Here is a 111,821-nt window from a genome sequence, read left to right on the forward strand (position 1 = left end):
CCTTCTGCCCCATAAGCATTCATTTGATCCCTGATTTGAATTATCCCAGGTGGGAGACTGAGCCCATCTCTTCCTAATTCCTGGTTCTCTCAGCCTGAGGTGGGTCCCTTTCCCCATTCTCTACACATTTGGGTGCCAGGGACCGGATTCCTTCCTGCTTGGTGCCCTGCTCTTCCCCTTCCCTCTCTGAGCCTCCTGCAGGGACTCAGGATGGCAGCTGGCAGATACCGAAGGCAGAGCTAAGATGTCCTTGCCTTATACAGGGCCAGGCTGGGAGGTAGGCTGTTGGAGGGGAGAAGCAAGGAAGGCCAGAAGAGGCAGGGCAGATGTAGGCACATTAGCTCCCTCACAGCCATCAACCCTACTCCTCACAGCCCCATGATTTTTCTCTCTTTGCAACTTCAGGGCAAGCTTAGGGTGTGGACCCCATGAGCCCACCTCCCCTAGGAGCCTCAGTGGGGCAGAGGCTGGTGAAGACTCTGGTCGAGGCCTCAGTAGCTTCCCCCAGCACATGGGGTATTATGTCCACAGTTTGGGTCTTCCTTTAGTGGATTCCTGGCAGTAGGCTGTGCCCTTCACCTTCCTTCCCTTTCCCTTGCCTTCCCCTTTCTGCTGTCCTTCTGGAACTCTGAAGGTGTATATTCCTGTTGCAACGGATGGGGGATCATGGCACTGGACTCTGAGGGCCTCCTGCCCTCCCCCACTCCAGTCTTTCCTGACTGGGACCTGCTCTCAGACTTAGCTCAGGCATCTTGGCCTAACACCAGGGCTGGAGATGTCTGACCTTCTGTCTCTGACCCTATGCCTTTCTGCCTCCCTTTGTTTTAGTCATTTATAGCTTTGTCCATCTGTCTCCTTGTGGCCTTCTGGCTCACCCTTTCTGCCTTCCCTTCTCCCTTCTATGACTCTCTCTGTGCCCTGGCTATCTGACTGTCTCTTTCTCTCTGAGTTTCTGTGTGTGTCTCCCCCTCTAGGACTCTCAGCCCAGGCCTGAGAACCCTGGGCTGGGGGCTTCCCTGGGGGCCTGACCTGTGTCTGAGCCTGAGGAGCAGGAAAAGGGAAGGCAGCTGATATGTCCCAGCTTGGTGCTCTCTGAGGGCAGGGGATCTGTCCTATCCCAGTTTGTGTACTCAGCATCCAATACAGACAGAGCAAAGATGTTGGTTTGAATGGATGGAAGAAGGGGAGGGAGGAACAAATCCAATGAAAGGGGAACAAGTTTATGAGAATAAGGTTGTTTCCTGACTATGACCTGGGAAAGCCTTAAGGCTGGCTGCATGGTGGGGTGGGGAAATGTCGTTTCCCTGCTGAGCTGGCTTTCCAGAAGCAAGGGGAAGGGAAGACCTGAACTGAGTTCAGTACTCCCACCCTCTGTGTCAACAGGGTGGAGCTGCCTCCTCCATCTGGCTTGGTTAATGAATAAACCCAGCCCAGTCTAGGATTGGAGTTGGTGGGTCTGGGGGCTAGACTGCCACAACAGACCCCTTGTTGCCAGATCAGACTTATCTTGTGGACTTCCTTGGGAATGGAGGGGACTTGAAAAAACTAGGGTGTTGTGGGCTTGTGGTTAGGGTATATAGACTCCCCAGCAGCCAGGACCTGGCCCTCCTTCCCTCTCAGACTGAGCAGAGATGGGAGGTGCCAAGGGCCCTTTGCAATCCCTGTTTCTTACTCTTCCCTCTCTGGGGTGCACGTGAGGACACTGAAGCCCAAAGAGGAACTGGGACTAGCCCAAGGTCACTCAGACATGGCCCAACAGAACTGGGCTTGGAACTCACATCTCCAGCCTCCTAGCCCTCTCTATTTTATTTTTCTCCCTATTGCTGCTCTCTAATTCTCTCCCCAGTGGAGTGAGGATTGGCGATAGTATGTGAATGGAGCTGGGGCCCAGGGAGGGGGCTGGGGCCATGACTGTGGGCGTCCTAAGGGGCCAGTACCCCACTCCTGATTCCCTTAGCACAGTCAGGTGGAGCTCTGGGAAATGGGCAGAAGTCTCTCAGCTCCCCACTCCAAGATTCTAAGAACACCATTTCTAAGAGCCCATGTTTTGAGCCAAGCATTTTTCTCTCTCATCTAATTTATCCTCAGGTTAGTCTTGGGAAGTAGTAGGCTTGTCTCCATGCTACAAACAAGAAACTGAGGCTCAGAGAAGTGATGTCACTGGCCTAAGGTCACAGAGCAGCTGAGGCAGAGTGGAACCCAGGCCAGCCTGGCTCCAGAGCCCCTACTCCACTCTGCTTGGGCTCACCTCTTAGTCAACAATATGGCGTTTGACCCCATCAATAACTCTTTGAAAGATGCAGTGTTCTCATCATCCCATTCTCCTTTGATAAATGAGAAAGCTGAGGCCCAGAAAGGGGCATGGCTTGCCAAGGTCACACCAGAGTCCCAGAGATGATTGGGTCACTCCTGTAGGCTGGACTCAATCATAGGTGTTTGTTGAGCTTCTACCCCCACCTCACTCCTGCCCCATACTGTTCTGGACCTATGCCCCTGACGTGAGAAAGCCAGCTGCCCCCTGTACATGCCCTGTGCTTGTGATCCCAGAGGGGGTGTGTAGATCCCCCTATCTGTCTACCCAATTGATTTCCTCTGCCTTATCTCCCTTCCCCCAGACTTATCTTCTTGTGCCCCATGTCCATAGGTCCCTGGAAGCCACTATGGCTCTGGGCCCAGCATTTGGCGCCAGAACAAAGGGAAGGGGCTGCTGGAGGCCACCTCTACCCTTTCCCTCCCTCCTGGCCACCAGCCTGGCCTGGCTCCAGGCCTGCACTATGCACTGTGCCCTAGGCACTGGAGAGGAGGCAGACAGACTCCTGAGTGGTCAGACCCTGTCCCAGAGGCAAATGCTGAACATGTGTCCTGAGTCCAAGGCCGAGGGCAGCTTGAAACCTAAACCCAGTTCTCTCAGTGCCCAGGCTAGGCTCCTGTAGTGGTATGAGAAATGGGAATCTAGGGGGTCTGTCAGTCATTCAAGCTGGGCCAAATGGGCAAGAGGCTGGGTGGGGTCTTCTTGGCTGGGGTTTCCTCTTGTGTGTGTGTGACTATGGGCACATGACTGCCCCCTCTGAGCTGTTTCTCCATCTGTCCCATGGAGTTCTCTTGGTTCCAAGAGCCTCTGAACTCAATGCCTGTGCCGGGCCCCATGGGAGCAGGATGAGGAAAAGGGGACAGAAAACAAGAGATGACATGGCCTGCCCAGCCCTGCCCTGGATGCCCATATGCTCAGGTTTTCCAATGTTGCTGCATGCCTAGCCTGGTGCTTGGCTAGCCATGTGAAAGGCAGAGGAGGAGACCTGGCCCTTGTCTTCAGAGATTTCCAGACCCTGCTGGAGAGAGGACTGACAATTCCAGGTGACCCTACTGCATGGGGCAGATGTTCACAGGCAGGAGTGGGCCCAGTGAGAAGGGTTTTGAGGGGCCTGGAGGCTGGAGCAGGGGTGGAAGCTCTTGGGAGAATATGGCTGAGAACCTGGGGTTTCTCTTGCCACAGGAAGCTGAGCAGTGAGGACCTGTCTTCTCTGACTTCCTGTCCTATGGCTCTTCCTCTTCCCCTTTGCAGAAAGCTCCGGCGGCCCCTCCCTGCTCTGTTTTACTATCCACCTGCTCCCACACCACTGTCCTCCCCACCCCACCAGGTTCCAAGCTCTCAAGCCAGTGCTTGGGCCTGCCCCCTCTCAGCACCTCATTACCCCGTTGAAATAAGGGATCATCTTAGGGATCTCCAATGGCCCTTCTCACTCTTAATAGTTCCAGAAGGTCATGGGGAAGGTGGGGGAAGAAGCAGGATTTACTTTCTTTATGTCTTTTCACTGACTCTTCACAACTGTCCTGTGGCGTGGGTCTCATTAACTCTTTTGAATAGATGTGAAAACAGATTCAGTGCAGGAATTCAGTTGTGCAGGGCCAAACAGAACGTGGCTGAAGCAGGATCACAGCTCAGGTCCTTGGGTTCAAGGCTGGGCCCTTATGTCTCCAGAACCCCGTGGCTTACCTCTCTCTCCTGACTTGGGTCTTCCTGTGCTGTGTCATTGTGGGAGGGCACCCTGGAGGGGACTCCGCTGGGCAAGAGCCCATTCCTTGCTGTGTGACCTCAGGGTTCATTCACTTCAGCTTTTAGAGTCAGTCTTCTTATCTGCGGTGACAGGGGCAGGAGTTAATCTGGTTTTAGGGCTTTGGACTGGGTGAGTTCAAATACAAGGTAGGCCGCTATCCCCTCTGGGGGTCAGTTTCCCCATCTCTACAGAAGTTGCTGGGCAGGTGGTTTGTAGAGGCCGTCCTGGCCTTAGGCCATGGTAGGGGGGGCATCTAGACACAGAATAAGGGCAGATTGAGAAGGCCTTGCCAGTCTGTGCCATCAGAGAGGTCCCTATATAGGACACCTGAATCCAGGGTTAGGCCCTGAGGACCCCTGTCCTGGCTGGCTCTAGCTCTGACTTGTGGCAACCGAAGGAAGTAACTCCAGAGCTATCCTCCAGGAACAGGCTCCCAGAGAACATGACTCCAGGTAGTCAGAGTCCCACAACTTCAGGTGGAGGAGCTCTGAGAAGGAAAAGTTCAGAAGTGGCTGGAAGCTTTAGGCACACTTCCTGGAGGAGGTGCCTGGGTTGGCCTGAGGCCATAGGGAAGAGAATACAGGGTCCAGAGTCCTGGCCATGTGTCTGTGGTCAGGTTGCTGCCCCTGCTCAGGCTTTAGCTTCTTCATCTGTTAAATGTGAATGGTAGTGCTGCCTTGCCTGTTTCAGGAACTTCATTCATTCATTCATTCATTCATTCATTCATTTGGCAAATGTTCACTGATAGTCTCTCTGCCTGGCCCTGTGCTGGAGGTTGGGGACAGAGAGGGGAATCAAACCCAAGCCCTGTATTCAAGGAGTTCTCAGTTGAATGCTGGAACAGACACTTGTCCCAGGAGCTGTGAAGACCCAGAGGGCACCCCTGCAGCAGACTTGGGGACCAGGGAAGGTTTCACAGAGGAGAAATCCTCGGTGATCTTTTTGGAACTGGATGGAGAATGAGTTCGATAGCATGGGAGCTGTCAATGCAGAGGACCAGCTGTGCATTGACAGCTGTGCATTGACAGCAGGTCCTTCCAGAGGAAGGAAGTGGAGTGCATTAGGAGAACTGCAGGTGTTCAGTGTGGGGCTTGAAACTCAAGGGGCTGGAAGTATTTAGAGAACTAGACCAATGCCCTAGGATTTGGGTCCTGGAGGTGCTGGGGTACCACGAAAGGGTTTTAAATAAGGCAAGTGGTAAGAGGAGGATGCTGCTCTATTGTCTGGACAGAGATACTGAGGCTTGTGCTAAAGGAGGAGCTGTGAGGAATTGAGCAAGGGATGGCATCCACAGAGAGTTAGGAGGAATAATGAACACAACATGGTGGGGATAGCATAACCCTTTGCAATGTACAAATTGTGGAGTGTCGTGCAGGTCGAGATATAAGCTGGTGTGGATGTGCAGCCCCCTTGGTGCCTGCCCTGAAAATGAGGAACCTTGTGAGTGGGAGTGGGATGGGGCTGGGATGGGTGCTCACAGTCAGTGTACTCCTGGGGCTAGAATAGCCCCCAGCTCCCAGGCTGGCTCTGTGCCTTCTCTGCCCAGCTCCCTGGGCTCTGGCCTTTAAACTTTAACGAGCCCCAGCTCAGTTTCCAGCAGAGAGTCTTTAAAGTTTCAGGAGATGAGAAAAAGGAGGGAGTCCTGGAGACAGATGGGTTTTCTTTCTGCCTCTGCATCTCCACACCTGGCTGAGCTACCTGGAGCCAGGGCCATGGTGCCATGACCCTATGCACTTGGCACTCTTAGGAGACCTCGGACCTCACTGGGCTGCTGTAGCCTGTTCCTGAGGGACCAGTGGCCACATGCCTGGGCACCACATTGCCACTGAGATAGATAGGGATAGGAACCCTATTCTAGCCACGACCCCTTACCTTTGCCCCTGACCTGGCCAGATGAGCATGCTCCAGCAACAAGTGGTAGGAAAGCTGCTCAGACCTGGTGTCAGGCTTAAAGTGCCTCCCTTTATCCCTTCTGGCATGCTTGGGCTGGCCTCGGTGCTCCAGGGCCCCTGGAGCTTCAGAAACACAGGCAGTGGAAGAAAGTTGCAGGTCCAGAACTTGGTGGTAGGTCCCATGCCAAATACAAGCTCCTTTCATCTGACACTAAAGAGAGTCTGGGGCAAGTGGCACAGGGCAGCTGGAGCAGTTCTCTGGGGCTTTAGCTTAACAATTGCCTCCCTGTCTTTCGGCCTGGGCTCCCTGAAGGCAGGTACTTGCTACCTCTGATGTGTCTAGAATCCTTATGTCCTGCAGGAGGTGAATAATGCCTCCTGGAACAGGTACACCCATCCCGTTCCACATACACCCACAGGGGAAATGGAGGACGGAGTAGGACGTAGTAGGACTTTGGTCTCCCATGCAGTGCCTGGGCCATTTAATCTCATCCTTTGGGTTTCATGGCACAACTTGCATCTGCCCCTCCGAGATCCCCTCTACTATCTCCTGGACCCCTCTCTCTGTCTTTGGACACTTCTAGATTGCCTGGGGCCTGGTATTGCACCAGGGATGTAGGTGATGACTCTTAAGGCAAAGGCCTGACAACCAGAGGGGATGGCATTCCCTTGTGTGTCTCTAACATTCAGTCATTTGACACATATTTGTTGAGCACATACTATATGCCAAATATTGTATTATATCCAGGAACTTAGTGGCAAACCAAAGGGATTAGGCCCTGCTGTCATGGGTTTACATCCTGAGAAGGAGATAAGCAAAATAGAAGCAAATAAATAACTAAATGAGATACCAGATGGTGGTTTGTGTTATGAGGACAGGATAATGTGATGGGAGTTCTCTGGCCTTCTATGTGTGGGCCTTTAGCATGGAGCTGGATTATGGGTGACTGTGTGTGTCCCTACGGAATGTGTGTGTGTGTGTGTGTGTGCGTGCGTGTGTGTGCACATGCTCCTAAGGTTGTGTGTCTGCCTCTGAGTGTGAGACTCTGTTTTTGTGTCTGGCGTTACTGTGTGTGTGTGAGTCACACCCCCTCACTGCAGCAGAGTTGTCTCTGATCCAATTATGTCTTCTCAGCTGTCTCTTGGCGGCTCCTGCCCGCCTGCTCAGCTCAGTTCTGCCTCTGCCACGGTTCCCTGTCTCCATCTAGCCTCCTGGCCTGGCCTCTTGGCCTATGTCTGGGTCTCAGAGTCTCCCCTTAGAATGTGTTTTCTATTCCTGTCTCTGATGGTTACTGCCTCTGCCTTTATGTTGCTACTTGCCCCTTTTCCTCCATTTTTTTCCTGTCCCAGTTGTTTATTAATTCAACAAACTTCTTATGCTTCCCACCCACTCTGCCAGTCACCGTGCTGCTGCTGGAGACCTGGAGATGGATAAGACACAGGCCCTACTTTCAAGGTCTAGTGGGGAGACTGGTTGAGATGGTGACGGCCCTCCGTGAGAACCCAGGCTGAGGCAGGCCAGGGGCTGACAGAATGGTGGGGGGTGGCAGGAGTCAGGCAGCAAGCTGAGAAGGCAGCAAGGTGAGTCCTTTAGGGAGATAGCCTCCCAGGAGCAGGGGCTTGGGCTAAGGGTGAGGAAGGAGTAGAGGCAGAGCCAGATAGAATGAGGAAGATGTTTTTGAGTTAGGATTTGACTAAAGGCGGAGAATGATGCAGCAGAGGCTTTCAAGCTGGGCAGTACCATCATCACCTCCAGGTTTCAGAAAGCTACCTGGCTGCAGGAGCCAGGAAACCAGAAATGAGGATGTGGCTGCAGTGGTCCAAGCAAGGATGGTGAGACCTGCCTGGAGTTGGTGAAGAGGAGCTGTTGGGAAGGTCCTGGAATGTGGGCCAGGGTCCAGGCCCAGGAGGGGAGCAGAGGGGACTGGGCACTGGGGGTAGACAATACGACAGTAGTGGACAGGGTGAGTATGAGAGGCCTGTGAGCTGTCCAGGGGGTGATGCCCAGGAGGCTGTTGAAGATGCAATCTGGAGAGCTTTGGGGGCATCAGGCCACTGGTAGTCTCTGAAGCCCTAGGGGGAGTTTATCTAATTTGTCTTTGTCTTGATGTCTATGTGTCAGTTCTGGTCCTGCCTTGTCTCACTGGTCTCTTGCCACCTCCTTCCAGGCCTACCACTCTCTGCCTTTCCTTCTCAGCTCTCCCTCCTCTGTCTGGCTCCCCCTCCCCGCCCAATGCCTCCCCCAAGGCTAAAGCAGAGTTGCTGGAGTTCCAGACTAGGAGGTCAGCTTCTGAGATGTCAGCAGGATGTACCTAACTGCTGCAGAGCTAGGCCCTGCTGCTCTGGGCCTGGCAGTGGGGGTGGGGATGAATCATTTAGCTCTAGATGGAGAGGTCAAGGGCCCAGCTTGGTCTGCCTGGGTAGACTCAGGGAGCCTCTGAGAAGTCTAGAGAAGTCTAGAGTCTAGAGAAGATGTGACAGCAACTCCACTCTCCATCACATCTAAGGGGATCCCCACTTTTGGGGAGAAGACGGGCTAGGAGTATCTGATTTTAGATCCCCTTCCTTCCAGAAGAGAAGGCCACAGGGCTTGTCTGGTCATTTTGCAAATGGGAATATTAAGCCCGAAGGTGGGGGAAGGAGACCCTGCATTGGACCCACCGTACTACACATGCTCTCTGTGTCCTTCCTGCTCCCCTCACTGCAGGCAGAGCCAGCCTCAGCAGCCATAGCCCCTAGAGTGGAACCTCCAGGGACAGCCCTCTGGCTAAGTGCTGGCCCACCTGGGATTCCTTGGGTCCTCCACAGAGTAGAGCCTGGTTCTTGGGAAACACACTTGGGGGTGGACTTTGGGTCACAGTGGGATCCAGGGTGGTTCGTTCATCTACTTCGCTTTTTTGAGCCACCATTTACAAATGGGCATAATCTTCCCTCCCGGGTAACTGAAAGGATGGGATTAGGTGAATTTGCAAAGCCCGTAACACAGAGCCTGGCACAGAGCTGGCACAGAGCTGGCACACCATTCACATTCACATTTGCTGAATAGATGAATGGATGAACAGTCTGAGATACCCAAGGGACAGCTCCATTTCCTTCACCTCCATCCTTGTTCACTCAGGTTACCTTATGGAACTGCATGAGCCCTCTCATTCCTCAAGCCCATCCAGATCATTTCCAGTCTTTAGGCTCATGCCAACACCTCCGCTAGGAGCCTCTTCCACTCTTCTATTTATCCTTTAGGACTCTGCTTAGGTATCTGTCCCTGTACCTTCATCCCTGGCTTCCCTCTGTCCCTGCCCTGACTGCCCAAGGTCGTCATGCCTGTGCCCCAGCCCGAGCAGTAAAGGGGCCCTGAGTCCCCTCTGGCTTCACTCCCAGCATGGCAACATGATGTGAGCATTTTCAAGATAACTCAGTGCCAGCATGGGCAACCTCAGGCCCCATCTCAGCTGAGTCCAGGCTTCTGTGTCCAGGGAACAAGGTTCTTGGGATTCTGGACAACACTCTTAACTTAGAAAAAAATATATAATTTCTATATCTTATACAACCTATATCGTACCAACAGTAACAAGAATCCAAAAATGAAAAATAAATCACCCAGAGCCTTAATTCCTGAGTAAAACTTTTCCTTGATTCCTTCCAGCTCTTATTCAAAGGTGTAGATCAGGAGTCCCCAACCCTCGGGCCAGGGACTGGTATCAGTCTGTGGCCCATTAGGAACTGGGCTGCACAGCAAGAGGTGAGCAGCAGGCAAGCAAGCGAAGCTTTATCTGTATTTGGAGCCTCTCCCCAGCGCTAGCATCACCACCTCAGCTCCACCTCAGATCATCAGGCATTAGATTCTCACAGGAGCAGCGGTCCCTGGTGTCAAAAAGGTTGGAGACTACTGATGTAGATAATTTATACATAGTTTAGACCATAGCAGAAGTACAAGTTGTATCCTCTTTTGTTCATTTAATATTGCATGTGTGGAAGTTTCTCATATTACTACAGAATTATTAATTCACAAACATTTGGGTAGCTGCTCCCGGCCCTGCCCCTGCCCCTTCCCTGGCAGAGCCCACAGTCCTCCATAGCTGGCAGTAATCATCAAGGTGATGTGTCATTCTTAACCCAACTGGGCCTTGCTGTTGGTGGTAGTCCAGATTGTTCTGCAATATATTTTGCTAATTACAAATGCAATAATATAGTCATGCATATTGTAACGAATCTTTTTCTTTTTTTCCTGAGTATAAATTTCTGGTCCTGAAATTCCAGGAACTAAGTTGAAAGATACATTTTTATTATTATTACTATTTATGCTTATAGCACCTGGTCTTCCTAGGTGGTCTCCCATCCAAGTACTAACCAGGTCCGACCCTGCTTAGCTTCCGAGATCAGACATCGGGCTCATTCGGGGTGGCATGGCCATAGATCATGGACCATGCCTCTACTAGGGCACAAACCCAGGACTTTCTGCATGTAAAGCAGACGTGCTAACTGCTACACTATGGAACCACGTCCTACTTTTTTTTTTTTATTTAAAAAATATTTGCCAAACTGCTTTTCAGAATAGTGGAACAAATTTTTGCTGTTACTCACTGCATACCAATTTTAACATATCCTAACAAGCAGTGGGTATTTTATATATTTTTGCTAATTTACTAAGTATAAATTGGTACCTCAGTGCAATTTTAATTTACTTTAACTATCAGAACTTACAGCAAAATCCCAGAATCTCTCCTGAACCTGACTCTGATACCTCCTATCCCTACATCCCATTTTATGAGGATGATAGCAGAAGTAGTAATCAGCCTCAAATGCCATAGAGATTTTTACATGTCCAGGAATTTTTCATGAGGGCTCTTCCTTCTGAGTTCCACAGAAGCACCGAGGGCCACAGGCCACTGCCCTAGCATTTTGAAAGTCAGATAAACTCCCACAGGCACAGCCTCTTCGTTGGCTCACCTGTCCATCCTGATGTTCAGTCACCAGTCCTTTATTAAGCTATGCCAGGCCCAGGGGACACCAAGCTGAACAAGGGGCCACAGTATTGTGGGCAAATCAATGCACTGCACTGTGGACTGATGGAAAGAGGCATTGGTGGTGCAGGGGTATGCCCCCAGCCCAACCTGAAGAATTTAGGGACAGCATGGTCTGCCTGGACAGGGGAAAACCAGGCTGAAGTTTGAAGACAAAATAGGGAAGGAGCCGGAGAAGGGAGGTCCTGGGAAAGCAGGACCAATCAGACCTCTCTTCTCCAGCACCACTCTCTCCCTGCTTTCCCTGACCCCTGTGTCAGTGCCCTCGAACTGCTCTTGAGATTTTGAGGAGCATGGGGCAAGGTCATAGGGGCTTCCATTCTGGGGGCCCCAGAAACCCAGAGGCAAGGGCAGAGTTTCTATCAGCTTGTCTCAATGCTGGCCCTGGGGGCTTTGGGAAGGAGCAGAGTGGGGGGCCTGGAAGCCCCAAGCAGGTAGTTAGTGGGCCCCGGGAAGAGAATCTGGAGCAGGCAGGGCAGAGGGGGCACTGGAGCCGGTTTCTGCATCTCTCAGTGCCTGGCCTGATGTGGCAGTGTCTGGCTATGGTTGTGAGGGTGGAGTGTGTATATTGTGGGGATCTGTGTAGGACTGTGGTGTAAGTAAGCTGCTTGCCCGCTCCCTGCCCATCTACCTTGTGGAAAGAGATGAGGCATTTCTATTGTTCTAAACATTGTTCCTTGTTCCTGTACACCCTGCCCTTTGGGGCTAGCAGGAAGGTGCTCCCCTCAGCAGAGCCTGAGAAGTCTGGGAAAGCTGCTGGGGCCTGGGGGTGGAGGAAGGGCAGCTGCTGCTGGGGCTTTATGTACAAGTCTCATTTAATCCTCACAGCTCCACTTGGAGGGGAGGATTATCCCTGTTTGACAGATGAAGATACTGGAACTCAGAGCTGAAGTCCTTTGCCCAAGCCAAGGCCACATAGTCAGAATGTGGCCTGAGCAGAGGCCTGTCTGACCCAGACAGCCCCTGGAACTACTGAGTAAACTGTGAGCCTTTGAGTCCCTGCTGGGTCTGGTGGCACAAAGCCATGGCTGAAAGCTTCGCAGAGGGGCTTCCATGTGCAGAGCTCCAGTGCTGGGTTTTGGGAAAGCTTAGTCCTGCCTTTGAGTCCAGTGGGGTCTGAGGATCGAGTCAGTAACCTTGTTCAGAGGAAGAATCTCTGAGCTTCGCCTCCCTGGTCAGCAAGCCCTCTGAATACAATGAGCATTGCATAATAACCATCAATAACTAAGATAGTCTCCATTTTCAAGTGTACATTCCTGCGTCGTGATAAAAGCATCAGAAAGTCCTGACACTTTGCTGTCAGGTACAATTAGGCTCTGGTTCTCCACCTCACCACTGTTAGCCATGTGGCCTTGGTCAATCATTGTAACTCTCTGGGCCCCACTTCCTGCATATGTAAAATGGGGATGCCTCTGACCATCAGAGTGTTGGGAGGGTAAGAGATGATTTCTGCATAAGATACAACTTGGTGCCCCTGACAATTGGCAGAGGGAGTATGACCTAAATTTCAGCTCCTGTAGAGTCCATGGCCCTGTCTCCTTAATGATTTGAGCACATGTTAATGGTTATTGAGGTTGTGGCTATTGTTTGACACTTTGATTTGATAGTTCTTAGGAGTGCTTTGTATGATTTGAATATGGTTCTGTTGGGAAAGGGTGATTTGCTTAACAGTTTATTCCTTTTACAAAAATGTTAAAATGCAACATAGAAGTTAGCACAACCTGAGGGAATGAACCCAACAGGCCCCCTTACCCTTCCTGGGGCCTCAGTTGACCTAGTGGTAACCTGAAGAGTAGTGGTAGAAGAAATCATCTCCTAGGCCCCTAGGACTTTGGGATAGTCACGTGTCCCACATATCCCATGAGCAGGGATATTGGAGACCTGCTGTGTGAGGTCTTAGAGTGAGGGCCAGACTTGGGTTGACATGTCTCAGTTTGCCTGTTCTTGCCCTGGCCTTTGGCCCTCATGGCTGTACCACAGCCCCATGGAGGTGACCTGACTTCTTTTCCCCTATCTCAGGTCTGCCATCTCCCTGGGTCCTGGAAGATACTGCTGCCACTCCCCACCTACTGCTTCCCTCCTCCCGTGGAGATCCCTCCTCCTCTAACCCTGAGCACAGGGAAGCCTCTAGAAGCACTGGCAAGGGGTAGGAGAGAGGAGAGGGCTAGAATGAGACACAGTTTGGACACTGGGCCCTGCTCTGTAGTATTTATTTAAGCCTCCAGGCTTTTGAACCCAAGAGTCCCTCTGCCTGAAATGCTGTCTCTCTCCTTGTAGCAGTTTTGCTCCTTCTCCTTTTAGGCTCCATCACCCTCTGCTCCCAGAGTTCCGTTGCCTCCACTCCCCCACCCCCAACTCTGCTCATTCTCTGCTGGGGTTTTGTGTCCTTGTCTGTCCTATCACACACTTGACAGGGCCTCTTTGGGGTAGTGCCCAGGTCTGGTTAGCCTCTGGATCCCTGGTGCGCACTTGCAGGTCTGGCACACAGCAGATTCCAGAAAGAAGTAAATGGATGGACGGAAGGGCAGGGCCAGGGGTGAGGCAAGAGAGGTGCCTTGGGCACAAAATACAAGGAAGCATATGCAAATGTGACCTAGTCCTGGCCTGTGGAAGGGTGAATGGCTGCTCGAGGAAGCCTGCTGGAGTAATAACAGCTACCGTTTTCTGGGGTAATAACAGGTACCGTTTTTTGAGTATTTGCTGTGTACCAGGCATATTATATACATTATCTCATTTAATGTAATCACAATATCGCCATGTGATAGGTACTATTGGTATCCCCATTTTTCATGTAAGAAAACAGACTCAGGAGAGTTAAATCCTGTGTCCTAGGGGAAGAACTTGGAATCTTAGACTGGCAGACTCAAAGCCTGTAGGAGTCTCCTCTGATGGCCTTCCTTGATTGTCCAGTCCCTTCTAACCATGGCTCTATGGGACTTGGGGTGCTGGGGAGCTGGTGCTGGGCTTAGTGGTTCTGGGAAATCTCAGTTCTTCATCTCTTGGAGTCTGGAGAGAGTGAAGTGCAGGGGTCACAGTCTGTAGTTTCTCTAGTAGCACTTGCTCCCTCTGGGCCTTAGTTTTCTCAGCTGTGAAATGACTGCATGTCAGGCTCTCTGCTACAACCAGGGTTTAAGGGCTTTGCAGCCTAGCATGGCTCCTTGGCTGAAGCAATCCTGGCACTGCCTCCCATTTAGTTCTAGTTTCCAGGGGGAGCTCCCAGGTATGCAGCCCAAGTGACTGACTTGCCCAGAGCCCAATAGATGTGGGTTCTGGTGATAGCACCGCCCACTAGATGCTCTCCAGTGACTCACCCCTACCCCCACTCGAGCCTCCCAAAGCCTCTTAGAATTACACCCTGATGATGTGGCGATGTGGCGGCTACCGCTTGGGACAAGAACAATACTGGGTGTAGTTTACCAGTCTTGGCGCAGCCGCACTGCCTCCTGGGGACTATGGAATTAGCCAGGCCGGGAGCCAGGTCCACTGCCATGGGGGACTGAGGACGCTCTTAGGATCGGCCACCCAGACTGCAGTTTTCTCACCTGCTGCGCCATAGCCAAGGTTCTTACCTTCCCAGCAATCTCCTCCTCACAGGGCTTCCTCCCCAAGAGTCTGCCATGAGCTGGGAAACCTTTGAAGTTTCTCTTTATCTTAAAGATAAAATGTTATGCATTTTATGCTGTGGTCTGTCTAGGGGCTCTGCGTGTTCCACCCACTGCCTGCTGTCTCAGAGGGAGGCCTTTGGTTCTTGGGCCAATGACCCTGATCCAGGAGGCCTGAGGGAGATTGAGCAGTGTCTGGGTACTGTGGGCCCCTTCTCAGTGTGCACCCAGCGGTGAGTGCAGCTGAGCCCTGGAGGCACTGAGGCTGGCTGAAGGGAAGAGGCATTCTCGGTTTGGACTCTACAGAACATAATCCTGTTGTCATTGCCTCTCCATACACTGCCAAGATAACACATTTGAGGACTTGCAAAGCCAAACCGGCTTCCCAGCTTGGATTTAGAGACATTCTGGATTCCTCGGTAGCCACATTTGAGTGACTACTTGATGGTTAGGAGTACAGGGAGATCTGGTTTTGAATCCCTGCTTGGCTCCTTTCTGGCTGACTGATTTGGCTGGTTCCTTACTCTCTTGAGCCTGTTTTCTATTTTGTAGCACAAGTGTGACACCAGCTCATAAGTTTGTGGTAAAGAGTATGTGTTGAATGTCTGGTGTAACACCCAGACTTCCATGTGGCTGCTGAATAGGTTGTCTGGATGCTCCTGACGATGCCAGATCTGGCCTCTGCCATCTTCTCCCATGCCTTTTCTCACCACCATGTTCCTACCACCACTTTGTTTAATCGTTCATTCACTCATGTTTTATTAGTCTCCTTCAATCTGATATAGTGAGTCTTTCCTTGACATTTACGACCTTGACACCTAGAGGCCAGTTATTTTGTATAAGTTCCTTATTTGGGGTTTGTCTGATTTTTCTTATGATTGGATTTAGATTATGCATCTTTCGTAGAAATATCACATAAGTGGTGCCTGTATTCTTTTCATTGCATTCTATCATGCAGCACCTAGTTGTTATTTGTCCCTTTACTAATGATGTTCACTTTGATCATTTGCTTAAGGTGGTACCTGCCAGGTTTTTCTACTATGAAGTTATGAATTTTCCCTTTGTAATTAATAAGTATTTGATGGGAACTTACTTTGAAATCATGTAAATACCCTATTCCCTATTAAACATTCAATTTATTTATTCATACCTGTATATACCTTGGTTTCCTATTTTATTCAGTGAATATAATCTGTTACTATCATTATTTCTTTTAAAACATGGGTTGTCCCAGCTATAGCCTGTAGTAGGTGGCCAACTGTCCTAGTTTGCTCAGGTTTGAGGAGTTTCTCAAGATGTGGACTTTCATTGCTAAAACTGGGAAAGCCTTGGGCAAACACTGATGAGTTGGTCACCAAACCACTGGGAGCCCTTCACGCTGGTTCCTGTGTCTGCTGGGCAAGGTCTCTAGCATTCTGTGGGTATGGCTTTAGTTTCTAGCACAGTAAGATATTCCAGGCTCATCATATACTTACTCTGTCCCAGCCTCAGAATCATGTGTTTTCTCCAAGAAGACCTGGAACCAGGACCTTTGAATATTAGGCTACACCACACCATGGGAAACTGGAGCAGATGGAACTGATTCGGCGCTGTACAGGCCACACTCTCGTCTGCCTCTGTGCCTATTCCCTGGCTGTTCTTTCTGACAGGGCCACTTGGCAGATACCTCCCTCCCAGACTGAGCTTCTCCATGAAGCCTGACTCCCCACCTACTCCATAGAGCTGACCTCCTCCTCTGTGCCCTCACTGGGCAGTTTAGAGTGGCTCCCCATTTTTAAGTAGGTCATCTCTCTTGACTGGAAGCCTCTCAAGATGAATCCAGGCCCTGGATTCATCTGTGACTCTTCTGTGCTTCACACAGGGCTGGAACTGGGGGCTGCTAAATGATTGGATCTAGTCATACCCCCTCATGGAACAGGAAAGCAAACAGAGAAGGAGGGTGACTTGTTCAGAGTCACACAAATCTTTGTAGGCTGGAGTTTATCCTTGAAATTTGGTATTCTTAATTCTAAAATGGGACTAATACTTCAGTGTTGTTGTAAGAATAAAATGCTGTAATGTGTATAAAGCACTTAGGATATTACTTGGCATGTGGTCATGAGTGCACCTCTTAGTATCTCTGGGGGACCTTTTTATTTAATTTTTTTCATTATTGCAGAAGCAGTACTATACATTTTAGAAAATTTGAACTACAGACAGCAAAAAGAAAACAAAAACATCATATTCTCATCATTTAGAGATCACCCCTGTTAGCACCTTAGTGATTGTATTTCCTGAGCTTTTTCTGTGCATATATTCCCCTCCACTGCAAATAAGACTATACCATGCCTTCCATTTTGTAATCTGCTTTTTTTTTCCCCCAGGCAGCAATCCCAACCATTTTATTTCAGTAAATTTTCAGCACATATAATACTCAGATCATATTCACATTTCTCCAGTTGTCCTAAATATGTCCTTTATAGCTGTTGTGTTCAAGCCAGTATGCAATCAAGGACTTCACTTTCTATCTAGTTGTTGTGTCCTATAAGTCTCTCAGTCTAGCCTAGTTCCTCATGACACTGATCTGTAGAAAAGATTGGATGAGTAACCCCTGCAGAATGTTTCACTATCTGGTTCTGTCTGGTTGAATTCTCATGATAATACTTAGCTTGTTCCTCTGTCCTCTGTATTTTCTGTAGAGTGAAGTATATACAGGGCTCTATGAGTTCACTGGTGCCTAGAAAATCCAATAGGTAGTGATGTGTCCTTCCTGTGGCCTCTCATTATGGTTAGTGATGCCAAAGCCTAACTGAAGATTAGGGGGAAGGCAATATGACCCCTCCCTCATATACTTGCATGTATCCTCTCTTTAGTAGAAAGTAATATGTGTGCTTCTCTTGGCACCATCTGAACATCCTGTTCTGGGAGACCTTTTTAAACTATGCAAGAAAATTTGTCCATTTGCTGAAGGGAAATTGATCCTGGGGTTTGGGCTCTCGGGTAAAAAAAAAATCACAGAACAAGGCTATGGACTGAATTTTATCTTACTGAGTGCAAATATAGCAAAACTTGGTTATGTTTTTACTCTCTTTCCAGACATGTGATCTGTGTTAAATCTCATCTCTGCTACTTACCAGCTGGGTGACCTTGAGCAAGTTACTTTACTTAACATCTCTGAGCCTCAAGTTCCTCCTTGGATTTCTTGTCTGGCAGAGTTGTTGTGAGAGTTAAAATTAAAGAAAGGTATCCTCGGCTCTTTTCTCCCCTAGATGGAAAGCTCTTTGAGGACAAGGCTAATAAATAGTAAGAAATCCAAAGATGTTTGTTGAATAAATAAAAGGCGGGGGGAGGACAAATGGTATGGCCAGGTGATAAGAACCATAGAGGAAAAAATCATCCGTTTAGACATTTGTTTGTTCATTCATGCTTTCATTTCATTTAACATGTACCGAATATAGGCTCTGTGTGAATCAACTGTGAGCATCTGACCATGAAGTTCAGGGGTCTGAGAGGGCACAGATATAGAGACTCAGTGTATGGGAGCTCAGAAGGGCTGGCCGGGTAATTCAGGAAGGCTTCCTGGAGGAGAAGACTGGGACGAATGGGGAGGTTTGGTAGGGGCTAAGATGAGGGAGCTAGTCTCTGGATACAGGGCTGCTGTCTCCCGGCACAGGTGGATTCTGGGAGGGCTAGACAGGGCATATGGCAAGCGATGAGCCCATGCTGGCTCTAAAGGTCACAGTTCCTCTCTGTACTTCTTCTACCCCCTTTGCCTGTCTGCCCTCCAGTCCCCTGGCCAGGGCTTCGAGCCCTGTGCGACCCTGACAACCCATGTGTCTGTCTGCAGTGCCGGATGGAGTGCCGCGATGTGCCAGCCGAGACACTCTACGATGTCCTACACGACATTGAATACCGAAAGAAGTGGGACAGCAACGTCATTGAGACTTTCGACATCGCCCGCTTAACAGTGAATGCTGACGTGGGCTATTACTCTTGTGAGCAGGCCCAAGCACACTATCCCAGCCTCCTCCAGGCCTGCACCAGGCCTCCAGCTGAGCCTCCTCCTTCCACCTTCCTTCCTTTTTGTTGTTCCCATGGCCATGCTGCTCAGATTCCTGAGTGCTGAGATATAGGGCCACCCTCCCTGACATCCCTATGTCTATTTTCAGTCCCTTGGGCAAATACACATATACTCAGAAACACATTTGCACTCTCATGTTCATGTATACACACTCCACACAAACACATGTGTACAACTCACAGCCATATGCCACATGCTCACAGTCATACATTTTCATGTACACACATCATAATAATACTGTTGTTTTCCCTTACACTTATATATGCAAACAGGCCAGGCCAGCAAGGTAAGGGCTGTGTGAGGTTGTGAGGAGCAGGGATGGCCAGAGACAGGAGGGGAGAGGGTTCTGCTCTGTCTCTTTCCTGGTTCCAGTTCTGGAACCATGTTCTGGTGTGGGGGTACCTGTTTGGATCAGGGAGAGCTGGCAGTTAACTAGGCATCTCTATGTTTCTGGCCTGTGCCACGCCCTCCCTTGCAGGATGGCAGGTCAGCAGTCTGGCTGAACTGTCCCTTGCCCTCTACAGGGAGGTGTCCAAAGCCCTTGAAGAACCGTGATGTCATCACCCTCCGCTCCTGGCTCCCCATGGGCACTGATTACATCATTATGAACTACTCAGTCAAACATCCTGTGAGTGAACCTGCCTTACCTGCTGGGTGGGCAGGAGAAGGTGGCAGGTAGGGCTGGGCCAATGGGCCCAGACCCCAGGGAGAGTCTCCTGGTTGCTATCATGACTTCCCTGTTACTTCAGGCCAGGCGTAAAATCCTCTAGCCCTCAGTTTCCTTCCTATATAGTGAGAATAAGGGCTCCTGTCTGTCTGCTGGTGCTCTCAAGCAGTTGAGAAGAAGGCAGTGTGGGCCGTCACTATGGGTGAGTGGGGGTGGGATGGGCTAATATTGGTTGGGCTCTGGCCTCCCTGAGGCTGGGCTGCCTTGATCTCCATGACAGGCAAGACAGGCAGGTATAGTTGGCCTGGGCAAGGATGAGAGGCGCGCGTGTGTGTGTGTGTGTGTGTGTGTGTGTGTGTGTACTCACAAAGACACCTCCTCTTGCATCCACCCTGAGTCTCACCTCCCTGTGCCTTCCATTCCCAGAAATACCCACCTCGGAAAGACTTGGTCCGAGCTGTGTCCATCCAGACGGGCTACCTCATCCAGAGCACGGGGCCCAAGAGCTGCGTCATCACTTACCTGGCCCAGGTGGACCCCAAAGGTGAGGGCTTGGCCCTGGCAGCCTATCATGGGATCCCTCCCTATACCACAGAGGGTGGGGCTTGATCTGCTTGGGATCCAGAAGGGCCTCTATTAGAAGGTGTTTTGTATTTTGGGGCATAGTCATCAAAAACATCATTTGAACCAAGGTTTATAATGATTTGAAAAGCAAAGGCCAAGGTGGTGCCACTGCTCCATGATGAAGCTTGGAGCTCTCTCTTTGGGTGCCCACACCCCTGTGCTCTGACTTGCTCCCAACTCACTGGCTGCTCCCATCCTTTCTTGCTGGCCATCCTGGAAACCTGAGTTTCCCAGGCCTCAGTCCCCTTTCTCTTGGGAGGGCTCAGCCACTCCCAAGGCTTCTATAGCTAACTGACCACATGTCTCTCTCTTTGCTGAGATCCAGATCCTCGTGACCACTGGCCTCCTGGACATGTCCCTCAGGTCTTTTAGGGCCTGAGACTTAGTGTGTTCAATGCTGAAGTTACCATCTCTCTTCCTAAGTTGCCCCTTCTCCTAAGTTTCCCCTCCAGTCATCCATGCCAAGAACCTGGGGGTCATCTGAGGCTCCCCCTCTTCTCAGCTTCCAAATCTAGTCACCAGTTCTTATTGATTCTACTTCCTAAATAGCTCCTGAATCTGTCATTTCTCTCCATACTCAGCCACCTTGTCTGTTCATACAGTTACCAGGAGGATTTTTCCAAAACACTTATTTCCTCATAACTCTTTTCTGCTTAGAATTCTTCCATGACTTTCTATTGCCCTCAAAGTGTAGTTTAAGCTGCCTCCTCAGGTTTCCCAGTCCTTCCTCACACCTTTTACATGTTCCCACCTCCCTGTCTAGGCATCTCTATCCCTCAGCCTTGAAACACCTCTCCTCCCTTACTCATTCCTCCAGGGCTGCATAAGATGTCACCTCCTCTATCCCTGATACCTAGAGGAGTTGCTGGCTCCCTGCTGTGTGCCCATCCCCCTCTAGCTGAGCACTTGGCACACTGTTGGGCCCCCCAGACAGTGAGTTCCTCTCTGGGTCCCCAGGGCTGGCCCAGGGTGGGTATCACTGAATGAATGTAGAGTGAGTGAATGAATGAATGAATGAATGAATGGAGGATGGGTAAACCCTGAACACCTTTGCCTGGGTATATTCTAAGCCCCACTGAGGGCCCTGGTCCAGGTTCAGGGCTCCCCAGCATCTCATTGAATGAATGTGTTGGGTGTTAGAGGAAGAGCAGACACTTTAGAATGAGACAGGATGGAGAACTAGTCTGTGGGTTCCAGATCAGGCCAGGCTAGGGTGCTCAGCCAAGAGGTCTATGTAGCAGCTAGGCTTCCTGGGACAGGGGCTTGGAAGGACAGGTAGAGGAGGGACTGAGCATTAGGGTCATTCACCATTGAGGGATTGGGTATGAGAAGGGATGTCAGTATGAATGAAAGGGAGGCAGTTGGTCAGGATTTCGACTCATATGTAGCCTGTGGTCACCTAGGATCCTGTGGTTTTCTTCCATGCAGCTCTCTGGGGCTCAGCGTGGGGGAGGGGCACAGACTTGAGCCTTAGGACCTTGGTCTGAAGTGGAAAGAGGGAGTGAGGATGATGCAGTCTTATAAGATTTGTCTCACGCCCTCCCCCTTGGAGAAGAGGGTGGCCTCCCTAGAAACCCCAGGCTGGAGGAAAGTGACTGGGTCCCTGAGGCAGCTTCTTCCCTTCTCTCCTCAATACCCTTCCCTACCCTCATAGGCTCCTTACCCAAGTGGGTGGTGAATAAATCTTCTCAGTTCCTGGCTCCCAAGGTGAGTGGCTTTGGGACTCTGGAGGTGTGGAGGCTGGCGAAGAGGGTTCTGGGTTGAGGGGGTGGAGTCGGGAGGCGGAGTTAGGGCCGAGGGGTGGAGTTATAAAACTGCTGCAAGGGTCAGGATGCTGGGAGCTGGGGGCAGAGTTGGTGGAGGGCGTGGGAGGGGAAAGAGACGAAGCAGTGAAGACTGTCTTGCGCCGATTCACCCCTGACTCGTCCGTACGGTGGGTCTACAGGCCATGAAGAAGATGTACAAGGCGTGCGTTAAGTACCCTGAATGGAAGCAGAAGCATCAGCCACACTTCAAGCCCTGGCTACACCCGGAGCAGAGCCCGTTGCCAAGCTTGGCGCTGTCAGAGCTGTCGGTGCAGCATGCGGACTCGCTGGAGAACATCGATGAGAGCTCGGTGGCAGAGAGCCGGGAGGAGCGCTTGGGAGGCGCGGGTGGCGAGGGCAGCGACGATGACACCTCGCTCACCTGAGCGCAAAATCACTACAGGGACCCAGACAAGACAGGGCGGAGCCCGGAGGTGGCGGGTCCTCCTGCGCTTTCTCCCCTCCCCCACCCCCGGAGCCTCGTGGAGACACTGGGCTTGAGCCCAGGTTGGCGCTGCAGCCTGGCTGGACACAGCCCTAATAAACAATCCCACAGCCTCAGCTGGTTAGTCGTTGTGCGTGCTTTCCACTTGCCCACAGCACAACCCTTGGTTACTTTGTTCTATGGTTCATTTTGTTAATTTTATCATTGATCGCCTGACCTTTGCTCCTTTAGGCATCCCCTCATCTCCCCATGTGTAGCTGCGAGGTGGGTTGTTACCCCTTTCTCTGTCTATGGTGTGTTCTGTTCCCTTTGTGTCTGTTCATTAGTTCACTCTTCATCCAACCACCTGTCCTTGTTGCTTGTTCATTCTGCCATTCTCTCCAGGCTATTAGGCTACATTTCACTTCTCTAAGAGAAGGAGCAGGTCTGGCCAGAGGTGCTAGATCAGGGGTCAGAGGGTTCTACTATGCGATCTTCAGTCTCATAGGGACTGGGGATCCGAAACGGGTGGAGAGGTCCCTGGGTCTCAGGCCACAGGGCTGTGGGCCTCAGAGCTGTGTTGAGGCAGCATGTTCTGGAGGAGGGAGGCTGGGGGTTGAGGTGTGGATCATTAGATTCTAGTGCAGTGGAGGGACCAGGCCCTGTAATTTTAGCCCTTTCCAAGTCATTTCAAAGACCTCAGGCCTGGGTTAATGGAAAGGGTGGGGCCCCTAGTCCCTTGTCCAGTGGTCAGATGCCAGTCCCCTTGTCCTGTGTTCCACCTAGCTGCTTTAAGGTCTAGAAGGATGCCTGGACCTCCCCTTTTCTCTGTGGCCCTCTGCTGTCTGAGAGACACCCCTGCTGTCAAGTTGAGAAGAGAGCCCTATACTCTGTCCTCTCCAGTGTTTTTATACTCCATATGAATTGGGGGCCAAGAAGTTCTGCCCAAGGTTTGGCCCTGTCCTCCCCTCCCAGAAAGCAACTTGCCTTAGCCTTGTCAGGAAGACACAGTAGTAGAGTCTTTCCTAGAGAAGCAGAGTAAAGGTCCAGTATGGGAGTGGGCTGGAGATTCTATAACTTGCCAAGATTTGGGTTCCAATCCCAAGTTTGCCCAATACTGGCTTTGTAATTTTGGGCAAGTCCCAGAACTTCTTAGATCTTCATTTCCTAATCCATAACCTGGGGGGATGATTTTTGCCTCAGTCAGTGGTATGAGAATTGAGGTAAAATGAGTATATTGCCTAGCACTGGGCCTGGCATATAGTAGGCGCTCAAATTAATGACTCCCAATCTCAGAGTAACCCTTCATGCCCCACCTTGGTGAGAGCTGTTCTTCCAGATATCTCCACAAGGTATTTAGAGAAATAGAAGCATAGAGAAATTGCCTGGGTGTCAGATCTCAAGCTACAGCCTCCAGTCAAGGGATCCTTTGGCGCCGTGACTGGGCAGGACTCTTCCCCACAACCCTGCCTCTAGGGAACGTGGCCCAAGGAGAGAAGTGGATTATCCTCGGACAATGGGGTGGAGGAGGACTTCCTGGAAGAGGAAGTCAGAGACCTTGGTCGTCCAGCTGCCCATGGCCTCTTAACCGCCCGCGGAGGGGGGCGGGGTCTGGGTCCCTGAAGGTGTATGGCTCATCCCTCTGGGGGCGGAGTCACCAGGAGAGGGGTGGCAAGAGGCAGGGAGACTCAGGAAGAGATGGAGACTCAGTGGCGGGGGTGGTGGGGGTAGACCCTGAGCCTCAGGAAACAGAGACGAACCTTCGAGCAGCGAGAGAGACAGGGTAGACACACAGATGGACCCGCCTGCAAGACGAGCGGGACCAGCGGACTCCAAGACCGCGACTGGGCGGGGCCAGGGAGGGGGCGGGGCCCTGCCCTTACCCCTGTCCCGCCCTGCCCTGCTTGGGGCGTCACGTGAGGCGGGCGGAAGCGCCCGGCGGGGTGGGCGCGCCGGACTCGAGGCTGCGACTTAGCTGCGGCGTTGTGAGTCTGAGAGTGTGCAGCGCCGGAACTCCGGCTCCCCGCGTGGAGTCTTCGCTCAGAACAGGTCAGTGCGGCCGCGGAGGCCTCCCAGGCAGGCGCCCCTTCGCCGCGCGTGGCCCGGGGTTTCCCCATTTCACAGAAGGGAACACTGAGGCCGCGCGGCGACTCTGCACCCGGCGCCTACTTCCGCGGGCGTTTCTTCTGGGTTGTGTTGTTTCTCCTACCGGTGGTGGGGATGCGAGTCGCCCCTTGAGGATGCGAGGTCGGGCTAGAGACGGTAGGGAGGAGGGCGAACCGGCGGGACAGAGTGCTTCTAGCCCTCAGCCCTTAGGCATGAAGGCTCTCGGAATCCAGAGCTAGCCCGCCTTCGGGCGCCTTTGCTCGGCTGTGAAAAGAAGGCTCCCACCTCCTTGACTGTGGTGACCCTTAGAGCTCTGCACATTGCTACGACCCTACGCCCTGGACCTGGGGCTCCAGTGACCTTGGGCAGACTACTTCCGGTCTCTGCACCTCAATTCTCCACCAGTAAATGGGAGCATGGCCTCCCAAGAGCCCCTACCTGGCCCATTTGCTGGAAAAAGAAGATGTGTCTTCATTGAATGGGGTCAAGCCGGGAGTAGATTGTTGGAATTGGAGAGAGCAGACTTGGAGTGCAGCCCGTGTGGTGCGGGGTGGCTGTTTGGTCCCCGATGGCCAGGACTGGTTTTTGGTTCTGAGAAACTCTTCTCAGTAGCCATCACATTATAGCTTCTGGCATATGCACCCCGCCTCCCCTAAAGCGCCTATCCTGGGAGCCTTATCTGATCCTCAGGCCTAGGGGGCGGGGCAGAGAGGTCTGCAGAGTCTGACAGGTATGTGGAAGTACTTAAGGAAGGATTGGAGTATGTACGAGCTAGGCACGGAGGTCCAGACAGAGGCACCCAAGATGCCTTTCCTCAGAGAGCAGAGAGTGCCCAGGCTAGAAGAGACCTCCCAGCAAGTTCATTACAGGGTAGAAGGAGCCCGGCAGAGTCAGGAATACAGGTGCAGACAGGCACTGAGATGGAATCAGGGACTGGGACTCTCGGAGGCCTAGGGAGGAAATGACTGGACTGGTCCTCAGCAGCTGTATGGCAATTCACAAGGATAAGAACACTCCAGAGAAGGGCATAGCTTGTGCAAAGGCAGGAACTTGCATGGCATATTTGAGGAATGTTGAAGAGATGGGTATGGCAAGAAGGGTCAGCAGGGGCACAGTGTAGAGAGATCTCATTCCTGTGTCTCATGGCTGGTTTGGGATTGTCCAGACCCTGGCCTGGGAACCCTGCCTCCCCATTCTAAGCTTGTTCTCTGGAGTAGAGCAAGAGAGGGTTGACCCAGGTAGAGTCTTGACAACTGGGGAAGTCGAAGTTGGCAGAGGCCACCAGGGGTCCAGATTGTCCCCAGGCTTCATTGGGGCATTCCCCACTCAGCCCCAGCCTCACCCCCGCCCTTCTTGAGTTCCAGCCATCCTTTCCCACACATCAAGCCTCAGTCCTTTGTACAGGATGCTTGTCTCTCCTGCTCCCAGAAGTTTTCTCCCATCCAGATCTCCTTGGTCCTTTGGAACTTCAGAGGTGGGCTGCTTATTGCTGCCTCCTGCTTAGCCTTTCAGCCCTGTGTAGTGGTACACCTTAGGAAAGACCTCCTTGGAGCTCTGTAGGGAAGGGGCCTGAAGAGCCGTGGGGATGGCTGGGACCTGGGGCAGTCCCTATGCTGCCACCAAACTGTATGTGACTCTGCAAGTCCCCGAACTTCTCAGTTCCTGACTCAGTTCCTCAGAGCCTCCATTTCTCCATCTGTAGGATGGGATGATAAGGCCCAGTCTCATGCTCCAAAAAGAGTCTGGTGTGGGGCAAGTACTGAGCCTGCCTAAGTCTAAATCCTTCCCCCACCAGTGAGTGTTTAAATGAAGAAAAAGGAGAACCTGGGGACAGGAGTCAATTCAGGGGGATGAGAGGCCTCTTAGAGGCCTAGGGCCTAGTGGTAGACTAGCCTAGTTCTAAGCCTAGGGCATTGGCTAGAAGAATGGAGTCCCTCCACTCTCTGGGGCCCTCTCCCCTCCCTACCCCACTCTCCCTTTGGCCAAGCTCAAAGCCAGCCGGCTGATGCCCAAACAAGCAGCCTCTGTTCCCAGGGTGGGGGAAGGGGAAGCAGGCCCTGGGCTCCAGGCCCTTCTGTTTAGCTTGTCCAGTACTGACCCTGGCCCCCCGCCCTTCTCTCTGGATCTTAACCCTTGGGAGCCTGGAGCTACTTGAGTGTTGGTACCCCTTGCCCACCAGCTGTCTGCTCCAGCCCACTTTAGGCTCCCAAAGGTTCTATTGCAGCAGGAGGGGATGCAGTAGGACATGAGTTAGAAATGGAAAAGGAAGGAGGGAAGGGAGGTAGGAGGGAGGTTGGAGCAGATAGTCAGAGATCACTTGGTATAGAACCTTTTTTTCACAGATGGGGAGACTGAGGCCAAGGGCCAAAGATTGGACCAGGATCACTCAGCGAGCCCTAGTGGGGGTAGGAATTACCCTGACTCTTATTAGTCTAGTCCATCTCAGGGAAAAGAGAGGGAAAGGAAGGGGGCACTTTGCTTGATTTGAGTACCTACAGTGTGACTGACACTAGACATTTTTTACTTTATTAATTTTACATCATTCCATAGACAAGGATCGCCCTCCAGTAACAGAAGAAACTCAGAAAGAGCTGGGTAATGACATCAGCCAGAACAATGTCAGCAAACATGCACATAGCACTGTTGCAGGCACTTTTATGTATGTTAACTGGTTTTGTCCTCCAAACAACCCTAGAAGTTAAGTACCATTCTGTAGCTAAGGATATTGAGGCACAGAAAGGTGAAGTCACTTGCCCAAGTTTACAGCAAATAAGCCGTAGAGGCAGGATCAGGACCCAGGCTTTTGTTTGCCTCTTTGGCCTGGTTTCCCCTCCCCCAGCCTGACCTCACCCTTGAGCTCAGTCCCCAGACTCACTCAGTGAGGGGCTTTCTCCTGGGTGGTAGCCAAGGCAGTCTCAAGCAGGGCGTGACCCCAGCCAAGTAGACCCATCCCTCCCTCAGGAGCAGAGTCTAGTCCCTTGGGTGGCCCCTCTTACTCCCTCCTCTGGTCTCAGTCAGGCTGTATGTATTCAACTTCTTCCATAGCCCTGAACAGAGGGGCGTTTCATGTTTCAGAAGGGGTTCTGCTGTAAGGGTTGCTTCCCCAAGGGTCTGAACAGCAGGAGGATATAGGCAGCCCTCAGAGATCACCTACAAGTACACTCCCCATAAAGCTCAGGGCTTGTCACTGACTCCTGAGTGCCCCTAGCCCTGATCAGAGAGGACGTCTTGTCTTCTTAACCCCATCCCATCAGACCCCCAGACAGGTACATTCCAACCAGGGCTCTGGGGAGGACAGTCCCATCCCAAAGAGACAGATGACCCCAGGTGTCAGGAATGGCCTGGGGGTGGGGAGCAGTGTATGATTGGTCTTTTGCATGGCCTTCCTGTGGAATTTCTCTGGCTTATCCTTTGGAACATAGTTCAGAAGGTAAAAGTCTGTCCCATAATCAGGATATCTGTTTCAGATTATTGGGACAATCAGAGCGGCTGGGAGGGAATGTAGAGTTAAGTGACCAATTTAATGACCAAATTATTATTTAATAGTAGTAATGCTAGTAGTGGTAGCTACTGTTTCTTGGAAGCTTACTCTGTGCTAGGCATTTAGCTAAGTATTTTATGTAAGATTTTATTTAATCCTCAAGAGTAGTCTTTTGGGGTAGGCACCATTCCTGTTTTAAAGATGAGAGAACTGAGGCCCAGAGAGATTGAGTGATTTGCTCAGGATCATCCATTCCTTAGAATAGCCAGGAGTCTGAATTTCTATTGCTTCACAGTGAGAACCTTGAATACTGGGAGACACTGTAGCCAGAGGCAATCCAAACCCTGTCCTACCCTGGAAACTCCCAGTTAGAGTGGCAGGCAGGGACTGGAGGGCCATCAGGTCAGATGGTATTGCTGGTGACCAGCTGTGAGGATGGGATGCCTGCAAGGGCATCCCGCTCCCAGACTGGACTGACTGCTGTCAAGTCTTGAGCTTGCTAGCATAAGCCATGCCTTAGGATGAGTACCTCCTGAGGTCCACTTACTGATCTTGTCCTGTCCTATCTGCTGTGGACTTTGGTGAGTAGAGCAGCTCTCCTAGACTCCATTTTGCTGATGAGGAAACAGGTCAGTAGAGAAGTTAAGTGACTTGAGGTCAGGGAAGGGAAGAGCTGAGACTGGCACCCAGGCAGGGGGCTCTGAAGCCTGTCCTCTCTGCTTGAGGCCTGGTCAGGGCCTCCTGGGCCTCTGACACCCTGAGGTTTCTTCAGACCCTGCCCACCTGCCTTGTCATAGGGCCTAAGTCTTTTTCCCTGACCAGACCAGAAACCTGATTCCTCTCAAGGTGCTTGAAATCAGGTACAGCTAGGTGTCAGTGATTAAATGAACAAACCTGGAAAACATGCATCTAGAGCTAAGAGGCCAAGAAGCAGAGACCAGCTGTGGTCAAGAGTGTGGTGCCCAGGACTGGAGGGGTCCAGAGGAGAATTCAGGAGTCAGAGAGCACTGCCTCCCATTTCCCGAGAGGGAAGGATGTGGCAAAATTTTCTACTCCTTATTATCTTTTTTGTTATGAAGGCAAAGATTGTGAGGTAAGGGGGAGGGGGAGGAGGATTGGGACCTCTCACAGCTACTCCTCTGTCCCCATTCTCAGGGCAGGAAGCCAGAGGCCATACCTGAAATCTCAGCTGCCCAGAGCCCTTGGGGGAGCCTAGCCTGGCCTCACCTTTTACTAGCTACGTCAGTGCGGGGGTGGGTCTTCCTCTAAAATAGGGGAGCAGTAGCAGGGCTGAGCTACCACTGTATATCGTCCCCCCAAATGCCTGAATATCCTCTGCCACCTTCCCTACCACTCCAGAGAGCACTGCCCTGCCACTGGGCATCCCTTTCTGTCCTCCTCTCCTTTCCACCAAAATGTGAGGGCCAGGGCTCTGCTTATAGTCAGGTACCTGTGGTCTGTCCCTGACCTCTGGCTCAGTGAGAGGCCTTGGGCTGGTCACTTATCTTCAGTGGACTCAGCTTCTTTGGAGCTTCAGAGAGGGAGCAGGAAGCAGCAATTCCTGGAACCTCCCAGGCCCACCAGCCCCAGCTATGGACAGGAACCAACCAAATAGTCCAGGTGAGGTGTGAGGCAGTTGGAGGTGGGAAGCTTCTTTGTCCCTGTCCACTCTCGCCCTCCCTCTTCCTGCATTGGGCAGCTGCAATTTCAGGATTCTGAGTCTGAGAGTCTAGGCATCGGAGATTCAAGGGTTCCAGGGTTTTATGTGCCTGCAATTCCCAGCTTCCAAATTTCTAAAATTCTAGGTTTCAAGAGCCTGCAAAGCCTCAAATTGGGCTGGGTGGACCCCGAGTTGAGAGCTAGGTAGACTATGCCACACTTTGGCTGGCTGGTGCCAGACAGATAAGGCCAGGCCTAGAGAGTTTCTCAGGGCTGCTTCAGGGTCCCTGGCCCAGCTGGCCTCCAGGCTCTTTGTGTGCTCTGCAACCATCACTCCAAGCATACATACCCAGCTGCTCTCTTTCAAGAAATCTGAGAACCAGACCTGCAAGGGACTAGGTGGTAGCAGAAGAGTTAGCCATCTTGATGGGGTGTAGGGAGGGGACAGACAGAGGCCAGGCCTCCTTCATTTGCTGGTAGTGGAGCTGTCCTCCTGGATACCAGAATGGGTTGAGGGGAACCCTTGGATGGCTGGTGGTTGGCTAGGTCACAGAGCAAGGTTTGGGCCACATTGCTGGGCAAAACAGATCCTCCTGGAGACAGCATGGGATGTGGTCTAGCAGGCTCAGGTCCAGACTTGGAGGGTCAGAGTGGTGAATGGAGAGACCTGGGACCCCGAGGGGAGGCACTGCCCCTCCTCGGAGGCAGGGAAGCTGGGCCTTGGTGCAAGCCTTCGAATATTCACAAGGCCTCCCCCAGCTCCTTCTGGTGCCTGCCTGGGCCTGTGGGCACAGCAGCTGCCCTCAAAGGGCCCTGGGCATAGAGTGGGAGCTGCCCCTGGGGAGGAGGCCTGTTTCCTCCCATGAAGGAAACTCTACCTTCTGGAAGACTTCCTGGCCGAGTGAGCCCCTTCCTGTTCCACATTCTCTGGGGGCACTGTGCATGTGCCTGTGTACGCACACGTGTGCTCTTGGGCCTAGACACGTCCTTGGAGGTCCTGTGCTTTTCCCTGTGTGTGGGTGTGATGAGCATTCAGTGTCTCAGTGGGTTGGGAATAGGAGGTGCCCAACTCTACACTCCTTGATGTGTGAACTGGGTGAGGCTTTCACTCACTTGAATGGGACTCTTCATCCATGGGGGCTTCTCTGTGGGTCTGCAGCTAAAGTGTGACAGTTTGTTCCCTAAGGCTGCCCTAGTTTGGTGGGGAGAAAGGGGCCTCCCTGAGGTCAGGGTTAGGGACTGAGCTTTGCCAGATGACACCAGGACAGCTTTGGGGTGGTGTCTCTCTTGCTTAGTGAAGGGGTGCCAGAGCTTCAGCTAATGGCCTACCTTTCCCCTTAGGTGGGCTGTTATTCCTCCTCTGCTTTAAAGATGGGTGTGCTAAGCCTAGGGAGGCTGAAGATCCAGGGATCTTGTGGTTCTAGTGGTTCTTTTCCAGAACATGAACCAGGAAACTCATTTGCCTTTATTGCCTGTGGCCTGAAAACCCACATTTGTCAGTGTAGGGGCCAGTGTAGGTCACTTGGAGTTGGGGTATTGCTTCGGTATCTCTGAGGTCATCTGAGGGGAACTCCCCCTCCTAGTTCTTTCAAGAAACAGGCAAGTAGAAGCGGGTGAGGGGCTCAGGCTGGGGGCGCTTGGGCCCTGGTTTTGTTGTATATCCCTGGTTAGGTTCTTGCCCCACTCTGGGGCTCACTTTCCCCTTCTGGAAGTGGGGAACATTGGAATAGGTGGTTCCTAAATGTGGAAGGAGCAGGTGGTTCTGGTGTTGCAGCAGAGGGAACAACATGAGCAAAGTCCTGGAGGTAAAGTGTCAGGTAGTGGGGGTAGAGGGAGTGAGACCATAGAGGAAGAGTAAGTGGCAGGAAGCAGAGGGTAGAGATCTTTGAACCCCAGTGGTTAATGGGGAGCCATGGAAGGGGTAGGCAAGCAGGAGACAGAGGCAGTACCTGCCTCTCGTGGGGTACGTGGGTGGTTGGTCTCAGACTCCTGGAAGTCTGAGTGCTTCTGACCTGCTCTGGGTAACAGTTAAGGGATGGGCAGCATGAGGGGTTCTGAGAATCAGCACTTTCTTGTATGGGTAAGGGCCTGCTCCCAGCCATGTTTATTGGCTGGCACAGCAGCAAGTGGCTGGGGCAGCCTCTGAGGTGGAAAGAAGGGTTAGACTTGGTGACAGAGGATGCCAAGGAGTCTCAGAGTTGAATTTTCTACTCCTAGGCCTCTGGTCTGAACCTTGACACCTGCCTTATCCAACCATCCCTCTCCTTGCCCTTGTGATAGACCCCTGTCCCAAATTTCCAACTCGAGTGAGCCAGGCTTTTGTAGATTTCCATTCATCCATTCCCCCCAGTGGCCAGACTATTCTAGCCACTGGGGAATAGTGCTGTGAATGAGACAATATTCTGGTCCTCTAGTTGAGACTAACAATAAATATATAATACATTGTCTAATAGTGATAAGTAGGATGGTGAAAAATAACACAAGGTAAGGAGGTAGAGACTATGGGGGCCCTTTTTTAGGTAGAGTGGTCGGGGAAGGAAGGCCTCGAGTTTGAGCAGATGCTGGGAAAGTATGGGAGTGAGGCATGCCAATGTCTGGAATAGCCTTCCAGGCAGAGGGAGCTCCAGAACCCAGCCCTGAGTGGAGCACGTGGAATGGATTGGAGTAACAGAAAGGAGGTGGGAGGTGGCGGGGACTGATCATGCAGGCCTGACGGGCCATGTGCTGGCTTTGGCTTTTTCTCTGAGGAAGGTGAGAAGTCCCTGGGGAGTGAGAACTGGTCAGATTGGGGATCTGTTTCGAAGGCATACATTTCTTCCACACAAGCCTGAAAAGTCATAATCCCCATTGTACAGATTATGAAACTGCCCTGAATCCCAGACTCAGAGAAGTTATGTGAATTCCCAAGTCTCACAGCAGTACGAACCCCAGTCTGCCTGCCTGCCTGCTGTCTGTGCTCGGTCCCCAAATCACCTTGCTGCCCTTCATGGCTTTCTGTTGGCTGGACAATAAGGGCAAGTGTCTTACCATGGCCTTCAAGGCCCTTCTCAGCCTGCACTTATCCTCTCTCTCCTACCTGACCTTCCTGCTCCCTGCCTGTCTTTGCGCTATCCCCTCTGAGGAGATGGAGTGAAAGGAGGGGTCCAGGCAGCCCTTAGTTCAGATTTTGGCTCCTGCGTGACCTTGGGCAAGTTACTTAGCCTATCTGAGACACAGTTTCTTCCTCATCTCTAAAGTGAGCTAAAGCCATCCTGTTGCTTTTAGCAAGGATGGTTGGATCAGATATGTGGGTAAAAATGTGCCCTGTGAGTTGGAGAGGAGAGGCTGAGTCAGAAATCTTTCTTGTCTGTCGTCTGATTATATAGTGGAGGAGGCTGAGGTCACACACCAAATTGGAGGCCAGAGCCTGTGGGGCTGGTCCCCCATCTCTTTCTCTCCCTTCCGGCCCCTACCCCGCCCATCTGGTCACCTCCACCACATCTGCACTGGCAGCTTCCCCTTTCAGGTGCCAGCAGCATGTGGCTGCTTATCTTCTGGCTTCTCTATTCCTGGGGCCACCTAGGGAGAGGGCAGATTCAGGTCCCTGTTCTACTGCACTGCTAGTTCTGGGGCACAGAGGAGCCCACCAAATCTCTCCTCCTGGGTGGGCAGGTACGTCAGGTTCCCTATCAACTCAGAGGAGATGGAATCCAGCATCCTTCTCGTCCCCTCCCTAGTCAGCACCAGGGCCGGCCCTCAACACCTCTGGTGTGTAGTGAGCGTCCCGGCATATGACTCTGGTTCTGTCCACTCCTGCTGCCTGGATGTCTGTTGTCAGCCCTGTGTATTCCCACCCCACTTGTGGTTAGCTCTGTTCCTTCCTGTTTCTGCCTCACATATAGTGTTAAGGGTCCCCCCCTTCATCCCCAAGGCGGGCAGTGGTCACAGAGGAGGATCTTCCTGGAGTCACCCTGTAGCACCTCATGCCTTCCCCTTGGCTAGCACCTTTGGTCTGGGGAGGTACTACCCTTACCTGGTTGGGAAGTCCCCAGCCCAGTAGGGTGTGTCTTTGACTGAGGGGCAGGGGGCCAGGCAGAGCCTGGGGTGCCCACAGGTACTGTGGGGCTGGCTGGGTCATCCTTTATGGTAGAGGGCCTGAGTGAGGCCTGAAGAGTGAAGGGTTGGGGGAGTAGAGAAGGTGGATGTGGGTCAGGGCTGTGGGGTTAGGGTTTGGGTTAGGAGCTCTGCCTAGTGGTGGGTTAGGGGTATAGGCCAGAGGATGCTCTGGCTGCACATGGGGGAAGGGCAAGAGGCAGGGAAGAGGGCCCAGGGGTCCAGGCTGGCTGGGAAGGCCTGAGGTGGATGGAGGCAGTGGGGATGCAGAGGAAGGAGGATGTCAAAAACATGTTAATGAGGAGGCAGTTAGGGGGAAAGGGGAGAGAGTAGTGGTCCAGAGTGATCCCTTCGGAGTTAGGGGCACATGATAAGGCTGAGTGGTGATTAGTATGTTGTAGATGTTTTAAAGGCCTAAAAACTAAACCATTTAACTTTTAGCTTCATTTATTTGCCAGTGGGATATGCGGGCATTCACACTGCATCTCCACACCTTACTCCCTATCTGACCCTCTCCAGGGTGGTGCTTAGGCAAGAGGGGACCTTGGGTGAAGTTCGGGAGAATATGGGTGAGGGTCAGGGCTGGAGTGGGGTCCGACAGACACTGTAGAGGAGAACCACAGGAACTCAGGAGTTTCATGTTTACTAATGGACCTCAATCCATTTCTCATTTGAACTCTGTGGGCTGCACTCTGCTACTGGCCTCCTGGTCCCTGGTGAGGGGATCTTATTTGATAAGCCGTGTCTTAGATTTTGGAGGGATAAGCCAGTAGGGGGAGGGAGCTAGCTTTGGGTCTCAGTTTCTCATTCTCTAGTCCAGATGGCCCAGGAAATCATCAGTTTCATTTCTAGTAATTCTCTTAGTAGTCTATCCATGTTATATTTAAAATCATAAAGCTACTTTATAATGATGGTTTAGGGGAACAAGCTGAAACAAACTCAATTCTAATAGACTTAAAATACTTTATCATTTTTTCTTCTAATTATAAAAGTGATACACAACTGTAAAAACTTTTAACAGTACATACATGAAGGTTATAGAAAGTAATAGTCTTTCAAGATTGGAGTGGGAGTTAAGGCTAGGCCTGAAATTGAGGTCAGGGATATCCATGGTCACTTAGGCCATTAATGTCCCTTGGCCATTAATAAAATTGGTTTTATTGCCCCAATGAAGTTGTTAAAAGATCCTACCTGTCAGTAGGTCCGCCGGGTGTGGATGTGCTTATGGAGCGCTGCCTAAATGTACCTGGAAGGTGGGGGGAGGGGGAGAATGAGAGAAGGAGGATTGAAACCCAGTCCTCTTTGCTGAGCTACAAGCCCTGCTGTGGGGCTACTCAGGGAAGAGGCATTTTTCTGATTTGTTCAAAGGCTCTGCCTAGGTTGGAGGCAGTCCTGCTTTCCCCAAAGAGGGAGCTGGTGAGTTCATTGTGGGATAGAGAATGTGTGGTACCTAGGGTGATCTAGGAAGAGGTCTAGGGGGCAGCGGGGTGTTCAGTCTGGAACTTTGAAGGGTCATGTGGCTGGAGGTAGAGAGTGGTAGTCCTTGGTATCTAGGGTTACTAAGAACCCCAGGGTGCTGAGGGGGTCCAGACTAGAATCTGGCTATAAGACCAGCACCAAAGGCCCCTCTTGTTAGGACTGGCCATGGGCTAGGAACAGGAAGTACTTGTTTTAGCAGAGGGGTGAGCAGATGACTACTGTGGCCTCTAGTACACACATGGTCATATGTCAGTCATCTGGATGATAGCTCTGCTTTGTGGAGGGGGAAACTGAGGCTCAGATTGTGACATGACTTGCCCAGGATTTCAGGCAAGAAGTGATGGAGCCAGTACTGGAACCCGGACTTGCCTTCTGTCCTGTGGGGAGGGGGCTCTGGCCTGGAGCTTGGGGACTTGCCAGTGGCCCCCAGCTCCCCACCAGGTGATTCTTTATGTACCTTGGCTCTGGGGCCCTGACTCAGTCCTCACTGGCCTGAGCGCTGCTCCTTGACAGCTCCCACCACTCCTGGAACGCCAGAGGACAGGCCATACCACAGATGGGATGGAGCAGAAATTTGGTACTAGAGTGAATGACAAGGTAGAGATTCAGGGATGGGGTAGATCAGGAGACCCTAATGTGCCTCCTTGGGACCAGTATGCAGTGGTCACTAGTCCTCGAGAGACAGAAAATAGGTTTCTTGGTCCAGGGTGAGTCAGTTGCCACCCAAGGGCCTAATCTGCTGCCTTGCCTGAGAGAGCTGGAGGGAGCTGGCTTCTGCAGAGGAGTGAGGGCCACTTCTGCACCCTCTGGACCGGGAACCCAGCCCCCACCTAGTTCCTCATATCTAAAGGAAGTGTCTCCAAAGCCTCTTGCCTGCATTAGCAGAGTCCTGAACACCCTGAAGACCGAGGGTGGCCCTGCTCACAGGTATCCTTTGGTGACCTGGGAGGTGGGGATGGGATGAGGGTTAGGAAGGTGGGGATGGGATGGGGGTTAGGGAGGTATTGGCCATCGTGGGGCTGTGGGGCAGTTGTACACAGTTCAGTTTTTGGTAGGGGATATGGAGACTGACAGCTGTGTATGTGGTAGGGCAGATTGGCTATGTGGCTGCTGGGTTGGGTGGGAAGTGTGTGTCCCTGGAGGTGGTGTGCGTTTGTGGTATGGGTGGGGTAGGGTTTGTAGACCAGGTCTGGCCAAAGCTGGAGGTGTGGGGCTCTTGGTTCCTGTGTGGGGAGCTCTGAGGATTTTCCTGAGGTCTGGACACTGGGGTCCCTGCCCAGCCTGCCTGGAGTGGGGAGCTACACAAGGGAAGAGGAGGAGGGTGTAGACAATCTCAGACCCCTGGGCCTTCCGCTCCCCAAGCCACTAGGCCTTCCCTTAAACCCAAAGCACAGCCCTATGTAGAGGGGGTCCGAGGATGCAATTGGGAAGGATCTTGGCTGAGGGGCCTCCAGCGCTGAGTATAGAAGGAATTAGGACCTTTGAGGCTGCCCTGCCCCAGGCCTGACTCACTTATGCAAATCAGAATGCACTGGATGCTTATACCCACATGGTCAGCAGGCTCTGTGGAGACCTGAGGAAGGATCCCCAAACCTCTCTGGTATCACTACTGTTCTTTCACATTTCCTGTTCCTGCCCCACCAAATTATCCCATCACTGCATCTGCAAGTTCTGATCCCATTCCTGGGCCTTGCACACTCAGTTCCTTTTGCCTGGAAGGGCAACAAGGCCCAGTCAGGAGTGCCTTCTGGAAGCCTTGCTAACTCTACTAGACAGAAGCAGTCACACCCTCTGAAGGCCCTGTTGGCTCTAGCAAGTGACCTGGGAAATTTTCTATCTCATACAGCCTTCATGAAATGGGGTAAAAATACCTGGCCTTAGGATTGTTATGAGGACAACTGAGATGAAGGTAGAAATCTGTCAGGGGATGGGCACGTTGTGGTAGGCTCTTAGACAATGAAGGAAACAGTAGTGTTCCTGTCCTTGAGGAAGACTGTGGGCCACCTTCCTGCTGGACTGTCAGAATGGTATCCCTAGTCAGTAGGAGGCAGGGACGGCATGAGGGAGATGCTGGGTTGAGACAAAGAAGGGGCCATGAGTTTTAAACTCTGCTCTTGGGTATTGATATTTTAGTTAGAAGAGAGAAGGGTGAAAGATTTGACTCCAGCAAGAGAGACTCAAGCTAAACCTGAAAAAGGACTGGCTGGCAAGGATTAGAGAGTCCAGATGACCCTTATTCACCTGTGTACTGAGTGCCCTTATGAGCCCAGTCAGGTCTTGAGCTCTGCTGTGGGGAGCAAGGAGGACAAAAAGGGATACAGACTCACAGGATACTCCAGGCTAGGCTGGAGGTTGAGTGAAGATGGACCCCCTACAAATGGAACAACCAGAGACAGAGCAGAAGCAATGCTGAGCTGCATAGCTCAGCCTCTGAGGTCTAAGAGCCTGAGGGGGCGGGCAGTCAGGGAGGACTTTCTGGAGGAGGCAGCCTGGAATCAGTACCTGAAGGTGAGAGGCTATGGTTCATTTACTCATTGTCAGTGGACAATTTCAGGGGCTCCAAGGTGCCAAGCTGGTGCTTGGTGTAAAAAAGTGAGGGAGGGAGTCGTGGGCCAACCCAGCCTGACTGGGGCTTGGGCTGTGTCACTGGCAACTTGGGCAAGTCACTTCCTCTCTGTGGGTGTTTGTTTCTTCATCTGTAAACGTCAGGGCTGGAGCAGGTTAATGACAGGCCAAGCAGCTGGACTTGAGGGCAATGGGAACAAAGAAAGGGCATTGAGCAGGGGTGGGACTGGGTTTGGCATAGCAGAGAGATACTGGAAGGAGACAGGGGAGAAGCAGGGGCAGGGTAGGATAGTGGGATCTTGAAGCCTAAGCTGGGTCCTTGGGGTGCTGGAGAACGAGAGCCCCTCAACTTGTGGCCATGCTGTCGCAATAGGGTGATACTCCCCTCTGCCTAGTCTCTGCTTCCCCGGGGTTGGAGACTCAGTGATGTGTCATAGCAGCTGAAGCGCTTAAACCTCCACACTAAGCGTGAGGATCAGGGTGGTGCAAATGAGGCACTTGCCTCAGGCCCAAAATATAACTGTGGAGGAGGGCAGGGCGCAAAAAACTCAGCAATCAAGATAAATAATATTTTTTAAAAATCAATATTAATTTAAAAAAATCTAAGTTAAAATATCCACATTTTAAATTAAGAGGTTTAGTATTGCTGATTCTTTCTTTGCCTTGGGCTCTAGCATGGCTCAGCAGGGCACTGCTCCAAACTTCTTTTTTCAAGGAGCTGCCTCCTCCAGGAAGCCTTGTTTGACCCTTGCCCTGGTAAGGGCCATGTGGGCCCTTTTCGCTGGCTGGGTGGTGTCTGACCCCCTCCAGTCTGAGTTTCCTAGAAGGCAGGTCCAGATCTGAGGTCTGGCTCATGCTTTTAGTGCCTTGAATGGGGCCGTCCTAGAGGGTTGTGAGTGTGGAGTCCCCACATTTGACCTTAGCCTGAAGCCTTTAGTGCAGGAATAGGAACTTAGGAGAGGCCCAGGATGGGGCTGGGCCTTCTGCAGGGACAGAAGTGTGTTCCTGTTTTCCAGCCCTGGTCATTCCCATAGGGTAATTGGGGTCATCATCAATCCATGCATGTTAAACTCTTAAAACAGGGCCTGTCCTATAGGAGGGGCTCAGTTAGTGTTCATTATCACTTTTGAGAGTCAGTCAGCATAGTGGTTAAGAGTCTAGGGCTGCACTGTCCAATAGAAATGTAATGCATGCACCACAAGTGCAATTAAAAATTTTAACATTAAAAAGAAACATGAAATTAATTTGAGTAGTACATTTTGTTCAAATATCCAAACTATTATTATTCCATTATGTAATAGAGAAAAGTTATTGAGATATTTTATTTTCTTGTGTACTAAGTCTTCAAAATACAGCGTGTATTTTATATAGCACACTTCATTTTATGGCCACATCTTGAGTGTTCAATAGCTTCATGTGGCTACTACTGGTTACTAAATTAGACAAAGTGGGTCTCTACTATATTCATGCTGTCCCTTTTTAACTGTATGACTTTGGGCAACTTTTTTTGTGCCTCAGTTTCTTCATCTTAAAGTATGATGTGTGTACCTCATAAAGTTGCTGTGAGGATTAAGTATATTAATAAAAAGTGCTCAAGTACCTGGCATATAGTAAGGACTATTTATGTTGTCTATTTTTTTTAATTTTCATTTTTCAGTTAGAGTTGGCATTCAGTATTTTTTATATTAGTTTCAGGTGTACAGCACAGTAGTTAGACATTTATATACTGTACAAAGTGATATTCTTTTTGAAAATCATCATTCGCTTGGCACTGCCATTTTTTGCCAACTCTTTCTAAAATACTAATTACTTAAAATTTATTTCTAAAATACTTTTAAAACATTTTAGCCCTATACTGAGAAATAATTGTGGCATCTACTTGAAATAGATACCTAACTAGTAAATTAAAAACATTCACAATAACCTCCTAAAGCTGTCACGCAGAGCCCAGCAGTTTGGTGTTGACTCTGCCCTACTGGCAAAAAAGGTGGCTCTGCCCCAGGACCTGCCCATTCCGGCACTGCCCCAAACAGAGCCTGAGCCATCTGAGCCTGCTGGTGCCCTGCCCGCAGGGTAGGCTGGTTCTTTCTCATCCTGGCTGGAAACACCTCTTCGGGCCCCACCCATATTCAGGAGCAGGTCCCTGGGATCTCATGCTTCTGCCTCAGTTGCCCTCCACTCTGCCCTCACCTCCACCCTACATCTCCCAGACTTAATGGAGAGGGTCCTGTTTCCCTGGGTCTCCCCACGGTCCCGCTCCTCTCTCTGACAGGCTCTGTGTTGTGGGGGGCACTTCCTCAGTCATGGAGCCAAATCTACCCCTTCCCTGTGTCTTCCCTGGGGACAGTCCAACTTCCTGGCCAGGCCAATAGTTTCTGCCACAGCCTGCCCCCTACACATTCCAGCCATTGGTCCTGGGGAAGGGCCAGAGAATGAAGAGTCCCAACTCTCCTTTACCACCTGTGTCACCTCTACCTCTGGGCAGGCAGGACTGTGTCTGCCTCCTCGCCCCCAGTAGATGGCTCTGGCTTCTATTAGGCTCCCTGAACCCTTCCTCTTCTTTCTCTTCCTCTACCCTTTCCCTCATCTCTCTCTTTCCTCTCTTTCCTTTTCCCCATCCCTCCTCCCCTTTCTCCTCCTTCCTCCCTTCATCTTCCTTTCCCTCCTCTTTCCTCCCTCCCTCTCCTCTTGGCATCCTTCCGCTCCAAGTGTCCTTGTCTCATAGACCTTCTCCACTCTTATCCTTGCAGCTTCCACCTCAGGCCAAGATGAGGAGCTGTTCAAAGTAGTTGCTGCCTCTGGGAGGACCAGCTTCCTGGGCAGCCCAGCAGGTAAGTCAGGAGATAGGAAGGGGTTGGGGCTGGGTATGGCAAGCTAAGCTCCAACATTGAGGTGGGGGAGGAGGCTTCATGGAGGAGAGACCTGAGGTCCCATTTTCCATTTTGAAATCTGAGATTGAAAGGAAGAGAGAGAATGAGGCCCAGAGAACTTGCAAAGAACCTCCTGGGAGGGCTTTGAAGGGTGGGACCAGGCTAGAGACCAGTGGGTTGGGGTGGGGGTGGGGGTTGTGCCTAGTGAGTTATCTTCTCTTTCATATTCTCAGATGATCATGTTATCTTTTAAACTGTATTTATTTTTTTTGAAAATGGTACAAAATTAAAAAGATACAGAGGGTATAGTGAAAGGTAACCCTCCCTTTCTTGCCTTCTAGCTGCCAGTTGTTCTTTTCAAAGGCAGTTTCTTGTAAACCCATCTGGAGATATTCTGTGTATATGTGTATGCTATATGTATATGTATATGTTTTTCTTTTTAAATTAAATTTATTGAGGTAATATTGGTTAATAATATTGTATAAATTTCAGGTGTAAAACATTATATTTCGATATCTGTATACTCTCTACTGTGCTTACCACCTAAAGTCTAGTTTCTTTCTGTTACCATATATTTGACCCCCTTTACCCTCCTCCTCCCCGACCCTCCTTCTCCTCTGGTAACCACCATTCTGTTGTCTGTATTTATGAGTTTGTTTTTGTTTGTTTTGTTAGTTCATTTGTTACTTTTTTTATATTCCACACGAGTGAATTCATACAATTTTTGTCCTTTTTTGTCTGACTTATTGCACCTAGCATAATATTTTTAAGGTCTATCTTTGTTGTCACAAATGGCAATGTTTCATGTTTTTTTAATGGCTAAGTAGTATTTGTGTGTGTGTGTGTGTGTGTGTGTGTGTGTGTGTGTGTGTGTGTGTACATCTTTATCCATTCATCTGTTGATGGATATTTAGGTTATTTCCATGTTTTGGCTATTGTAAATAATGCTGCAATGAACATAGAGGTACATATATCTTTACAAATAAGTGTTTTTGTATTTTTAGGGTAAATATCGAGAAGAGGAATTGCTGGATCTTATGGTAATTCTATTCTTAATTTTTTGAGGAACCGCCATACCGTTTTCCATAGTGGCTGCACTCATCATTCCAACCAACAGTGCACAAGGGTTCTCTTTTCTCTACATCCTCTCCAACACTTGTTATTTCTTGTCTTTTTGATAATAGCCATTCTAACTGGTTTGAGGTGATATCTTGTTACAGTTTCGACTTTCATTTCCCTGATTACTAGGACATTGAACATCTTTTCATATACATTTTTTTTGTTTAACCCAGATGTTTACCTCATAAAACACTATTCCGCACCTTGCTTTTCCAATTAATAAAGCTTTAATATCATTTAATATGAATTATAGACTCTTTCACTGGATAATTTTAGTTGGGGTTGTGCTAGGTATAGCTTAACACTGGAAGAACTGATGTCTTTATAATGTTGAGAGTTGGCTTTTCCAAGACATCAAATGTATTTGTTTGTTTGTGTCTTCCTTTGGGTCTTTCAGGAGCCTTTAAAATATATTCCCATATCATGGGAGGTGAACACAGTGTAAATATGTGTGTGTGTGTGTGTGTGTGTGTATGTATGTATATATACACATATATATATACATACATACATATACACACACACACACACACACACACACACACACACACACACACACACATATATACACATATATATATGCCTTATTGTTAAAGTGTATAGCTGAAACTTACTGGATTTTGTTAACTAAAGTCACCATAAAAAAAATTTTAAAAAAAACTTCACATATCACATAGTTCAAAATTTAGGTGATAGAAAAAGATATGGAGTGAAAAGTCTCCCCACCAGCCAGAGGTGGGTTTACAGGGAGCCGATGGAACTTGATCTTCAGGCTTCTTTCAGGGTGTAGGGACAGGCCCAGGCAGTGTGTTCCTATGGTCATGTGTTTTGTGTAAAATTTTATAAAAGTAAGATAATTCCTTTTTAATTAAGAAAAATTTTAACTGAGAAGTAATTGACATATTACGTATTTGTTTCAGGTATATAATCTAATGATTCAATATTTGTGTTTATTGTGAAATTAAGATATTCTTGTATTCTTTTTCTTTTTTATAGCTTTATTGAAATATAATAGGCAATTAGTTGCTCATATTTACATTGTACAGTTCAGTGAGATTTTTAAAAAAATTATAGTTGGCAAACTTTGTATTCTTTTTCTTAAAGGCATCCGAATTGTGTAAACTTCAGGCCCTGGCTTTGCATCTGCTCTCTCCTGTCCTCTTGGCCCTCATTTTTCTTTTTTTAGCAAGAGAAAATAACCAAATTTAATACATGTGTATATATGGGAGCCCTGCATACATGATCAGCCCTAATTTTTCCTCCTCAGAGGCAACCAGCGTTACCTTGTCTCCTATGTATCTTTTTCAGAGATATTTTATGCGTTTACCAGTAGTTGCATGAAGATCTGTTTTCTTCCTTTGTTCCCCCCCCCCACATAAAAGGCAGAATGTTATGTATAAAGTTCTGTACCTTTCTTTAGTTATTTAACAGTATCTTAGAGGTCTCTTATCAATGTTACGAGTTTCCTCATTTTATATAGCTGTTCAGTATTCTACTGTATGACTACACTATAATTTAGCTAACTATTCTCAGGTTTATGGATGTTTTAGTATTTTCTGACCTTTTGTTCTTATACACAGTGCTATAGCCATAACCGTCTATATCTGTCATTTTTAACATGTACCAATAAGACTGCAGGGTAAGTATCTGAGGGTGGCTGGATCAAAGGGCAGCCTGACTTAGAGTTTTCACAGCTATTGTGGCCTTGCCCTTCCCAGAGCCACTCTCATCTGCTAGGGAGGGGAATGCCTTACCATATCACCAGTTAGTGTGGGGAGGTTTAGTTCCTTTTCATCTGTTTAAGAACCATTTATTTTTCCTTTCTGTGAATTTCTTTGTTCATATCCTTTGCCTATTTTTCTGTTAGGTTATTCATCTGTTTCTTATTTTTAGGTGCTTTTCAATTTTTAAGAAAATTAGCTCTGTGTTTGGGATATGAGTTGCAGATATCCCCTACTTTGTCATTTATCTCTTGGCTTTTGCTTATGGTGTTTTTTATCATGCAGGAATGTTTGATTTTTATATAGTTGAATATTTTACTTCTTTATTCTTCTAGGTCTGTATCATTTCTAAAAGGCTTTTGCTCTCTGAGATAATTTTAAAAATCCTTTTGTGGTTCTATTTTTTTATAATGAAATCATTGCTTTATCTGTAATTTAGCCTGTCGTAAGGTGTGAGGTAGAGGTCCAACTGAGTTTGTTTCTAGATTGCTCCACAGATGTCTCAGAAACTTAATAATCCATCTAGTTTGAGTTCCTTTGATTGTATACTAAATTCTTATATGTATTTGGGTCTATTTTTGTATTTTCTGTTCTATTTAATGGATCTGTTTGTTCAGATTCTAGTAACATGTACAGTCATGGGGTATGGGTTCTAGAACCTCCCTCGGACGTCAAAATCTGTGGATGCTCAAGTATCTTATTTAAAATGGTGTAGATCAATGCATACAGTTGACTGTCTGCATCTGTGGACTCCCAGCTTGATCAGAAATACAGAAGGCTGACTGTACTGTTTTAATTACCATGGCTTTATATGTTTTAATATGTAGTGAGACTGATTCTCACTCTTTACCCTTCCTTTCCCTCACCCCCTGCTTCCAGAATTTTCCTGGATCTTCCTACTTGTTTATTTTTCCACATGAACTTTAAACATGAGCTTGTCTAGCTCAAAAAAATTTTCGTATGTGTACTTAAGAGGATTGTGCATATTTATAAATTAGAGAGAATTAATATCTTTATACTGTCTTCTATCCAGGAGTATACTGTGTCTTTCAGTTTGTCCAAGTCTTCTTTTTGTCCCTCAGTAACACTCCAAACTTTTCGTCTTATAGATCTTATACATTTTTTATTAAGTTTATTCTTGGTGTTTTATATTTTGTGATGCTATTGTAAATGGGGTCTTTCATCTTGGTTTCTACCTGGTTATTGCTTATAAGTATTGATTTCTGTTATATTAATTTTGAACCCAACTATCTTACTAAAATCTTTTATTGTTTGTAATAGTTTCCCAGTTGAGCGTCTTAGATTTTCCAACTCAAAATTCGTTTTATTGGTGACTAATAGATTATCTCTTCCTTCCTAATTTTTACACTTCTTGTTTATTTTTGCTCTCTAGAACTTTCAGAGCACTGTGAATAATGATGATGATGATGATGATGATGATGATGAAGATAATGAAATGAATATCCTTGTCTCATTCCTGACTTTAGTGGAAGTTTTTCTGTTGTTTTCCCATTAAACAAGTTTTTAGCTTTTGGTTTAAGGAAGGCTCAATATATTTCTATTTTAGTAAGATTTTTATTTGTTTAAGTATACTGGATATTGAGTTTTATCGTATGCCTCTTTAGTATTTGTGGAGATGGTCATATGACTTTTTCCTTTTGATCTATTTATCACCTTTTCTTTGCGTCCTTTATTTCTGGATTCTTGTCAGACCAGGAGCTCTTGAGTGTAGGGATGGGACCTGAGTCCCCACTGCCTAGTGCAAGGCTATTTTGATGAACAAATGAATGAATGGCCTTTCCTATATATTACTCCCTTTCCCTCTTGGTGGTGGGAGGGGTTATGCACAGGACCAGAACCCCAGAGGCTGTGTGATGCTTAGTTGACTCACCTCCTGGAGCATTCCACTTCCTCCAGGGGCATGGAGATGGGGTGAGGCTCAGTCCCTATACTGGGCCTGCTGGGGGACCAGCAGTGGTATCAGTACCCTCAATTGCACTCATGTTCGCTAAGACCCTGGGCCTGGCCCTCAGCTGGGAACTGGTGACTCAGAAGAAATTGGGGCCTTGCCTGGGTCTTACAGAAGGCAGTAGGGTGTGTGCCAGACACAGCTAATGGCCAGCCTTGCAGCAGTGGCCAGGACTGTGGATGAGGGCGGGTGGTGGTACCAACTCTGGAGGTCCTAGAGGGCCTCTTAGAGGAAACATGAGCTGGATGCTAAGTGGCCACAGGGATTAGGGTGGGGGAAGGAATGAGGGAAAAGGATGTGTGTTCAGAGACCTGGCAGTACTTGCACATGCGGCACAGGGGAAAAAGCTCAAGGACAGAGCTTGACCCCATGGTATAGGAGAGCCACATAAGAATGCCGATCAGGGAACTAAATCTGGGCAGCTATTCCTCTGACCTGTGCCCATCTGTCTATTCCAGATCTGGACAGAGCCCTGCTGGCTGGCCTCTGCTGTCAGGAACCATGGCAGAGGCCGGGGATATAGCACTGTCGGTGGCCGAGTGGCTTCAGGCATTGCACCTGGAGCAGTACACCGGGCTCTTTGAGCAGCATGGACTGGTCCGGGCCACAGAGTGCCAAGGCCTCAGCGATTCCCGCCTGGTGGACATGGGCGTGCTACTCCCTGGTCACCGACGCCGCATCCTGGCTGGCCTGCTTCGTGCCCATGCGCCCCCGGCCCCCGCACCCCGCCCCACCCCACGGCCCATGCCCATGAAGCGTCATGTCTTCCGCTCACCGCCTGCGCCCACCACTCCACCTGAGCCACTGCCCGTGGCTAGAGAGGATGAGGGGTTACCCACTGCCCCACCCATCCCACCCCGGAGGAGCTGCCTTCCACCTGCCTGCTTCTTCACCTTGTCCACGGCTGCCTCAGACGCTGTGCTGCCCCCACTGCCTGCTAAGCGGCATTTGGCAGAGCTAAGTGTTCCACCTGTGCCCCCTCGCACTGGGCCCCCCCGTTTGCTGGTGAGGTGAGTGGCTGCTGTACAGGGTGGGAGGTACATGGGTAGAGGACCCTAAAGAGTGGAGGGGGAGTTTGTGGCCTTTGGCACTGGAGTAGGAAAGGCAACTGAGTGGAGGGAACAGCATGTGCAAAGCTCAGAGGCAGGAAGCACCTTGTGGGTCACTCTGGGCAGACGATGTGGCTGAACTGTTGGGCGAGTGAGGGTGAGGCTTGTGGATGGTGCTGGTGGGATATACTGTAAAGGCCTGGTGGGCATCCAGGAGGATTTTAAGAAGAATGGTCTGATGAAAGCTGAGTACTACAAAGATGACTCTGGCTGCTGACGAGGCTGATGGGGGAGGATGCTAAAAGACCAGTGAGAAGGCACAGGGCCAGGTGAGAGGCCCCCACTCAGGCTGTGTGAGAGAAATAGGCAGATTAGAGCAAGATGTTTCTCGAATAGACAGGACTTGGGGACAGCCTGGGCGTGAGTGGATAGGGGATGGGGAGCCACAACAGTGTCCAGGTTATCGTCTTGGGTGGACAGTAGTGCTATCACTGGTCTGGAGATAGGGGATACAGGAACAGAAATGAGTGTGGGGCAAAGTCTGGAGTTCAGGTTGGGGCCTTGCAAGTGTGAGATACTGTGGGGCATTGGGGTACGTTCTGGAGTTGGGAGGTAGCATGTGGAGGAAACAAGGGCGCCTTGGATGATCTTGCTGTGGGGGAGTAGGGACTGCCCAGGACTTGGTGCTTGTGTTTTGTCTTCCCTCTTTACACTGCTCCTGCCACATGTCACCAAATCCTAGGGATGCTTCTCAGGACTCATTCTACTTGCCCTCTCTCAGAACTGTTTTCTCCCCTCCTGGTTTCTGGTACTCCTTGTTTTCTTAAGTTTCCTTCTACTTCTGTGGTTGTTCCATTTTAACCTCCTTCATGTGTATCCTCCCTTCCTCCCCTTGCTATGGTGGCCAGTTGAGAGGGAGCATCCCAAGCTGGGACTGAATATATGTTCAGGGGTGTAATGGAGATTTATTGCAGCACTCAGACCTAGTCAGCCTAATCTGAGACGGCTTCTTGGAGGAGGACGGGATGTGCAGAGAGAGGTCTCCTGGTCCCTATTTTGGGGCACTGTGCTGAGTTCTTTGCTTACATGATCTAATTTGATCCTTACAGCAAGTCTTCTGGGAGATTTATGTCCCATTTTCAAGCACAGAAACTGAAGCTCAGAGAAGGAAAGGGAGCATTGGCTGGATCCATGCCGAGTACATGCTTAAGGATCCCCTGTGGGGAGGGTCTGGGAGGTTTTCCCTATCCAAAGAGGGACATTAAGTAAGGGGCCTTGAAGGCAAGCCAGGGCTGTGGTGTTTTGAGATCTGATTGGTAGAAGAACAAAAAGAGTTTGTGCCTTTCCTGGATTCACACAACTGGGAACAAACAATACTAGAGTCCCCAAGAAGCCTGGCTTGCGGACTATGTTGGAATTTTCTGGTGCCATTGCGCCCTCTAGTGAGTATTTTCTTCTGTGCAGGAGTAATTTCTATTTTCTTTCTCTCTGCCTGCCTGTCTCCCTGCCTGCCTGTCTCTGGTGGGTGGGAATGCGTTAACAAGAGCAGGAGGTAGGGCCCTGTTCACAGGGAGCTCACAAAGGCTTAGGAGGCAAACCCCCCAGTGGGAGAGTAGGAGTCTGGATTCCTGCTTCGGAGGCAGGATACCTGGCGTAGGCCCAGCTAGCTGTGTGCCTCCCATTATGAGTTGCCCTTCTGGGCCTTCTCCCCATCAGGTGCCCTCCTTGACCCTTCACGGCCCTCCTGGTACTGACATTTGAGTTCAGGAGACTTGTTGGGTATAACAAAGGTCCTGTCCACTCCCTAGGGTAGAAGCCCCCACTCTTAGAGCTTCTGTCTGAACTTAGCTACTTAGCCAAGCTCTGGGGGAGGCCAGGCTCCCATGGTGAGGAATCTGGCCTTTTGTAGCTAGAGGACCCAAAATTCATTCCATGCTGGGAGAATTTGTAGACAATTATTTCTCACAATTTGGACTATTCATTGAGGCAGAATGTGGTGAGAGGTGAGCTGCCAAGCCTGACTTCCTGTGTCCTGGGGCCTTTGACATTCAGAATTGTGGGCATCTATAGTCCTAGTGCTGTGGGCTCCCAGGATGTACCAAGTATTTTAAGCCCGTGGTAGAAAAACTTACAGCAAAACTTACATGTCTCATGTACATGTACCACACAAAGGCTGGGCAGGGTCAGGGCCAGGATAGAGCCTGACTGGCTATCCATCCCCTCACAGCCCCTTCCTATGACCCCAGACTTCATGGTGCACAGTGGGAGACTGCTCAACCTGGCCTGCTCTTGCCCCCCTTGCAGGAGTCCCCACTTCCTGAAATGGCCTTTCTTTTCTTACTTGCACCCTCTGGTGATGGGGATCTCACTCTCTCAATCTTAGGCCTCTTATGCCAGATCTGTGGTGGCTGAGTGAGCATTTCTGCCTGGCCCCACCCTATCACCAGGCTCCCCAGTGGAATTTAGGGTTATCTGCTGTGTGCTCATGTGTGTATTCTTGAAGTAGTGACTCCATGTGAGGGCATGCCTGGACAGTTTGTGCAAGCTGCCGAGATAATAGTGTGTTTGTATTTACACATCTGCCCGGGTTCTAAGGGAGGTGATGTGTGATCCTAATATGTAAATGTGTCTGGGGATTTATGCCATTTCAGTGGTGGCTTACTGTGGTATGTGTGTAAGTTCACTGGGCCCCTGTGCCCATGTGTGTTGGTATATTGGAGTACAAGTCCATTTTTGAGTATCCATGCAATGGGCGGTGATTTAGTGTGTGTAGTATTTATGTAGCATCAGGTATGAGCCAATATGTGTATGTGTGTGTGCAGGTGATGCCAAGAGGACTCCATTGTAACATCAGCTCCATTAGGGCCAAGATCCTTATTGATTTTCTTTACTGCTGAATCTTCACCATTTGGTACAGTGCCAGGTGCCTTATAGGCACTGAGAAAGTGTGTTGTGTGAGTGAACAGATGAAGCCTGCATGAGCTTCTGTACTGCAGGTGCTGAGCACATGTGTTGCCTATGCTGATTCAGCAGCAGTGAGTGCCCTCAGTGCCCACAGGACACTGAACAATAGGGTTAAAGGGTGTCACCCCAGACGTCTTGGAAAGAGAAAGGCCTTCAGAGGAGGCAGGCAGAAATTGAGCAGAATAGGGTCCCTTCCTCCCTGCCCTAGCTGAGTCAGTACTCTCAGAACTAGGCTCACCATTCTGCCTGGCCTAGGAGGACTCTAGTTCACTCTCAAATGGTCTGTACCCCCACCCTTATTTAAGCCTGTGATAGGGAACTTGCTGACGAGTTCCAGAGATGCCACGAAATTTGCTTAGAGTCACATAGCCCAACAGAGGGAAGCTGATGTTCAGACCCTGCTCTTGGCCTGGGGCCCAGTCTACCTAGCTCCAAGCCTCGTATATGTGAACCTTCTGAACCTGCTTCCCTGAGAGTGGCAGACAGGTCATTTCTGATCCAGGGTTCCAGGGTCACTCCACAGAGCCTCTCCTGGACTGATCTGGGTCTGTTTTTTTCCTCTGGTGCTTGGATGCCTGGAGATACCTCATGATGATAGAGTATTTATCAAGAGGAGGCAGCTGTTAGCTGGAGTCACACTGCAAGGCTTCCTACCTGTGCCCTTGACTGCCCTGCAGCCCATCCAATCCCTGGTCGTCCTGGAGGCTGATCACTTGTTGCTAGGACAGAACTTGCTCCTTTCAAAGAGCTTCTTTTCCAGCCTCTCTGAGTTTCCTCTTTCTCAGCTAGGACCAGGGCTTCCTGGGCGTCCACTCTGTAAGTCCCTGCTAGAAGGCACGGGGGTGGCTTGTCCAGTTCCAGTTTGGGGTTGGGGGGACGGCCTAGGGGCGGAGAGGAAGTGTCTGCCCCAGGGGATTCTGGGTGACTTTTCTCTCTTTCTCAGTCACTGTTGTTTTCAGGAAGTATATGTTGGCCAGGGCTGCAGGGGGTGGGGGAGGTGGAGAGCAGGAAGCCAGGGGAGGCCAGAGCTGGATGCAGACACATACACATTCACTCACTCACTACTCCCTGACAGATCTGCGGTTATACATAGAGACACACACTCAGACAAGTGATCACAGACCCTCGGAGACACAATCGTAAGCACACAGCGCCACACCTGGACTCAGACACGGCCTCAGACACACCCAGGGATTAGGGGCCAGGCTGTCTGCGAGACCAGCCCAGGTTGGACACTGGCTGTCCGGGCAGACACAGCACACTTGAGTACACACTGGGCCTTCCTGGCCGGAGCTGTGGGAGTCCTCAGGCTCAGGACCCAGCAGGCATCTGAGGGTGAGCACTGGCTGTCTGCGGGCAGGGCTGGGCTGGGAAGTGGGGGCAGGATGGGGGCGGGGATGGGGTGGGAGGGAAGCTCCTCCTGAGGGCCTGGGAAGGCAGGAATCACTGTTTGTGGGTTTATCACCTCTGGGATGTGTTTTGTGGTACTTTCCTCCCTATTCCTTTTTTTACTCTCAGACTTTTCTCTTCTCTTTCACTTTCTCCACATTTTCTGTTTTTCCTTCTGCCCTTTTCTTTTCTCCTTTTCTTTCTTCCTTCCCCCTGCCTTGGGCTTTCCAGTTTCCATCTCCCGATAAGCTTGTCTTCTGGGTCCACTGAGAGCCCACAATGCCTGTTTGCTGGGTCATACAGACTCCTCCTCTGTAGGGTCTCTGCCCTTCAGGGACCTGGTACTGATCTCATCAGTTCTGGCTCCCCACACCCCACTGAAGATTCTCCCAGGAGACTTAGGCGGGCTTCTCTCAAGGTCAAGTTCAAGGGTACCATGTTTCTGAGCAGCTCCTACCTGAACCCCTTTGCCTTCCCCCTTAGTCCAGGATGATAGGAAGACTTTCCAAGGTCTGGCACTTAGATGGTCTGGTTTCTGTCTCTCCTCCCGCTGCTACCCTCTGGAGCCAGCACAGGATCAGGCCCAGGAAGCACATAGAGCTGCCATGGGAGACCCAGGCCTCTGCCTCCTCCTGCCCACAACAGCAGGGCTGGCCTGTAAGAAAGTTCTGTATAAGCCTGGTAGTAGACGTGCCATGAAGGAGCTAACAGGCTGTGTGAGCTTAGAGGAGGGAGCAATTGGGTGGACTTCTTGGAGGAGGAGGCATGTTTTAAGCACAATGGAGTTGGTGATCTGAGTCATTGGGGGAGTAAATGAAAAAAGGCCCCCAGCAGAATACCTGACACATAGTGAGTACTTAGCAAGCGGTAGCTCTTGTTCTAGGAAGAAGTGCTAAGAGATGGGTGAAGCCTTAGTTTTGAGAGTGGATGCCAGGTTAATCAGGCTCTGCTCTGTGGAGGGGTGAAGGAGTTGCTGACCTCCAGTGATCAGGAGGTGAATGGAGTCGTGATCATTCAATCATTCAGCACACTTGTTGAAGTTCCTCTCTGTGTTGGGTGATGCCATTACATGGAGAGAGATTGGCCTTCTGCACAGCGTATGCAGAAGCTGAAAGGCATGTTTCAGACATCACATCTAAGCAAGTGAAATGCCAGGAAGGGCTCTCTGTGCTGTGGCCTGGGCAGAAACAAACAGAACAAAACCATTCTAGTGGGGCTGACCTTTGGATCTCATGATGGAGAAGGAAGGACAGGGGCAGCTGTAGAGGAAGCAAGAAGCATAGGACTGAGGCCTGGGCATTGTTTAGCCAGGGCGCGAATGAGGAAGTAGGCAATTGGGAAGGTTTTCTAGTGGGTAGGGGAGATCAGATTAGGAGAGGGTTGTGTCCAGATCACTAGGCCTAACCCCACCTTTTGGTCCTGCTAGTGAGAATCTAGGAGCTGGGATTGGCCTGGGTCCCTCTAAGGCCTGTGTAACATGTTAGGGGGAAGGGCCTGATTCCAGGACAGGTGTAGGGTAGGCCTGGATCCTTGGTCCTATGTCAGTTCAGTGCAGCAAACATTGACAGACACAACTATACTGGGTAATCAGAAGTGTGGAGGCTAGAGGAGTCCCAAGGAGGTCCCATCCCAGCCTGGGACATGAGGGGAGGCACAAAGTAGAGCCTCTCTCTAGGGAGGGAACCCCTCTGAGGGGAAGGATATATGATTTGGACCTCTCGAAGGAGAAGTAGGATGTGTTCAGACAAGGAGGGGTATTCCAGGTGGATGTAACAGCATATGCAAAGGCCTAGAAGTATGCATTTATAGAATGCAGCTCAATCAAAGATGGCTGGAATGTGAGTAGAGGATGAGTTCAAGGTCAGCCTGCCCTTATGGTGAAGCCTAGTTCTTTTTGCCAGAGATTGATGTAGACAGAAAGATATGGAGGCAGAGTCAAGGGCCATCCTGGAGGAGGAGGCTATGAAGCAGGTTCCTAACCCAGCCTGTGGGGCCTGAACCTCCTTTAGCCATAGCCAGGGTGAGAAAGTTGTGCTGATGAATGTGGGAGTATATCTCCTTGCTGAGTGATCAGTAAGCTTGGAAGCAGATCGGAGAGGAGGCTCAAAGATGAAGTAACCTGCTTTGTGAGGTCACAAACGGATGAAGATTCAAGCCCAGGTCTGCCTGGCCCCAAATCTCTCTCTTAGCTAGAGTGACCACACATCTCGTTTTGCCTGGGACAGACCCTGTTTATACCAGTTGCCTGGACATGGTTATTAATAGTGCCTCATTTAACTCTCAGAAATGTTCTGGTTTATATGATTAATTGTATGGTCCCCCTACTCTTACCCATTGTGGCTGGGGACCCTCACATGTCCTGCAGCCCCTAAGTATAAGGTCGGCTGTGTGTATTTGCCCTAATCCAGTAAGATAATCCTTAAGCTGAAGGCCCAGGCTGGGGTGGATCAGCCCTTGCCAAGAGTGCTCGCTCTTACTGTGGGCATAATGGGGAGAGCTGATGGGTTCATATGTCACTTGGGTAGAGGGGAAAGGGGCTGAAGGAGCAGGGGAGCCAAGGGCGGGAGCAAGGGGAGCACAGCTCTGTGTGGGCATCTCAGGCTGCCTATAGGTCAGGCCCATTGAGCTGTGCTTCGAGGTACAGATGAGCTTTCCATGGGCTGAGATGATAGGGAGAGGGCAGTGAGAAGGAGGAAGAAGCCTTGAGCAAAGGTTTGGAGGTGGGGTTACTGAGCATGTGCTCAGGATTGGGCTGATCTTCTGGTGTAGTGGGTCAGAGTTCAATAGGAAATATCCCAGCTGGGCCTCAGCTTCCATTTGGAGTTGGGGCTGCTCTTAGGAGTGAATGGCCAGGACTCCAGCTGGGGTGTGGGTATTCTGTGGGCTCTGCCCGGTCCCCTGGGGTTTTCCTACATGCTGAGCCTTCCTGACACCACTTCTTCTTTCCTGGGCTTGGCCATGACTTAGCATGGCCCAGTCCCCTGTGGTAGGCAGGCACGGGTCAGCCAGGAGGCTTCTTGGAGGAGGTGGCTAGAATGAGGTCTGGAGGTCCATGAGGAGCCCTCTTATCCCCACATTCTTGGCACTTAGCCCTTTTCCTGTGAAGGCTCTGCTTGGGGAGGAGCCCTTTGCATCTGTTTCCTTCTGCCTTCTTGCCATGGTCACAGTGGCTACCAGAGCTGTAATCACATCCCTTCTTGGACCAAACATCAGCCCCAGAGCTGCCTAGATCCTGCGTTGGGGTGGAGTGTGAAGAGGCTGACCTCAGAGAAGCCCTCAGATCCTGGCTGTGGCCTCATTCACCACCAGTTGAGCTTGTAGGCTATGGTGCTGGATTACGTGTGTGCAAATTCCAGCTGTGGGATGAAGGGCAAATTTCTTCGTGTCTCTGTGCCTCAGTTTTCTCATCTGTAAAGTGAGGAGAACAGCAAGCCATGCCTTATAGAGCTTTTGTAGTGAGTAGATGGATGACTCCACGTAAAGCACTTAGAAGATGGCTGGGAATACATACACACATAATTAATAAGAATTAATTAATCCAGGTCTTCATTTACTAATTGCTGCTCAGTGCTGCGCACACCATAGTGAAGAAGGTAGTGTGGCACTTGCCTCAGGTTGCCCACATGCTGGAGAGGCCTCAGATAGGTACATCCCTCACAGATGATCAGGACAGTGATGAGGGAGGATTGAGGGCTAGAGGTAGGAAGGCTGAAGTTGCTTGGGCTCCAGGGATGCTCGGGCTCCACCACCTTCTCCTCCTCAGTGCTGGCCCTCAATCCTGCCAGAGGCTGGGGATCCAGGCCCACTCAGCCCTGCTCGGCTTGGAGGGGCGGAGCCTGTCCCCACTTTCTCTGGGCCAGCTTGGAGTTCTGCTCTCAGCTGATCATGCTGGGCCTCTAAGGGCCCCTTCTTCTTGGAATCTGGGAGACTGTGTGTAATAGATTGCTTTGCCTGTCAAGAGGTCTCCAAAGACATTGCACCTGGCCAGTTGGGGGCCAGTACCCCAGGTCATGCCCTTGGGCCTATGGGCACTCACTCAATCTTTTGGTCATCATTCACCCTGTCATTTGCTTTCCACCCAACCGTCATAGCCACCCTATTCACCTACCCATCCATCTATCCATTCATTCATCCACTCATTCTGTCCGTTCACCCATCCAGTCATCTGCCCACCCACCTTTTTCAACATGCTCTTGTTGCTGACTCAGCCAGGCCCTATACTGGGCTGTGAGAATAAAGAGTCAAGTCCAATGCTGCCCCTGCCCTAAAGAGAGTCAAGGTCAAGTCAGGGAGACAGCCTGGTGCAATGCCCACCAGGGAGTCTTCTTTGGTCCAGCTAAACATTCATGCCCTCTGGACTACCATAGGCTCACTTAACATCAGATTCCGTAAGAAGCATATAGGGAGGGAACAGCTGGCCACCAGGCAGTGGCAGGTCTTCTTCTGCTATGGGGTCTTTATAGTGGTCTTTGCCACTGTCTACACAGCTTTCCAAGATCTATTCTCTGTGGCCCTCCAGGGGACAGCTCAAGGGTAGGGGACTGAAACTCACAGCAGACAGTTGTGAGAGTCACCTTGTTTATAAAATTCTTGCCTGAAGGGGCCACTATGTCTTCTAAAAATCCCACAGATGTGTTTTCAGGTTTCTTCATGGAATGTGCCAAGCTACAAGCCATGACACTCAGGGAAACCCACAGTTCTGGCTTCTTCACCAAGTTGAGAGACCACTTACAGTTTCTCCCAGTCCAGGTGCAGTTCCTCACTCAGGCCATTTTTGCCTGAGTTGTCTAGGAACATAGCTGACATACCACCTCTAGCAGGTTTCTAGGAGAACAGAGTGAGGATACTATCACCAAAAGTCTGATTCTCACACAGAAAGCTAAAGAGTTTCATTCATTCTTTGCCTACGCATGGAGAAGAGACAATTAGAGTATAGGGTGATGTGGAAGTAACCATGTGTCCTAAGAAGCATGTAGACTGTGGAGTCAGGGGTTAGGTCCTGGCTTAGATGCTAGCACAGTACCTGGCACAAAAGAGGGAGATACTTAAATAATTTGTATTTGGAATAGTTTGTCTAAAGCTCATAACAGAAGGGATCATGTACATGGACACGGATATTCCTTGTACATGAAAGAGGAGTCAGGAAAAACTTTCAGAGAAGCAGACTTGAGTTTGTAATTAAAGGATAAGTAGATGTTCGTTAGCAGAGACCAGGGAAAAGGGTATTCCTGGAGGAGGCAACATCAGGAACAAAGGCCTGGCATCATGATCATGCCCCAGCCCTTTCTTGCTTTTACGATGGTCATATACTACTAGTCACTGCCAGGAACATTGGGCAATAGACCAGGCTGAAAATAACTGGTGGGAAAAGTTGCCCACCTACTCCTTGGCCCGCTGTTGGACCCTGGCAGAGACAGCAGGTGGGGCCAGGCCTCTGGAGCTCAGGCACCTTGTTCCAACTGGTGGTCCTTGTGCATCCTGTGTGCCGGCACATGATATGCCTTGTCTTGATTAATCTTCCTACCATCCTGTCAGGTCAGTGATATAGTCCCCACTGTACAAAAGAGGAAACTGGGGCTCAGAGAGGCTAGGCACTTGCCCCAGGACACAGAAGCTAAGACTAAGGCAAGGTTCAAACCTACGTCTCCGACGCCAAAGCCCTTTGGAAAACTGTCAGCCTGAGAACAGTGTGATCTGTGCTGAGACAGACTGACAGGAGCACTGTGGCTTTGGGAGCCCAGGGGTCCCTGAACCTGGCCTTGGAAAGTCAGGGAAGGGTTCCTGGGGGAGTAATAGCAGAGGTGAGGAGCTGATATGCAAGAGGAAGGTGGTGGGATCAGGTGAGTTTGAGAGGTCTGAGGACATCTGGGGGATGATAAATATGCACGTCTGGGACAAGAGAGAGGATGATCTTCAGCCAGAGATCCATGACTCAGGACCTCAGGACTTAATTTCTGAGGCTCTGATCTGCGCCCTTGGCCTCGATTCTCATTTTTTCCCCATCCATTCTCCAACAAACACCTTATCCTTACAAGCTCAGCTCAAGTCTCGCATCCTCCAGCATTCCCTGACTCCCTAGGCTAAGATGTAAGCCACCTCCACCCCGTTCTGGTCTTCATTCCTCTTCTAGATTGGAGACCCAGTAGGTACATGTGGCTAAAAGCTAGAGCTCTGAGAACAGGTTATCATGTCAGAGCAATGCAGCCAAAGAAGAGACCTGCTTCCTTAGGCTTTGGGGAGCTTATAGTGTTTGGGGTAGGGAAGTGAGGTGAGGAGGGCTGTGTGGAGGCGGGCTCCTGTCTGAGTTTGTGGGAGAATGAGTTTTGCTGCAGCTCAAGTGAGCTGGGGGCCCAATGGGTTTGAGTCCTGGCTCTGTTGCATGGTAACACTTGCTCAGTGACTCAGCAGCACTGAGGTAACCCCTTGTTGCCCAACTTTTGGTCTGTTCCCAGCCTTCCCTCCAAGGAAGAGGAGTTACTGTCACTACCACTGTCATCCTCTCCCCAACCAGAGCCTGAAGAGCCCCCAGCTACCTTCCCTGTGGGGCCTCCCTATCCCCTGTCTCCCAGTCCCCCAGAGATCCCCCCGAAGCCACTTCGCCTGCACCCAGAGTTCGGTGAGTGCTACAGCGAGGCCTGGGGCTCTGGGTGGGTGGCTTGTGATCTGGCCCTGGAGGAGTCTGCAAGGATGCAAGGTTTGCATTATGCTTTCTGTTGGGCCCTGCCACCAAGGCCCTGTGTGGGAATCACTCTTTTCATCCTCAAAATGGAGACAGCACCCACATATATGACCTACTGACTGTTCGGCGCAGGCACTTGGCAAACTTTCTGAGTTGCCCATGGTTTAAAGTCTGGGAGTATTTTCCATGCTCATGGATGGTTTGCCGCCCCTCGGATTGTCTACTTTTCTTGATTCTTGATTCATGTTGCTTTTTTTAGTCTTGTTTAGACAGTCCCTGCCCTAGACCCCCAAGCTTGCCACCTCTTCAGACCTCCTTGCGGTGGCCAGGAACCCCCTAGTGCCATCCTATGAGTTCCAAGGGTATAAATAGCACTTCCTGTCCCTTGTGTCTTTTTTTGGAAGCTAGACAAGGGTGGGAGTGCGAGGGTCTCTTTTGGGCTGGAGGTGGCCTTTGTGAAGCCAGGCCTAGATACCCAGGAGGGGAGGCCAGGCTCCTTGCTTCTGAGTCTTCCCTCACCCCTCTCTCTCCCCAGATGACTCTGACTACGATGAGGCCCCAGAAGAGGGGCGGGGAGCCCCAGCTGGCGTGATGACCAAGAAGGTGGGTCAGGTGGTGGTTTGGGTTTGGGCTGTCTGCCGTCAGTGGGGAGGGTGGGCTGCCCAGCTGCCTTTTAGACTCTGGTGATCATTAGAGAGAATGGGCGATCATTTCACAAGAGTTCTCTTCCCCCTTCATTGTCTTGCCATGCAGGGGTCAGGGGTCGGGCACAGGGTCCCAAATCCCAACGCTTGGCCAGGGTCTATAGCTCTGGTTTATGGCTCCAGCTACAGTCTTCAGCTACATCTGGATGGCTGTGTGTGGCCTCCTTTCCCTTGGTGTTTTGAGTATAGCTGTCTTGGAGTGTCTGGCCTGCTGTCTTTGTTTCACTTTCTGTGTTCCCATGTCACCCTCTCTCTGAGTGTCTTAACTCTCCATCCCTGAGACTTTCTGTTTTTGTCTCTGATCTGGGCTGGTGTGGCCCTGTCTCCCTTCGTCCTGTGCAGTCTGCCAGTGAGGGGAGGGGAGTGTGAGGAAACAGAAGTAAAAGTGCTGAGTCGTGTAGGTCTAGGATGAAGTGGACAATGGGGAGTGTGTCAGCCTCTGGGTGGGTGTTATCTGGGGCTTGAAGGGAAGCATGATGCTGAGTGGATCTTGGGGTGCAGGAGAAGCCCCCAGTGAGCCAAGTCCCACGTGCCGTGCGTGTGGCCAGTCTGCTGAGTGAGGAGGAAGAACTGTCGGACAACCAAGAGGATGAAGATGAGGATGACCATGCCTATGAGGGTGTCCCCAAGTGAGTGTCCACCTCTCTCTGGTGGTTCTCCTATCCAGCCCCGCTCCTTCTCCAAGCCCTGCCCATCCCCTATATCTCCTCAGTCCCCATCCCACCAGAGCCCCCATCCCAGTCCCACTCATTCCCTCTTCTCTTCCAGTGGTGGATGGCACACCACTAGCCTGAGCTCATCCTTGCCCAGCAGCCTCCTGATCCCCCAGCTCCAACCACACCCCATGGATGGACTGCCAGGGGGTCCCACCCCCATCACACCCGTCATCAAGGCTGGCTGGCTGGATAAGAACCCACCGCAGGGGTGAGTGAAACCTGTTAGGTCCTGCTGGTGCTCTGCATCTGGTGCCCAGTGCTCTAATATACTGGTATCATGGATCTGAAAACCAGAGGAGTCAAGGTTATTTGAGCAGGTCTCCCTCCATGCAGACTGTAACCGCTGATGATCCCCACAAAACCTGTTTTATTACCCTTAATATTGGGAAGTCCTACTCTGAGTCCAATTTCAACCACTCTTACTGTAGATAAAGTCCATCTTCTCAGTGACCATTTGGGACCTGGCTATTTTTAACTTTGTATGCGGTGGCCAGAGGGAGCTGGGGTAATCCTGAAGCCTCTCCCCTAATCTCCAATCCTTTGCTCTGTTGTCCCTCCACCTCTCTCCAGATCTTATATCTATCAGAAGCGATGGGTGAGACTGGATGCCAATTACCTGCGATACTTTGATAGTAACAAGGTAAGGCCTGTGCTGATCCTTGCTGTGACCTCTGCTCCAGCCTGGCCCTAGGTTGAACCTTCACACTGGACCCAGGCAGAATTCCTCCCCATGTGAGTCTTCACCAGATCTCCAGTCTGACTCCTTGAACCATGGACTTCCGGTCCATAGGCCAGCCATGAGCTGTGGTCAGGGTCAGTGACAGGGCTGTCCTTCACCACCTGTGAGAGATAGGGCTGCAGCCTTCATTTCAACTGAGGCCGAGGGAGTCAGGGAGGGGCTGGGCCTCTGGGTACCCCCCACAGTTCAGCTCTTCTCTCTTTCCCAGGATGCCTACTCTAAACGCTTTATCTCTGTGGCCTGTATCTCTCGTGTGGCTGCCATTGGGGACCAGAAGTTTGAAGTGATCACTAACAACCGGACCTTTGCCTTCCGGGCAGAGAGTGATGGTGGGGAGTGGGACAGGAAGAAGACTAGCAGTTTGGCTTGATAAGAGCAGGGAGGAGAACCAGGGCATATCTGCTTCCCCCACATCAAATCCAGAGAGAAGTTGACCTTTTGTGAGGTGGGGGAGGGGAAGAGGTACCCTCTGGCTGGTTCTGTGCTTAAGATACCTACTGGGTCCTCAGAACCAAATTTCATCTACAGGAGAAACAGGCTCAGATAGGTGAAGTGGCTAGTTCAAGGGGCATACCCGAGATTGGAGCCTGAGGTTGTCCAAGTCAGAGAACTCAGATAGTCAGAGATAGGTGGGCTGGTTTGGGCGGGCTTTCTTGTTCTATGGAGCGGGAGCGGGAGACTGCCAGGCTGAATTTAGGCTTACTCCTTCCCCTTGGCCCACAGTGGAGCGGAAGGAGTGGATGCAGGCCCTACAGCAGGCAGTGGCTGAGCAGCGTGCCCGTGCCCAGCTGTCTGGTGCTTCTCTGTTGGGTATTCGAGACTCAGAGCCACCTGACCGTGCTGGCAGCCTAGAGCTACGAGGCTTCAAGAATAAACTGTATGTGGCTGTAGTCGGGGACAAAGTGCAGCTTTACAAGAATCTGGAGGTGCGAAGTGGTCAGCCAGGCTACTAACCCCTCCCCTGCTCCATGCCCTCCCTGGTTCCTCAGTCTCTCCCTTGTCCACCTGGTCCCTCAACTCGACCCCATGCCCACCTGGTCCCTCAGCTCTGCCCCATGTTTACCTGGTCTCTTAGCCCTGCCTTTTTCCTTTTTTCCTTCCCCTGATGGAGCCTAGCCCTTTGCTGGCCCCTCTTCCTGCTCCTAGTTCTGACACCATCCCCTGCCTGACCCCTGTGCATTACCTTCTCATCATTCCCTACCTATTGCTACATGGTCTTTGAGCCTGGGTTTGTTTCTTGAATAGACCTTTTCCCAGATTCCTGAACTCTCCCTCATCTCCTTTCTAGTCATTTCTAGTCCCTAAAGTACCACCACCCCCTCCTCTCTGCCACTTCTCGGGCCTTGAGCCCCACCCCCCAGGCCTTGCCCTCACCCCTTCCCACCTGCCTGCCAGGAGTACCATTTGGGCATCGGAATCACCTTCATTGACATGAGTGTGGGCAACGTGAAGGAGGTGGACCGGCGCAGCTTCGATCTCACCACCCCCTACCGCCTCTTCAGGTGAGCCTCCATTGCTCACCTGCATCCTCACTCCCTCCCACTATTTTTGTCTTGCATATGCGGGAAGCTGCTAGGATGAATTTCTCCCTTCTCTTAGCCCTGCCTACCCCTGCTGGTCTTTTACCTTTACTTGCTAACATGCTCTGATCTCTTCCTTCTAAGAAATCAAACTTTCACCACACCTCCCTCTGGCCATCACTGTCCCCAACCCCTACTGCTCCCAGAGTTGCCCATATTGGCTTTGTGTACCACCTACTCATCCTGCCTGCCCTGCTTCCTTGAAAGTGTTCATCTGTCATCAATGCTTGGTTGAGATCAAAGGCTACTCTTTTCTCCTTGTCTGCTGGGGCTGGTCCTGGGTACTCCTCCCTGAGCCTCTAAGACTCTACTATTTTGGTTTCCTCTGACCTTATCCATCCCTCAGTGACCTGACTGTCCGCTGTCCTCTCCCTGGGCAGGCTCGCTTTCTCCCAGGCCTTTTGCTGCCACCTCTGAAGCACTGTGTCGTACTTGGGTTCAAATCTTGTGTGTTAGCTCAGCTGCCATGGCAATACCACAGACTGGGGGAGTGCTTAAAAAAACAGAAGTTTATTTTCTCATAGTTCTGGAGGCTGGAAGTTCAAGGTCAAGGTACTCTCAGGGTTGGTCTCTCTTCCTGGTTTGTTGATGGCCACCTAGTCACTGTGTCCTCACACAGCCTTTCCTCTGTGCCCACCTGAAGACAGAGCTGTCTGGTGTCCCTTCCAGGCTTTTAGATTAGAGCCTCACTCTTATGACATTATTTAACCTTAATTACCTTCCTAAAAGCCCCGTCTCACATTGAGGTTAGGGCTTCAACCTATGAATTTTAGGAGAACACAGTTCACTCTGTAATGTCCTGGACCTACCACTGGGTCTTTGTGTGACGTGGGCAAATCACTTGACCGCTCTGTGCCTCAGTTTCCACCTCTGTGAGTAGGATCCTGGCAGTCTTTATAAAACTGTTATTCGACGTGGTGTGCAGTAACTGCCTAGTTGATGCTAGCCTCAGCACCCCACCCCCTCATCATCACCGCCTTTGATCTTAGCTCAGATCTGTCTCCAGCAGGGTTTTTCTCCTCAGCTCTAGACTGTGTCTCTAATAGTTCTGTGGATATCTCCTCCCTTTAACTTCCTCCTCAACTCACTGTTCTTCCTGGGCTTCCTCAGGGGTCACCCTGTCTCTCCTACTCACTCCTGTGTAAACCCATCACCACCCCTCTCTTGCCTCCATTGCTCTCTCACCTCCATCTGATCCCTCCCGTCTACTCCTCATCATCTTGCCCTAGGCCCATGGGCCCTCTGGTCCCACATCTGCCTCCTCACCCTTTGGCTGGCTGCCTGTGACCACCAGAGGGGCTTTTTTTTTTTTTCCTTTTTATAGAAAACCAAGGTTTTATTTGTTCATTTCTTACATTTGAGATAATCTTTAATGACAAACTTGGCATGAAACTCTTTGCCATCATCCTTAACTACTACACAACTGCAACTAACCACTTTCCAGAGGTTTCTTTCTCTGTCAGTTTTACAGGGGGCCTGCCCATTCACCAGATTTCTTGCTGTAATCAACCTTAATTAGGTTGATTAGGTGTGCAGCTCAAGAACTTCCACTAACCTGACATCCATAGGCTCATATAGTTGGATGCAGATATACAGTGACAGGCTTAGTGCTTGGCTAAGGCCTTGGCAGCTTCGTGGATGAGGGAGGTCTTCAGCACCTCTGGTGAAGGTGTAATAGATGATAACATCTATTACATATGTAGTAGCAATGCCTTCCTTAGCCGTGGTGGGCTATGGCTAGAGCCAAATCTCAACTGCATACACGCAACTTGGGGGTGACAGGGAAAGAAAGAGCCAGAGGGAAGGACATCTCTGACCGCCCCCCGCCTCCCCCCCATTGCTTCTCCATTGTCACTGTGTGCACTTTGACTTCCTCTGCCTGGCACAGGCTTGTCCCTGTTCGTCTTCCAGCTTCCTCTCTGCCAGTCTACCCATCCTGCTTGCAGGTCCTGGAATGTCCCATGTGCATGTGCCATCCTGCCTCTTTGCACATGCTGTTCTCTCTCTCTGGAATGCCCTTTCACCTCTTTACCTGGCTAAGCCCTTGTAGTATGTCAAGTCTTACTTAGTCAGGGATCATTTCTTCTTAGCAGCCTTTTCTACTACCTGGGTGGGCGGAGCCCTCTCTGGGCTCCCCCAGCTCTCAGGTGTCATTGTGTTTGTCCACACTCCCCTTCCCCACAGACCCTGTATTCCTCCCTCTCTGACTATAAACTCTCAACGCCTTGTTCCCCCCACTTCATGCTGTGCCCCTTCATGTGGCCCCCCAAACCCCTCTGAGCCCTTTCTCACCAGCCTCCCTCCTCCCACTTTTGTGTCCCCAGCTTCTTAGCCGAATCGGAGCTAGAGAAGGAGCAGTGGCTAGAGGCCATGCAGGGAGCCATTGCTGAGGCCCTGTCTACCTCGGAGGTGGCTGAGCGCATCTGGGCTGTGGCCCCCAACAGATTCTGTGCTGACTGCGGGGCTGCCCAGCCTGACTGGGCCTCCATCAACCTCTGCGTTGTCATCTGCAAGCGCTGTGCAGGTGTGTGAGGGGGTGGGGCACTGGGCTGAGTCCCATGACAAGGCTGGTGTGTTGGGACCATAGGTGGTTTGTGTAGCCAGAGGGGCTAGCCTGAAGACAGTCAGAGATCATTGTTTGTGAAGGTGCATCTGTGTGCCAAGCCTTTCCCACTGGGATTAACCTGCATCCTTACATTGCAAGGCAAGGATTCAACTTTCACGTCATGGGTGGGGACACTGAAGCACAGAGAGGGAAAATGGCTCATTCATGGCAAGTAAGTGAGTCTGGATTTGATCCCAAGCTTCTAGGGGTCCAGTGCCCATGTCTCATCAGAAGAATGGGAGGAGGCCAGGCAGGAGCAGCTGACAGGGACCAGACTGGGCAGGGCTTTGCATGCAGAGGGAGGAGCTAGCATTTCATCCAGAGTGGGGTAGGAGGCTGCAGTGAGAAGGACGTGGTCAGGTTTGTGCAATAGACTCTGGCTAGTTGATGAAAGCCAAGTTAGAAGGGTGACACTGGAGACTAGCGAGGAGGCTACTGCTGGAGCCACAAGAGAGAGGAGGAGGAGGCCTGGTCTGGGGAAGTGATGAGAGCATTTGAGAGATGTTTAGGATCTATGGTGTAAAAGTCCCAATGACAGATCAGATGAAGAGTATAAGAGCTCAAAATTCATTCTATTCCACCAGCACTTATTGAGGGTCTGTGATGTGCCAGACATTGTGCCAGGTTCTGGGGATTTAGCCCCCTTGGGAGCTGACAATGCCCAGGCGGCCTCTTTGGGTGGCTGGAGATGGGGTTCCCAGGGGAGAAACAGTTTGGGGAAGTTGCTGAGCTCAGTGAAAAACCTCAAAGTCTATGTATGGGATGTCTAGGGCAGATGTCCAGGAAGCCTTGCACTATGAGGTCTGGGTGCAGGAAAGCGACGACTCGATTGGAGACCAGATTAGGAAGGCATCAGCTTGTTGAGGGTGAGGGCGACTGGAATGGACAAGATGCAGAAGGTGAGGCCGAAGCCAGAGCCAGGCAATGCCAGGCACTCCTAGTGCCCCCAGCCCTCCTCCCTGCTGCAGGGGTCCTTCTTGGGCCCTGTAGCTGAGCAAGGTTGCATTCTATCCAGCTCTGACTCCCCACCCCTTTCATTCCACAAATATTTATTAAGCACTCACTATGTACCAGGCTTTGTCTGAGCTCTGAGGCTAGACCCTAAAACAGACAATCAAGATTCCTGGGCTCAGGCAGCTTACATTCTAGTAGGGAGGGGCAGAAAATACATATACAAACCAATAGAAGTTATCGGGTAAGAACAAGTGCTAGGCAGAGAATGTGTTTGTGGTAAGCCCTCTCAGGAGGTGATTGTGTCAGCTGAGATTTGAATGTCAGAAGGAGGCCAGCCCTGGGAAGATGAAGGAAGAGAACATAGGCAGAAAGAACTGAGAATAAAGGCCCTGAGGCAAGAATAAGCATGGAGGATTAGAAGAGGGTGGAGAGTGTAGCTGAGTGGGATGGAAGAGAGGCATAAGGTGAGGTTGGAGAAGCAGGTAGGGAATTTAGATCTAATTCTGGGGAGCCATGGGAGGGTCTGATGGCAGGGATTTGAAGCGAGGGAATTTGCATTTTAAAGAGATCACTCTGGCTGGACTGTGTGTTGAGTGGTCCACAGGGAGTCAAGCCTGGCTATAGGGAGCCGGCTGAGGGGCTGCTGCAGGAGCCCAGGGTATGATTGCGGGGCCCAGTCCTGTGGTGCAGGGAGCAGTGGTGTGCCACTGGATTCTGGAGCTGTATAGGGGCGGAGCTGCAGGCCTCGCCTCTAGGTCCTGTGGCGGCTTCTCACTGGCTAATTCTAGGTGAGTACTGGGGGGGTAGGGTGAGAAGGTGAGTGCTTATGTGAAGGAGAGGGCCCAGATGACCTGAGCTGGCCCTCTGTCTGCAGGGGAGCACCGTGGCATGGGTGCTGGCGTCTCCAAGGTGCGGAGCCTGAAGATGGACAAGAAGGTGTGGACGGAAACACTCATTGAGGTGGGGCGACCTCTGCTTGTCATCTGTATTTGGGGTCTAGCTGCTGCCTGCATCTCCCAACTCCGTCTGACCAACCCAGCACCCTAGAGCTAGATGAGACCTTTGAGATCATCTGGTAGATGTGGATTTTGGAAAAGCCGATTTTTGGCAAAGTCAGGAAACTACCCAGTAAGCTAAAATGTTTTTACAGTCTTAAAGCATTGTTATAAAAAAAAGAAATACACACACACACACACACACACACACATAAAAATATATATACATATGTAAAACTTATGTATGTATATACACATATAAAATATATATATATACACACATACATATGCATATATATTTACAACAGAGACCTTGTGTCTTGCAAAACCTAAAATATTTACTTAATTTCATCTGTACTCAGATGCACCAGTGGGTATGAGTATATTCGATACCTTCAGGGACACACATATATGTACATCTTTGCCTCTGTACTTGGAGTTTCTAGCTACTGATGTGTGGTAGTTGCAGGAAGAACCTGCAACAGGAGGCTGGACTCAGGGGCTGACCACACAGGGCCTTACTGATTGCCCCAACCAAGCTGCAGACTCCAGAGCAATTTGAGTGTCACATCTCAGAGTTAGGGTTAGAATCCCCAGTTTACAGATGAGGACATTGAGGACCAGGGAGAGAAAATGACTTGCCCAGAGTCACAGAGTAAGTCAGTGGTGACAGGGACTGTTTCCACTTTGTTCTCTGCTATGACCCCAGTACCCTACACAGGACTTGACAAAAGAGGCAAGGTGGGGCGCCCAGGAAATGACAGTGGAACAAATAATCAGCAGAATGAAAGAATGAATAAACTAGTCCCCCGAATGCTACACCCCTGCACTTCCCCAGGATTTGCCTTCACTCCTCTTCCCCTGCAGGAGCCCAGGTGATGTTTGCTGGGCTCAGTCCTGTAGTGCCAGGAGTAAGAGTATGTGGCTGGATTTTGGAGGTGTGCAGGGTGGAACTGCAGGCTCAGCCCCTGTGGAATACCCTAGAGAAATGTCAGGGACAGGAAATGTTTCCAAAATCCTTGCACACCCAATTGACTGACAAGTTTGCCCTTTCCCGACCCCGCCCCCCACGCCCCCAGCTGCGATAGCTTCAGGAATGCAGAGTTCCAGATGTGGGACTGTGTGGGGAAATAGCAAAACCCCCAACCAGGAGCCAGGCCTGGGGCATCCACCTGACAGACTGTCTTCTACTTGTCCTGTCACTGAGCTGAGAAACTGGGCTCAGGCCCAGGCTGGTGGGAGAGTATCCAAGGCCACCAACAAGTAGTATACCCCTCTAGTTTCCCCAATGGGAAAGTAGACAGGTGGCCTGGCTCTCCCAGCCCCTCACTTAATAACCTCGAAATCAAGATTTTGCAGGGCACAAGGCCCCTGGTCATAGGCTGCCCCTCTAACCTCTTACCCACACCCGCAGCTCTTCTTACAGCTAGGCAATGGTGCCGGGAACCGCTTCTGGGCAGCCAGTGTGCCCCCCAGTGAAGCCCTGCAGCCCAGCAGCAGCCCTGGCACCCGGCGGCGCCACCTGGAGGCCAAATACCTCGAGGGCAAGTACCGCCGCTACCACCCGCTCTTTGGCAACCAGGAAGAACTGGACAAGGTCAGGTCACTGGGTCTTTGGGGCCCCTTGAGAGTGCCCCCATTTCCTTATACTGTCAGGACCCTTGAGACCACCCGTTTTCTTCTGTCCCCACATTCCTCACCATCCTCACTCATCCTGGTGATGAGCTGGCATATGGGTCAGCTGAGGCCCAGAGGGTATAGGGGCCCTGCCTAAGCCACAGGGAGAGGGGGAAAAGCAAAGAGGAGCTAAGCCTAACCTTTGGGCCAAGGCCACGCACTCAGCATCTGTCTGCCTCCCTCCCCTGCTAATTCCTCTGTCTCCTGCACCCTGTCCTGCTCCTTCTGAATCCTGCCAAAAGGAGTGAAGTTGATGAGGATGCTATTTCCTGTCAGGCTCATAAAAAACAGCTGGTTGCTCTGACCCACCCCCATCCACACCCTACTCAAGATTGAGGCCCAGTATGGGCCCCAAGCCCTGACAGGCTGGGAGCCAAGCCCTGGGCCCCTGTCTGGCTCTGCCGGAGTGGGAAGTAGCCTGCTCCAAGGCAGGGGGATGCCACTTGTGACCTCTGGTCGTCCTTTAGTCCCTCCTCCAAGCAGCCCCACCCAGGCAAGCTCAGTCCAGCTAAAAGCCCAGTGGGAGGCAGGCCTCCACCTCCCAGGAACCCAGGCGTCCAGCCCCCAGCCCAGCCCAGTCTAGCCTGCTGGCCAGAAGGGGCGGCAACTCCCATTGGTCAGGAGGGCTGGGCAGGCAGTGAGGAATTCAAATGTGGGAGGAATTAGCTACAAGCACCCCCCTCTGTCCTTCCACAAGGCAGAGGGAGCTTGAGATCCTCTAGAGAACAGGCTTGGCAGCTGATAGGGTCCTGGGGGCTGGCTACCAGCAGGGGTGAGACCTGGGCTCCTGGGACCCCTGGCCTTTGCTGGGTAGCCCCTGCCTGTCTTCCCTCCCCTCATATCTTTGGCTTTTCTCTTCTTCCTCCTCTCCTCTCTCTTTCTTTCTCTCTCATCTCTCTTTAAACCTGAAAATTGGCCCCCAGACCTAGATGCCTCCTTCCTCTTCTTCCTTCTCTCCTCCACCCTGCTTTTTCCACTGGCCCCTCATTCCGGCTTGGACTGACCCTGCCCCACCTCTTCTCTCATCTGCCCAGGCCCTGTGTGCCGCAGTCACCACCACAGACCTGGCTGAGACCCAGGCGCTCCTGGGCTGTGGCGCTGGGGTCAACTGCTTCTCAGGGGACCCTGAGGCCCCCACACCTCTAGCTCTTGCCGAGCAGGCAGGGCAGGCACTGCAGATGGAATTCCTTCGGAACAACCGGACCACGGGTGAGTGACTAGTTTTATTGTCCACCTGGAGGGATGGGGCCTCCCTGCTTCTGGGGTCTGGCCCTTTGGAAAGGATGCTGGGTGGGAGTCTGGCAAGGCTGTATATCACCCTGTGAGGTTTGATTACATACCGCTTAGGCTGTAATTGTAGCTCCTTAAAGGCCCTGGTGCAGCAGTGTGTGTGGTTTTAGGTGTGTTTGAGTTTGCATGTCAGTGTCTATTTGCACATCTGGCTTCCCCTTTCATATGTATGTCCCTTGGTGTCTCTGTCTCAGCATCTCTGTGTATTTGTGGGTCTCTCCCTGACCTATAATGTGGGCTCAGTGTGGCATCTGTGTGCCAGTGTCTGTGCATCTCTGAGCTGCTGTGAATCTGTTTCCTTGCATCTGGGGGTATTAAGGGCTTTGGGGTTTGTGTGTGTGCAGAGTGTGTCTGTGTTGCTGTTGTGGGGTGTGTTGCATTTCTTTGTGTGCGGGTAACCCACCACAGCAGCCCTGTTCACTGCTTTATCTGGGTGGGGCTCTGTCATAGACTGAGGTTAGATCCTATTTGGCTCCCACTTTCAGGGTCGGGGGGGGCGGTGGGGGTGAGCACTGCTGATTATGGCCCAGGACTGGCCTCTGGGGCCATATCCCAGGACTGAGGGTGGAGCTCCGAGGCTGGGGCTCTGGGCTCAGGGCCATGGGTGGGTGGGGCGTGCTGGGCTGGAGAGAGCCCAGGTGTCCAGGGAGGCACGGAAGACCACCCAGCTGGCTTGGGCTTTGGGACTGCTAGGAACGGGGCTGAAGCCAGGCTGCTTCCTTTGGCTTTGCATCATCTGGTATAAACCTTCCTCTGGGGATTGTTAGCGAGTTTGCCCACAGCCCCCCTCATTCTAGTGTTCTGGCTCTGTGTCTCAACAGGGAGAATGGGGTAGGCTGGGATGAGGAGTTAGAGAGGCTTCCTGGAAGGGGAGGTACGAGAGCCAGGCCTTGAGAGCAGGGTGGATTGACACACATAGGGAGAGGTAGAGAATGGCTGGGATATAACCCTGGATGTAGCAGTGAGAGCCTGAGGGTGCTAGTCAGGGGAGCCAGGACTGGTGACTTAAATGCAAGCTTGGATGCCTAACCCAGGTGAGGGAGAGGGGAGGCACTGTTGGATGACAAGCATGACTAGCCATTCATCCCCTGCTTCCAAAAAGAGGTATCTCGGCTGGATTTGATGAAGCCCCTGGAAAAGCACTACTCAATTGTCCTGCCAACTGTGAGCCACAGCGGCTTCCTCTATAAGACCGCTTCCGCCAGCAAGCCACTGCAGGACCGCCGTGCCCGGGAAGGTAGGTGCCCAGGAAGGTAGCATTCTGTCATGGTGGCAGGGCCAGAGAAGCCAGGGCTGGCCAGGCTGGTGGACCCACAAGGGTGCCATGTGCACTGGGGCAGAGTTACTCTGGAGGGCTTTCTGGATGTGGTCTCTGTTACACAGTAGTACATAATAAATGGGCTGATCAGGATGGGAGTGGGGCACAGCACTGCAGAGCACGTCACTGCCAGTTTCCTTTAGACTAAAGAAGCCTTTATTGAGTAGCTATTGGGTGTGGGCCCTGTGCTGGACATCTGGTATTTGGAGCAGGTAGATGCTAGGAAATTTGAGGACTAAGCTTGAAGTTCCATTCTTCTTTCATCTCAGCCTTCCACTTGCTCCCCAATTATCAATAAATCCATAGTTCTTACCAAATCCCACAAGGACCTCCACATCACCACCCCACCTCATTACCTCTTTGACCCATCTCCTCTCACTCACTCTACTCCAGCCTTACTGGCCTCATTGCTGTTTCTCACACATGCATATTCATTCCCATCAGGGCCTTTGTACTCGCTGTGCCCTCTGCCCAAAATGCATTTCCCTAATTTGCATGGTCAGTCTCTCACTTCAGTCAGGTCTCCCTTTAAATGTCGCTCCTTGAAGACTCCATCCCCGACCATGTTATCCAAAATAGCATGCACTATTTACCCTACTTTCATACCATTTATCTGACATTATTTATAGGTCTGTCTATTGATTCTCTGTGCTCCACTGAAATATAAGCTATTCTTAGCTACCACTGTAGCCCCTAGAGCCTAGAACAGTGCCTAGCACACAGTGGGTACTTGGCAAATGTCTGCAGGATGAAGAGTCACTGAAGCAGGGCTGGCTCTCCTGGAGGGAGCCCAGCCTAGGTGGCAGGCTCTGGGACACACTACCCTCAGAGGGCAATGTCATGTCCTTGTAGATAGGACAAGAAACAGTGTCTGCTGTGAGAATATTGCTCACCGCATCCTTCAGCACCTCTGGATGAAGCCCTCCAACTCCCAGAGAGAGTTTTTTGGAACTTTGTGGATCTCCTCACTGCCACTGGGGCACCATCCCAGTCTACCTCCCTTTGCCTGATAATGTCATTTATGTAACTGCCTGAGTCATCCTTTTTGCCCTGGGTGCCAGGAAGCCCTGAGCCAGTGTGAAGCTCAGTGCTATGAATTACACAAGTCTGCATGGCTTTGACCTTTTATTCTTTCTCTTACCTTTTCTTGCCCAGATTCCTATTTCTGTTCCTTTATAAAATCTTGTCAGTCTCCTCAGAGTCATAGGAGGAGGCAGAGTATAGATTATTAGGTACTGCTGGCAAAGGAGCGTGGGGCACAGGAGGGAGAGCGGGGCACATGAGAGGCTTCCTATGGCATTTGGGCCCTGAAGGATGGAGGGGAGGGAACAAGATGAGTAAAAGCAGAGAGGTGGGGTATATACCCAGGAGTGGTCAGAGGGGGGCCTGAAGAGGTGGGAAGGCGCAGACCCAGCAGAGTCTTGAATGCTAGGCTGAGGGGCATTGACTTTGTCTCAAAGACAGGGGTGGGGAGGGTGATGGAAGAGTTTTGAGCAGAGGAAGGACAGGGTCTGGTTTTGCTATAGTACTTCTGAATCTTGGAAAAAGCAAGAACAAAGAAGAGGCTGCTGCAGTGGTCTGGGGAGAGGCATGGGCTGGGCTGGGGTGGTGGGGCTATAGGGAGGAGGGTGGAATTGGGGAAAACTTTTGAGTTAGAATGAAGAGGACATGGGTCAGGTGGGAGTGGGGGCTCAGGGAGGATGCAGAGGTGGTGTTCAGGTGAGGGTGGGTGGCTCCCTCATGGTTCTCCTGCCCAACTTCTCCCCAGAGTTCAGCCGACGCTGGTGTGTCCTTAGTGACGGGGTCTTGAGCTACTATGAGAATGAGCGGGCAGTGACCCCCAACGGGGAGATTCGGGCCAGCGAGATTGTGTGCCTGGCAGTGCCCCTTCCTGACACCCACGGGTGAGCACCCCTGGGTAGAATCACAGACTGTTATTGCTGTAAGGTCCAACTCTCCATCCCCATTGGGAAGACAGGGAAACAGGCCCAGAGAGGGGCAGGGCCTCCCCAGGGTCACATAGCCAGCTGGGGCTGTATAGGGGCTGAACCAGTCTCCTGAGGCCCCAGCCTAGGGATTTCCCACTAATTCTTAGGGGGCTAGGTGAAGGGCACTCATATGGGGACAGTTGGGAGTGGGGTTCAGAGAACAACAGTGATGGAGGGGCTGGGGCTTGAGGGGGTGGGCCTGAATCCTGGCCTATGTATCTACAGCTTTGAGCACACCTTTGAGGTGTACACGGAGGGAGAGCGACTATACCTGTTTGGGCTGGAGAGTGCGGAGCTGGCTCATGAGTGGGTCAAGTGCATTGCTAAGGTAGGACTGGGTTAGCAGGCAGAAGTGGAGGGAGTCCTACAGGATGTGTGGTAGGACCTTTTGGCAGATCTCATGTCCCAGTTCTCCCAGAATAGAGGGTAGCTGACACAGGACAGGCTCTCAGGCCAAGAGCCTAACATAATTTGCAGCCCTGTGTGGGGAGATCCAGGAAATCTTTCTCAAATGTGTGGAAGAAGGCCTATAGACCTTGCACTCCATAGGTGCTCAATACATGTTTAATAATGAATTACAGAGCCATCTTAGGATAGACAGTGCTGCCTCCAGGGGGAGTGAGCTCCTTGTTCTGGAGTAAGGAGGTAGGTAGCCTGCAGAGGAGAGCTCTGCCCTGGGGATTAGAGCCGGGTACCCTCTGGGGTCCCCTGTGCTGTGAGGGCCTATTACTCTTTTATCATTCACTTGTTCATTGATAAATCCTCTGTGGGGCTCCTGATTGTTGGTCCTCAGAGCCCTGGAGACCCAGATGAATCAGTCTTGGTCTTGGCTCTTCTTTATCCTCCATGTTGGTGGGGGAGACAGATCGGGTACAGAGAGCAACTGTATAATCAGTGCTACAACAGAGGGCAAGAATGTTTTGGCGCCATGGGGCACAGAGAAGGGACATCCTTCTCTGGTGGCTGAGAAGGTTTTCCAGAGAAGGGCACATCTCAGCTGGTGTGAAATGGGGCATGGTACTTGAGTTCATTCACTGCTGGGTTCTGCCCTGGGGAAGAGAGAGGAGGCAGCTGGGGGTACGCAGAGGGCAGTACCCACAAGCCAAGGACAGGGGTGTCCAGACAGGTAGTGGTGTTGGCTGATGCGGTCTCCCGCCTCCCCTACCAGGCATTTGTGCCTCCCCTGGCTGAGGAACTGCTGGCCCGGGATTTTGATCGCCTTGGGCGCCTACCCTACAAAGCTGGCCTGAGCCTACAGCGGGCCCAGGAGGGCTGGTTCTCCCTCACTGGTTCTGAGCTCCGTGCCATCTTCCCAGAGGGGGCCTGCGAGGAGCCATTGCATCTGCGGAAACTGCAAGAGCTTTGTGCGTGGACCCAGACCTGGTTCCCCAACCTCCAGGGCACCCTATCCTGGACTCCCAGTCCCCCAGCCCCTCCCTGGAAGTCTGGATGCTATCCTGGCCTGGCCAAAAGTAGCCAGCCTGCCCTCTGAACATTCTCTCCTGCCCTTGGGGTGCATCTCAACGACCCCATGTGTTGGGTGGGTCCCAGGGATGTGTGTACCCAGAGAGGCTCAGGAAGGAACAGGTTGGGGACTATGAACAAGGCCTGGGCCTCACTTCAGCCCCTCCACAGCCGTCCAAGGAGACAACGAGAACCAGGTGCTGGTGCTGGTGGAGCGAAGGAGGTGAGCCCTGGCCTGAGGGGTTCTGAAAAGCCTATGGCAGTCTGACATGACTGTAGGAGGGGTGGGACAGGGGAGGGCCCCCAAGTTAACTGACCTGTCTCCTGCCCAGGACGCTGTATATCCAGGGAGAGCGGCGGCTGGACTTTGCGGGCTGGCTGGGGGCCATCCAGAAAGCAGCGGCAAGCTCAGGGGACACGCTATCAGAGCAGCAGCTGGGTGACTCGGACATCCCAGTGATTGTGTACCGCTGTGTGGACTACATCACGCAGTGCGGTGAGCCCTACCCCCGTGGTACAGTCCCCGTCCTGTCCCGAGAGGCCTTTGCCTCCTGCTCCAGAGGCCAAGCCTCCCTTTCTCAAGATCCCTCTGAAAGTGGCTGCAAGACCCTACCCCATGACCCATGCCTTCAGCTCTTCAGTTTTGTCCCACTCCCAGATTGGCCCCACCCCCAGCTCAGTCCCACTCTTCTCCAGGCCTGACTTCAGAGGGCATCTACCGCAAGTGTGGGCAGACATCAAAGACACAGCGGCTGCTAGAGAGCCTGAGGCAGGATGCTCGCTCTGTGCGCCTCAAGGAGGGTGAGCAGCATGTGGACGACGTTTCCTCGGCGCTCAAACGCTTCCTGCGAGACCTGCCAGACGGGCTCTTCACTCAAGCCCAGCGCCTTGCCTGGCTAGAGGCCTCAGGTGGGCCCTGCAGCCAGTGCCCAGCCTGAGGTCCAAGCCATCCAAGCTAGTGCTGCTGACTTGTCCACTCCTATCTCAGGATTCCAATCCTCCCCATTATATACTTGGGCTAGGCATGCCCCAGTGAACAGTCTCCAGTCGCCCTCCCTCCTCTATTTCTCATTTTCATTATCACTCTATACACAGCCAGTCTCCTGAGTGCCTTGCAGGTTTGACTTGGTGCGGGGCAGGGAGTACTGTTCCCTAGGATGCGAAGGGAGGCAGTTATGGAGGTCGAGGGATATTCTGACTTGATCTGTCTTCCCTTACCCAGAGATTGAGGATGAGGAAGAAAAGGTCTCCAGGTATCGAGAGCTCCTGGCACATCTGCCCCCAGTCAACCGGGCCACGGTGAAGGCCCTTATCAGCCACCTGTACTGGTAAGAAGTGATACTATTTCGAGGCTCTGGGAGGATGGGGTAGAGAAGGTTCTTCTACTCCTAGCCCTGCTGACTGCCCTCCACTGGGAACCCGGTAGGCCTGAGAACTGAATGTTGACTTTGATGTGTCCTAATCTTGGACGATTTGTCTCACAACTTACTTCCTGCAGGTGGAGAATAGAGGAGGTTTCAGCTAAAGACTGGGAGACCTTGGCCAGGTCTCCCAGCTTTCCAGCTACTCTTCCCCAGGACCCAAGACATGGCCAGACTGTCCCCACTTCCCTTTAACTAAGACTTTTACTGGCCTCACTCCAGGGTCCAGTCGTGGACCTGTCAAGAATCAAGAAGATGGGGAAATTCTGGCCACATTCCTTATTCAAAGCTTTCGTCCTCCTCTGTTCAGCGTCCAGTGCTTCTCAGACACGAACCAGATGAACACGCACAACCTGGCCATTGTGTTTGGGCCTACGCTCTTCCAGACAGATGGACAGGACTATAAGGCTGGCCATGTGGTGGAAGACCTCATCAGCCACTATGTGGTGGTGTTTAGTGTGCGTTCCTAGCCAGTGGGTGGTGGAGGGCAGGGCTGAGCCTCTTAGGCGGCAGTAATCATCTGTTCCTTCCCAGGTGGACGAAGAGGAGCTGAGGAAGCAGCGGGAGGAGATCACTGCCATTGTAAAGATGCGTGTGGCTGGCACTGCCAGTGGGACCCAGGTGAAGAACAGGGTCTGGGGTAGGGGGCTCAGGCCAGCCCCTACACCTACCCGCCAGGCCTCCAGCTGTGCCCTATCTCCTTAACAGCATGCTGGTGACTTCATCTGCACCGTATATCTGGAAGAGAAGAAGGCAGAGGCTGAGCAGCATATCAAGGTGGGGGTCAGGGACCTAGAAGCCAAAGGGCTAGAAGAGTCAGGCTGGGCCCAGCTCAGGCTCAGATGGCTGCAGGAGCGGGGCTTTCATCCCAAAGGAAGCCTTGGTTCGAGACCTGCATCTGGCTGGTGCTAGGCCTGTCTCCTCCCTGCTTCACCACCAAGCTCATCAGGACCACTCAGAAACATCTCCTTGCGTCCCAGGACTTAGCCCTCTGGATCACACAGCAAGTTTATGGCACAAGCAGGAGCAGGGGATGGGGTAGGTTGATCTCTCCTCCTTAATCATCACAGATCCCAGCGTCTATGACAGCTGAAGAGCTCACCCTAGAGATCCTGGATCGCAGGAATGTGGGCATCAGGGAGAAAGACTATTGGACCTGCTTTGAAGTCAATGAGAGGGAGGAGATAGGTGAGTGACCACCGAGTTTGGTGCAGAGTATGGTGCCAGTTTGTTCTTGTCTGGGCTGTAGCTCAGTGTGTCCCCTAAGTGTGGGGACAGTGGTGGTGAAGGGATTTTTGGTTGACACATATTGCTGTGACATTGTGATCTCAGTAATGGTAGTAACAGTGTACTAGTGGGGATTGAAGTTGTGATGTGGCTGACAGGAGGGATAGTGAAGGAGGTAGATGGTATCAGCTATGATGATGCTTTCTCGGGTGTCAGTGAAAATGGTGTTGCTTGCAAGAGTGATGATACTGAATCTGATAATGGGATTGTGGGTTACCTTCTTTGTGGTGAAAGGGGTAGTGGGTGGTGAAGACCATGCAAGAAGGGTGGGGTAGAGTGATGGTGGTGGTGGAGATTTGGGTAAGGATGATTGCGATGGTGTTGTGAAGCGGCCATGGTGGTGAAGGGGGTGATAAAGGCATTTTAGCGCAAAGGATGGTCTTGATGGCAGTGGAGGACGAGGATATCTCTATTTATTCTCCCGTTATTTGTTGAGTGCCAGGCACTGGGTTGGGGATCCAGACACACAGTTGCCTCTCTTGGGAGTTAATCTGGTATGGAATAGAGACATTAATTCTGCGATTACACCAATAAACATACAACTACAGCTGTGTTGGCTGCTGTGTAGAAAAGGGCCACCATGCCACCAGAACTTATAACAGGGTCTTTGGTTTTGAGGTCCCTCAGCTAGGAGGTGAAGGAAGAGTAGGAATTACTTGGAGAAGCAGGGAGAAAGTACCAGGCAGTGGGAACAGCATGGGCAAAGGCCCTGTGGTGGCCAGAGACAGTGCCTTTTCAAGGGGCTTGAGAAAAGGGCCGTGAGGGGGTTGTGGCACCAGGTGGGGTTGAGACTGAGGAAGAAGCAGCCACTTGAGACCTGGTGCCTGACAACAGTGCAAGGCCAGTGAAGGGTTAGTGTTTGGGAATTTCAAAAGATGGCTCCTTGCTGCTGGGCGGAGAGATGTGAGGAAGAGGAGAGTGAGAGCACACGCAGGGGACCACTTCGAAGGCCACAGTATTAGTTTAAGGAGAAGATGGTAACGTGGTCAGGGAGGCGGCAATGGAGATGGACAGAAGCAGAGAGATTTGACCTGTGGAGGGAAGCTGAGAGGGAGAGGGAGAGAGGTTGGTTTTTGGCTGAAGTGGCCTGGTGGATGGGGCTGTGTTCCCTCATGAACACAGGGAAGCTCACTGGCTTGGTTTTGGACACACTGGATTGGAGCAGCTTTGGTTCCAGCAGGATGTGTTAAACCTGAAGCTTGGGTGTGGGAAAGTGGTCGTGGTGTGATGTGTGGTGGTGTGAAGAGTTGGTGGGAGTAGATAGTGCCAATGGATGTATAGGTGTGATCTATGTCTATGTGCCAGCCCTATGTGGCCCTGGTGACAGTAAGTGTGACCTCTCCCTAGAGCGTCCCCTGCACTTTGCGGAGAAGGTGCTGCCCATCCTGCATGGACTAGGCACAGACAGCTACCTGGTGGTGAAGAAGCACCAGTCCATGGAGGCTATGCTGCTGTACCTGGGTAAGTGGTGACCTGGGTGGGTGATGTAACTGGGTAGATGATGCCTTCAGGGCCAACCAGGTTGGTGGATTCTACCATCTAGTGCCACTGGGCAGGAGCAGCTCAGGCAGTGGGTGCCAGGTGGACAGGCCTCCTTGGAGGTCGGGGCGGGATGGAGCACTATCCTTCATCTTAGGACCCTACCCTGGGTGTCTGAGTTCATGGGTAGAGTGTTGGTGCAGCCCATGCCCACTCCAGTTCTTCCCCAGCCAGCCATGTAGGCGACACCAAACATGGCATGATGAAGTTCCGCGAGGACCGCAGCCTCCTGGGCCTGGGCCTACCCTCAGGTGGCTTCCACGATCGCTATTTCATACTTAATAGCAGCTGCCTGCGGCTCTACAAGGAGATCCGGGTAAGTGGCCCTGCTGAGTCCTGCCTTGAGGGCACCTACACCTGAGTGTGCGCAGACACCCATACACAAAGATTTCCTGGAGTTTGCCAGTGGGAGCATCCCCATTATGGGGTCTTGGGCCAGCACAGCAGTGGGGAGAGCTGAAGATTTTCAAGAGACCCACCTGCTGTGTCCTATAACCCCACTAGACCCTGGTACCTGGATGTCATCACATCAAGCACGTGCTTTCTAACCTGTGCTTTGTCATGGTACTTTCAAGAACATACAACATGATGACAGCTTCAAATTGTGACCCATGCATGTCTTGGCACTTAACAGGTCATACCCCCTCTTGTCCCACTCCATGCCCACTCTGTCCACATGCTGGGTGTCCTCCTGGACCAGAGTGCATCCTAGCACCTTTCCTCCAATATCTTTTGCACATACATACAATATCCCATCACACACCACAACATACACTGTCCTGGCTGTAGACTTGGGGCTCCTTCTGTAACCCTGATCCTCTATCGAACAGAGCCAGAGGCCGTGGAGCGGGGCCCCTGAGACCGTGAGTAGTTGTGGGCCACCTGCCAGCTGCCTTACACCACCTGGGGCTAAGCGAGCCTGGTGGGAGCATGGGGACACAGCCGAGCTCCTGACCATCTCCAGGCATGGTTCCCTGCCCCCTTGCCACTAGGATCCTGCCCTTTATTCCCACACCTGTCCCAGAGTCCTTTCCCCAAGATAGAGTCCCACATCAGTACGATGCTCTAGAATTTTCCAGAGAACTCAGCGTAGAAGCTGTAGAACCAGTAATGAAGGCCTCTAGGTTTGAATTAGAGCTCTGAGCCTCATCTCCTGTTACCTCTCTTTTCAAACCTGGAGAGAGTTCCAGGGCTATCAGAATCTCCTTGCTACTGTCCTGTTCCTAAAGTGCCAGGGTAAAGCTACAGAGGCTACAGAAGCTTGGCACATTCTTGACCTGCAGTAGGGATTCCTTGTCCGCCTCCCAGGCCAGTTGCCAGCCCTTGTTTGCACACCCTTGGGAGAGGGGGGCTCATCCACTCCTTCCTCAAGGCTGCCCTAGCCCTCGAAGTGTGCTTCTGACAGATTCAGCTGAGAATCTGCCTCTTGTGACACCCCTGTCTAGCTGCGTCTTGGGGACCATAGAGCATAGATGCCCTGCAGAGACAGGCAACAGAAACGTGTTCGCAAGCCCAGGGGACTAGCCTAATTTTTCACAGCCACCCCCACCAGTGTCGACAGGCCTAGCTGCCAAGGAGGGAGCAGAGCAGATAGAGCAGGATCCTCATCTCCCTTTCTTTGCACATTATACCTCTATTAATGCTGCCTGGGCTCTTGATGACCCTTGTGAGGAATGCCGCCTCTTCTATTCTTTGCCTTCTTCTATGATCACATCCTTATTTCTGGGCCTGTCCACTCCTCCAGTCAGTCTCCCTGGGTTCTGGGGTGTTATTTCCCTGGCCTCCTCCCTTTGGGGGCACTTAGCCTGTTGTAGCAAACCAAGCCCAGATGACTAAAGCACCTGGAAAAGCAGTGGCTGATCCCTTGGCATGCAGAGGAGAAAGGCAGGAGAGCTAGAAAAAGGAAAGGTGTAATGTTTGGTGAAGAGGCTTGGTGAACCACCCTTCTCATACTGGGACATGTAATCTCACTACTGTCCCAGGAGGAGGGGTATTATTCCCATTTCACAGGTGAGAAAGCAGGTTATGAGTGACTTGCCTAAGGCCATCTCTAGATGGTAATCTGGGATTCAAAGCCAGATTTGTTAGCATCAAAGCTCAAGCTTTTTATTCCTTGAAGTAGAGAAATCAAAGACTCCACAGCGAGGGATTGATCAGTGCAGGGGTAAGTGGTGCTCTCCATGGTGGCAGCTGGCACCTCTACCTGACAGAAGCTCTGGGAAGGTGTGTTTTGGCTACTGAGGTGTTGGTAATTTTGGTATTTGTCGGTTTATGGAGCAACAGGAAATTGGGACAATCCCTGGCATGGAGGATATATAAACAGCCAAGCCTTGTCTTGGGGGTCTCTGCATTGTTAAAAACCCTGAGGCACCTGGGAAACACACAGTCTGGGAAGATCTTGGTTCCAGCAGAGGTCTTTGAGCATCAAGGGGTGAACTTGCCTCTCTGCCAGTGACCTCATACCTCAGAGATGCTGGAAACATGAGCTGTTTGATTAGAAATGGAGTCCTTGGGGACCAAAGAAGATTACATTAACTGACACCCCCCTCCTTCCAAACCTTCCTGTCTCAGCCAAGTTTATGTCACGCACATGCCACGCACACGAGAACTTGAGGAAGCAGAGGCTGAGGGTTTTTTCATATTCTCAAGGAGCCACTGCCTGAGTTGAATTCCTCAGTTCCCGCAATTCTCTCCACACCCTGACTGGAACCCTGACTGGAACCATCATTCCTGTCACACCCATGGGTCTATACAATATTGTATTAGTTTCAGGTGTACGCCACAGTTATTCAACATTTATACACCTAAAGAAGTGATCACCATGATCAGTTCAGCAACCATCTGACACCATACAATGCTCTCACAATATTATTGACTGTATTCCCTGTGCTGTACCCCACATCCCCATGACTTATTTATTTTATACCTGTAATTTTGAACCTCCTAACCTCCTATTCCTCTTTACCTTCCCCCCGCTTTTGATTTTTCAATTACAGTTGACATTTGATATTATTTTATATCAGTTTCAGGTATACAGCATAGTGGTTAGACATTTATATAAATTACAAAGTAATCCCTCTGATTAGTCTAGTATCCACCTGGCACTATACATCTTTCACTATTGATTGACACTACTCCTTGCTTCTAATTCACTTCCCCTTGCACGCATAGCCCAACTTCTTGCAAGCCTGCTTTCCATTCTCTCAGCCTGATGCTTTCTGTACCTGCAGCCCAGTTTCCCCCACATCTTTTCTTATTTACTGCCTGGAGCCTGGTATTTCCCATGGCTGCAGCCTAATTTTATTTTACAGCCTGTCTTTCTGTTCTCGCTATCTTGTTTCTTTCAACTTGCAGTCTGATTTCTGTAATGCTATTAGCCTTGCTTCTTCCCTGCTTGCATGTAGGTTTCTTCCTTGTCATATTCTCCCCACACCTTGTTTCTTGCATTTCCACAGCCTAATTTCCCTTCCTACTGCCCAGTTTCCTCTCTGCCTATAGCTCGGATCATCCTGTGTCTATAGCCTAGTTTGTCCCAGGCCCTCTTGGGCACAAAATCTTTGTCAGGTCAGGTGCTATGTGTAGGAGACATAGGGCTTCCCCATCAGGGCCTTGGCCATTAAGAGGGGATTAGGGTGGAAGCAGGATCAAGCCCTTCTTGAGCCACCCCTGTGACAGCACTGAAGTCTCCACTAACCCCTGAGCAGCCCATCCTTTTGCTACCTCACAGGGAGTCTGCCAGTTCCTAAAACTCTCCACTTCCCCTGGCCATCCCCTACTCCCCTCTTTTTGTTCTTGCTGAGGAGCCATGCCTGGGGGTGCCTAGGAGCAATGGTGGGGAACAGGGTGGAAGTGGCTCAAGCTTTGACCTCCAGATTTGGTTGTAAGTGAGTCTCATTCCTCTACCAACCACCTGGCACCCCTGCTGGCTCCAGAGGTGCCTGGTGGGGCAGGGCTTCTAGCAAATGGCTCCCAGAGCAGGAGGAAGGCTCATTAGCTTGATCTCCAACCAACCTCTTCCTTGGGGGTCATTGCTCCCATCCTCCTGCCTCTAAGCCAGCCTGCTCCTTCCCAGCCCAGACCCATATGCAGAAGTAGGGGCCAGAGGTGAACATGTCACTGATCTGGTGCCCCTCCCCAGTACATCGGTCTCTTGCTTCCTGACCTAGACCACTGGGAAGTTCTTCCTTTGGTCTACCAAACAGCTGTTCTGCTTCAGCTTGAGTCATTAGCCTTCCCCTTATGGAACCAAAGAGCTAGTAACTGCTAACCCCACAGCCTTTTGTTCACACGGTCAACCCTGGAGCCTCCATGGGGTGGAAGGGGCTGAGAGAGAAATAACCTGAGACAAACAGATAACAAGCAGCCAGCTGATCACACAGCTGATCTCAGATCACACACACTTATTCATTTTGATGCCAAAGGGTGAGGTACAGACTTCTCCCTCCAGATAGTCTGGTTCAACCGATGCTACTAGTCAATTCTCCAATTTACAGGATAGCAGAGAGTGCTGGGACTCACTGCTCTGGATGTCACACTGGAATGGCTGCCCCTGGGACTGAGGGTTGACTGTCTGATGCTGCTGCAAAAAGAGAGGCCTGGGGGGCTTAGTTGGGCATGGATTGTAAACAGGGAGGGCTTTGTCAGGAAGGCTTCCTAGAGGAGGTTCCCTGTGCTGGGATGCAAGCGGGAATGGGCGAGGGAGGAGGGAGGTACCCAGTTGGGATAAGTGCCCCAGGTCCCACCCCAACTGACTAAGTAACCTTTCCCTACCCCTGTCCCCCAGAGTCACCGACCTGAGAAGGAGTGGCCTGTCAAAAGCCTCAAAGTCTACCTGGGAGTGAAGAAGAAACTCCGGCCACCCACCTGGTGAGCTGGACCTGGGCAAATAGGTCTGCAGCTGGGAGCCGTGGGGGCTCAGAACAGATGGGGGAGGCACAGCTGGGGGCTTTCAACTTGACAGGATTGGTTCAGTGGTTCTGAAGGTGTGGTCTCCCAAACCAGCAGCCTCAGCATCATCTAGAAACACACTAAAAATCCAACTTCTAGAGTACTACCGAGACCTGTAGCCTTGTGGATCCTGGGGGCGGGGCCAGCAGTCTGTGCTATAACAAGCCATCCAGGGAACTCTGATGCTTGCTCATATTTGAGAACCACTGGCATAGACTGAAACCCTGTCATTTTCTGTGCCTCACTTCCCACATCTGTAGATGGGGAAAATAATGGTATAGCTATTTCAAAGGGTATTGTATGTTTTAAAAAGTCAAAAAGTGATGCATAGCCGTTATTGTTATTAATTACAGCTATCAGACTTGGTTTTCTGACTTTCTCTTCTCATCCACTGGCTGTGCCTAGTTACCTTTGAAGGACTAGGGTAGGCCTGGGGCGGGGTGGAGTTGGGGGTTGGGGAGCCAAGGGCCTGTTTTGCTCTTAGGAAGGTAGGGGCTGTGAGAAGAAGCAGCAGCAGCCAGGATATGCTGCCCTTGCTAGAAGGCCCTGAACTCTGCCCCCAGCTCTGGTTCATGCTTCTGGGCTCTGTCCTGGGAACCTGGGCTGTGAGTCCTCTGGGGGCTATCAAGTGATTCCACTTGCCCCTCCTCTACAGCTGGGGCTTCACTGTGGTGCACGAGACAGAGAAACATGAGAAGCAACAGTGGTGAGCAAGGGCCCTGTCCTGAGACCCCAGGCTGAGGAGAGATGGTAGCCCGTCCCCTTGATTGGGTCCCCCTCACTGTCCAGATCTATGCCCTGCCCCAAGACCCTGGGCTGGGGAGATTGGGCAGGATATCCTCCACTCAGCCGGGCTCTTGGCAACATCCAGACCTGTGCTCCACCCTGCAGGTACCTCTGCTGTGAGACGCAGATGGAACTCCGGGAGTGGTTCGCCACCTTTCTCTTTGTGCAGGTACCAGGTGCAGGGTGCAGGGGTGGGGTATGGGGTGGGGTCTTGAGGGGGCATCCATTCTGGTGAATAGGACATTTACTTCTTCACTGTTCAGGCCACCAATTGCTTCAAGGAAACTGAATTGCTATTAATTCAGTTTCTTTGTTCCTTCACTCATTAAACCTTTCCTAGTGCCCACTCTGGTTCAGCCTAGAGCCAGGCATGCTAGAGACAGAGGGTGCAGACCCCTGCCCTCGGTGGTGGGTGAGTAGGGAAGGCATAAGGGGAGAGGGTATCATAGGAGCTGAGTCTTTGGGAATGAGGGAATGTTCATCAAGCAAAGGGAGGGGTGGGGGAAGCTTCTAGGCAGAGGGAAAGTATGCAAAGGCATGGCAAATGAATGACAGATTGTCCAATGGGATGTAAAGGGAGAAGCCAGGAGTGCCAGAAGTTGGCACTGGAAAGGGAGTCAGGAGAAAATCTTAAAGAACCTTGAAGGCCATGCCAAGGAAGCTGAACTTGATCTAGTCTCCATTTTTAAGGGAGAGTGTTCAGCAAGGAGTGGTGGTATGCAAGTTTGAGTTTGAGAGGGCTCATTCTGGGAGTGGTATGCAGGGGAAGATGGACTGCAGGGCCAAGCCTTGAGGTGAGGAGGCCAGGAAGGTGGCTGCTGCAGTGGCCAGGCAGGAACAGGCTGGGAAGGACTTTGAGCACGGCCAGAGGGGTGAGTTGGCTTAAAATAGAGGTTTTTAAATGAGAGCTCAGAATTGTTTAGGGAGAAGGGAGACAACTGTATCAGGGCCCTAAGAGAGATGGGGTAGATTCTGTAGTTTTCTCGGTTCCTGGTGAAAGGAGGCAGACATGTTCCTCTAGAACTGTTTTCTTGGTGCTGCATTCCTAGAGCAGTTTGTTTGTGGACCCAGAGATGAGAGTTGTTGAGTAACATAACTGGCTGGGTTTTGCCAGGGATACAGTCATGTTCTCCTAACAGCTGCTTCTCATATCAGCTGGGATCAAAGCTGAGGGTGTCACCTCAGATCATAGCTGGAGGCATTTCTGGGAAGGGTGGGTGGATCCGGGGTTGAGTATCTGGGCTAGCCAAAGCTGAGCCCAGGCCCCAACGCCCCTTTTCTCCCCTGCTCCCCAGCATGATGGCCTGGTGTGGCCCTCGGAGCCCTCACGCGTGTCCCGGGCAGTGCCTGAGGTCCGGCTTGGCAGTGTGTCACTGATCCCCCTCCGTGGCAGTGAGAACGAAATGCGCCGGAGTGTGGCCGCCTTTGCCTCAGACCCCCTTTCTGTGAGTGGCTCTCCATTCCTATGGGCAGGGGGCGGGGGTCTTGGCTGGAGCCTGCCTTCCACCCAACCCTTCCTCTCTGCTTCTCTTCTCTGAGTGCCCTTGGACCCCATCCCTATGCCCTCGGTAGGAGTCCTGACAGGCCCCTTTGGATCACATGGTTCATGGGAGCCCCCTCTCCACCAGGATCCGCAAAGTGCTTATTGAATCTGGGCTTCTCTGCCTTCCCACAGCTCCTTCGAAACGTGTGAACGCAGGAGCCAGCCCCTGGCTCTGGGACTCTGCCGCCTTGAGGCCTTCCTGTTCAGACACCCTCATACCCTGCGTGCCTGCTCTGAGCCAGCAGGGGGCGCATGAGGAAGCCACACCCCTACATCCCACGTCCTGACTGCAGCATGGGGTTCTCTGGCCCAGGGGTGGGGACAGCAGTGTCTGCCTGAGAAAGAGCCCCTTACCTACTCTGTCCAGGTGCTCAGCTCCCCCGGCCTGGCCTGTTTCTCTCAAGGGTCGCCCACCCTGAGTTCGAGGGATTGCAGAGATGGACGTCAATCAGGAACTCTGGAGGAACACCATCATTTCAGAGGCTTGAGGCCCTGGGGCCCCCGCTGGAAGGGAGCCCACCCCCTTGCCACAAACTCCAGAACAGCAAAAAGTGGATACTCTAAAGGAACACTCAGCTGGGGTGGGGAGGGAGCTCTTGGGTAAGTTTCTACAGGGCCGAGAGCTGAACTGGGGGGTCTTCAGGCCCCCTTGTGGTCTAGGCTGACTGGGAGGCCCCAGACTACCTGATGCCCCTTCCCCACTTTGGGGAACTTTTGATAATATAAATATATCTGTATATTTTATCCTATGGTGCTGAGGCCTGTGATTGGTTGGGAGTCTCCAGTGCCCCGGTGTAGGAGACAGGAGGTCAGGAGCCCAGAGAAGAGTGCTAGCGCCCTGAAGCTGGGGACCTGGGCTCTGCTCCTTCCAGGCCCTGAGCCGTTCAGCCACTCTTCCCCCATCCCAGGCAGAGCCCCAGCCTGGCGCTATGCTGTCCCCGCTCTAGTGGGGAATGCTGGTCCTAGTCTTGGCCAGGACAGGCCCCTGCTGAACTGAGTCCCTGTCCTAGCTGCCGTCGATCTGAGCCGGAGCCTGGGTGTGACATGCGAGTGGCTCAGGGCAGCCCCTCACCAGCCTCTCTGAGACACAAGGTCACAGGGTCACAGGAGCTTCATTAAATTAGGATGAAGGGCCTCATACTGAGTCACACAGCTTTCCTGAATCAGGGCTGAAGCCCATTTGCACTGGACCCCTATGCACACCCCTCCAGAGGTGGGCGCTGCGTTGCACCAGGAAGCTGCCCTCACTAGGTACTGCCTGGTCATTTCCTCCAAGAAGACAAAGCCCTGGCAAGTTGGGGAGATAACGAGCTGTCAGAGATGGATTTGGGACTCCCTGGGAAGGTGCCAGACACCACATTCCCGCCTCTGCCTAGAGTCTCATTACCGGCCTCTCTCCAGGGGCCCAGCAGGCAGACAGGCTGACCTCCCAGCCTCAGTCTCAGGCTGTGGGGCTCGGCAAAAGTATGGAGGGTGGGTCATATGACCACTGACTCATGTGATGCAGTTCAGTGGCAAGGCCCTGGGTGCTGGTGGGGGGGTCTTGGGGACCTGGACTCCAGATTCTTTGTTCTCCCCTTTGTTCTCATCCTTGAGGTGGATGTCAGGAGATTGGAATGGGTTCCCTAGCCAGTTTCACAAGTTGTGGCTAAGCCCCTTGAGTCTCCTACTCTGGTTCTGCCCTAGGTGGTCTTCTCTAAGCCAGGCTGACCATTCCACATGCAACCAGGACAGATCCTTGTCCAGGTGCTCAGGGGCTGGAATTCATCCTTGGATCTGACCTTGGACTGACCAGCTAGCCCTGAGGCTCAGAGAGAGGACAAGTGAGACTGGAGTTGTTCCCCGCCAGCTGCCAAAGTCACTTTACTGGCCAAGGAGGTGACTGCAGTGACCCTATTAGGCCACCAGGGGACAGGCACGGACAGCTCAACATTGCTGGTCCCAGGAGAGGTTCCAGAGGGCCTCAGTATGGATGTCCTGACCCAGGCTTTGCTCTGTTGGAGTGTGGAATGGGACTTGTCCCTGTCTTTGACACCAAGGCTGTTGATATTCGGGAAAGCAGCACAGTGCAGGGATGTGCTGTGGACTTCTGGGCTTTAGGAGCCAGCAGGAGAAGGAAAGAGTCCTTTACCAAACACCCACTGTAGGTCAGTGCCTGTGCTGTATGCACTGTTTCCTTCTGGCAGAGAAAGAAAATAAATAAGGCCCAGAGAAGGAAGGCAAATTGCCCAAAGTCACACAGCTTTCCCGAATTAGGGCTGAAGTCCATTTCCACTGCCCCCACTTTGGCGGGAAGCGGCGGGGGATTCTTCCTCCTCTACTCTGATTCCAACTATGCTTTCTTATAAGTGGCCTTATTTGTCTCCTGGAGATGGAGTTCTGAACTGTCAAGAGTTCATGGTAGTTTAAAGTGCTTTCCCTTGGAATCAGGGATGATATCTTATTGGGCCTTCAGAGCCTCAACCTTAATGAATTATGGTTGACAAGTGTTGGATGAATTAGGGCAGGAGGCTCTGATGGTCTTCATCACAAAGATTCCTAGAAATGGGATCTCTTGTGAGGTTTGTTCATATGTTATTTGAGATTGTGTTGTGGGAGTGGTGGCGGGGGAGTGGCTGAAGAGCCCAAAGCTGGACTTGCTGAGGAAGGAAGAGCAGTTTTTGAAGAGGGAGGGGCTTCCTGGGAGTGGAGATGCCCCTGAACTGGCCCCCAAAACTGGAAGCCTTGCCAGATGCACATGGTGGAGTGGGGTATGACTTGTATTGGGGGTGGGTTGATGTTTTGGAGGAGTAAGACAAGGCTTCAAGGATCAACTGAAGTCTGGACCTAATCGCACAGGACCACAGGAAGCCCTGGGAGAGAAGGTTGTGGCAAGTCAGGGCATTGTGGGTGGGAAGGAGGCTTAGGGGAAGAGAGTGGAGGTAGGTCTGAGAGTGGGGTGGGCTGTCTCTCTTTCTGTTTTTCATCTCCTTGCTCAACCTGCCCATGCTGCAGAGTTCAACAGCCATCAAGGGCCTCTGGGCCTCAGGAGACCCCTGGGCTCCACAAGAAATCGATGGGGCGGGGGAGGGGAAGATGGGCCCTGCCTCCTCCCTGCTTCCCCCTGAGCTGGACTGGAGGGGAGCCTGGAGCTGAGGTCTTCTTTCCTGGCCCCAAGCTCTGGTGCTCCCAAGCCCCCTGCCTATAGCTGGTAGTTTTTGAAAAGCATGGACATGGATGCCAACCAGGTAGATGTTGATGCTCCCATCTATAAGCTGTGGAGCTTTGGCTGAGTTCCCCAGGTTTCTGATCCTTGATGTTCTCAGCTATACTTTGGAGATATTAATAACAGGCATAGCTTGCTTTATTGTGCTTTGCTTTATTGTGCTCTACATATGTTGCATATTTTACAAATCAAAGGCAAGACCCTCTAGCAAAAAGATTATGACTCACTTTATTGCAGTGGTCTGGAACTGAACCCACAGTATCTCCAAGGTATGCCTATACCTACTAATGGAAGTATGAAATGATCCAATAAGTATGAAGTACCTAGTACTGTCCCTTAGTTCCCTTCCCAAATATGTCTGGGGGGACATCATGGCATCCAGAATCCTCTCCAGGCCTAATATATTTTTATTCAACAAGCATTTCTTGAATATCTACTGTGTGCAAAGCTGTACTGAACACTGAGCAGAAGCAGATGTGTAAGTGGTGTTAAGGAAAGAGGGAGCCCTTTTGGTGGGTGTATTGATCAGGAAAGACTCTATGGATAAGTGAAGCTAAAAAGACAGCCATATTTCTGCAGGTGGAGTTGAGAGGGAAAGCTGCATCCAGGAGGGAATGGTATGAGCCAAAGGCAAGGTGATGTGATCCTGCGTTGAGCAGCTGGCTATGGTTGGAGCTTCGTGCTGCAAGATCCCTCCAGAGCCTATCCCTCATGCCACTGGTGTTGGGGTTTTTGCCTCTTCCCCTTGCCTCTTAAATATGACTGCTTCTCAGTCAAATGGGCTTCTTAGGATCTTCTCCCACCAGAAAAAGGAGTAGTTTCTATTCCTTTAGCTAGCTCCATGACCTAAGTGACTCAGACCCTGATCTGGGGCATGTCAGTGTCTGTCTCATATGCAGAAGTACAACTGGCATGAACCTCTCAACCTCTCCTCCAGTATGACACCTCCTTCAGGAAGCTCTCCTAGATTGTTCTTTATTCTTATTGTACCGAGTGTACTTAGGGTATGTGTGTGTCTAGGTCATTTGCACCCAGCTAGGGACTGGCCTAGGAAGGAGCTGTCAGGCACAGTGTTTCCTGGTCAGCCAAAGCTGGTACAGCTCCAGCGTGTCCCTCTCCCACGCCACTTTGAGCCTGTGGAAATTTCCACACTTTCTCCACCCTGGTTACAGCTCCTATTGCTGTATTTGTCACCCTGGAGACAGTGGCACAGGCACACACATGCCACACACACACACTTGTCCTGCACACACATGCCTGTACACCTCAGCCTGCATTTAGACACACACACACACACACACACACACACACACACACGGCACGTGTATGAATGCCCCTACGCACAAAGCTCTCTAGGAAAATTGTTCCCCTCTCTCCTCCTGCTCCTCCTCCACTCTTTCCTCCACCACCACCCACCTCAAAACACTGAGACCAAAGAGATGGGCTGGACGGCGCCTCCTACCACCTGTCAGCCTGGGAGGCACTTCCCCCTCCATTAACTATAGTGTGTTCTTCCCACCTCCTGCCTTTCCCCATTCTGCCCTTCCCACTCCAGTCTGTTTCCCCAACTCTCCCTACCCTTCCGCTCTCTCTGCCACTTCTCTACACACTGTATATCTCTCCCTCCACCTCAGTCACTCTGAGTCTTCTCTTTGTCACTCTTTTGACCCTCCGAGGTAGGAACTGCCCTTCCTGCCATTCCTCCTGAGGGGCTCAGGACAGGAGACCTCGCAGGCCGATGGAGACAGGGACAGGCTGAGACGACCTTGGGGCCTGAACCTCCCCAGCTCCTGTCACTGTCTGTCCCTCCTCCTGAGGGGCGGGCTGTGTGCCTGGCACCATGGAGACCAGTGTCATGGCAACGCAGTATGGGTGGGCACAGCCTTCCTCCTCCTGGGGTCCCCATAGCCTAGGAGGAGCTGTCTAGAGGCCCCAAGGAAGTGGGCCCTGTGCTGCTGTCTAGTACTGGCTGCCACACTTCCAGCTCATATCACCCTCAGATCTCCCCCTCCCTGACCAACCCTATTTGCTCTGCAGCTTCTAATGCCTTAAGTCATTAATGGGGAGGTGGAGTATGTGGAGAAAATCCTCTCTCAAACACCTGAGAGTTCGTTATAGACTGAGGGCCAGAGAAGACAGAGGCTTTGTCCAGGGGCACACAGGAAGTCTGGCCAAGCTTGCAGGTCAGCAGTCACTGAGGCAAAGGGGTCAGTCCAACCTGGGATCCTGCCACCTGGGAGGTTTCTAGCCGGTCCTTAGTGTCACAATTATAATGATACAAGTGATAATGCTGATAAACTATTAGGAAGCACCCATCACCTGCTGGGCTAAGGCTTTACATATGTTATGTCATTCCATCCTTATAACCCACCTTATGAGGAAGATTCTATAGGTGAAGAAACTGAGGCATGGACTTGCCAATGTCAGGTGACTAATAATTGGTGTAGGTGGGACAGAAACACAGGTCCTTTCCATATGCTGCAGGTAAGCCAAGGGTTCAGACCTGATGCCCTCCCCAGCAGGCACTTTTTCTAAATCAGTGCCAAACTGTTTCAGTTCTGTCTTTCCTTCTAGAAACAGTTTACAAAGAAGATCTGGGGCTTAGTCTAGGTCTGGCCTTAGAGTTTCTAGATTCCAGGAGGTTATTTTTCTAGGAATGTGGAGAAGCAACAGAGCCTTCCTAGTGTGGTTAGTCCAAGGGAAGACCTACCTTGCAGTCTGGCAATGCAGAAATAAACTTGCAATGTCCAGGACGTTTTAGAGTCATGTCTAAGCCCAGGCTGAAGCCTGTGGATGAAGGGAGGAGACCTTGCCTCCTGGGCCCAGCCTCAACTTTTCTCCGACCTTGATGGAGTCACACATCAGCTGCCTCCCTCCTGGCTTATGTAATCATTCAAATATAGCAGCTGCCTTTATCCCACTGAGTCACACCCCCTCCTTCCCCCTCCTCAGGTGTGGGGAGTTAAGGAGGAAGAAGTAATTAGGGCTGAGTGGGTGCCTCAGGGTCTCTTGGCAAGGAGGATCCTGGTGTGCTGGATTGGAGGGTGGTCGGGGTGTGGGGGAGCTGGGCCTTGGGTATCCAGGGAGAGTAAAACCTTCCCCAGAGTATGAAGCCACAAGGGCTACTTCTGCCCTGACCTATTCTTGCTAAAATCCCACATTCCTGAGGATCTCTTTCCAAGATTACAAGATATATCCACAGCCTTCTCTCCTGGGCCTCTGCCCAGCTGGAGGAGGTGAGGAGGAAGAGGGAGAAGTAGAAGATTATAAAGAGGAGAGAAAGAGATGGTCTTACGGGGCAGTGGCCAGGAGTCCCTGGTCCTAGGCCCAGCCCTGTCTTTTACTCACTGTGTGGCCTGGGTATGTCTCTACTCTCTCTCATCTTAGTTTCTCCTTCTGGAATTGGACCGTCCACGAGGAATTGGACTTCGCTGGCTCTACCATCTTATGCTGCCTGATTCAAATCCCTGGAGATGACCTTGACCTTAAGCAGAAGGCACTTTCAAGTGTCTAGTTGACTTCCCTCTCTTCTCTGCCCTCCCTAAATCTGCCCATCCTTCCTGGGCACCCCACCCCTACCTCATTTATAGGGCAGTGTAAGCAGGAAGGGTCACTGGATTCTGAGATGAGGGCCTGAGCTTTGGCTGCATCTCCCCTCCCTGAATTTGCCATCTGTTCTAGCACTTTATTCTCTTGCCCAGCATGAATAGGGACCTCTATGCCCTCACTTGGGGTCACCCCTTCCCTCATAGGGCAGCTTTGATCTAGAACCTGAAGCAGGCCCATGATGCCTCAACCCTAGGTTCTGAGTCCCCAAAGCCACCTTCCTGAAGTGTTGAAGAAGCTGCTCTACCTTAGAGCTGTTCTGGAGGCTGTGATGGCCTTTTATTGTAGCAAAGGCCTTGTCACATACGGTATGATGGGGTCCATGTTTAGTATGAAAACACAGGGAACTATGCCAGGCCCTTGCCAAGGACATGTTGCTCCTCCAGTCATTATTCTTGGAGCCACAGGTGGCAGCTTCCGGGCTGAGGAGGAGTGGAGAGAAGGACTGTGAGATGGCTCCCTAAGTTCCTCATTCCCCTTGCCACCCGGGGCTCTGGTTACCAAGACCCATATGTGGGCACATACTGGCCCTCAGCCAACCCTCCACGAAATCCACATTCCACCAATTACTAGCTTACCCCACCCCAGAGAGCTGAGGGCTATTTCACATTCTGTGGCCTCATCTGCCCCTGTGAGAGGTGGGGGAATTTCCACAGAGCAGGTCAGTGAGCCCGGCCATGCATCACCTGTGTCCCCACATCAACTTTCAGCCTCTTAGGGCTTGCTCCATTTTGTGTGATCCTGGACTGATCTCTGAAGTGCATTATCTTATTTCCACACTCAGCTGTGTCTTCTTCCTGCCTACTTTCCTCCATCAACATTTCTCACTTGTACCTAGTGAGACTGCTCAAAGGCTGGGGACTGGGACTGAGGTGAATAGGACTTTGGCCCGTCCTTGAGGAAAATGTGATCTAGTAGAAGAGATGAACCTGAGCAGGGGGATGATTTAGTGGGACAGATAGTGGGCAAGTTAAGGAAGAGAGAGGCAGCTAAACGCTGCGCAGCCCAGAATCCAGTGACCCCCTTCTGTCTACCTGGTCCCCTGTGGGTGGGGGCAGGGTTTGTGCTGAACTGGCCAAAGAAGAATATGCCAACATCTGGGATCGGCAGAGGAAAGGAGGAGGAGAGGGAAGTCAGCCTGGGAGGGAGAACAGAGAGGAGGAAAGGATTGGGATGTGCTTAGGAATAGTTCTGCTCCATGTGGAACAGAAGATGGAGAGGTCAGTCAGGATCGCTCACGAGGGACCTCAAATGCCAGGCTGAGGAGCTTGGGCTTTATTCTGAGGGAACTGGGAAGTCATGCAAAGGTTTTGAGGAGGAGTCACATGACCAGCTAGATGTCTTAGAAAGCCGGCACTAGGTGCAGGGTGGAAGTGGAATAGAGGGGTTGAACTGGGCTAGGGGGCTGGAGAATGACCAGGGGAGGGGAAGAAAGCTCAGGAGATGAAGGGAATGGCTAAATGTGTGAGAATTACAGAGGGAGAATTGACGGGCCTCTGCGACAGATTTGAAGTTCAGAGAAGAGAGAGGCAAAGCTGCTTTGAAGTTTCCAGACTGAGGATTAGAAGTTTGCTGATGTCTTTGATAGAGACAAAAAATGTGTTGGATGTTGAATATTTTTGAGTGTGTGAGGGACCTCTGGGATGTCCCCAGAGGAGATGTCCAAGAGGCAGCCTGTACCAGACATCTGGAGCTCCAGAAAGGGGTGGACCACAGGGGCACTTGCAATTGTTGGTATGTCGACAGAAGAATATATGCTCTGTGGGGGTGGGGTGGAGAACTAGGAGAGATGGGCCCTGGTGCCCCTGTGAGGAGTACCCATATTGAGGGGACAAAGATAAAAAAGAGGCACCGAGCAAGACAGGAAGGGCCGTCTGGAAGGTGCGAGAGAAACAGCCATGCAGGAGGGAGCAGAGCAGGGCGCTGAGAAGAAGCTGCCTTTGGCCATGAGGAGTAGCTGGAACCAGCGGAGCCTGCAGTCCTCGCGAGGCGGTGGGCTCAAAGTGGCGGCTGGATTCCAGAGGCTGCATCCTCCCGTTGCTTTGGGCAGCCACCCGCCTCCCAGTAGCATCCTCCTTCCTTCCACCTCCGTCAAAAAACGATGACCAACAGCGGAGCGGGCGGGCAAAGCAGGGCAAGTGAACGGGAAATGCACTGATCAGTACCGTGGAGAGCGGTCGCAGGCGGGGCCTGCCTGCGGCAAGGCGGGGCTTCGCTGCGGCATACGGTCTTTGATTCCTGTACCCGGTGATCTTGCCAGTAGGTTCCAGGTGGAGGAGGGAAGAGGAGGCCTGGGCAGTCTCTGGTCTTCTCCCCTTTCTACACCTCCCCCATCTCGGCGCTACCCTAAAAGAGCCCCTATCCAACATTTGGGGCTGTTAATACCTCGACATCATCAGTTCACCCTCTTAGGAGAAGGGTCAGGAAGGGAGGAACATGCTATTTACTGGGAACCTTACAGACATTCCCCAAACCTCTCAACTGTTCGAGCTTGAAATTTGTGACCCTGTGTTACAGATAAGAAAATTAAATTGAAGTTCAGAGAAGTTAAATAACTTGCCCAGGTCACATGGCAGAGCTGGGACTTGAACTTCCACTTGCCTGGCTTTAAGTTCTGAAGTATCCAGTAGTCCTGGATCTTACACCTTGTTCTTGCAGATGCTTTATTTCTGGGGCAGCTGTAGAGTCTGATGGGACAGTGGGATGGGGAGGAGAGCCTCCCTCTCACCTGACTTGCTTGAGTATATTCCTAGGAGATTTCCAAGGACAGGCCTCCACCATTGTTTCCTAGTGGGAGGGCAGAAAGGAGCCTGAGGGCCAGATGAGGCTTCAAAGCACCTCCTTCCCCCATGCCCAGGAGGCACCCTCCTTTGAACTCTTCTGACTCAGCTTCTTACCACCAGGCTCCTCAGGGCGTGAATGGGAGCTGTGAAGACCATGCCTGAACATGGTCCAGGGCTTCCACTTTCTGAGCCCATGGAATGCCTTCCCAGCTAGCAGGCATGGAGCAGCAACATGGATTAGGCTGAGAAAAGAGTTTGCTCAGGGCTTTCAGAGGTAGAAAATTCTACCTTCTGGGGCCACAGTGGAAAGCAAAGTTTCCCTCACATTTTCTTTCCCGATACTTCCTGAGCCATGAGACAACTGTTTTCTGTAGCACTCAGCCTGAACAGGCCTCCTGTACAAGTTTGGCCATTCCTGTCCACTACCCCACCACTGCATACCCCCATACCCTTCAGCAGGGGTCAGGTTTGTACTCAGTCTCATGAGTTTTCTGTCTGGAGCCTGGTGTGTACAGTGGGGGTTTATTCCCCTCACAGCTGAGCAAGGCAGGATTACTGGTAAGGGCTACATGTGGCTCCCCTAGCCTGGAATACACTCTCTTCTCCTGGGGTCACTTCCTTGCCTTTAAAGACCTAGTTAATACCCTCTCTTCCAGAAATGCTTTCCAACCCCTGACTGGGTCAAGAGCCCTCTCTAGTCACCACAGACCTCGTGCTTCCCTATGTCACATTGTAAGTCCCCCCTTTCCCTTGCCTGGGTGCTTCTCCAAGGTGAGGAACAGTCTGAGTCATATTAGATGAGGTTGGCCAGTGGTGTTTACGAATGAATGAATGAATGAATGAATGAGTGAGTGAGCGAGTGAGTGAATGAATGAATGAATGAATGAATAAGTTGTGGAGCCAGGACTCAAACCCCAATCTCCTACCTCAAGGTATGGAGCTTTATCTCTTATGTCCAACTGGAGCACAACTCTGTACCTGTCCCATTGTCTAAATTGCCCCCATTCCATTGGGTTAAGGTGTCCTCCTGAAGAGTTCTCTTTGGGGGCAGGGCAGAGGTGCAGCAGGCCTTCCCCCATGGCTATAGCCTATTGACAGTGAAGGCTATGTGAGGATGCTGTGGCTTGGGTGCCCACAACTCGTATTAGAAGACCATACTCAAGCATCAACTTCCACAATGTCCCAGCAAAGACTCTAACTTCAAAGACTATCAACCAAAGCCCCTTGAGCTTCCTGTGTTCCCAGCTCCATGCTGGAAATGCAGATAAGACATGATGCAGACATAGTAAGGGAGCCCATAGGAGTTCTGCCTGGAGGCCTGGCCCTTCCATACTTGAGGGCACAGGAATGTTCCCCTGTCCAAGGGCCTCTGTGATGGAGTAGCAGAGGGTCTGAGTCCCATCCACCTGCCCCTCACCCCAGATGTGATCCTAGCCCATGAACATTGCAAATCTCATCCTTATACCTCTCTCTGGACTCCTCTCTCAGCTACTTTCTCAATCTCTCTCTGTCTCTCTCTCCATTTCTGTCTCTGCTTCCCTCCTCCCAACCCCCTGCCTTTTCTGTCTTTGTTCCTCTGTGTGTGTGTTTTCCCCTATGCCTCTCTGATTTCTGTATTTCCATCTTGATCTCTATGGGGCTCTGATCCCTCTCTACTCTCCTTCATGTATTTCCTCTTTCTTGTTTCTGTTTCTCTTTCTCAGTCTCTCCCTCTGTGTGTGAGTCTTTTCCTCTCTTCCAGTCAGAGTCTCTCTCTACCCCACCCTCCCTTTCTCCCTCTGTCTGGGCCTCTCTGTTCCTCCTCCCTCCCTCCCCCTCCCCCTTCTGCATTATCAGACCTGCTCCAACCTCCTCCCAGAGTCAGCCTAGCGGCAGAGGCAGTGGCAGCAGGAGAGGCGAGAGCAGCTGGGGAGTGGGGAGCAGCCAGGGCAGCAGGACTGGATTGGGGTATTAGAGTCCAGGCTGAGTAGGGGACAGGCTGCTACTCTTGGTCTCTGTGCCTGCTGAGCCAGGCACCCTGCCTGGAAACCCAGGCAGGGTGGACAGGGTGAGGTGCCACCCTAGTCCGGCTGGGGAGGCAGACGATGAGGAGCGATGGGGCAGGCATGCGGCCACTCCATCCTCTGCAGGAGCCAGCAGTACCCGGCAGCTCGACCGGCTGAGCCGTGAGTACTATCACAGGGTTGGGGTCTGGGTGTGTGGCTACAAGCGGTGTCATGGACAGGGTCCTGAGAATCCCTCCAAGGAGCTGGGTTTGGCGTGGAGCTGAGCCACGTGGGAGGATCGATCCTCCTCCTGGGTGCCTGGTTGCCAGACTGTAGAACAGCGGCGGTGGGGGGGCGTCTAAACAGGGTAGGGGTGCTTGGTATCAATCTAGGGGTGATGGGGTCAGAGTTCCACAGAAGGGGCTGGTGGCTGGGGGAGGGGTTAATAATAAACCTGAATCATTCCTTCAGGGGCTGGGGGTTGGGAAAGATGTGTGGTGTGTGGGGTTGTTTCAAGGAGCTCTGGGGGCTGACAGATAGATGGATTCAGGACCTTGGAGTGGGACAATGTCCGGACCACCAGGTCTTGTGTGCATGCACATGTCTCTGACTATAGAGACGTGTGTGTGTGTGTGTGTGTGTGTGTGTGTGTGTGTGAGAGAGAGAGAGAGAGAGAGAGAGAGAGAGAGAGACAGACAGACAGACAGACAGACAGACAGACAGACACCAACCTGGAGCGACAAAGGGTCTGGGGCAACTGCCCTCTGTGGAACTAGAATTGGGATTCAGAGCTACCAGTTTAGGCAACTTTACCCCAAAGCACCTGTCCCAGAGAGAGCCACAGTGTTGAAATGAGGGCCCTGTGCGCCTCCTGTGTGCCCACATGCAGGGGGATGCATGTGCAGGTGAGCGGAATGGGGTTCCATGGAGGTGCCCCTCCACTGTCTGAGGGTTGCTGAGGTGGCAGGCAAGTGACATGTGTCTCCAAATCAGTGGAAGTGCATGCAGGTCTATGGCCAGGCTACCTGAGGGTATGTGTATATGTGTATATGCATGGAGTGTAAGGGGACACGTGGGGCATAGAGGGGTCTATAGAGTTCTGAGGTCCTTGGTGGTTGGATGTGCAGCAGCCTCTCTGGGTATCCGAGCATCCTGGTGTGACTATGAGAGTTTATCGGCACATGTCTAAGTGCAGGTTGTTATGCGTGTGTAGGTCTGTGTGTGTGTAAGTATGTGTGTTAGTTTGAATATATATATTGGAATTCATGTTAATATGTGTGCTGTTTCTCCAAAATAGAATGACTTATTGAGCGTGTTGTTTGATTCCATGTGCATTCGTGTTCGTGTATATATTTATTAATGTGTTCATGTTAGTGTTACCATGTGTATATGTATGTGTGTGTGTCTGTGGATGTGGATGACTGTATTCACGTATGTGTCCTGGTGTGGGTATGTGATCATGGTGCTAATGTACATGAGTGTGTATATTGGTGCTTGTGTGACTGGTATATGAGTTGTGTTTATATGTGTGTGTTCATCTGAGTGTAAGTGGGTGGCTATTTTCTTTCCCTGATGGTTGAGGACACAGCTGGGAGAGTGTGGCCCACTGAGGCAGGGCAAGGGTGGCTGAATATGTGACTTCCTCCATGAGCCCAGGACAATTCATTCTACACTCTGGGGAGATGCGGAAAAGAAATAGGCAAGAATGGCTCTGCCCTCTGGGACTTTCTAAGCTTCCTAGACATAGAATAGCTTGAGAATAATTAAACAGTAAAGACCAGTATCAAGCTGACAGGTGGAGTGGATACAGCATGTGCAAAAACCTTAGGTTGGGATCTGGCATGTTCCTGGAACAGCAAGGAGGCTGGAGGGTAGGGAGGAGCCACAGCCTACAGGACTTTGAACTCCAGGCCTCTTGGGCTTTATCCTGGGGGCTCTGGACAATCCTGGAAGGTATTCTGCAGTGGAAGGACATAATCAAATTTGGGTTTTAGAAAGGCTGCCTTAAGTGGCCATGTCAGGGTTGAAGTGGAAGAGAGAGATGGGGGCCAGGAGGCAGGTGTGGAGGCCAGACCAATGCAAGCCATGAGGTCTGGTGCCAAGTGGGCCAAGGGGCAGATGAGACCAGGGGCTTTCTGAAGGGAGAGGTTGGAGGGTTGGGAAGAGGATGAGGAAGGTAGCACTAAGGTGGCTCAGGCTTGGATTGGGATGGGGGTGGTACAGTGGCAAGACCTCAGAGGTCAGGATGTCTGGAAGGAAAAGCTCTTGGAAACCTCAGGCAGCTAAGGTAGTAGAGAGACCCCTAACCGGAGTGCAGAGGGTTGGAGATCACAGAGCCATCTCTTTCCAGACAGGAAAACTGAGGCTGTGGCTTTGTCACTCTCCTCTGGCTGCAAGGCTGAGGCTGAAGCTCTTCATCAAACCTGAACCTCAGTCTCCTTCTCCTTCAGTCCCTGCATGGGACCTCTTGGTTGCCTGAGATGGATCAGCTCAATGAGGGTTAATTGCCTTTATGCTCCCTGCACCGCCCCCTCTCCCCGCCCCCTCCCCCAGTTCCCCCTACCCACCAAGCAGCTCCTACCACTCTTCCTGCTTCCCACTCCAGCCTCCTGTCCCTAGGGACTACTGATGGCTTGGCTGGGATCTAGCCAAATGGGGGAGGCAGAACTCCTGGCAGTACCCCCTTCATTCTTAATGGACTGAGAGTCTCCCCCTCAGCTGTGCTGCTGTCAGGTCAGGACTGCATTCTTCAGACTTCTGCTGCTTTCCTATACAGTCTACCCTCTCAGCATGCTTCCATTCGTGCACACATCCATTCATCTATTGATTCATTTATTCAACAGAGACTCCCCAGTGCCTGCTCGGTGCCCACTGGGCTGGCCACTGAGGACACAGAGAAGCCACCAACCTAGACCCTGCTCTCAGGGAGTGCCCAGTCTGATGAGAAAAGCAGAAGTGGAAACCTACAACCCTACAGTGTAAACAGTGTTTGCATAGGGAATCCCCGGGAACTGTGGGGGCCACACCAAGCCAGGGCTTCAGAGAAAGAGACCTTTGAGCTGAATCTTGAAGGATGGCTAGGAATTCCCCAGGCAGGGAGGCGTAGAGAGAATAGCGTGTAAAGGTACGGATAGATGGGAGAAATCATGGCATGTTCAAGGGGAAGAGTTTGAGTTTGCAAGAGTAAGAAGGGCATTGAGAAGAGAAAGAGAAGGCAGAAGGGGCTAGATTTTCTGTAGGGTCTCAAGTGCCAGGCTAAGGGGCCTGGGCTTTTTCTCGTAGGATTAAGGAGCTGGGGAATAGGAAGTCTCCCCTAGGACACCCCCCTTGGTTCTCTCTCCCTCTGACCCTGTGACCTACCCTGAAGTCTCTCTTCCTCATGCTACAGGATCAAAATTGTGGCCCACTCAGCCTTCCCTTATGATGTCCTGTGTGTGTGAGTGCCTTATCCATACTGCCAAGGAGTTCCTCAAAGGCAGGAGCCACCTCCTCATGCTTCCCTACTCACGGCACAGGGCTGGGCACCCAGGCTCAATGCAGCCCCTGAGTGGGAGAGGATGTGAAGAGCATCTGCGCTACCTTCTAGCTGCTGCTTCACACTCCTCTCTGCAGCATGCCCACGGATCTATGGCCCAGCTTACATACTCCCAGGGACAGGATGCTCATTCCTTCCCTCTTGAGTAGCCCTTCCCTCAAGTGGTTATATCTGCCCTGGGCTCCTCTACAGGGCTTGGCCACTCCAGGCAACCTGGCCTGACCTTGTGTCATTTCTCTATTCCTAGTCACTGTCCTTCCTTCAAAGCAGAGCCAGGCTGGGGCATAATGGTTCAGGAGTGGCATGAATGTATCCTGGGCAGAGAGAGATGAGCAGATGGTAAAGCTGAGATGGGGCAGTCCCTTAACCCTGACCAAAAATAATAAAGAAGTTAGCCTGGCTAGAAACGGGAATGAACAGCGGGAAGAACTTTCTACCAGAACCGAGGGGCTGTGAGATCTCCTGATTTCACGAGAGTGGGCTGTGGGCATGAGGGAGAAGTCTCCCAGAACAGGAGGGAGAGTTGAAGGCAGAGGCACACTTCATCTATCCCCTCCTGCAGGTGAGTGACATCGTCCAGGGAGAGGGGGACTGGAGGGGCTCAGAGAGTCAGGGGAGGGAGATTTGAATTCATTCTTGGTTCACTCAGCAGCCATTCACTGGGTTGCTGCCCATCTAAACGAGGCAGCCCTGTGGGAAGATGGCCAGAGTCAACGACGACGTGGAGGGAAGCCATTGTCTTTCTTACTTTTGCCAGTGTCAGGGGAAGGCATTTAAGAGGAGGGGCTTTGGGGTAGACTTAGAAAAAAGCGTCACTTCTCTAGGCCAGACTGAGCGCCAGCTCCAAAAAGAAGGAATGCCATGTGCAAAGACCTTGAGGTGAGCACAAGCATGACTTTGTTTATGTGAGGACTGTAGGAGTTCAAAGTGACCTAAGCATGAAGTGCAAGGGTTGGGGAAGGACTGGGCAGAGATGGAGCAGGAGAAGAGGGGAGGAATTGAGGTTAGACTACAGGAAGCCCTTTCTGCTGCCAAGGTGTCCCCCAACAGCCTTGCCACATAGGCATTGCCTTAAATTTTCAACTTCTTGGTCTCTCCTAGTACCCCCAGCAGTTCTGCTGAGGGGCTGCTCATTGTTTGAGAATGGGATGTTCAGTGAAGAAACAGAGATCCTGGAAATGAGAGAGAAAGGCAATGGCTGAAGAATGTGGTCCTCTTCCAGAAAGTGGCATGCAAATTAATGCAAAGTAATATGTAAATAAGGCGGCTTGGGCTTGGCAAGGAGGATGAGACATCACCCCTTTCATGTGGCCTCCCACCCCTTCTGCCCCAGCCTCTTTTGCTGCTGAGTGCCCCAGCCTGTCCGAGCCACAAGATTGTGGCCTCCAAGGTGGGGGCTACGGGCTCCCTGTCAGCACCCCCATCCTCTGGGAAGTCGATATATTTAGTAACAGGAATGTTTCAACACATTTATCTCCCATTGTTCAGCTGCCCGCTCCCTGGGAAAGGCCAGGTCCCCAGTGACGTGACCCAATTTTTGAAGTCCCTGAAGTCATTCTTCTCACTGCCCTCCCTGAAAAACAGAAGGCTACTGGGGCTTGGTGTAGCAGAAGAGATTTAAATCAGACATCTGGGAGGACTTCCAACAATGTAGTTGCTGAGAAATGTGGACCCTAGGGCTTCTGGGTTCTCACTTTGGATAGCCACCCTGGTTTCAAAGGAGGCTTTGAAAATAGAATAGAGAAGGTGGCAGACAGACCTAGGTTCAAGTTTCAGCACCATTACTTTGTAGCTGTGTGGTTCTTACTCAACTTATTTCACTTCTCTGAACCCCATGTGGAGTGGGAATAATAATACTTTCTGGCAGGATGACTGAGCTGGTGAGCTTAGTGCCAGGCATGTAGCAGGTGCTTATAAAGGTTAGTTGTTGCCATTATGAGCCACCCACTCTCACCTACACTTTTAGAAAGATTCAGTGGGGCCTAGAGGGAAAGAGACCAGACTTGGGAGCCCAGAAGCTGTCATCGTGTGGGAGACAAGGAGGTCTGAAATGGAGCTGTGGTGGTGGGAATGGTGAGAAGTATGGATGTTCTGTGGGAGGGGCAGAGGAGGCCTCAGAGACATGTGACCACCTCCCTAGGCTGCTGGGTCTGGTCAGAAAACAATCCCCAGAGAATACAATGGAGGAAAAGGCTAGATTAGAAAGGGTTTAAGCCTGTAGCCACACCCACAGCAGTCTGTGAGTCATTCTGGGAGTTGTAGTCCAAGGTGAATTTGCAATAAGTACCCTTAGTACTGCCTCCTTGGATCCAAATCCACACCCTGCTGCTGAGGCTGGCTGGGGGCAGGCCCTGCTTGGTGCTGGTGCCACAGGGGTGAACAGATCCTATGGTGTGCCAGGCCCTGCTTGGTGCTGGGGGATATGGAGCCCAAAGGTAAAGCAGCCTCGGTCTCTTCCCTCAGGGATCCCTCAGACTGCTATGGGGTGCAGGTAGGGGCAAGGATAAAAAGATTAAGCCATAATTATGACTCTTCACACATTCACACACAAATTTACAGCTTCCAGAGCACTGTTTGCACATCCATGATCTCATTTAATCCTCACCGCAAACCCAGGAGACTGCTGTTTTCTGGATGAAGAAACAGGCTCTGAGAGGGGAAATAACTTGCCCAGAAGTATTCAGCCAGTGACTGATGAAGCCCTGGAGAACAGGTCTGTCTGCTCCCAAAGCTCCGCTCTTTCCTAAGATTATTATTCTAGGTGGCAAGGGCTGGGCCTGGAAGGGCAGGCAAGATAAAAACAATCGGACATCTCAGCACGGGAACTGCTGAGCTCAGGGGACAGAAGGCAAGGGCTGGGCTCCTTGGGCTATGAGGCTAAGAGGTGGACTAGCCAGTTCCGAGACCTGAGTCCAGGCTGAGAGTTTGAACTTCTTGCTGTGGCCCACTGGAATCTACCCAAGGGTTTTGAGCAGGGGCAGAACCTGATTAGAGTCAGGCTTCAGGAGGATTGATCTTGCAACCTGGGCTGAATGGATTGGAGTGGAGAAATCCAAGACTCCGCACTTGGTGCTCCCAGCATCTTGCTCCTTTTTCTCCTCTACACTTCCTCTCAACTTCTTATTCCCTATTCTCTCCCTTCCACCCCAACTTCTTCTTCTTCTTCTTCTTCTTCTTCAACTTCTTCTTCTCCTCCCTTCTACCCTATTCCCTCCCTTCCACCCCAACCTGGGGAGTGATGACTGTAATATAGAGCTGTGCTGTAATGCCACATGTCTCCAGCAGGGGTTGCTGTCACATACTGTCCATTCCAGCCTGGATCTTCCTTACGCTTGAAAGACCAGAGAGAGGGAGGTAAGAGGCTGGACAAGGAACAGAGATGAAGAGTGGAGAGAGGACAGCCCACTGTTCTTCACTTCCACTGGGCCAACCCTAGGAGGGCCCTGTTAAAAAATATAGGGAGGAAGGAAGGCTGAGGAGAGGCTCTACCCCACACAGCAGGGACAGACACATTGGAGGAGTTAAACCAGCAGACAAGAAATTTTCTCATAGTTTTGGGACAGGCTTAGATTTGAACATGGATTTAGAATGACATTGTAGTTGGGGTCTGGATTTCTATTTGATTGTGAATTGCTTGATACAGAGACGGAGGCGAGATTGGTTGATTTATATGTGTTTTTTTTTTTTTGTATCTTGAGTGTGTGTGTGTGTATATGCCTAACTGTGAGCTTCCAGTTGTGCATGTGTATATGTAGGTCTAAGAGGGTGAGAGTGTATGGACCAGTGTTTGTATAAAAGTGTGGACAGATTCATGTGCGAACATGTGTGTCCATTTTTAATGCTTTATTTATTGGTACATGGTTATGTACATGCAAGTGTGGTGTGTGTGTGTGTGTGTGTGTGTGTGTGTGTGTGTGTGTGTGTGTGTGTGTAACTGTGTAGAGTGTTAGGTACCTATGTTCTAGTAAAACTGTGTATGGGTATGGATATCTGTGTATATGGATGTCCATGTTTGAACATGAAGGTATGAATAAGTGAATGTGTATCACCTGCTCTGCTGACCCAGCAAGGCCATGCCCAAGTTCTGGCTACTCAACACTTTCTCCTGGGTTCCACCTGTCTAAAGGTAGAGACAAGATATGTGTGGATTGGGCAGAATGGCTGTCATGTGTGGAGATGGGCTTCCTTCAGGGAACTCTGGGACCCCCCTCCCTAATGATGGCCCTAGGAGGAACAGGTTGTCTTTGTGTTCAGGCTCAGGTTGGGTCAGCCAGTATCCAGGGCTATAAGGTTGGGATGCTGGACATGACTAAGAGGCGACTAGGAACTCTTAATGGCCATACCCGTGCCCCACTAGAGACTTTCATAGATTCCCAGCCCAGTCCTTTTGTTGTATAGATGCAAATATTGAAGACCAGAGAGGGGTGGTGATTAACGCAATGTCACACAGTAGGATCCAGGGCTAGATGGCAGGGGCTTGGAGCCGGGAGAGGGGTGTGTCTGACCTCTCTCCCTCCCTCTCTCCAAGCTCTCGAGCAGGTGGGGAGCTCAGAATAGAGATCCTAGTCTTTGGCATGAGGCCACCTCCTACCTGGGCCTTTCTACTCCTCCCAGGCCTCAGATGCTGCCTTTGACTTTTGGACCAGAGATTCTGCCTGCTGCGAGACTCCTCCAGGGAACTTGTGAAGTCTGTCATTCCATGGGGCATGGAGACTCCATGGAGAGGAGCCTGGCTGTGGGGTGGGGCCAGGCGAGGAGCCTCCTCCGGAAGCCTCAATTTCCTCATCTTTGCATCAGATGTTTTTTTAGGTTTCTACTGTTATAGGTTTTTCCTATAATCTCTTCTTAGGCTCTTAGTACTGAGACAGCACTGGGGCCGTGGGAGAGTCCTGGAGGTCCAATTTGGCTCAGTGCAAGGAGGGCAGGGCAGTTCCATAGGAAGGGGCTGCCTTGGGAAGGAGGAATGAGCTTCCTTTCTGTGGGGTGGGGAGATGTGAGCCAGCGCTGGGCAGCCAGGTTAGGAATGCTGCAGATGAGACTCCTGCCCTAGCAGGGAAGTTGGTTGCAAGCTCTCTGAAGTCCATTCAAGCTATAGCTACCATGGAGGGGCCAGAGAAGGACATGCCACAGTCCACTCAGCATGGGAGGTTTGAGCCCCAGAGTACTCTCTGGCATCTTGGGCAGTGTGAAGGTATGAGATTAGATGGTCCAGCTGAAAGCAGAGAGATCCCCTTCCCTAAAGAACTGGAGAGAAATGTGTCTTCCTGGAGGTTTGGGATTGGAGGCAGGAGGCTGGATGCAAGGACACTGGAGGAGATTGATGCACGATGGATAGAACTGGGCTGCTCTGCAGTGGCTTTGCCAATTTAGCATTGGCAGGGGGGGAGCAGATAGGCAGACAACTTTCTTTGTGCTGAGTTGTGGGGAGCTCTACGGTGAGCCCACGGCTGGGGCTCTAAGTGGAACAAGTAGAGGCTTCCTGGTGCTGGGGGCTGGGCAGGGATTGGGTAGGAGAGGAGGGAAGCAGGTAGTTTGGCATTGCCTCCCCCTGTCCCCACCAGAGAACGCAGAGTTATCTTACAGCTTTATGTGGGATGGGGTTTGGGGGCTACATGGAGACCACCGAGGCTTACAGAGTGCCCTGCATATTTTTAAATTGCCTTGTTCAATCACCTCAGCTATCCTTCAAGGAGGTAGCGCTATTTTGTCGAGGGTAAACAGATGACATACTCAAATCGTTTAATTGAAGGCAGTTTGATGGAGCAACTATTATGAAGGTGGGGCAGGATAAGGAAACCAGTAGAACATGTTGAGGTACTTAAGACTAGCATCTGAGAGGCCCGAGGGGGCAAGGAGAATGCTCCAGGTCTGAGAGGGGCTGTCAGAGGAGGTGGGGTAGGTGAGGGTGTAAATACCCCAGTCCTTTCACTTCTCACTCTCTACTCTCCCACCCTCATTGGCAGAACAAGACTGGAGGCCAGAGAGCAAGGGAGCAGGTAAAGCAATGCTAGAAGTAAGACTTCAGGGCACAGAGTAAGGCAGAAGGGGTAGAGACCTGGAAAGACAAATGGATGATGGGAAACTGAAGCCTAGAGAGGGTGCTGACTTCCTTAAGGTCGGTTTCAGAGCAGGTGCCAGAAGCCAGGCCCTGCTTCTGAACACCCACTTTTTCACATTCACTGAGGCCTGGTGGGTCCCTGGGCACCACCAGGGCTTCTTGAGTACATCCATATGTACTTAGTCATCTGCTCTTGGACCGGAGCTACTTCCTGCCATGACTACTCTGCTGCCTGTCTGGGCAGCACTGGGGTGGGGGCTGTGGAAGAATTTATTCAGGCTATGGTCAGTTTTCAGTTTAGGAAGCTCCAAGTGAAAAGTGAGTTAGAGGAGCGAGAAGGGAGGCTACTGTAGAAAACCAGGTGAAAGGCAAGAAGGCTGCGTGAGGGGGACATGTGAATTGTGTAGACAGGTCAGGAAAAGAGTGACGGCCCACACCCCCCAGCTCATCTACCTGAGCTATGGCCCTAGTTCCCCAGTGTCCACCCACCAGTGCAGGGATGTGTGGCAACTTCGATTCCCCTCTGAGGGGCATCCCTCCCTGCCTCATCTGGCCTGTGGTTTCCACAATCCAGAGCACCCATCTATGGCACCCCCTTTACCCCAGGCTTCTCCCCCAGCCCCAGCTACCTGAGCTGCAAGTGTCCCAGCTACAAACATTCAACAGACATAGAAGCCCACACAAAAAGAAGCAGACAACAGCACACAGACATAGAGAGACCCACAACACACACACACACACACACACACACACACACACACACACACAACACAGACATCAGTACACACTGAGAAACAGACACAGGATGAATCTAAAAATTGATCTAGAAACAACAGAAATGGAATGAACTGTAACACCTGTACACATAACCCAGGTATACACACCCAGGTGTGCAACACAGACGTGATTCAGTGCACGCAGGGTGCATATCCATGGAAACACTCACACTCAGCACAGACACAGACTGTCTATCAGGTAGTCAGGAAGCTACCTTTGGTTCCCCACCTGTGTAGCATCTCTCACTGCTGGCCTGTTGCATATGCTGTTCCCTTTACCTGGAACACGCTTATTCAATGCCCCCTCCCTTCACCTGACTAACTTCTGTCATTCTTCCTGTCTTCGTTTCCCTTCCATTGACGGTATCCCAGCCAGCCTTTGACAAGTTTTGAGATGAAGGCCTGTGCCCACTGAGGTGGTGACTGGGGTTGTGAGTGGGCGATTAGGGCCAAGAAACCAGGAAGAGACAAATTTGGGGGGAAGTGACTCAGGAATAGCAGTGAGAAGCCCTGGCTGCTCAGGGCCTGAGTGGCCATTTAACCCTCAGGCTGTCATGGCCGGATGCCCTCTGTCTCATTTTTTCAGACTATCTGATTTCTTGTGTGTTTCCTCCAGGCTTGCTGCCTGACCTAGTTCCCTCCTTCCTGAAGCCAGCCCTACCTCTTGCCACCTTTCTAAACTTACACACTGTTCAATTGTCCTCTACTTGGATGTACCCTGCCTCTACTTCTAAGCCTAGTGAAAACCTCATTATTCAAGGCCTAGGGTCAGAGGCATGTCTTCCGTGTGTGGCTTCCTAACCCCTGCCATTTAGTAGTAGAAGTGAGTGATAATGAACATCAGTCTTGGGAACTGTCTCCTGGTTCAAATCTCAGCTCCTCCAATTCTTAGCTGCAGGACCTGTGTTCCTTCATTTGTAAAAGGGGGACAATAATAGAGCCCACCTCATTAGGGCTACTGCGAGGATTAAATGAGACAAAGTGTGTAATGCACATGGTGTGCACTTTGGCTACTTCTCTGAGCAGGGGGAAAGCTAACGAGATCAAGGATGTGCAGGTGCCCCCAGGAGGTGCCTAGTGAGTTCTTGATAATTGGAACTGAGTGAAACAAACATCTGCTGTGTGGGCACCTATAGGTGCCTCTATAGCTGGTTCTTTGCACCTCCCCTCCTCAGTTCCTGCATGACTACTGATTCCACACAGCTATTATGCTGTGAAAGCCTATAAGGTAGGGGCATGACTTATTTTTTAAAATGTATCTTTATTTTTTATATCTACTTTATTGAGGTATAATTTATATACAATAAAATTGCCAATTTAAAGTGTATGAGTCAGTGAGTTTTGGTAAATATATAGTCATATAACAACCATTTCAATCGAGACAATAATATTTTACCATCCCTTGAACTTCTCTTGTGCCCTTTGCAGTCAATCCCCTTTGGGAGGTGACTTCTTACAGGGCTGTGAAAGGTGTTGGGTTTTCCTTGAGCTGACAGACTGGGCACACAGGGTGAGGCTGTCTCTGAAATGCTGGAAGAAGCCAAGGAACTCCTTGTCTTCTCTGGGCCTTGGTTTCGGTGGACTGGCAGGGCCAGTGAGGCCAAGGAGGGGAAAAGGTGCTCAGGACACTGTTTCCTCAACGTAGGTTTTCAGTTTGAGGGCTTGGTCAACTGGGAATGGTGACTTCAGAATGGATAATAGAGTAGAGGGTTGGTATTCCCACAAACCTGTCCCTCCTAGAATCAGGTATGCCCTGAGACCTTGAGGGACATGGCCATATGTTGGTCCAGACTGGAGCAGGGGCCTGCCCAAGATGACTCCTCTTCTCTCCCTATCACTCCCCACAGGGACCATAAACTCCTCTGTGGATTAGCAATTCCCTGAAAAGAAGGGGGCCACTTTTGTTCCCCAGTTCTAGAACCAAATATTAAAGCAATTATATAACTAGCAATAAATTACTTAAAGTAGTGACTCACTCAGCTTAATTAGAGCACAAGCAGGGAGGGATTAATGTATTTTTAGAACACACACCTCACGCCCTCCTGTTGGGGGAGGTCTCTGTGCAAGGTGGGGGTGGAGAAAGAACTGGGAGCTCATGGAAGCACCCAGGTGTTTGCAAGGAGAGGAAAGCTGATCCTCTGCCCCGCCGAGGTCCCAACACAGGCCAAGTGAGAGCAGTGGGAAGGATTCAGATTAGACTCAAGCAACACTTTCCAGTGGTGCTTGTTGGAGACCTGGGACAGGTAAACTAGATTACAAACTCTGAGGGCAAGAACTTGGTCTGTGATCCCCCCACCCCACCCAGGAATGGAACAAAAATGAAATCTGGGGTCAGACATATCTGGGTGTGTATCCTGCCTTTTCTGGTCACCAGCTATGTGGCCTTTGGCAGTTTCCTTTCACATCAAGCTTCAGTTTTCTTCTCCGTAAAATGGGCATAATATCCACCTTCATACATATTGTAAGAATCAAGTAGGTTAACGTATGTACAGCAAACCCTAGTGCTGACTTTACGGGACTAAAATCTCCAAAAGGGCAGAAATTAGTCGTTTTATTTACTATTGTATCTCAAACTCCATTCATAGGCTATATACATAGTTGGTGTTCAGTAAATGCTTGTTGAGTGAATGCATGTTAGTTTCACGCCCATTCTCCTGCTCCAAATGGGTTCCTTGTCAGAGGTTCTGGAAATAAAGGCACTAGGTCAGAGGAAGGCAGGGGTGCCTCACAGGAGGAGTCTAACCTTTCTCCCCCAGGCTGAGGAACAGGTGAATTCCAATGGAAAAAAACCAGACTTCCTGGGAAAGTTTTGGGTGGGTTCAGTACCGCGGACAGCTCCACCCTTTGCTCATGGGCGTGGTCTTCCCGTCTCCCAGAGGGTAGCTGGCATGGGAGGATCCGCCCTGTGTGCCCTTCACAACTCTGGGTGAGGGAAAGAGGAGCCAGCAGGCCAATCAGACTTCAAAGACCGAGACCGTCTCCCACCATCACTGGGAGTGCAGAGGAGAGGGGATGGGTGCAAGGTGGGGAATCCTGAAAGGCTTCTCAGAGGAGGAGATGGGATTGGCTGGAAGGATTTAGGAAGGGAGAACATGCAGAGATCTGTAAAATGGAGTAATAATCCCGACACTGTAGGTTTTCTGGGAGGATCGAATGCGTTACTATTTTTAGGAATGTCTGGCACATACCTGCTTGGAGGGGGCACAGTATGGGCTCCTTTCCTCCCCATTCCCTCTACTCCTTTTCAGCCCCTGTGACGTTAGGAAGGACATCACCCTGCCCTATTGGAGATGGCAGGGCATGGATACCTGCTCACAGGCATTGGGGCAGGTGGCTTCCTATCCTAACATCCACTGACCCCCCACCTCTGCGGTTAGGCTGAGCGGGACACACAGTGGGTACGCAGGACAGACAAGGGGAAGGTTCGTGCTCCTCTTTCCTCCCAGGGCATTGGGAGACTGAGGGGAGGACACAGCTGGATGGAGTGGTGAAGTTTAATCCCTGACCCTCCCCCAGGCCCACAGCCCCAAGACTCCTGCTCCCAGTGGATGCTCTGATCAGCTCTGACCATCTCTCCTCACACCTCACTGGCCTCCCAGGGCCAGGGCGATGAATTAGTGATGACAGCATCGCAGCATCGCTATGACGACCAGGCGTGTTGTTAGCCTCCAGTCAGGGTTCAGTGGCAGAGTCCAGAGACCCCTTTGGCTCTGGGCATTTGTATTGATGTGTATGACAGTGGCTGGGGCCCAAAGGGGAAGGGGAGAGAAGAGGGTGGGGGTGGGGCATGCACCAGGGCAGGGGGCTCCATCTGGAGTGAACTAAAGTTCATTCCAAATGGACCTTGGGCACAGTTGTTTCTCTCCCTCCCTCCTTTCTTATCTCTTTTCATTCCTCCTCCTCTTCCTTCTCTTTCTCATCCTTCCATTGTCTTTAAGCTCCATCCCTGTTGGAGGCTCTGACCTGCTCGCTTTTTCCCCTGACCCTGGGAATCAGGCCCAGCCTGGCCTCTCTCCCTTGGGAGCTTGATGAGACAAGGATATAGACACTCCAGAGAAGGTGTGTAGGGGCCACTCCAGAGAAGGGGGTCTGGCTTAGCTCTGTCAGGAGACATGCAAACGGCTTTGCAGAGGGAGGTGATACCTCTGGCCCTATTGAATGAAGAGGAGATTTTTCAAAGAGGCAGCAGTTGAGAGGTGGACTGGTGAACCATGAGGCATGAGTCCAGAGGTGAAACATAAAGAAAGATGGGGGATTGACAGAGTCCAGAGCAGCCTGAGTGTAGGATGTGTAGCGGGGAGCCTGGGGAAGGACTGGGAGGGAGTGAATGCAGTGAGTTTGTCCCAGATGGAAAGAGGAGCCCCTGAAGATTTTTACTGTTGCTTGTTTGATTTTAAGGATAAGGGAACTGAAGCCCAGAGAGGTAAGTGACTTGATTAAACTCACAGAAGTCATTAGAGACAGACTGAGACTATGGGCCCTGCGAGAATCCTACTAGACCCCAGCCAGGACCTCCTGCCCCAGACTTTCTGGCCAGGATTTTTCCAGGTAACTACTACCTCCAAAAGTTGGGGAGGGCCTACGGGTGGCTTTGCCCTCAGTTTGAGTGAGGTTTACATGGACAAAGTCTGTGCTATGGCCCTTCGTTCCTCTGACTGGGCACGTGTGTGGTAGTGTAGCGGAGGAGGGCATTCAGCAAAGGACCTGAGAAGTCAGGGGCTTGGCTAAGGTCGGCAAGGGATTAGTGTCATAAATTGATTCAAACTAGGGTCTTCAGGTTCCTAGCCCAGACATTGCCACATACCCTTACTCTGTACCCTCAGAGATCTTTGGCTGAGTTGGGTACCTATAGGAGGTTAAGAGCATCTCCGAACCCCTCACATCCTCCCCAGGGCCCCTCCGGGCCTGGAGCCTGGATATTGGGTCTGCTGCAGCTGAACTTAGCCAGGCAGAGAGAAAGACATTTATCCCCCCTTGTCCCGATGAAGAAACTGAGGTCCCAAGGTTACAGTGACTCACTCAGGGTTA

General features: G+C 51.4%; 2 protein-coding genes and 1 pseudogene across 10 annotated transcripts; 2 read left to right on the forward strand and 1 right to left on the reverse strand.

Moving 5' to 3' along the window:
* Nucleotides 1-10,246: 10,246 nt before the first annotated feature.
* LOC111730408 lies at nucleotides 10,247-10,362 on the reverse strand (annotated as a pseudogene).
* A 7,469-nt stretch (nucleotides 10,363-17,831) lies between these two features.
* STARD10 (StAR related lipid transfer domain containing 10) lies at nucleotides 17,832-22,287 on the forward strand. Its single transcript, XM_011377403.2, has 6 exons — nucleotides 17,832-17,852; nucleotides 18,397-18,544; nucleotides 19,155-19,258; nucleotides 19,724-19,841; nucleotides 21,576-21,628; nucleotides 21,867-22,287. Exons 2-6 carry the CDS (start codon nucleotides 18,403-18,405, stop codon nucleotides 22,110-22,112), a joined length of 663 nt encoding a protein of 220 aa, XP_011375705.1. The 5' UTR covers nucleotides 17,832-17,852; nucleotides 18,397-18,402; the 3' UTR covers nucleotides 22,113-22,287.
* A 1,548-nt stretch (nucleotides 22,288-23,835) lies between these two features.
* On the forward strand, nucleotides 23,836-85,594 carry ARAP1 (ArfGAP with RhoGAP domain, ankyrin repeat and PH domain 1). 9 transcript variants are annotated; one of them, XM_023521650.1, is made up of 36 exons: nucleotides 23,836-24,199; nucleotides 40,283-40,363; nucleotides 41,407-41,442; nucleotides 45,670-46,221; nucleotides 57,066-57,229; nucleotides 57,828-57,895; nucleotides 58,498-58,625; nucleotides 58,765-58,920; nucleotides 59,283-59,352; nucleotides 59,660-59,780; nucleotides 60,175-60,377; nucleotides 60,847-60,953; nucleotides 63,356-63,555; nucleotides 65,465-65,550; nucleotides 67,000-67,182; nucleotides 68,297-68,471; nucleotides 69,655-69,789; nucleotides 71,639-71,774; nucleotides 72,084-72,186; nucleotides 73,027-73,222; nucleotides 73,494-73,545; nucleotides 73,655-73,818; nucleotides 74,019-74,123; nucleotides 74,545-74,650; nucleotides 75,054-75,201; nucleotides 75,278-75,364; nucleotides 75,452-75,520; nucleotides 75,814-75,931; nucleotides 77,378-77,491; nucleotides 77,740-77,885; nucleotides 78,400-78,432; nucleotides 82,353-82,435; nucleotides 83,172-83,222; nucleotides 83,408-83,471; nucleotides 84,598-84,747; nucleotides 84,978-85,593. In XM_023521650.1, the coding sequence occupies exons 4-36, from the start codon at nucleotides 45,713-45,715 to the stop codon at nucleotides 84,993-84,995; spliced, it is 4,248 nt and encodes a 1,415-aa protein (XP_023377418.1). In that variant the 5' UTR covers nucleotides 23,836-24,199; nucleotides 40,283-40,363; nucleotides 41,407-41,442; nucleotides 45,670-45,712; the 3' UTR covers nucleotides 84,996-85,593. The 9 variants fall into 9 exon arrangements, with proteins under 9 accessions (XP_023377418.1, XP_023377417.1, XP_011375710.1 ...); XM_023521649.1 differs by having other exon boundaries at nucleotides 58,810-58,920; nucleotides 74,019-74,231; XM_011377408.2 differs by having other exon boundaries at nucleotides 23,837-24,199; nucleotides 74,019-74,231.
* Nucleotides 85,595-111,821: the final 26,227 nt, after the last annotated feature.

The sequence above is a fragment of the Pteropus vampyrus genome, unplaced genomic scaffold (assembly GCF_000151845.1).
Source record: "Pteropus vampyrus isolate Shadow unplaced genomic scaffold, Pvam_2.0 Scaffold311, whole genome shotgun sequence".
In the NCBI taxonomy this organism is placed as follows: Eukaryota; Metazoa; Chordata; class Mammalia; order Chiroptera; family Pteropodidae; genus Pteropus; species Pteropus vampyrus.

Excerpts from the sequence above, each read along its gene's own strand:
- STARD10 (XM_011377403.2), top strand. The coding sequence starts at position 18,403 with ATGGAGTGCCGCGATGTGCCAGCCGAGACACTCTACGATGTCCTACAC. Across the intron at positions 19,842-21,575 it reads GGCCCAGGTGGACCCCAAAG|GCTCCTTACCCAAGTGGGTG; the intron begins GTGAGGGCTTGG and ends CTACCCTCATAG. Across the intron at positions 21,629-21,866 it reads CTCAGTTCCTGGCTCCCAAG|GCCATGAAGAAGATGTACAA; the intron begins GTGAGTGGCTTT and ends GTGGGTCTACAG.
- ARAP1 (XM_011377408.2), top strand. The coding sequence starts at position 45,713 with ATGGCAGAGGCCGGGGATATAGCACTGTCGGTGGCCGAGTGGCTTCAG. Across the intron at positions 57,230-57,827 it reads TCGCCTGCACCCAGAGTTCG|ATGACTCTGACTACGATGAG; the intron begins GTGAGTGCTACA and ends CTCTCTCCCCAG. Across the intron at positions 75,521-75,813 it reads AGGCTGAGCAGCATATCAAG|ATCCCAGCGTCTATGACAGC; the intron begins GTGGGGGTCAGG and ends TAATCATCACAG.